Raw genomic sequence first — 144,179 nt, 5'->3', positions numbered from 1 at the left:
TAACTGAAGTACATTATACAAGTATATATTTGGACAGTTTTGCTTTCCCGCGAGCATAATTATGTTAATTACAATCATATTGATAATAAATAATAAACGTGTAAATTCAATAACGCAGGAATGTGCAAAAACACAGGAATTGTGCAATTCAGTGACCGGAACGAACACCACGGAAAGAAAATAAACCAATAATTTTCATCAAATGTACATCAAATTAAAAGAAATAAATCAGCGCATACGGCTGCTGAGACATTATATTTCAAACATATTTTAAAGGAATTCAATACGTTTATTTTTCAAGATCATAGTATTACGTGAGAATGACAATCTGACTAGCGTATTAATTGCTACTTTTGTATTTCATCGATATATCTAAATACAAAATTAAACCTAATGGTTTTTGATATTCGGTGAACATGAAACATTTGCCAAACTACTCCTATCATATTTTACTTTAATCTGTTTATAAAATGTGACTGAGATCAAATTTACGTGTAAACGCCGAATTCTTGAATGATGCACCGAACCAACTATGGTTCACTCATAAAAAATACTGTTACAGTAGTAGTATCTTATTTTATCTGCTTCACAGTAATGATACATGTAACTAGTAGTTTGGCAAATGTTTAACGTATACTGTATATGTAGAAAATATTTTTTAAATGCTTTATTATACTTATTAATTTCAACAAAACATAAAAGTCAACTTTTAAACGGTAGTCAGGTCGTCTGTATAAAATATTAAACAATCCATAATAAGAATACACATTTCAAGTTTTCATAAAATAAACAGGAATCTGGAGGCGCAACGCTTATGAATTATCTCCCCCTATCACAATGTCTTAATAAACAGCCAAATTGAAATAACCATTTTTTTAGCCAAGTGAATTGATATGTGGTCGGTTTTTGTTTTGAATCATAGACAAGGTGTCTAAAATTATTTCCTTCATAATTTATTGATGTTTTTACTTTTCAAAAATGGCCGCCAAATTCAAAATGGCCGCCATTTTCCTGTAATTTGATTAACATTTTAATATAAACTTCGTGGTTTTTTTTTAAAGCAAAACATCACTAAAAATAAAAAGTGTGCGTATAGACTTTCTGTTGTTCAGTTTGGTTTATAAAGAATAAAAATTACACCCCTTTTGTTATGTTTTACAATACAGCTTTAGAGTCATATATTTATTAGCACGTACATTTGTCTTCAAAAATGTCATCACTATATTTTATCATCTCAATTTCCTTCTAAATCTTCTTCTTCATTTTCATCACCTTCTTACACTTACACAAGCATTTTTACAAGCTATGATATAAATCAATTCTGGTGGCACTGTATTTCCCTCTGTCCAGGTATATTTGAGACCTTCGGTTGTACCAATATTCCAGCCATATCTATCAGGACTTGAAATGGTTGGGAATTAATTTACAATAAAAGGATATTCGCTACACAACTTCTTTGTACTTTTATCTAAAAATATGTATCTTTAATTTGGAAAAACATGGTGGTATTAAACTCAGGCAAATTCCATCGGTATTTGTAAGTATGTCTGCATTTGGTCAAAACTTTTGTCTGAAAATGTCAACACGCAACTTATTTATGTCACTATATTTGTCTTTCATGTATAAAATGCAAACAAATTGTTTTAGAAATTTAAAATCTTCTTGAATATCAAAACTATTGTCCATTGTATTGAAAACTGGTGTATAATCATTTTTTTCAATGTTTAAGGCTTTAATTTTCCCTCTGCGCACAAAAGCGCTCGTTGTGTCACATTCGGTGAAACTATATAGCCCAATAAAATGCTTTGCAATTACCTTCTCCTAGTCTATTAAAGATTTCATTTACTTTCAACAGTCTTCATTCATTAGACACACAAGTGTCAGATAGTATTAATCTGTTGATATACTGTGCACACATTAGAAGAATACCATAACATTAGTATCAAGAAATTGTGCAATTTTTGCTTTGTAGCATAATTATGGTATTGGCTTCCTCCTCTGGAATCGGTATTACTTCTACTTTGCCACCTTCACCGTGGAGGCATATGCATGTATCCTCACATGCATATTAGATTATCCTTCTGTCCAATTACCGAGCGTATTTATCTTTAGACCGTTCCAAAAAAAGACAATCTTATCAATTGTTTCTTATATTCACTATTACGAATCTGTTTTGTACGTATCTGTCACGAAGTCGTCACGCTCATATTTGGAAAAATCTCAAAAACCTTTTCAAAAACATCTTCAAAGGTTGAAGGGAGACAAGAAAGTGCTTGAAGTAGGACATTCACGTTATATATGTATGTTATGTTTTTGATATCTGGCCTCTTGTTCGTTTGTATAAACGCTTTCGAGGTCATACATTAGTTTTGACATGCCAGTCTTTGTTGGCAAGCCATCTGCTGTAGGTAGAGACCAAGTGCTTGATCCAAGTAGGTATGTTAATGTCTTGTCAAGACTTATGTTATTTTCTTCTGATAACATGATAAGCTGTCCGAAGACATTGCGAGCGGCCTTTCCTTCGACAAGCTTGCTCTGAATTGATGTATTCACTTTCCTTGTATTGGCAAAGGTTTTCAAGTTTTGCTTCTTCAGTGGAGTATAAAAACAAACGATTTTATAAACCAGACGTTCTTTGGCAACCTTCTTGTGCGCTTCAAGTCCATTTCGGTCGGCATTAAACAGATTCTTTTCGATCCCCTCTGATTCAGGAGTTCCTGAACTTAAACGGAACAACACACCCCTATAATATGTTGCAAATGGATTCATAAATATAGTAATTATTCTTTGAGTTTCGTGACATTGTTTTTCGGATGCAGCTTTATTTGCTGACTGAGTATCATTTAGTGTAGAGTCCCGCTGATGACATGCCATGCGGAATGTAGCCTCAACGTAGCTAGCACTTGAGTGTCGTGTTTGACTCTATCTGTAGTAGGCAGAAAAGTTTCTGCTGATACCTTTTTATGCCTCCACGAGACTTTGAATGTCTGCTGCTTTTTTTATTGCTCAATAGTTATATAAATCGCATTACTGCACAATGCACATTTCATCTCCTTACACTGATACTGTTATTGTGAAGAAGCTTTTTTGCTCCTTGGTGTGTTGAATCAAAGTTTATCAACTTAAGAACGTATGCAAATAGATATATTGCATAGTTCTGATGATCATATGCAAAGAATTATGGTAACATTTCTTGTAATTTTTATATGTATAGGTCAAAATCATTTTCGTTCGTGGCTATAATAAAACAAAGAACCAGCCAAACGTTGTCAAAATAATCCATCCAAAACTGTGCCGTCTTCCCTAAGTCACCTTTTCCGCTGTCTTTCTGGAACTCTTGATATCCCATGTAAATTTTAGTGACAGAATCAATAGATTACACATTTTCAAGGTTTTCGAATCTTTGATTCTAAGCTTGCACCTTTAACTTCCAATGCACTTGGGTTATAGTTGTAAATTTTGGATAACTGAACTGCTGCTACAAACTCCTCCTAAAAAAAGTAGTCTTTCTAGAGCTTCAACTGTTAACCTATGTTCTCAAATTGTTCTGTTAATTTAGTTTTCCATTCATTACCTGACCATTAGGATTTATTAGGACTTCTGAGAAACCACTTCCACGAAGCCGTTTGCCAATCACCCTATGATCCTAGCAAATGAACCCTCTAAATGTAAGATAGTATCACTGTACTAAGTCGGATTTTTTCATACTATAGAATATGCCTTTTTAGCAGCAAGCAAATCAAAGGTAACAAATGTGTACTGTTGGTTTACAGCCCTTTGTTAACTTTCTAGAATTTTCTGAACAGTGGCATTTTCTGTAATTGTTTCATTAATAGGAGACATGTACTCTACTGTAGAGTGTGTTTGATGTTAAAGAGATCGAGCCAGCTCAACTGGGTTAACAATTTGCTTGCCAAACAGTCACAGACAATTGAACCATAGAAAGTCAGATGAAACAGCAAAACCCGAAACATTCCCTTTGTCGAAACTTTCTTTTGAAGTATTGATAAACGGTTCTGATTTCCAAGTAATAAAGCTTTCGGCCAATTCGTCAGGACACTATTTAACAGTGTGCGCCTTTGTTGCCAATATAGTTGATATTTAAGTAGATGTTATTTATGTTTGTTCTCTTGTAGTGTCGTTATGAACATCTAACAGCACTTCTCTTACTTGAATGGCAATTCCGTGTACAGTATGGGTTGTTCCTGATCCTAATGGGTTTTCTATTTCGATCGAACCAGCACAAATGTGTTATCAAATTGTTTTTTGCAGACATTGCATCAGGGAGAACAGTGTCCTGATCAAGAGTACTGATACACAAGGCAGTTTCCGACTCCAAAGTCTGAGAGTATGACTGACAATGTTTGAAATGATTCATCAGTGTTATGAGTTCAGATTTAATCAAAATAATTGTATAAGGGAAAAGCATACTTTAAAGCAGTCTTTTTTTTCTTTTCTCTTTTCTAATGGCGTAATAAAAAAGGGGGAGTAACTTTTAATGTTTTTAAAGGGAGTAACAATGTTAATGAAATGTAATACATTAATTCCATTTATTATTCTAATTATAATGAGTAAACTACCAGCAAAAGGCTACTGTTAAACTATACAATTCAATATAGTATGTACAGAAGCAGAAACGGAACGGAGTAGTCAACTACCAACTTTTCGAATTGTTTCTGATATAAGTGAGATTTTATTAAGTTTTAAGAGAGGAAAAGAGTCAATACTCGCATACAATTCAATTAAAAGTATCTAATCAAATTCTTTAGGCAGCTCAAATCGACCCAAAACAAAAATGCTTAATATCTTTATAAAATTGAAATAATATTGAAGATTTTGGAACACTTTTTTTTTTTAGAATTCTACCTAGCGTAGAGTTAGTTTCACTAAGCATATCATATGTTTTTAATAATTACATCAAACTATTTATAAATGGGTATAAACACATTCAATACCAATATGAATTGTTTATCTGTTCAATAACTGGCGGCCATTTTCAAATGGCGGACGCCATTTCTTATGTTATTTTTTTATGTTAAAACTTAAATATTTAGTATAAATCATTAAATATATATTAACAACTCAACAATGTTTAGATCCAAAACTCAAACTCACAAAGCGAAGATATCTGAAGAGATCTTATGAACTTATATAAAAATATGATTCAAGGGGAGATAATCAAGTTGTTTTATTGGACTCCTGGTAAACGTTTCAGCTAGATAACAAGTGCCAATCAGTAGAATATACCGTTAGCCCTGCGTCTATAAAAGATTGTTGTAATTTACATGCCAATTAATAGATATCGGGTCTATTTTTCATTGATTCATTGCGCAAAAACATAACAAGAGCAGTCACTATAAAGTGACTCATGCCAATAAAATCCGACATATATGCTAAAATACCGGTATTATACCCCCGACAACCTTTGATAAATATCATTCAAACAATTCCAGTGAAACTGCATTAGAAGTGCAGGGAAATTAGTCTAAACTAATGTTACTAAAATCATCATCAAGGGACCATAACTGTCAGAAAAATTCATGCACAAAGTCATGGCACAATGCAAATGATTTGATGAATGTTCAATGAAATTCCCAAACAGGTATAGGAGATAAAGGATGGACAAAGTTAAAGTACTAAAATCAAGATACTATGAACAACTTGGCTTGTTGACAAATAATCTTGTTATTTTCACAAAAATGCCTCAGCGGTATTGGAGATGAAACGCGGAAAGCTTATTTAACTCAAAAATTGGCCATTAAGGGGCAATAACTAAGCCAAAAAATATCAAGCAGAAAATCAAAAAACTATGCACAGTAAGACATGGTGACGAAAAATCCTGTGAAGTTCTATTGAAAGTCCCTCTTTCAGTGGTTACGGGATGAAGCGTTAATGGCCATTACGGGGCCATAACTGTACCCAAAAATATCAATGCTATGCACAACTAGGCATGGTAATTATCAATCCTGTGAAATTTCACTGAAATCCCCCAGAGGTTTGGGAGATGAAGAGCGGACAAGATTATCGGACGGACGGACGAACGAACGGCAGATTGAAGGACACACGAACAGTGCAATTACATATACCGCCCTGCGGGGCCAAAAAAATAAAATTAAAAAAAAACGATGTACTACAATGACTTTTTGACATGCATGATACGGCCCCCTTTAATAAAAGGACATTTGTTATGAAAGCGCAGATTATGTCATCACTTATACATATACTGGTCATCTATGCATAACAATTACACGCTTTGCTTCGTGTCAGGGTGGAGGGAAAATTTTGTAGTTACTTTTTTAAAATTATAGTTAATTATAGTAAAAAGTAATATCAACATTACTTTCCTGGCCTCATATTATTATTATTTGCTCTTAAAAACTAAAGTGATAATATATTTTCATTTACTAGTAGATAAACAACATTTTAATACAACTAATCAATGTCCTGTCAATTGATTTTTTATTAAATGGCTTTTGTTATTCTGCATAATTATTTACATATGTGTGAAGTATGCATGATTATAGTTAAAATAAACTTTAAGAAAACAAGTTTGCTTCTTTAAAAAGAAGCATGCGAGTGGTATTTTTGCTGCTGTAGAAAATTTGTTTAATTTGAAAATATTTGGGGATATTATATGGCATAAAAGACACAATGAATGGTTATAAATTACAATTATTAAACAAAATAGAATTTATTATATATATTGCAATTAAAGTTTGTTTTACACTTCATCTTTTTTAATGTTTTAAAAGATTATATGCCGGAGTAATGGACTTTTTTTCTTGGCGCATTAGGATACTTTTTCTACAAAAAAAATGTAAAATTACTTAATGTAAATTAAATGATATATATCATTTAAAATTTGTATTTTAAATTCAGTTCCCTTTGTAGAAAAAGTATATAATTATATATTAAAAGTAGTATCAAAAAAAATGTTTCTAGTAAAGTTCAATAAGCAAATTTTCGGTCACTGTTTTGTTAAATATAATGAAGCATTTTCCTCTACATTTTCCAAAACAGGTATATATGTATGATAATCAAACAATTTTAGTCCAGGGTTTGCATAAAAAATGTTAATATCATTTGATTGGAATAAACAGTATATATACTGTTATATACTGTTATACTGTTATATACTGTTTATTGGAATAAAACAGTATATAAAGCTGCATGACTCCAACCACAATATTACAAGAAAATCAAACTTGAGGTAAAATGTGTGCCATTTGCGTCAAAAAATCTCTTTTTGCGTTATTTAGACATACCGGTTCAATACACGGTTCACTCGGTCATATAATATGTTTGTTTGTTGTTTGTTTCATTGTACGCCTTTTCCCTACAGTATTTTAGTCATATAGGCGGGTAGTTTCCTAACCATGGAGAGTTGCACCAGTACTAGACAACCTTCCTCCACGCTAAACTAACAAAAAAAAGCATCTCTCGGGGATCGAACCCACGCCAGAGAGTTAGCTTGATAAAAAGTCACCAACTCTAATCCCTCGACCACGGAGGCGGTATATAATGTACATGGTGATATTGTAGCTATAATGTTTACTGTAACTATTTATCAGAACATGAAATAGTATAGAAATCAAATCGGTAATCGATTTATACAGTTTAAAAGATTCAACGGAATGAAACATCAACGTAGTGTTTAGTAACGTAAATAAATGATATTTCCCGATTTTTCTATGTACCGATTTGTTCACTTCTATGTTAATTTTTCGTTTAAGTTAAGCTGTATTTTGAAACGGGGCATGCGCAAAACAATTTTTGTAGACTGCTTCTAATGATTTTACGCTTAAAATGAGATTCATTCACTGCAATCAGATACGCAAAAATGGATGCCGCCAGCAATCAGTCTGAACACTATGGAGAGGTCTGATGACCTCTCCAATGATCGCAATTTTATCTTATACACTTATGCATAAACCGTCAAAGGGTACTATCTTGAGTAATAAATATAATAAGTAATTTAGTATGATATAATTTTATCTACCGGTCCTATGAAATGTTAAAACATATTTTAGAGTATAATTACTTTCTATCATTTATATTTTGTCAAAACAGGCCATCGTCTTCACATGAAAGGAGCAAGACATCTTAAGGCCTCAACAGACGATAGGATTTTGAAGTACAACACCAATTAAAACTAAGATGTACCGACAAATCTTAATGTGTGAAGGCTACTATTTCTTGATTTCGGAAACCTTATGTCGAGATGTAAGGGATAGGACATGTTCTATTTTGAAAAATCTTTGTCGTACCGATTTTTTTCAGACCTCCCACAATGACAAGTAACAGATAACCAAATTATGTCCTGATAATGGGTGTAATGAATGAAATTCCAGAACAAATAGGGCTAAAAGAGGTAAACATAGTAGTAAGATGGGGTAAAAATGATGTTGAAAAACTCTTCAGGGAGACCCAAAGTTGTGTTATGTTCGAATCCCAAATTATTCCGAAAATGATTAATGTCACAGTATTGAACTGTTCTCTAATTTAGGGGAGGGGAGGTAGTTTTGTTGGGATTCAGCCGGATAGCTTTGCGGCAGTCAGTAGAGCCACAGTACGGTTTCCAGGGTCCAAGGTTTTGAGTCTCGGTCAGGCTTACATTAAAAAAAAATAAAAATATTATTTTAATTGGAGGTTTTTCATCATTACTATGTTACTCAGGGAAAAAAAAATTTAATTAAAAATAGTAAAGGGGCAATGTAAAGGGTCCCTTTTTAGGGGAAACCTCCGATATTTTACAGTGTAGAAAAACCGTTGAATGCAAGGTTGTATAGCTTTGAAAATTTTAAATTTTTCTCTAATTTTGCTGTACCTAAACTACCCTCTGTTGAGGCCCTTTTTGGGGGAGGGAAATTTCTTAGACAGATTTTTAAATCGAACCCAATCAAATTTATAAAATCCCCATTAAAGTCTATTTTTGTTGATTTAAAAAAAAATTAGTTAATTAAAATGGCATTACTAGAATCCCCCGGGAAAAGTCGAGCCCGCTATCAGATTCGAACACGATCCTATAAGCTTACGATCAAGATGTAAAACATAGGTGAGATGTGCGGAACACAACATTTCCATTGTATTATTAGGTGACCAACCTCTGACCTGATAAATTTGAATGACACAAAATCTCATTATGAGAATTTGTGCCTAAAAACTAATGTTATTTCGAATTTCCATCATGCACGTAGAAGTTATGGCACGCAAGCACAAACAAACAACAAACAGATATTATTTTCCTATAAAAAGAGCTAATAAATATAAAGGGGATTACCATGTTATTTTGCTTTATAAAAATATGACAAATCAAAAGAAAATGTTCTAGCAATCTTGATTGGCCCTGCGAAAAGTAAAGAACAGAAGTTGATTTCGTCTGATAATTTTGGAAAAAGAGGAATCCGGCACCCTGAAAACAAATTACCGCAAAAATTATGACACACGAAATAAAAGTTATACTCACATCGACTGTGCATGTTTTCATTCCTGTTACAAAATTATAAAATTCACTATCTTGGGGAAAGTAAGATTTTTGTCTTTGAAGCTCTTGTATAAATTTTCTCTGCATCCAAACTAAATTTCTTTCCCTAGTTATTTTTTTGGGTTTAAGACCTGCTCTTTAACCCTAGTCCAAACACTTTCATAAAATTGAAAAGATTAATTCGTATACAGCTCTTAAATTTGTTTAAAGAAGGGAAAATTCAAAAATGTGGCTTTGATTCATTTTTTCTTGGTTCATAAAAAAAAATTGTGCCCCTTTAAATAACATGACAAAGCAACATCGGCACACGTCGAAATTTTCGAAGTATGTTTACATATAAACAAATGTTAAAATAAATTAAAGGGTTATTTCATCAGGTTAAATGTCGGTTAACATCTATTTATATTTAAATGGCATCAATCTGAAATTTGACGTCATTTGGATGTTGAATGGCTAAACAAACAAGTTTTGAGCAGCAATAGTCAGCAGTGTAAATTGCTTTCGGAAGGTTTTGCCATTAAATTGCGAAAACTATTTCATATTCGTATTAGGTAGTTTAATAAACAAAGGGCAATGCATCGGCGGGCAACTCATCCGGTTTCAGTTGGTGCAAGCGATTCAAAACTGGTGAAAACTGGATCACAGACAAACAGGGGTGATGGAGAAAGCGGCGAATTGTCAGGAATTTTGTAACGTCAATTAAAAAGAACTAGAAGAGGATGGAAAATATGAAAGTTTGCGAGCTCTCCGGTATGACGCTGGTGACATATTTGATTTTAGATTTTGACGTCACGAAAGTCATTTTTGTTTAACATGAGCGTGTGTAAAGTCGCGTACCCCTAGATATTGGTAATGTTAACGGAAAAGTTATTTGTAATTACATTGTTTTGATTTGTACACTATATATTTAGTACATATTCCAATATTGGTCGCTTGTAAAATCGTGTAAGCAAATTGAAAAATAAAAACAGTCGAGCTGCAGTCCACGAACTTTTTGAACAACCCTCGAACATTTTAGTACCTTAAGTCTATTGTACATTGCATGTTTTTTCATTCAGAGGATTTAAATTAAGTCATATCAATTTTATTTTTAATTCCACGGAAGCTAACGACGTATGCTGAATTTACACACACACATTAAATTTTAATGTTTGTTCTTTAATTTAATAATTTAAATAATGTTACCAATAACTCTTTGGCCAGATTCAAAATAGCCTTTGTGCCACCAATTCTCGCACGATTTATCATCGTCAGTCGTGCAATCACTTTCATCACTACCGTCTTCACAGTCCCGCACTTTGTCACAAACCAGTTTATTATCTATACATCTATCACCATCACAGTAAAAAGATTCCCGGCATTCCACTTGCAAAAAAAGAGGGAAAATGACTTGCTATATGATAAGTAATCCTTCAGTATATTTGTATATGTGTTGGAGCAAACGAATTTGTTTGGAATGATTAAAGTGCAAAAAGTTTAACTTACAACATCCAATTTCATCACTACCATCTATACAGTGTGGGATTGAGTCGCATCTTTTACTGTCCTGTATACACTGTTTATTATCACAAACATATTCATTGAGACCGCAGTTTCGAAGTTCTGCAAAGTAACAAAGAAACCTAATACTATTTAAACAAGCATGTTTCGTAACGCTGCAAGCAATCCATAAGTCCCCTACAGGTTAGAATCTCACCATCATTTTAATGGGCCATTGGTCATTGAATTATGCCATTGAATGAATGAATAACATTAATAAGCTTAAATCTTTTGAGCTCTAAATTTGTCTTTATTTTAGTAATGTGTTAGGTTTCCCTGCCTTACAATGAAAATATGTTAATACAAAAAAAGAATAATAAGAAAAAATCCAATTTTCTCATGATGAATGTTTATAATTAATTTTTCAATTTATCTCTTATTTAAGTAAATTTGATGGAAAGATTCTGACCTAAAAGTCACCTCACGAAACCGTTTTTATGAACGACAGATACACAAACTTACAGACTTTCTGGCGGTAATTTTTATGTACGCTATATTTAAAACCCTTGTCATTGTATTATGATGTCGGATTTTGAAGCAAATGCTATGAAAATGTAGAAGTTTTTTCATTAAAATTATCAGTTCAGGGGGGGGGGCAATTCTGTTACTTTTTGTGCTAGACACTTTTGAGACTCATTTTTTGAGGTTTGAAGTTAATACATTAAGAAATAACTTATAATGAAAAAGCATAAACACTTGAAACGATCGCCGAAACTTTTGCGAGTAGGACAGCGCTCAATATAGTCCAAAAGTTTGCCATGGCAAATTGAAAAAAAATTGGAGACTGCAAAACAAACATAACAATAGCACCAAAAGCAAGTCTAAGGATAAGTTTAAGAATGTTTCGTGATTAAAAAAAAACTAGGAAAACTCTTACCAATATTGGCAAAGTATAAGCCATGGCAAAATACCGAAATGCCAAGGCAAAAAAAACTTTGCCATGTCAAATGCAAAGTTTAAATGCATTTTCATAAGAAAGTTGTTGAACAAAACATATTACCTTTTAAACCTTTTATTAAATATAACAATTTAAGATGGTTTCATTTTAAAGCGTGTAAAAAATACGGGTTGAATTTTCCCAAAAATCATCGAGGCAAAAAGAAACCGGCAGCTATTAAAGATTAAAATGACGTGTATGAACTACAAACTTCCATCTATTCATATCATAAGTTTCATTAATTTAAAAGTGTTTTCATTTCTTTTTGAGTAATCACAAAATTGCTAATATTTGCCATATTTTAATTCTTTTTGTTGTCGTTGCAACCAAATATTTTAATTTACAGAGAAAAGGAAAAAAAAACGCGCATAATCTCGAGACTACCATCTTCCCATATTGTAGCACTATTTTCAGTATTTTTGCGTTGTCACTGGATCAAATAGTATAAATGCCATACATATTTTAAGAATATTTGCTGCCATACCAAACGCAGTTTTCACAATAGAAAGAAAAGGAAAAATACATGCACGATTTCCAGACTGCCATCTACATATATTTCAAGTATAATAAAAATGTTTTCAGTACTTTTTGCAGTATCACGTGATCAAATCTGTGTGTATATTGCCATATCTTCAAGCTGTTTGTTGCCATAGCAAGCAAATGTTCGTAAATAGGGAGATAAAAAAAGTTTAACAATCTCTAGACTGCCATCTACCCATATTTCAAGTTAAGTATGTTTACGATACGTGTAAAATCCGCCATATTTCAGTCTAATTGTTGCCATTTCAACCATAGTTTTCAACATAGGAAGAAAAGAACAAGACATGACTAATTTCCAGAATGCAATATATCCGCATATCAAATTCCGTGCAAATATTTTTAGTACTTTTTGCGTTATCACGGGATCAAGTTTTGTGGACGGAGTGTTAACTTAATTTTTCCTCCGACAAATCCGGTAGGGGACTAATAAAATGTAGAATATAAAGTTATATACACGTATGATATTTACATTCAGATTTCTCAAGAGAATGAGTCGTTATACAAATACATTACTTTTCTCGATTGTCACAGCACAATACTTGTTGTTGTTTTTTTTTAAATACTTGTATTTCGTAGCATTGTCTTTAAAACGTCACCAATTTTTATTTTTTAAGCAATCAGCTAAACATATATTACAATAAAAAATATTAAATTAATAAGGTAATTATAGTTATTAACGTTTCAACTATACTCATTCTAAATAAAACTATCACATCGCATTTTTAATTCGTGTTCTTTTGGCACATAAACTCACATTCAAATAAAAATGATTCTTTCAAAGACGGCATCAATTTATATTCTTATACCAACCACATTTTTAACAATGTGACAATTTAATTTGTTTGAGACATGTTTTATCATAAAATATCGTACCACAAAATTCATCCTCTGCATTTGTGCAATCTGGTTTGAAATCACAGACCTGGCCTAGTTTTATACAGCTCCCATCAGCACAAGCAAATTCGTTCTCATTGCAGCCTGGCGTAATGATTGAATGATTACATATTAGTTAAGAAACAAACAAACAAACACAATCACAAAAAAACAAACAAAAAACATTCAAATACTAATTATGATTCTTGAATATCTTGCACTATCTCATTTTTAATAAAATACTAAGCTATGTAGTGCAATGATTATCATATTCCATAAAAATGCAGATTCTAATAAGAGTTTGAACATTTGAAAAGGTTATGTATCGGATTTTACTTATTGCGCCAATAGTCCAAGTGGCGTAAAGACAAATGTTTAGATTGAGTCTTGAAAGGAATATTTTCAAAAATTATTTCATATGAGAATTTTGGTATATAATTTTTGTCACTTTATGTCAGATGTACCGCTTTCCTAGAACAGATTGGATAGGAAAATATTGGTACACACGGTATGTATCCGGATCATAAGGGCTTGATGATATGCACGGCTCTGATGATGAAATAAGACTGGAAGTCTTAAGGATAGTTCAAACATTGAATGCTGTCCTTCTTTTTTCTTTTTTTCCATTCCGTTTTTGACTGACATTTTTCGAAGCAAACATAAGCAATATGAAACTTTTATGGAATTTTGCATAAAGTTATGGTGGAAATCAACAGAAGGTACTTATGTGAATAAAATAATACAATATGTTCCTTTATTCTCTCTGTGTTGGTTAACAATAACGTTATCGTCACGCTTTTCCATAAAACTAAGTTAAATCAAGTTTTTTTGAAGATGCCAAAGTGAGACGGATACTCGCTGGCTAAATTGAAATTGTTAAAGATAATAGGCGGCTTAAACTGGATAATTACCAGTATTAAAATATTACCGTCATGAAAATATATCAATATTTTTTTTCTATTAATTCTAATCTGTGAAATGATGTTTCGTGCTCACCCTTTTGTCTGCCGTCTGTATATTCAGAACATTTATGAACCCATTGTAAGAAAAAAATCATAAGGGGGGATTCACTTGTTTAAAAGTAATTTCCTTGTATACTTTCGATTTAAATTGCAAGCTGTAGCAATTTCGAATTGAAAATTAAACGGGAAATGAAGTATATTAGAAGACAAACTTTATACATGTCAGTTTAAAAATAGTCATAAGAAACGATGAATTAAATGAAAAACTACTAAGGCCCCATACAATGCATAATGAAATGTTTAAATGTACATATTATTCTGTGTATTCTGTTTTCATGCCTTTCATAATATTTAGGTAGTCCACTTTTCACATGCAAAATTGCAACACTTGGGGTAATCAAAGAGACCTTGTTTATAATAATTATAATGACTACCCCTCGTTCTATGTTAGATGTAAAATGAATTGACTCGACTCGTACAAAACTAAATAACTTGTGCCTTAAATTATATTTCTACTTGATAGATAAAAATGAGTTATAAAAATAACAGCTAACACGAATATATTATAAAATACCATAAAACAGTCAAAATCTAGTCTCACAAAGTCAAATTTCAATTTCAAGAAATAGCTTCTAGTATGATAGAAAACGATTCTAAACGTTTTAGATATGTGACTATTACAAGGCTATGGTTATCTGGCACATAGAGAATATTTTATTTGAAAATGTATATATTTTATATTTAAGTATGCTCATGGTTTTAGATATGTCCCACATAATTAATGCATATTTAGAGTTCAGACATCTAGTCATCGTTTTATAATTAAAATCCTAAAAATATAAAAATGGGAAGGTGGATACTTCTAGAAAGATTAAAAAATACGTCAAAGAGATAATGAACACTACGATAAAAGCTATCCTAGTCATTTCCCAAAGACTTTCAAATGTAGCCAGCTTATATCTTCGATGAAGCCATCGATTATCCATCTCACTTTGGTTTCGTCAGAGAAAATTTAAGATAAAGTCGTTTTACCTTAATGTGATTGCTATAAAAAATGGACAATAAAGGATCAGAAGGGTAATTTCTTCTCACAACTACCTTAAACTCAAATTTTGTGGAGTCAAAATTTCCACATTCTCTTGTTTTTTTTTCACCATGATGCCGGGGTTTTCTGCAAAATGGCAGTTTTATTTTGCTTATGTTTGATACGAAAAATGTTAATCATAACGAGATGAAAATCAGGTTAATCCGCGACACAAAACATGATGCCCCCTTGTGGATCCCTTTCTTCTCCTAACTATCACGGTTATCCCGGTAACCCATGTGAAACTTAAAAACAACCTAAGACAAAGATGAGGAGACGAAAAAGGCCGAAATCCATCTGCGCAGTATATAAAAAAATTGGAAATAAAACCGGGCCGACAATATAGGGCTACTATAAACGTTGCATTAGATGCTTCATACTTTTTAACTTTATGCTGTTTATGTTAACTTTATATCGTGCTTTATTGGATATATGTCCTGAGTCTAAGTCTAGGAGTATAAATAGTACCATTATATGAGATAGATTAACTCAATATTATCTGGCGTGAGAAGCTATAAATAAAATATGCATTATATAAATTTACTGGAGAAATCAGATGTTAAGCATGTACTAGAAAAAGCTTAATAAGAAGTAAAAAATTGAAAAATTTTCGACAGTTGATTTGTTGATAAAAATGAATATGAATCTGGACTACATGTATATTCGTACACATGAATGCAATCAATCAAATAATATTTGCGTTCCCTATTTGGCAATATTTCATTCTATTACAATTTTAAGTGCGGCTTAACCCATAACTTTATATACACGCCTTTTAACGCCTTTTTCACCCCCCTTTTTGTTGTCTCAAATGATGAAAAAATGCCTTATTTAGGCCCCAAACACTTGTTTTTGTTTGAGTAATTTTGTTAAAAAAGTGACATCTTTTTTCGGGCGCGGGCCCCCCAACCCAATAACGAACATTAGGGGGGTCCAGAAGGGTATTGTCCCCTTCTGTTTGGGGGTTTTGAAGGGTGGGCGGAGTCCCCCTCATCGCCAAGAAATTTGGACTTGTCGAACTGTAAATAACAGATGAAAATAAGGTTAATGGAAACACAAACCTGAAGCCTTTGGATCCTTTCTCTCAATCCATCCGGAGAATTGCAACACTATGGGAAAAAAATCCATTATTTAATGGAAAAAAATCCGGCCCGACAAATAGTGATGTTGCTTGGCCAATTTTACTTTAGATGTTCTCTCGTCCCATTGGTAACCTGAAATTAAGTCTGGAGTATTATGCCAATAGAATAGTTTCCAAGTAATTCTGGCTGAAGTTTGCATTAATTACTGGAGAAACAAGTTTTTATAAAAAGTATTAAAAAAGAAAATTTGAACTTGTTTGGAAATGAAAAAACTTTACAATTTTGTAACACAGTGCCAATCAACAAAATATTGCTCCCTTTTGAATAATGGGTTATTATTTTTCGTAAATGGATAAAAATATTTCAACAAATACTACTAATATATAAAAAGTCATGAACAAGTTACCATAAGGAAAGGTGATATAATAACTAAATAAAGTTTCTCAAATATTAGATTAAGGTATTTCTAGTGAACATAAAAAACGTTACTGGTATCTAAAATTGTTTATCCATAACCTTCTATTTTAAAGTAATAACGACAATTCTTCAAAATCGTTGACCCACATTGCTTCCACTTAATCACTTTAAACTTTTACGAAAATAAACATTCTACAGAAAAAGACAAGTTAAACAAGAGGGCCATGATGGCCCTAGATTGCTCACCTGACCCATCAAACTCATCCAAACAATTACCTAGACAAGCATTCTGACCAAGTCTCATGACAGGTGAGTCAAAATGTGACCACTACAGTGTTAACAAGGATTATCCATATTTGAGCAGTGTGACCTAGTTTTTCACCCAGGTGACACATATTCAAACTTGACCTAGAAATCATCAAAACAAACTTTCAGACCAATTTCCAGAATACTTGGATCAAAACAGTAGCAACTGGAGTGTTAACAAGATTTTTCTATTTTTAGCTCTGGTGACATAGTTTCACATGCGATTTCGAACTCATCCGAGCAATTACCTTGACAAGCTTCCTGACCAAGTTTGATGATAATTGAGTCGAAAATGTGACAACTAGAATGTTAACAAGGTTTTTCCATATTTGGGCGGTGTGACCTAGTTTTTCATCAAAGATGACCCATGTTCGAACTTGACTTTGAAATCATCAAAACAAACATTCAGACCAAATTACAGAATATTTGGATCACAACAGTATTAACAAGAGTGTTAACAAGATTTTTCTATTTTTAGCTCCTGTGACCTAATTTACATCCGAGAGGACCCGATTTAATCCCAGCAATGACCTAGACGAGTTACCTGATCAAGTTTGTTGACAATTGTGTCAAAATTGTGACCACTAGAGTGTTAACAAGTTTTTTCTATTTTAGCTCCTGTGACCTAGTTTTTCATCCGAGATGTCCCATGTTCGAAATCATCCGAGCAAGTACCTAGACTAGCATCCTGATAAAGTTTGATGACACTTGTGTCAAAAATGTGACCGCTATAGTGTTAACAAGAATTTTCTATTTTTAGCTCCTGTGACCTAGTTTTTCGTCTGAAATGACCCATGTTCAAACTCATCTAAGCTATCACCTAGACAAGTATCCTGACAAAGTTTGATGATGATTGGGGCAAAACTGTGACCGCAAGAGTGTTAACAAGGTTTTTCTATTTTTAGCTCCGGTGACCTACTTTTTCATCCGAGATGACCCATGTTCGAACTCATCCGGGCTTTCACCTAGACAAGCATCCTGACCAAGTTTCATGATGATTGAGGCACCAATGTGACCGCTAGAGTGTTAATAAGGGTTTTCTATTTTAAGCTCCGGTGACCTATTTTTTCATCCAGGATGACCCATGTTCGAACTCATCCACGCTATTAACTAGACAAGCATCTTGACCAAGTTTGATGATGATTGATGCAACAATGTGACCGATAAAGTGTTCACAAGGTTTTTTCTATTTTTAGCTCCGGTGACCTACTGTTTCATCCGAGATGACCCATGTTCGAACTCATTTAAGGTATCACCTAGACAAGCATCCTGACCAAGTTTGATGATGATTGAGACAAAAATGTTACCGCTAGAGTGTTAACAGGGTTTTTCTATTTTTAGCTCTTTTGACCTACTTCATCATCCGAGATGACCCATGTTCAATGTCATCCGAGCTATCAATTAGATAAGCATCCTGACCAAGTTTGATGATGATTGATGCAAAAATGTGACCGCTGGAGAGTTAACAAGGTTTTTCTATTTTTAGCTCCGGTGACCTACTTTTTCATCCGAGATGACCCATGTTCGAACTCATCAAAGCTATCACCTAGACAACATCCTGACCAAGTTAGATGATGATTGAGACTAAAATGTGACTGCTAGATTGTTAACATGGTTTTTCTATATTTAGCACTTGTGACCTAGTTCTTCATCCGAGATGACCCATGTTCAAAGTCATCCGAGCTATCAACTAGATTAGCATCCTGATAAAGTTTGATGATGATTGCGACAAAGATGTGACCGCAGGAGTGGTAACAAGGTTTTTCTATTTTTTAGCTCCGATGACCTAGTTTTTCATCTGAGATGACCCATGTTCGAACTCATCCGAGCTATCACCAAGACAAGCATCCTGACCAAGTTTGATAATGATTGATGCAAAAATGTGACGGCTAGAGTGTTAACAAGGTTTTTCTATTTTAAGCTCCGGTGACCTACTTTTTCATCCGAGATGACCCATGTTCGAACTCATCCGCGCTTTCACCTAGACAAGCATCCTGACCAAGTTTCATGATGATTGAGGCACCAATGTGACCGCTAGAGTGTTAATAAGGTTTTTCTATTTTTAGCTCCGATGACCTAGTTTTTCATCTGAGATGACCCATGTTCGAACACATCTGAGCTATCACCTAGACAAGCATCCTGACCAAGTTTGATGATGATTGATGCAAAAATGTGACCACTAGAGTGTTAACAAGGTTTTTCTATTTTATGCTCCGGTGACCTACTTTTTTCATCCGAGATGAGCCATGTTCAACCTGATTCGAGCTATTACCTAGACAAACATTCTGACCAAGTTTGATGATGATTTAGGCAAAAATGCGACCGCTAGAGTGTTAACAACAAAATGTGAGCTAAAAAATAACACAAGAAGCCTTTGTCACCTGTACTTTGTCTAATACAGTTAATTTCATCAGATGCATCTAAACAGTCTATTACAGTATCACATTTTGCAGCTATGGAAATCCATTCCTTACTTCCACATTGATGATAGTTTCTTCCTTCATCGACCGTTACGTTTAGATTTGTAGAGCTTAATTTAACGTCTCTTGCAAGGTCGTGTTCTAAAAATAATAACAGAAAATAATTGTGTTACTTAACATAAAGAAATTGAATTACAATTTTTTTCACCACTATCTCAAAGTTTCATTGTAAAACGAGTGTCGTAAACTAGCTTCTATACCAGTATAACGTATTATTTATTGTAAAGACACCCAATGGACGGAATCCTTCGACAGAATCGATCATATCACAAAACCAAACAATATGCATAAACGCACCTATTGTCAACGGGTTTTGTGAATATTTTTAGTTATAGTTATTCACTATAATAGCGTAGGTCCTACCTTTCAAGGTGCAATTAACTTCGTCGGTTTTGTCTTGACAATGGAACGTTCTATCACATTTATTCACCCATGGTATACGGCGTCCGGTAGAGTTGCATTCAAAAGAAACATCAGGAACGGCCATGATCATAGAATCAGAGCCAGTTTCTATATTGGAGGAAAAGTCCTTGTTAAGTAAACATGTGTAAAGATAAATTTATTCATTAATGTGAGGAAATTACAACCCGATAAAAATGGTTTTGATATAAAAGAAATGTACATGAAAATCATAGACTCGAGATCGAGTTTTAATATGTATAACAACTCTTCCAAATAAAATGGGTAAAATAGAAATAAAATGGAAACGTGATTTAAATTGTTGATTGTTATTGAAATTTAAGCCAAAATATCCGCAGCAAATGTTTTGAATCAGTACTTATTTTCAAATACGAAATAAGTAAAAAAGAACAAAGATCAACAAGGCATCAACGTTCACAGGACGCTGCAACCCGACACACCCAAGTAGGGCACTCAGAAGGCACCAAACAAAAACCTGTAGTGGATATAAGGATGAAGGAGTGGGACATTGAATGTCAAATTATATAAACTGAAACGGCCCATAAGGAAATTAAAGGGTTGTAAGGGTAAAATTTGGGGGAGGGGTGAAAAAATGGGAGAAGAGGAGTGTAAGAAAATACCTACAGTCAACGACAATCCAACAAGACATACATCACAAAACATGTAAACTTTCAAAACAGGTATCGATACAGACATGAGAATCACGTGAAGGAACACAGAGGGGTACTGCCTTGAAACGGTCAGTGGTAGTCAAACCACATGGGAGTTTAAACCGGTTTCAGGCGCGTCAATGCTCACTCTTAGCCCCAATATGTTCCTGAATGACACAAAAATGTAAATAAAATTAATCCCCGCGAAGTGAAATTCTAACAATGGTCATGGTTACATTATACCAAATAGATAAAACACGTAAAGGACTGTGTAAATATGTGAAAAAAGGTACAGCCTAATGACCATTACCAAAGTACTCGATGCCTAAAAAGAAGGCAGAGCAACAAGAAAATCACCTACAAGGGCACAACGAAGCAAGACAGAAGAAGAACATTAAGACAATACTGTACCAAAGGGCTTTAAATCAGCATACCTCCAGATTCATGCTTAATTCCATGAAAATTTTGAAAAGGTATTTTAAGGCAAAATGTTGTGAAGTGAACAAAGAAAGTAATTTACATTATTCAAACGGCACACAGAGTCAACGTAAATTACAAAAGGGGATCAAAATATACATAAATATCTCTTACTGAGTTAGTAACGTAGTAAAATTAGAGTGTTTGATAACGCAAAATCAGTCATTAATCACACATAACATGTTAATAATTAATTAAATATAGACAATTTTAATTTCTCTTAAGATCTTAATCAATTTCTATAAAGATTGAATTTCTTGAAATATTTTGGCTCATCTTGAGGCGTGCAGCTTTAAAAACTGTCCATCATAGAATCTCCCACTTAGTCCGTCAGATGTAATTAAAAGAGGAAAGCGTAGCGTCCAACTTTAAAAGGGTACCAAGCATGCGGTATGCCTTAAAATAATTGGGTCATAACCTCTTTAAATAAACCGTTTGATAATTTTAATGAAGACGGCAGAAAAATTACTATTACTCATGATCCTACGAAGTTTGTTAACCACATCTCCATAGAAATCAGGTTTGCTAATACCTTGTCGTAAAAGAGCTTTTAAATAACAATTAAATTTTAAAACTAAGTCTGAATTACGATGGTAAAACTTTGTAAAATATTTACGCAGTTTATGATAGCGATAACCTTGCTTAAGACGTTTGTTAGTAATAAATAAATTGCGTTCATTTAAATCTTCAACACAACTGCACACCCTAGCAATTGTTAATAATTGAGAAATATACACCCCATATAATGTAGTATGAGATACATCTCCATCTAAATGTGGATAGTTAACAATATTAAAATCAAAATCATCTCTTTCATCGTAGATTTTAGTTACTATAGTATTGTTAATGATAGAAATGTTTAAATTAAAAACAAAAAGATGTAATAACGTGTGAAGAGTTAATTCTATTCGTACTGGGGTATATTTTAGAAACCATTTGATCGAAATAAGGATTATTCATGTTAAGGATATCATCTAGGTAGCGGGAGATGTTTTTTTAAATGCATGTATACTTTCCTGATGTAAAGTAGGGGAAAGACTTAACATAAAATCCTTCTCATAGCAGTAAAATAATTTATCAGCTATCAGGGGGCACAATTAGTTCCCATTGGAATGCCTATTATCTGTTTGAAAACATTATCATTATTATTTATAAGATTATCATTTATAAGATTATGTGGCACTGTTGTGTATATAAAAACCAATAAACAGAAATCTGGAATATTTCATTATAATGTTTACATGAAAACATATTTTTAAAAGGAGTTTTTATTACATGTTGCCATTTATTTTTAATTATCATAAAGTGTACAGAAAAAAATCTATCTATTGCTGTGAGAATAAGATTCTGAGTTCTAATAAATAGCTCAAACTCATTTTAAACACCATTTAACAACGACAAAAGCATACGTGGAAAGAAACATGGCTCCCAGACCGACACACTGTCATTCACGTAGCAACCCATTATTCCAGAGCGATATGGGTCTTGACATAATGTAGAATTTTTCTTTAAAACTTCTTTTCGTTGGTCAAATGTTTTATTGAAATGTATCAATGCATTTTTAGTTAGATTACTCCAATTCTGACACAACTTCCCGGAGTAGGAGTAATTCATTTTTGTTTTGTTTCCTTCAGACAAATAAGTATTACACCTGCTTTTCTTTGAGGCAACTGAAAACGAAAATGTTACAATATACTTATTTCAAAATCAGGAGGTAAGCCATGTCAAATGTGTACTTTAACTTCAAATAGCAAATATAAAACAATATATACCAAAACATGTATACATTTTGCGTCCTTAATACTCAAACATGTAAACAAAATAGGAAAAAAATAACCTATTTCGAAACGGTAATGATAGAGTTACATAATTATGCACGTATAATAGAATTTTCAATGTTATTTATGAGATTTGCTTAAATACATTCAAATGTTCAAATGCGAAAAAAATCATGCCCATATATTTTCCTTTTAACCTTTTATATACTTTATTGTTTGGCATTCAAAGTACGTAATTTTTCGTTCAATTTAAACATTTAAACATTAAATGACTCAATCAGAGGAAAGCCGAAGGCAAAATACATGTATAGAAAATGAGAATATGTTCTTTTGTCCCATATACCAAATACAAATTCTAAGATATGATTTCTAATAAGATAGAATCATATAAGACGTTAATGTATGAAGCAACAACGTAAAATGCCCGTTTTGTTCGGAAGCTTGCATATAACCCCTGACAAAAGCACAGGTGTTATAATGGGTAAACTTCAAAGTTAATTTAACTTTAACTCAACCAAGACGAAAACATTTCTGTTGCAGTATGAACAAAAATAAATTACATTTTGCTTTCCCCTTTTCATTATAATCCGACTGGCAGATGAAATAATCTGCATTATGTCCATTGTTACAATATTCTGATTCCAATGTTCTGTCTGTAATAAATGACCGGAAGTTTGTGCAAGTACAGTCTCCAACTGATGGCTCACCAACTGCCCTGAAATTTGTGAACGAGGAAATTTTCAACCAAAACATGATAAGCCAAAGTTTACTGAAACGAATATACATCTAACAAAAAAATGAAACATGACTGGAAGAACATGTAAATTGTTAAATTTAAACGATATGCTTTTTATTGTTCTTAAAACTTTAATAAACGTTAAGAATTAATACGTGCAACATGTGTAATTGTTGTTGCTGCTGCTACTGATTTGGTTTTGCTAGGTTTATCTTTGTTATTTGATGGAGTCCGTTTGTCTGTTTGTTTGTTTTTCGTTTTTCTTTGTCAAAAATAAAAGACTAAAACATTTACAGCTACATTTATTGAATAGAAATATCTAAAACATGACCAAACATGAAGGTAAAAAAGATAAAGCTTAACAAGATATTGTATAATATGATACTACAATAACATTCACCAAATATGTTAGCTATTTAGGTACTGATCTAGATCAAAGTCTATCCAGAGATTCTATAGCCAATCAGATAATTAATAAGGCTGATGCAAAACGAAGGATTTTATATAGGAAAAATTGATATATTAATATGTATACTAAACAGCTTTTAATTCTTCATTGAAAGAATGTCATTTTGATTATGCGTGTGCCTCCTTGTATTTGGGGTTGAGTCAAAATCTAAAAGATAGACTTCAGGCCACACAGAATAAGATGGTGAGATTTAAAATTAATCTCAGTCCCCATACTCATAGGTTGGTTACCAATACATTTGAATTTCGTTATCTTTTGTTATATACACGAGATACACAATAATAATGCAAAGTAAGTTATTCAAATGACCACTTTCAACCTGCAAATGAAGTATACTCTTACTCAACTAGTTTGAGACATAGTTACAGTCATTATATTCACAGAGTTAACCCATTACTTCATAAGCATTTTGTGAAAAATGGCTGTTTTCATTGAAAAGTCTCCCGTTGCAAGTTCAAATTGCTATAAAACTATAAAAACTGCTTCAATACTAATCAAACTTTGCCCAAATGGCCTTTGTAACAACATGCTCAGGCTTAAATTTCCTGTTACCATGGCAACGAGGGGACATCTTAAAATTGCCAAAAATCACAGTGTATCGTTGATTTTTTCCATCGAAAGATTTCAAGGTGCTGCAACTTCTCAATGGATAGAGATAGAGTCAAATGCTTTTCAGTGTTGGTTACACGTTACCTTATTATCGATCTGAGGTCATTTTTAGCCTCTCACAAGTCCATAATTTTCCTGGCGATGAGGGGGACTACCGGCCCCTTCACCCCCCCCCCCCCAAACAGAAGGGGGCATATCCCCCTTCTGGAAACACCCTCATGTATCTTTCGGCTGGGGGACCTCGCTGAAAAATGAAAACATGTGTTTGGGCCATGACAGAACAGTTTTTTCACTATTTGAGGCCTTAAGGAGGGGGGGGGGTCGAGAGTGCGTTGTGTCGCGTATATATGAGGTAAAAGGTTAAGGGTTTCGGAGTGAAAATATTTGTACTAAATTATATCAGGACTAGAACATGTAACCAACACATCTTAGATCCATAACAAGACGTGATCTTTATTAAAACAATCTCAAACGGAACATTTTATGCATTCAGCATCTGTCTAGTATTTTTAATTTAGTCATTACACTGTAATTGTATTACTTATTTTGTGTGTTCAGTGTATAATTTTAGTAGAATCTATTCATTGTCAGAAATTTTCTGTCATACCTATGACGATAATACGTGTGTTGTGCAAAATTGTGAACTATTAACTTATCTGCAATAACTGGTATAAGAAACTTTAGCAACTTGTGATTCAATAATTTTAATGCAATTTCTGATAAAAGTGCCTTTCTGGTGTCATATGATCAATTCTTAGGACCACAGTCGAAACAAGCTTTCTTTTTGCGTCATCCTTGGTAATGAATATGTAGCATCAACACGTGCAATTTCATGATGACATTGAATTTGTAGTTGTTTAATGACATGCGCTTATAACCAGACTAAAACTTTCTCTCAACACGTGCAATTTCATGATGACAATGAATTTGTAGTTGTTTAATGACATGCGCTTATAACCAGAATAAAACTCTTATAACCAGAATAAAACTATGTAAAATTATAACATATTTACCATGGCGAAAAAATTACTTCATAATTGTTCAACCAAACATATTTTCCTTTCCTATCTGTGACAATTTTGCGCTTTAATCCTGAAATGTGAATACATCTATACATCCATTCCCATAAAAGCGAACATCGATAGACATATTTCAGATTCAGCACATAGTAAAAGGGGTTCATGCATGCGTGCGTTCTCAACTCAAAATAAAATTTTTATCATTGCCTTAACTGGCAAAAACGTTTAAAATTTTTAAAAAATTGGTTCATGATAATCCAAATTGCATACAACTCAGTAAAAGAATTCAGTTACAAAAATTGTGTCATATCTTCAAAAGCCAACTCACCTATATGTGCTTTATAGCTTGAACCTTTTGAATCACTAATCTCAGCTCTTCGATCAACGTACCTCTGTTCACGAAGTAGGTAATTAATGTACTGTAATTCTTTTGGTGACTGTATTGTTACAAGAAATTGGTCATATTCCCCACAAACGGAACCAGCTTGTTTCCAGGACATCGATGACGAAAATATGTTGTAACACTTTTTGAATTTCTGCGAACAAACTGCAAAGTAAAATGATGTTTCATTTAGTGTTCTAAACACGTTTTGTAAATGTTTAGAATTTAGTTGTATATATAAGCTACTATTACACAGTTCCTGCGTTATAATCACATTCCTACGTTACGGGATATACTCGATGTCAAATTACTTCATTAAGCTATTGCCTTGCGCCCTTGATTTATTGAACAAGAAAGTTTTATTTTAGTCTTTATCAGATTTTAATTTTACATATGTTGCTTATTCCTGTTTTCAATACTTGTATACAAATAACAATCATAAAAAACTAAATAAGAAATGGTTCTTATTTAATGGCGTATTTCACTAAAACACTGTAGCAAGTACATACTCATTAAAAATATGCGCTAAGATTTACAATGAAAACAATATGCTCGGAACAAATACCCGTATTATTCTCCAAAGTATTTAATAAATACCGTTTAGATTATTTACAGCTTAAATGTTCTTTAAGTTCTGATAATGACACACCGGGTCTTTCGGAAGATTATTTATTTATTAAGTTGGCATTTTAGTTACGACATTGCAAGGTATAATGACAACTCTTGAGTTTTTCCGTTGGAGGAACACGTTAAGTATTCTTTCCTACCTTTTCGAAAACAAGCTGGATGATTTCCTCACATGAGTGTCCGAAGTCACCTGGTTCAAACACACTCAGTGAGTTGTTGATAAGACAATTGAGATTAAAGAAAAAAATACGACTACATGGATCTTAAAAATAAGTAGGTACCTGTTGTGTTAGTTGAGCCCTTCATCTCGCCATCTAAAATGTGAAGTAAATGTAATATCTTAGTGACTTAATAAATCATTGCGTTAGACAAACATTGCATTAACTTACGTGACGATGCATGCATCGGTTGTATTTGCGTCATGCATTTTTAGGAATACATGTATATAAGTCGCATTGTATAATTCTACAAGAAGTTCATTATTGAATATAGAATTTACTAGCATAATATCGGTATCGTTCAAATAAAATTAAGAATGTCATCAATACATGTGGTTAACGAGATAAACGTAAAATGATAAATGATATCATTTAATGTCTTGAAGATATTGAATAAGTGTATTCAAGTTCAAAACTAAATTTATTGGACGACTTGGATGGAATTGTATTGTGCGATCTTCTCTCATTAGAAAAGTTCAATAGGTTTAAAGTGGCAATATGTTCCTTTTTTTGCATTGTCATGTTGAGCTGAATTAACAATGTACTTTAAAAGAGTTACATAATTATATAATGGTGATTGACTAACACTTCATTTTGGAAAATGTATGGGATAAAAGAAAAATCTGCCTAAAATATCAAAAGACTGCCCTCACTACTTCCGGTAGTCAGAGAACCCAGGTAAAAGTCCTACGTTTCAATAAAATCGCCCTCTTCATCAATGCACTTTGCCCACCTGTGCTCCAACTTGTATAATCCTTCAAAAAAGAACTCTCAACTTTGGTCCTCAAAGAACACATTGACCGCCTCCGTGGCACCTTCATTGCTTCCAAAACGTTTACCACGAAGCTTGGTTTTCAGTTGTGGAAACAGGTAGAAGTCAGAGGGCTCCATCCCGGGTAGAATTGGGGATGGGAAAGAATTACAAAGTCGCAGTCAGTTGCAGCAGCCATCGCAACTTTGGATGTGTGAGCTGGCGCATTGTCGTGCAGGAGACGAACGCCTTGAGTCAGTTTGCCCCTCCTTTTATGCGCGATTACTTAAGGCAGACGTCTCAATTTGTTTGCATAGTACGTTGATTGAATCCATCTTCTTCCCTGCTGATGGCACTATCTTGAATTTCTTCAGAGGGAGTGAGCCAGTCTGCTTCCACTGCATGCTCTGTTCTTTTGGATTCTGGATCGAAGTGATGGACCCATGTTATTCTTTGTAACGATCTGGTAGATGAAATCAGGTTCATTCTCGTTGCGAGACAAAGGTTATCTTGAAATGACAAGCCTGGTTTGTTTCTGGTCGTCAGTCAACTGTCTGGGGACCCATCTAGAGGAAACCTTTGACATGCCATAGACCTCAGTCAAAATAGCCTGAACTGCACCAAAGTTTCATCGTTGGTTGCCTCTTTTGGCCGCCCAGGCCGCTCATCATCTCCAATGCTCTACCTGCCCCTCCTCTTAAATTCAGCAGCCCATTTGTTCACAGTGTTATAAAAAGGGGACTGATTTCAACTTACTCTATTTGATCTAAATGACACACGCCTTTACTGATCAAAGTGTGTTTTACGTTACTTAATATTGTACAACCGCGTGTAACTCGGTCAGTAATCTTTAATAAGATATCGGTATCGGCGTATCGTTTGTTAATGTCTGTGTAGTGGCTAGAAGTATATCGGGCCGAGAACTTTTTGATCATTTCTCGTAAACAGCTGCAAAATTTCAGGAATTATCTTGTGTCCTGTTTACCGGTTTAGCGATCATGATAATTTATTTATAACTAGAAAAGTATCCATAGGACACAAGTGCCCCCACCGCGCCACTGTTCTGTCAATCTTATGACTCTAGGTCAAATGTTTTTAGTTTTCAAAAAATATCTAAAGAGCAAGAACTTTACAAATACTGAATAAATCCACAAGCAAACCCCAAGGTGCATAAGTACACATGCTGACCAACATTCTTGTTCACTTTCAGGCCTACAAGTGAAATATTTTTTGAGCTATGCATGAACAAGTTGAAAATTGCAAATTTATACTACTGTATGTCAAGGGCAATAACTCTAACAAAACTAGAAAATTCATATGCAAAGTCCTAGGTCCATAGCTTCACAGTGATGTGAATCATTATTCCTGTAATTTAGTGATGTTGATCATTATTTCTGTAAAGTTGGTTGATTCTAACTCAAACACTCAAGGAACAAATAACAACATAATTTAATGGTTTTACTAAGTCAAGGGAAATATCTCTACAAATACTGGATAAATCCATAAGCGAAACCCCAGGTGCAAAACTAAATATGCTTGGCAACCTTCACATAAAGTTCAATGACTCTATGTCAAATCCTTTTTGAGTTACACAAGTTGAAAATTGCAAAAATTTACTAAGTCAAGGGCAATAATTTTAAAAGTACTCAATATATACAGAAAAAATACCAAGGTGCACATTGCACATACTGATCAACATTCCTGTAAAAATTCATGACTATAGGTCAAATACTTTTTGAGTTACATGTGACACAAGCTGACAATTGCAAATTTTTACTAAGTCAATGGCAATAGCTCTAAAAATTCTAAATAAATTCAGACGAAAATACCCAGGTGCACAACTACACATGCTGGTCAACATTCCTGTAAAGTTTCATGACTCTAGGTCAAATACTTTTTGAGTTATATGCGACACAAGTTGAAAATTGCAAAATTTTACAAAGCCAAGGGCAATAACTCTTAAAGTAGTAAAAAAATCCACACGAAAATACCCAGGTGCACAACTACACATGCTGATTATCATTCCTGTAAAGTTGAATGACGACTCTAGGTCAAATACTTTTTGAGTTACGTGCGTCACAAAAGAGAACGGACGGACGGAAGGACAGACGGACGTTCCAACATTTTGGCTTGAGGGGCTATTTTCTTTGTCATTTTCTTTGTTTTCTTAAGGGCTACTAGCCCCTAAACCCTTTGATCACAGAATGAACCTATTGTTCTCTTTTGTTCTCTTTACTGTTATATAGCCCCTAAACCCAAAATGTTTGCTCGGACAGACGAACGGACGGATATTATTACCAGAGCTACATTATTGGGTTTTCTTTTGTTATTTCTTTTGTTCTTTTTAACCACACAATGCAGAAAATAACCCCACAAGAGAAACGGAATGAATGACATCAAAGACATCTATTTTTATGAGAACCCTAGACCAAACCCGATAATGTAGCTCTAGTTGGTACGTACGGACGGATGGACGGACGGACAAGGGCAAATCTAAATGCTCGCCACTAAGTGGGGGCACAAATATGAAAGGAGTTATCATAAAATGTAAACTTATTGTAACTTTCACCTGTTCACTCACTATATACCCTTGGACTTTGACAATGAAACTACACGAATATATATATTTTTTTATCTATTCTATATCAAATATAAGACCTGTTTAGAGTTTAAAAAAAAGATTCCATTTAAATTGCATATACCCCTTATAAAGGCTAATAATAAAACGCTAACATTTAGTGCGTCTTTTACACTATGTTGGCGAAACGTTAATGATGTCGCGTCAAAATATAAGCACATACGTGCAACACCGATATTTAGCAGTTGCAAAAGTGGTACGGGGTGTAAATCAAAATGTATACAAGTTTGCTTCTTTTACGCTTAAAATGGGATTAATTCACTGCAATCAGATACGCAAAAATGGATGCCGCCAGCAATCAGTCTGAACACTATGGAGAGGTCTAATAACCTCTCCAATAAATAACTTTACTTGAATATATATTAGATATGTCATTTCAAATAAATATACCTGTTTTTAAGGTAATTTCGGTCCAGTTGGCTAAAGAGTAGTTTTTTGTCCTGTAATGTAATCGAAATCCCTCCTTTCCTATAAAGGCTTTAGTTGGATCTTCGTATTTACGAAATACAATCAACAAAGTACCCTCTTCGGAACTGATTTTTTCCGGAGGTTTATTTGTGTTGCAGTATGTATTTTCTATGTCGCCATTTCTTTCAATTATTGTGAGACGAGAGCGACTCTCGGTTATTTCTAAAAAATATAGGACGTTCATAGTTTTTCATAAAGGATTACATAGATGATGCATTTACAACAGTAACTCAAGTGAAACCTTTTACGTAGAATTCAGTGATTTTATTGTATTCTCTGTGTTTATAATAGCTTTTTAAGTCTTAAACGCAGGTATTTGATTAATTTTCTCCGAAGATTAATGATAATCGTTTGTTTTATTTATGACCTATCAACACATCTCTTCAGAAGTCTTTATTAGTTTGATAACTGACTTATTTGCGATCAAGTACCATAATATCACAAATTTTCAAATGGTCCATTCATTGTAAAGCTGTCAATATCACCAGGAGACAAAAATTTAGTCAGTGAAATGTTGCAAGTAATAAGATAAAGGAAAACGACGCTTACCTATCGGGCATACAATATAAAAGTCTATAAACTCAATCTCGATGCCGTGGTGATGTTTTGCCCGGATCCTAAACCTTTCTTCAAAATTGTCAAACGGATTATTCAAAATCGACATTGACGTAAGTATCATTTCTGGATTTATGCAAATCTCTTTCCTTCCATTACTCCAATTCACGCTTGGACCGATGGATAAACAAGCTGGAATATCTAAAACACCAATTCATATCATCCTTCAAAACCAGTAGTTTCATGAAGAATAATGGTTAAAGGTATTAAGTAACTTTGTTTGAAGTATGTTTGAATGATTTACCTGTTTTATAACAATAAAGTCACATACCTATATTACTTATATAGAAGAGAGAACGTAAATGTGGCTGAAAATCGCATTTCATTTTGATATCAACTTACCTTCTTTAATAACAACTGCTCGAAACCTACTTCCTTTGAATTTATGGAAACACGGTTGAAATGTTATAACTACAAAAGTATTATTTGTTTCAATAATAAACACTCTTTCGTTAAAATTGTTATCAAGTTCAGTTCCATTTAATTGCTCCTGTAAATCTGTTCCTAGAATGAGTTTGTCGTCACACCCATTATCATCATTTACTACCTGAAGTGAAAAGAAAATGATAATTGAGCGTGATAATATATTCATTTAACACTTTTATTAATGTATATTATTCTATATTTATTCTACACTTAAGCATAATTATTATATATTGTTTAATACACGTTTGCCCTCATAGCGTTCGCCCGGTTACCTCAAGAGGGATATCATCGGATTTGTACTTTAAGGGTCGCCGACTTGAAATTTCATCATGATAATTGGGCTCAATGGTTTTTAATCTTGCACTACTGATTCAGAAAGCATGTGGGACTAGGATTACTAGTCTGTACTTTGCGGAGTAATTCTTTATTATTGACCAGCTTCCCAGGAGACCCTGTTAGGTGGACAAACCGCCGTTATATGACAAATAATATGTCAAATCAGCTTAAAAGCAGACAAAGAAATAAGACTTAAAAGGTTCCCTCTTTTGCATTCTAACACGAAACTCATTTTGATTTTCAAAAAGTGTTAACTTCTTGTGTACAACAAAAATGTTTCTAATGTCAAAACAACGCATTCGTTTTATGATTTTTTAGATTATGCTCTTCAAAGACAGATATAAAACACAATAACAGGCTGACAATAATGTGTGAGTTGGAGTTTTTGAAATATTTTCTAGAATTAAGTGCTCAGCAACAAAATGAGCAGTCCAAATAAAAGGTGTTAAGATTTATTTGCTTGCGGACATAAAACAGTAGACTTACTAACGTCTAGGATGTAATTTTCGAAAAGCCTTCTAACACTAAAGCAAAAACCATTAACATCGTCTTATGCATTCTTGAGATTTTAGGAGGATTCGTCATCATTATGTTAATGTCGTTATATATAGTCGGTGGTTATCGTTTTACGGTTACCAATCGAAAAGCCTTTCTTTGATTGACGCAAATGTGCATATATATAACTTAAACTGATATATATTATGCATTAGAATTGTAAATGTCTTTGGATAGCTTAATAACATAACATTATACACTAATTTACTAAAAATTACTTCAACTATTTAAAATCATTCTCTACTATCGTGGCCAAATCAGATGTAAGTCTGGGAGCGCGTTGCTTTAACATTAACCAGTTTCAGTACATGTTCGTAATGAAATGGAGCCATAGCACATCATATGTAGAGGAAAAGACAGCTGCATCATTGCAAAAATGGTATGTTCATTGCAGAGCTCAGGAAAAATCGTATAAAGAAATATTCGGAATATTTAAGAATATTTGAGAGAGTTAGTCATTACAACCAGTTCAGATTGCCTTAGATTCAAGTAATAAGTTAGCTGCTACACATTGTATTCTGGTTTTCTTGTTTATGATAAGCAGTGCGCCTATCGGGCTTAGTGGAATACTCTCTTTGTAACGGGCAAAGAACACATGTTTGTAAAGGGGAGGGATTTCGTTGTTAGTAATGACAAATGTTCAAAAAAACAAGCACCGACTTTAGCGGTATTAGTGCTTGACACTATAAGAATTGAGAAGGATTTGAAAAATATATCAACACATGGGATGTTATTGTGTCAAACAGCGCCAAACATTTGCTGCTGTAAGTATAAAAATAAGTAAGTCATGTTAATATTTATGAGAATGAATAACTTGTTGAAAATTCTATTCAGGAAAAATATAAAATAACAAAAGGCCATGGTTTTATGGACTGAACATTTAACACTACACATCTGAAATGTTTTGCAAATCTGGTTCCTTCTGTCATAACTATAAATTTGCAAACAAAATTGAGCGGAACGACCTCTTAAATAAGTCCACATAGATTATACTATTGCCAACATTTACTATAACCGCTGCAGAACAACCAACAGTAAAGCAATTATAACAAAAGTGTTATTTTTTAAAGTGAACATTTACAATAAATAAACCTCTTTAGAATAACATTTTTCAGGGCAACTTAACTGTTTGTCTTCCAGAGAATTTTGCTCTGCAGAGGTTTGATTGTATACTGAAAGAAAAAAGTTTAGCAAGTTTTTCACACCTAATATTTTCTCCTTTTGAGCTTTCGAATGAAGACGTTTTTATATGTAAATGATGTACTTATCGATGCTCTTTACACATCTATTGTGTTTGTTCGAAAACCGTGTATTTTATCAGCGAAGCGTAAGAAACTCGAAAATCACGTGCAACGTAAGCACGGCAATTTCGGTAGCGTGTAGAGTCGAGTAATGTACCTCATTGTTTTGAGCTGTTACCACAAACAAAATAACCAGTTTAAAACTCGAAGAAATTCCAATGGGGAGTCGCCAAGGAATGACGTTAGAAGAACGTCAAAGAGCTGTAGGTATGCTCCACGCTGGTATGACGGCAATCGCCATGAGTCTACAATTAGTCGCCTTAGAAACCGTCTGAGGCAAAATGGACGAGTCAACGACAGACCAAGATCAGGCAGACCACGGAAAACAACGCCACGCGAAGACCGTCACATCACGACGCTTTCTCGACGTAACCGGTTTATGTCCAGTGGGAAGATAGCCCGAGATCTCATGAATACTACTTGGACAAGGGTGTGCCTCAAAACCATGAGAAATAGGCTTCGCGCGGCAATGCACACTAGATACTGAACTCCTTGTGAATTTTGACGCCTTACCCCTAACGTCTTTCAGGCTGTACAGTGAGCTAAGGCAACAGGGTTTTGAAAATTTATTGTTACAAACTAATTGAAAACTAAATGCTTTATTCAATTATGTACTTGGTTTAAGTCAAATTGGTATAGTTTCAATAAACCAGTGAAATATTTCCGAACTTGCTAAACTTTTTTCTCTCAGTATATTTACTATACGGCAAAAAGATCATATAGCTGTTTCACTTCAGAATCTTTAATGCATTATATTTCCTGTAGATAGAATAAAAAGCAATTACATTCTTCAGACCTACATCCCTTTTCTCAGTTATAGTAAAACAGTCGAAAGTAAAACCATGAGAATATTTCGTGCACCTTCGTAAATGTTCCTAAATAATTAAAAAAAGATTTGTGTAAGGTCACATACATGTATTTACGCTACTAATTAATGTTCACGAAACAATACGCTTTCTGATAACGCTCTGAGTTCGTCACACTTCGGAAAGTATTTGTGATTGATAGTTCTCACAAACCTAAAAGTCGTTAAATTTCAACTATTATTGTAAACTTCGGTCAATACTTACAAATTTTAAAATTTTATCAAATTTGCAAAGCTTCGTGTAATCAATTTGCTCAAAAGAACCCTATAAATGTCCACAAAGTGTATAAGTCTTACCATTTGGTTCAACTGGTTCAACGTGATGTTTGTGAAGATTAATTTCACATAGTGCTGATGATTAAAATCTATTATCCATGAATAACAGTAGTCACTTCCTGTTAGATATGGATAGCCTATAGACATTATTACTGAAGCCTTTTGAACATATAATGCGTTCGTAATTATCGTTGTATTACCCCTCTATAAAACTTGGAAACAGGTCAACAGCATCTGAAGGAAACGTATATTATCCAATATTAGGTTACTTTTTATGTTTTTCTTTTCCTTCTATTTATTATTTATATAGTCAATAAACGTAAAAGAGATTTGATATTAACAAGAAAGGTGTCGTCACGACATGGATGCCCCAAACCTGCAGCCAAAATTTCAAATGTTATACATGTAATAATATTTATAGTTCCAAATTTGTTTGCACAAACTATTTTTTTCATTCTAAGTTCAAACAACTTAAACAATCCAATGTTATCACATACCATTTTTATACAAAGTTTAAGGCCATGAAACTATTCAGTTTTAACCTTGCAAATTGCATGTTGCATATTTGTAGCCGAGATAATAACTACATACATTTCCATAAATGCGTGCGGAAACTGAAAACTTTATTTTTTTCAAACTTTCAAGAATGATAACTTTGTCCAAAATCATCGAACCAGGATAACATTCAAACTTGGCCTGCTTATGTCTAAAATGTGTCTATATGACAAATTTCAGTTGAAAGTGTTCAACTGATGGTGTGATAATGAACGGAAACTAAAAATTTCCTCTTTCTTTAAAGAGGTATAATTCTGTCAGAAATCAGTAAACCAAGACCAAATTTTAACTTGGCCTGTGCATTCCTTGAACGTATCGATACATTCAATTTGAGATGAATTCGACAACTGTTGGGAAGATAATGATCGGAAAATTTCTTCTTTTTTTAAGTGAAAGGGGCATCACTCTGCCAAAAATGATCGAACCATGACCAAATTTAAACTTGACCTGCGCAGTCCTTTGACGTATCCATACCTCAAATTTGAGTTGAATGCGTACTACTGTTGGGGAGATATCAACGGAAACTAAAAATTTCATCGGACTATAATCAAAACTTAGCTTGCATTTTCACATGATATGTCTATATGTTACATTTGAATTTAAATGTGTGCAAACGTAACTAAGTAATGGAAACTGATAATGACGGAATGACGGGAGGACGGAATGACGGAACGGGGTTACACTATTTGCCCTAGCCATTTTATGGCGGGAGCATAAAAAGAAAGTGTCTTTACGCTTGAACTTGTACTGTGAATGTTTGTTTGTAAATGTATCATAGCGACATAGTTATAATTATGTCAATTGATAGGGTGTTTGTGGGACAAGAAAAACAATACTGTATTATCTAAAATGTTTCAAGTGATTAATATAGGGACTGAAACTACCAGTTAATCAGCCGAAGACATACTATATGTTAAATATCATTTAATTTTCATACGGTCTCTTATGGAAAGCCATGACTGTCTGATATTGTTCTTTTCCAATTTATTTAACCACTTGGATAGTATATAAGTTCACTTCGACTATATATGACTTGAAAACACCTTCTTATTTAACCGGAATCCATTATATTAATCCACAGTTACAATATATGAAACCATACCGTCATTGTATGAAATATTTAATATAAGGTTTACGGTATGTCCAGAATGCAAATGGCATAAAGATGTCAAGGCGCTGTTTATATTTTAGTTAGGTATCTCTATTTTTATCCGATTTTTTGTTGGAAAATATCTTACCTATCGTACACGTTTTAGCTGTTAAATGTTTAATGTCAATCTGTGTTGAGTCCTTGTTTGGTTCAATCTGTGGCGAGTCATTTTTGCCATAATCGTCATAATCCGATGAGTGGTCTATGGTCGTAACCACTTTATGATCGTTGAAATAGTGAATAGACACATAATCAGTTGATAAAGTGTCATCTGCACCGTCCCCCGAGCTTTCGTCGGTGTGTTCATCATTGACAGGTGTTTTTATTTTGTGGACACATTCCGGCGAGATTGGTATTCCTGTAATATTAGTAAGGCACTTATTGCGAAGCGAATGAATGGCCGACAGCCTATATCCCTGTGTTTAAATAGTCTCTTTAAGCTTATTTTAAGATCAAAACGTAAATGTGTTAGTTTTTTGTTGTTGTCCTTTGAATTGTTGTACAATATAGGTCTACTTATTATGGGTTAACCGTTGATTTATAGAAATATAAAGAAAAAATATGAAAAGGAATATAAATACCTGAAAGTTTACACCCATGAATTTCAAATTGAAGACATATTTCTTCCGCCTCGTCACTTTCAGTTAATTCCAACTTGATCAAACGTGCAGTAACTGAGGTTTGAATCAAAAATGATCTATGCTTGCGAGACGTCGATTGGTCAAAATCAGTTTTCAACTATGAAATAAAGCATACAAAACGAAGCAATAATGCATACGTAGACACATTGATACATGTGCAAATAATTAGATTGTGCATCAGAACTATTATAAAATACTTGCTTTGACAAACTTCTAAAAGACAATCATCACTGCTGTTTTTTATACGAGGAATGTTTAAAAATGAATGCATCTTAGCACTTAAAACTTGACACTTCATAGGTTTCATTAATTTTTCATTTTGTTCTCTCAACGGATTCACCTCTAGCAGATGTACAAAGTTTCAGACTCCAGATTCAATCTTTGACGGCATTTTCATAGTCTGCTAAGGTATAATATGAATATGTCACAGGTGTATAAATATACCTATATTATCCCTATATTCCCAAAATACTTATACCAAGATTTAAGCAGTATGCCGTTAAATTTTAAATCGAATACTCACCTTTCCTCTTTACTTATATTTTGTTATTAAAATGGTTTTATTCGATGCACATATGTTGACCAGTAGGATAAAGTCATAAGATTAACTATGATAAAAGAATAAAATTTGCTACAGTTGAAAGTTGATTTAATCTGTCATGCCATGGCCCCAGTGTCCTAGTCGTGAGAGGAAAGTGTGGCGCCTTGACAACAAAGACATAAGAAATTTGCATAACCGAGGTGTTTGCATTGAACAATGAATACCGAAAAGGTTTTTTTAGCTTCGGAGACAGAAAATAAATCATACGAGGCATGGTCAGGTGAATACAGTTAATGGGGAGAGCATAACTACATTTGTTTGCTTCAGAAAGTATTGCACTTTCAACGCGTGTTGCCATGCAGCAATTTGACACTGGCCAAAACTGTCGCCCGTCTTCGTTTTCGAAATCATTTGTTTAGTTTGCGAAGATTGTTTTTGTCTTGAAAGATTTCGAATTATCAGATTTGCCTTTTGGAACATCAATTTGAATGAGGGACCATGAATTGTAAAGAAAATTGCATACATTACCTTCTTTATATTGACAACCTATTTGCAATGCATGGTCTTTTGCCAGACTTTATAGCCAAAATCTTGTGTTTTTCTTTCGTTTTTTTTTTCTTATCAAAATGAACACATGTTTGTCAACAGAGTTCACATTTTTTAAAGACCGTACATTGTAATTTGGAAACTGTTTAAGCAACAACTTCGGGCATTGTTCGCGAGTCTCTTTTTGCTTATCTGTCAGTAAATCAATCTATCACAGATCTTTCTTATTAAAAACATAATTTTAAATCACGTTTGAGAATGGTATGAGCTACTACTATCGATATTTCAACGATACAATTTGCCTTGTGGTGTATCTTTCATCGATATTTACTTTCAATTTGTCAACATACAGAGCAGAGTTCACCCTAAGCCAAAGAGGCAACGATTTTTAAATTAAGACCGTATTTAAACTTTGATCTTTTACAAACCATTTTTGTATTATACTATACGACTAGTCAATGTACAACGAGCTATAAAAATAGCTGAAGTAAACGGATTTTAATGAATGTGATATCGAGGTATACCTGGCATGTATATTTACGAAATAGCCTTCATTTTCTTGTGTATTTTCGCGATATAACAATAAAACATTTTAAAGGAATTCATATATGAACACTCTTCGTAGACAAGTCGTGGTAACCTTAAGTTTATGCGGCAAGCATGAACAGAATCGAAGCAGTGTCATGATGTAGTTAATGTAGGAAATCCTGAATTACTTGCATCAATACGTTACTTAGTAATTGCCTTTCATCATAATTGTCTTGTGTTGTATCAACTTTGCGCAAATGATATTTTTGAAGAAGACCTCAATATGTCTATTTAATGAAAAATAAGGGATATGTCACATTTTCTTAATATATGAACGCCGTAATAAATGAGTAAATTTAAGTATTTTCAGAACAAACATACATGTATTTCCATCCAATACACTTTACAAAAATGGTAGATGCTGCATATGAATTCGATACAATTGATATATTAAGATATCTATAGTAGATGGTCAATTTGGTTTCTGTTAGACTGTTTCCAAAACCCAAGTGATGCATGTGTTTGTTTGACATAAATGTGAAACATTTCATAATAATCTAATACATTACCTTTTCGCTATAAATGTTTAAGTTATTTGTCTGATTCCCATACAGAAGATGGAATGAGTTCCAGCTTCCTCTTGAATGAATATTTGCTCCATTCGAAGCATATATTGTTACCCCTTCAATTTTCGTAACTACTATTAAATCAACCTAAAATCACAAATACACTTAAAATAATCTGTTCATTTAAATTACTGAACACATGTCAAAATGTTTAAACGTATAGTTTAATGATACCTTTTAACTAAAAAGCCGTTAAACAAAAAGTGGAACAACTGTTAAGATATTTTTATATAAAGACAGCGTAATGTTGCATCTTTTATTTGTTAATCTTTGGTTAAAAAAGTCTGTTCGTCTTAAAAATTACATTCTACAACAACTTAATGATATTAGCAAGGATAACATATCTTTATAAGAATGGTTTTTGATTTTCAAAATATTTCTGTTAGAAATGACACTGTACATATATCAAGAAAAACGCTAATTGTGAGTGATATGAAGGAATTTTGATTTTCAAACCATAATCCACGGATTTGCATCCTTCACTTTGTCATTGCACCAACCAGTTGAGGAAGGTCTGGAATTGAAAGGTTGATAAAGTTCTGACCATGATGAGACAAATATTTGATTATTTTGAATACTCCCATCACTCATTCCAAGATCTTCATTACATAATTCTCCATCCACTGTAAAAAAGGTTACAATGTTTTTAATATACTTTAGTATATATACTTTAATATACTCTTATTACTATAAAATACGTGTAAGTTTAGTGTTAATACTTAAAATATTGAACAAAATATTGGATAAATTATATAACGCGAATCACTGACCAGTTCAAAAAATTGGTAATGTAAACGAACGTTATATATTGTAAATTACATACCATAAAAGGAACGATTTTAACAGTAACTGTTGTTTTTTTTTTTTTGTGGGTTTTTTTTTTGTTTTTTTTTTTTCATTTTTGCGCATGTAGTGAAACGACAGTTATTTCTATTTAACGCAAGTGGCGTCTCGTTGCAATGATATTAATATATTAAACTCATGTACAAGTATAAACACATCCAACTTGACTTGACGTTCAGCCGGTACCAAAACGGTGTACATGCTTTCGACTAGATATCTACTCGAGCATTCTATCCTCATGTCCCGGGTGTTAGCTGTCTGCAAGCGCTCGATTAAAAGACATAATTAATAGATGTCCCATTCGTGTTTAAATATTAAAATAGTTTTGATATAGTGCTTACAGAGGCGTATCGCGTTGGGGGCAGGATCTGACCCCAAGCGTCTGTGATGTTAGTATATCGGTATTTGAAAAATAAGCAAATAAGCAGAGTTTATTTTACGCTTTTCAGTGGATTACTGATTTATCCGTGAAATTATATTTGATAATTTCACAGTGAAAATTATCAAATATAATTTCACACTTTTCAATGACAAAACTGATTTTTATGTTTTCCCCATGTGGTAACTCAATTTTATTACTGCTGACAATTCTTTCATTGTCAGGGCTGTTTAGAGAAAAGCAAAGCTAAACTTGATGATAATAACTTACCAATCACCAAATATCGTATCTATTTTATTTATTTTTTTTCAGTCTGAAAAATACAATTCCTTCCATATGCAAATTTGCTCTTGATGACATTTGGGTATATATCAGTATCCTACGAGCAATAACTGCCTAATACATATGAAAAGCAACGGCAGCCATCAGCACGAAGAACAAGTAAACAACCCAGTGTTCGTAAGGAGACCTTTCAACAAGTCAATGTTTTCCAATGTACTAGCCACTTTTTGAATGTATACTTAACTGTCAACATTTGTTAATTGTTTGTGACAATCCTCAAATAATTTTATTTTCTTCTAAAAAAGATGTATGACTAAGAAATCCAAATGATACCCCTCTGAATCAAACATTCCCATTCAAAAATGGCTGCAGCTTACATTTCACAAAGTCAGATCTAATATAAATTCGCAGTAAGTAACGGAAATAAGGTCAGATGGTGTGTTTTTTTCTTCTTATAGAATTGTTTTTTTTTATTATTAAAACAAGCGATCATTCATATCGTTTTAATACAATGAATAATATCACAGCCATTTAACGTTGATTGTCGAACTTACTTTTCAGCCCAAGACTTCTTGTATTTTATGAAATATTCGACTAATACAGGCTACCAGTGGGCAAAACAGATTTTAATATTAAAATTAAAATTAAGGAAATTTCGTTTTAACTTGTTTTAACCATAAAATAAAAAGAAAATTGTTTGTTTGTTGTGAACGATGTAATTTTATTTCATCTCGTGAACCTAAAAACAGTATTCTCACTCGTGGCTACGCCACAACATGCTATAAGACCGTAATTCATTTATAACTTAACAGTTATTTATTCGTCTTAAAGACGGAAAAGGAATTCATTTTAGAGGATAAATGTACCTTTAATTTAAGTACCTTATTATCCAATACATGTACCTGATAATATTATAAAGGACAGCTTACTAGATTCCGAATCCGTTGTATAAATCTTAAATGATGCTTGATTCATCAGTTGCGATTTCGATGCCTTCAAATATGAAGTAAAGACTTGAAAATCCAAGGTGATGTAACGAGCACGAACGTGTCTGAAATAGAAGTATATTGTTTTCCCTCAATTGTGTATTATTTTAAGTGGAGAGGCCTATAAGCGGTAACAACTTATGTAACTAAAATTGAAAACTCTTTTTCTAAAATGTAAAAGAAAAATCTAAAACAAAGAGAGAAATGAATATAAGATAAAAATCAACTTTTTGTTTAGATTACCTATTAGGGTGACTCATGAACAATTTACCTTTCATGTGTTAACTGTGTTTTCGGAGACTATTATAAATTGCATTTTAACTGTCAATATAACACATTTGAATTTTTATGGACTTTCGGGAATTTATTGCAAATTGCGTATTGTAAGTGCTGATACAAAAGGAAGTATTACATAGGGTTGGCCTTGAAAATATTAGGCCACTTCTAAAGATGAAACTAGTTATATTAAGAAAGTCTTGTTCAACCGTTTACCTGCTAAAACCAAAAAGAGACAATACTTTGCCATTATTATAAAGCCTTCATGCAGCAAAAAAGTAAAACAAAAACTGTATTTATTTCAATCAATTTATCTGCCTTTCATAAAATTTATAATAGAGATACGATACTCGGTGAATGTTGTTTTTTTCACTACTTTTTTCATGGTACAAAAAGTTAACAGTTAAAAGTTTATAAATATATTCAGTAATCACTATATATCGATAATAAGCGAAAACACAAATTGCTACTGTTACTCGTTTTATATGTAAAAAATCTTTATTCCACAATATGTCTATACAGCACCTTAACAGCAAGCGACCATTATTATTCTTGTCTGTATGAGTGCACTTCAGTGCTTCACCATAAAGAAATCCAGCATTCATCTCGCTATACCAGCATTGCATATACGTCTGATTTATCTGAAACCAGAAAATAAATGGTAAGCTTCTTGATACAGAATTTGATAAAAAGAAATTATGTTCCGGTACAATATACACTTGTAATCATAGAATCCATAATTTTTTCATGTAGATGTAATGTTATATGTATAGATGAAAGGCATTATTTACCATATCAATCTTCATGCTTAGATTACTTAGAACTATATCAACATTTTTTCAGGTAATGTGTTTTATAAGAATAACCAAATGATAGAGTTCGATTGTTTTTATCAACAATAAAAATACTTGAGAAAACTGCCCATTGTAGATCATTGTAACGTACTTCCGGCTAAGGACGATATACTATATAAATTATGATTATAAAATGTCTCGGAGAAACTCATGGAAAAAATGAGATAACTTAAGCTTAAAATCAATGTAGGAATATCACTGAAGGTTCCTTTTATGTGCGATCACAGTTTTGCAGTTAACAGTTTTCTTTCCAATTAATCAAGTTAAAAAACAGTAGCGAAGTGAGTAACGGTCAACCTAAAAAAAATGTTTAAAGCTATTTAAAATATAAAACTGATCAATACAACGATATAAGGTGATCAATATCCTTATTTTCATCTTTAAATTTCGAAATAAAATATATTACGAGTTGCAACATCAAACATACATATTTACAAAAGAATATACGTTTTTAGAATAGTACACTTATACTGAGGGTTTTTTTCGAGCGTTCAGCTGGAACGTACAAAAATCTGAAAATAACGTAGTTATTATATATCTAATTATCATAATTTTATTAACATTCATTGCCTAAATATGAGTCGAATTTCTATGATTTAGAGGGGCGACCGTGGCCGATTGGTTAAGGCCGTTGATTTAAAAACTATTGCCCCTCGCTGCTTTTGGTTCGAATCCCAACAGGGACTTTGGATTCTTTATTGTGAAGAAGTCATCCAGCTAGCTCACGGAACGTCAGTGGTTCTACCCAGGTCCCGTTCGTGTCTGAAATTTCCGAAAAGCCACCTAAGGTCTTCTTGCAAAAGAATAGCTAGAAAGCCAAAATAATACATATACTGTGTTGGCGCGACTTGAACGCCAAAAATAATTACAATAAATTGATATAAAGTAGTTAAATAGTTGGTATTTAATACAGTGCCTTATCGAGACTGATTTGGAGCTTGAACTGTATCACAAGGTTTGTGCGGGGCCGTTGGAGTTATGGTTATAGTTTTGGGATTTCAAACAGGCTTGTTTATCTAAAGGGGATATAAAAAAATATCGGTCACATGACGAAAAAAAGTTCTTATCATTTGTTAAATAAAGTTTGGAAAAAATTAAAACAATGAATTGTGCACGTGCTATAAAATACTGTAAGGTAAGGAAACATACACTCACCCCGTTTATCCCCTTGAAAACCATTTCAATTTAGACACATGCATGGAACGCCGCAAGTCAATTTGATACCTTTCACGGTAAGTTATTTCTTTATTATCTATAACTAAAGACATCAAAATTGTTTATTAGCAAAACAGAATGTTTTAATTGTTATATTAATGTAATCGATGATGTAATTTTGTTTACAATAGATAGATATTTAAATATTTAGATGCTGAACCTTGATATATATTTAATCCTGGAATATTTTGTTTAACTGGTATGATATATAACTAAACCTGGAATAACTGTATAACTGGTTTGTTAAAATCATACCGGTACGTTTTGAATCAATATTCCAAACCAAGTCGAAGCCCGACACCAATCCTGTAAAATAAGTCATTTAAATTACTCACATATTCATAAGAAAAATTATATAGAAGGCGCTCAACTCCCTTTTGATAGTGCGATTAAAGAAAACGAATACAAAAAAGTAATCGAAATTAAATTAAAAAGGCAAGATACACTTTTTATAAGTCATCAAAAATAGCACGGATGTACGAAAGACCGGTAGGGCCATTTCAACTTCATGAATTCCCGATTTCATCTTCATGAATTCACAATTTAAACTTCGTGAATTGCCTTTTTCAAAATACGGAATTCAAGAATTCACGATTCAGCTTCATGAATTCACGACTTCAACTTCACGAATTCACGATTTCAAATTCATGAATTCACGATTTCAACTTCACGAATTCAACTACGTGAATTCACGATTTCAACTCCACGAATTCACATTTTCAACTTCATGAATTCACGATTTCAACTTCATGAATTCACGATTTCAACTTCACGAATTCACGATTTCAACTTCACTAATTCACGATTTCAACTTCACGAATTCAACTTCGTGAATTCACGATTTCAACTTCACGAATTCACGATTTCAACTTCACGAATTCTCAATTTCAACTTCACGAATTCACGATTTCAACTTCATGAAGTTGAAATCGTGAATTCGTGAAGTTGAAATCGTGAATTCATGAAGTTGAAATCGCGAGGTCATGAAGTTGAAATCGTGCTTTCTTGAAGTTGAAATCGAGAATTCATGAAGCTGCAATCGGGAATTCATGAAGTTGAAATGTCCCTACCGGTCTTTTTGTACGGATGAGAAAGGACTGCTGACAAGCCTTAAGTTTGAAGGAATACGTTTAATCATCGAACAATATCTACTATCTAACAGACACAAAACATATTACTGTAGTTATTAGAATAAAGTAAGTATAAAAATTTCAAGTCAACATCATAAAGTTTTATGTTATTTCCTTTCTTCTACATCTTATGATTGATGGCAAGTAAATTAATACATACGTGCCGCCCCTCCAACTGTATCATCAGCAACTAAAACAGACAAATGTTCATGTAGCATAAAGTTTATTATATGATACAAATCAAAATCTATGAACCAAGAGCATCTCTGAAATCATACTGACGCGATTGTGAATACATTCAGCATATCAAAAAATAGACTGTGAATTAATTTAACATAAGATGATGTTACAATCCCTTTTCTTTGTATGTTAAATTGACTGTGAATATTGCAAAACAAATTCAACATGACATCCAAACATGTTCTTTCGTGCTTTTTCCATTGAAAGTTATGTCAGAAACAGATAAGTCTGTGACATTTCAATTTTGTTAGTACTGCTTCCTTATTAGATAAAGATTAAGCTAAACAACGGGTAAGTATACTATATATTCACGTGGTGAGTTATGAACGTTATGTAGAAGATAAACAGTAATGTAAAGTTTAGAATGTACGAGAAATGTTTTAACCTGGGTCAATGCCGCAGAAATATTTTTGCTCTGAGAAAGAAATGGAAGACACTGGACACTCGATTCCTTTCTGTAAGACAAAAATTTATATATCGATCTTTAATATAAATATATACATGACTCTTTTCAATATTCATGCAAATGGTTTCCAAAAAATAAAAATAAGATAATATTGTTTATAAAATACTCATGAGTGGTAAAAATAATGATTGTTATAATAAAACGATTAGATCAATTTAAGTCATGAAGTTATTGAAGTGATTAGATGTTATTTACAAGAACCAGTAGTTTCTGTGGAGTAGTCCAGACAAACTTCTATTTAGCTGGCAACACAAAAAAAAACAAAATAACTTAACATCATTCAAGTAAAAAGTGAAAACTTGAGTATAATGCACAAGTCATTGACCTTGCCAATAAATCCTGTAAAGTTTCATTGAATTTGCATAAGCGGTTAAGAGGAGTAGTCTGGACAATTATTACCCTTTTTATTCATGGGCCATAACTGGGCCAAATGGTATTCAAAAAAATTAAAATTAAGATAATACTGTTTATAGAATACTCATGAGTGATACAAATAATGCGGAAAACCATTGTAATATGCACAAGTGCTTGGACTACCAATCAATCCTGTAAAGTTTCATTGAAATTGTATTAGTGGTATAAGAGGAGTTGTCCGGACAACTTAAAAAAATAGAAATAATTAAATGGCCATAACTTTGACGATTTTTAATGAACCTTTAAACTTGTTACTGATCATTCCTGTGAAGTTTGAATGAAATTGAACCAGTAGTTTTTGAGACGTAGTCCGGACAAGTTTCTGTGTATCTGGCTTCACACAAAAATACCTTTTTCATTCAAGGGTCAAGGGTAAATCATTCAACCGAAAAGCCCGTGCAAATTGCTCAAGAACTTGAGCTACAGATCAATTCTGTAAAGTTTCATTGACATTGCATTAGTGGTTTAAGAGAAGTAGTCCGGAATTATTTTAAAAATAACAATGATGAAAGGTCCATGACTCTGACAAAAATCATTGAACCGGAAAATGCCGACAATATGCACAACTATACTATGTACTGGTTATTCCTATAAAGTTAACAAATCGCAATAGTAGTTTATGAAGAGTAGTCCGGATTAATTTTGTGACGGACGGACAGACGGACGGACAGACGATGTAGAAGTGATCCATGTATTTCACCACTACTCCGTAGAGGAGACGCAAAAACAAGGCGAGATGCATATCAGCACACAAGGAGCATGTCTCTAAATCTGAGCTGTTGTTTTGATGAAACGTTATTGATAAAGTAAGCTTTCCTTTGTCATCGTGTGTCTGTGTTTCTGTGGTAACCGAAAATTGTTTGTTTAAAATCGCTATTCAATAATACTTGCAAACAATTTGCAATTTGTATTCCTGACCTAATAACGGAGAAAGTTTGCCATTGGCATTACCTTTATCAATTTGAAATTTGTTTTCAGCATTCCAAACGTATTGTTGCTTTCGGTTACATCTGATTTCTTGTAGATTTTGTCACACGTCGCTATGCTCAATTTCTTCCCATTTGATTTTGCTGTAAATAAATATAAACCGTTTTTATAGAAATATACAAACTAACTTCACAAGATAGCTTTTATCTTAACGCATACATGTTATTATATTATGATTATTTATCAAATACTGCAGATGTGCTGTTAATGATACTATACATTTATGTAAAGCTAAATGTGTCATAATATTATACCTGTCTCGTAAACTGAGATATTTGGAATGATTCCGTACGAATCATATTCAGAGAAGGTTGTTTGTTTTTTTCTATCTCTAAAACCTGAAATGATTTACAAGTATAATTGGTAACATTGAACATTACTACAAGAGCACCGCATAGGCGTGGCAATATACACCCAAATGTTTTAAGTTATTAAAATCTAAAGTTATAAAATATATTTTTTGAAAATATATTCTGGAGACCAATTTATAACATTTGTCCGGAACATGTTTTATTTCAATAATTAATATTAAGATCCATATTGATACATGCCAACTTAGATCTATGCTCTTTTAAAATGAATATTTAGAGATATTTGTACATGGTACAGCTTTCGCCGTCGAGTTCCAGTCACGACCTTAAAGGGCTAAATTTGAAGTACAGAGTTGTAATTATTAACCATTATGCAATTGTCCCGGAATATATATACTGGCTGAAAACAACAATATTGTTGGCTTTTACGTTATAAAAAATCAAAGAAACATACAAATAATATTATACAAGAAATTCAAGATCACAAGCTATAATACCTTCAAAATAATTGAAACTCAAAATGCTATGCTAACAAATAATTTTCTTCTTTTTATTACTTCCCTTTAAATATATTACATCAATTCTCAACAAACATCCATTTTATAAAAATTCTAAAAAAAAAACTGTTAATTCTACTACTGTAACAATAAATCCAACAAAGTGATAACACATGTTAAATCTCTGCAGTTGTTGGTCGGAGGATAAGACTTTTAAGACATGTATACCATATAAATATGCTTACGTGTAAATTTTGTATTACCTTCAACCCCGGCTCGCCCCAAAAAAACCTACTTGGAAAAGCCATTTTTTTAATATCAATGAACTGGTTTTTGAAACTATTGCAGGGTTCTTCTATGTAATGATACATGCCAAATAACTGAGATCTGGGCATTGTAGTTTAACATAAGAATATGAACATGAAAATAAGTTTTTCTATGTATGTGACCCCTGGGGCAGGGCCAATATTGACATTTAGGAGCATGATTTATAAACTTTTGTAGATGTCAACAATGCATTGCTGAATGCTCAATATCTAAGCTTTAACATAAATATAATACTTTTGGGCATATGAAAATGTGTTCTCATTACCTCCTTTATCTAAAGCTTTTAAAATTCAATCATGATTCAAAAATGCAGTAGTAGTCATGAGATAAACTTTTTGCAACCTTCTATATTGGGTTTTCTTCCTTTGAACATATATCTGTTTTAATGTATTATAAAACAGATAGTGCAACTTTATAACAGCCCTTCAACTCACATCAGTCTTGAAATTAGAAAATTACTGCCCACAATATGGCCAAACAGAGGAAGCATTGTAAATTAACAACTGCCAGTACTTCAGATATCATTCATGTCCAAAGGTTTGATAAAGTGCCTTTATCATTTACAACTAATTGTTTTCAGTGTCTTTGCATATTTTAGTAACATCACTTTAAATAAATAAGAATATCTAATTAAATCATATAAAACTACGATTCCCCCAATAATTTTAATCTTAACAGAAAAAAAAATCTAAAAATGTAGTATGATACATAAAAAAGTGTCAAATGATAGATGTTTTAAAATAAAGGGAGGTAACATACATATATATTGTGAGGAAACATATTGATAAATTTATACATTGTAAACTCTCTTTGTAATATATACACTTATATAAGGATTTGAAATGAGTCAGTGGGACATTGAACATGACCCGAGAAACCCCAAACCTTCACTCTGCACATCATCTCAGTAATATTATTATTTCTGCCAAATAAAAATTTAATTTCCTATAATCGGTTTATAAGATTACGAATGTTGTTATTGATACAAAATAACTTAAAATGATCTTGACCTAAGAAATGCCAACCTGCACTTTGCACATGGTCTCATTGTGGTTAGCATTTCTGAAAAGTAGTTTCAATTTTCTTCCACTGGTTAAAAAGATATAGACCAGACACGAAAACTCCTATATAAGTATATAAATCAATTAATCCCCGGGGCGGGGTCATATTTGATCTCAGGAAGCCCGAACCTGTGTTCTGCAAACAATCTTATTATATCTAATTTTCCTGCAAAAAGTTTGAATTTCTTTCTATATGTTCAAAAGATACAGAGCGGACACAATTATTTGAAATTGATACAAAATGACTAAGTTTGACCTTAATCTGACATCAGAAAGGTCAACTCTGCCCTCTGCACATCGTCTCATCATTGTAAACATTTAGATTTAATTTCCTTCCACCGGTTCCAAAGTTACAAACCGGACATGAAACCAGTTTTCTGACGGACGGACGGACGGACGGACAATCAGGTGCACAACATTATACGCCGAGATGTTGTTTCAGAGTTATGTCCCGGGCAAGAAAGACGAACAGACATCCTAACGGACTGACAAAGTGGCGACTGTATGTTCACCCTTCGGGAAGCATAAAAACAGTGTTTTTTCTGAACAGAATTTTTTTTATTTATTTGAATATAACTTGGTAAAAACAATTTCATAAAATAAGGTGTTTGTAACAAGGAATGTCATATCGTAGTGTATGGTATTTGTTATCATAAATAAAATTTAAAAAAAGAAAACCTGGCGGACATGTCTCTCCAATCTTGTAAATTGTATATCTTCCAGGAATCCAACTTTCAGTATCTAGTTCAGTATCATGTCGCATTTTAACACACAACTTTATTTGGCTCTTCTTCTGTTTTGCCTGTTTATTTTTTTCAGTTCTCATATCTAATACGCTTTGTGTCCATCCACGACTCCCAGTCTCTGGACACCCGTATTGTGACATAGGAATTGCAAATGGACCTGGAGGCCATAGACTTGCCTTGTCCTGTGACCCTGTTCAAGAAAAGGATCATTGCATTTATTTAGTTGAAGAAGGTTGGGCAACTGGTCCAAACTATTGATCTTTAGTTTTCAAACTAGATTGTATTTTAAAAAAACAATATATAGTTTGTATTGTACTGCTAGAGAAATATATTCAAGCCAATGCGGTTCAGATAATTCGTATCAATAGTACGAGCTACTCCTATGACCATTCAACCAAAATGGTCTTTTAGTTATATAATATACAATCTATATCTATAACGCATATCTTATCCTATAATTTTTAAAATCTAATAACACATATTGATTAATCACATTATTATAACAATAAAAGATTGTGCACAAGGTCAAAAACACGCAAAAACAATAAGGAATAATAAAATTGAAATGTACTTTTAATAGATACATGTAAATATATACATATTTATTTTTTACCTTTGCTTATATTAAGCGCCTCGCACAAGACATTGTCCGATATCTGTTTGCATCTAGAATATTGAAAGTTCGTATTTTCCTCAACAAACTTCTGCTGTGCAAAAACTGGAAATAAAATTTATACATAACTGTTGAATTCGATTCGATACGATTAAAGTCAAAGGAAATAAAATCTGCACATTTGAACTAATAAGATCTCTGCAAACTATACTGATAGTTAATTTATGATGAACTATATTTCAGGGCGGTTACCGAACGTAATATTTAGACAAAGAGAACGGCGAGAAAATTAAAAACATAATTTTGAATGGATACCCTTTACTTAAATTCATGCTCCCTTTTATAAAATGTAATTACCAATTATTTGCAAACTGACTGATTTTCTTAAGTTTTTTTTTTTCAAAATGAATGTTCAGAAGAAGAAATACTTTGAATTTTAGCAAAATAAATGCAGAAAAAATCAGTAGCAACATTTGAGAAATTTTTTAATGAATATATCAATATAAAAAAGAATTTCTACACCAGGTGTCACAATGAATTCCACATTTAATTTTGGATCATTCAGAAACGTAGTAAGCCTTTACATCTTAAAATTCTATTCTGGCTAGGTTTGAAACCAGACCGGCACTAATAATATCATTTGACGACTTTTGAGCTTTACTGGTGTAGAAAAACTTCAGTAACCGCTTTGTGCATATTGTTTTTATTTTCGGGAACAAAACGAGTACTTGATTGGAAACACCGATTCCCCGTAAACTTTCTTGATAGCTTCCTAACATGATTGGTGAGATCGGAATCACAGCGATGAGGGACAAGTGGTTCAAAGTGACCTAACCCACTCGGCAACGTAGGTTTCAAGCATAGTTTATACTATAGATTAAATTTTGATGGATATAAGAGTTGTTTTTTCTTCATTTTTTACATATTCTTTGAAATACAAAAATGGCATTTATCTATTTATTTATTTATTTATTTATTTATTTATTTATTTATTTATCTATCTATTTATTTATTTTGAAAGGAACACGTTTACACATTCAACCTTCTCTTCAAAAAAAAGATAATTTAAAGCTTTTTAAACTCCATGTCTTCTATTGTTTGGAATTTAAAAAGAAGATTCTTCCAAAAATACATATGTATTACAGAAATATGTTTAGTTATTCTCTAGGAGCAAATGGACAAAACGGTAATCACAAAAGCATTGCTAAACGGTTCAATGCGTGTTCTTTCTAATAAATGCCGACTCTTCTCATGGTTTACTTTTAGCAGGTTCGATCCTTGGCCCTCTCTTTTATCTTATTTTCATTTTTGATAGAGATAAATTTTCAATCTAATTTGATTAGAACTCTTTTTGTTGATGAAACAGTTCTTTATCTAGTTATTGCAACTTGCTGCTTGACAAATACTCTCAGGCATCAAAGTAATAACAGCATGGGGAGACAAATGGCTGATAACCTTTCATCTATCTAACTAAAAGTCAATACCATTTGCATGTAGAAAACTAAACAGTTATCATAAATTGCTCCAAACACTTAACCAAGATGTAATCCAGACCTCGGCAAATTTTGGGTTTTTCCAAACTAATCTTCAAGTACAAACACACTTGTATCGTGCATAAACGGTCACAAAAGATAAGTCAGCCTTCGAAGCTGTAGCTGTAAAGGTTTGTTTGTACCGAAAATGACAATTCATTCTATAATCAGGAGTAGGTCTATTTAGTTTTAAAACGTCGGTTATTTTGTTTGTTTAACAACTGCCAGTGGCACTCAAATATAGAATTTGTCGAGAAGTGTGAAGTTTGCGACCTAGCGGCCAAGTGACCTAGCGGTAAAGAGTTAGCGTAGTAGCGGCCCAGCGTCCTGACGGCGTGAAGTTGACGGCCTGGTGGCCCAGCGGTCTTGCTGTGTGAATTTTGTGGCCTGGCAACCTATCGGCGTGAAGTTGGCCGGAAAAGCGGTCACGCCGCCTGGCGGCGTAAAATTTGCGGCCTGAAGTTGACGGTCTAGCGGCCCTACGGTGTAAAGTTGGCGGCCTGGCGAGCTAGCGGCCTGAAGATGGAGGCTTAGCGGCCTCAATAATACAAGTTTGTCCAAGAAATTAAAATAACTTCTTATTATTTTTTGAAGACATATCTTACATATAAGTTACATAAAAGGAAAAAAAATACACATTTAGACAGGTTGTTTTTCTTTAGCGACCTGGTAGCCGGAAATTTTATAGTTGTAGAAATGTTAATATTACAGGACATTGTGAAGCTCTTAAGATTATTCATGATATTTATAAGTATATAAAAAGCACTTTGAGATATTTTTTATTCTATATTTATGTTTTGTGAAGTTGGCAGCCTGGCGATCCAGCGGCCTAACAGCCTTAAAATTTAATGTTGTAGAAATGTTTTATAAACATTAAAACGGGATTTAATGAAGTTCTAAACACAATTCTTGTTATTTAAATGATATATTAAAAGAACAAAACCACTTTGAGAAAACTTTTTAATTTGATCATTTTGTGAAGTTTGCGGCCAAGTGGCCTGGCGGCCTTAAATTTTAATGTTGTTAAAAATTTGTTTATTTTCTCTAACCACCTGGCAGCTGGAAATTTTACAGTTGTAGAAATGTTATAAATATGATAAAAAACGGGACTTATGTATGCATTTTTAAGTATTCAAAAGGTATATAAAAAGAAAAAAATTACTTTCAGAGAACTTTTTTACTTAATCATATTTGTGAAGTTGGCAACCTGTCAGCCAAAAATTTGAAAAAAGAAGAAATGTTATTTAAACAATAAAATGTCATTAAATGAAGTTATTTAGACAGTTCTTGTTATTTAATGGATATTATAAAAAAAAAACAATTACGTAGATAATAATATTTATTTTATCATTTTTGTACGGCCTGAAATTTTGAAATTGTAAAAGTTTGGGGGAAAATTGAAAAAAGGCTCTTTATTAACTTTAAAAGACATATCTTATCATTTTTAAATAAAAGAAAAACATTATCATAGCAAAAAAAAAATTTTCTCTAGCAACCTGGCAGCTGGAAATTTTAAAGTTGTAGAAATGTCATAAATATGATAAAAATAGGACTTTATGAAGTTCTTAGGACTATTCTTGATATTCAAAAGTATATAAAAAGAAAAAAATACTTTCAGATAACTTTTTTACTTTATCATTTTTGTGAAGTTGGCAACCTGGCAACCAAAAATTTAAATAAAGAAGAAATGCTATTTAAACAATAAAATGTTATTTAATGAAGTTATCTAGACAGTTCTTGTTATTAACATGATTCAATGGATATATAAGAAAAAAATTACGTAGATAATAATATTTATTTTATCATTTTTGTGAAGTTGACGGCCTACGGCCTGAAATTTTGAAATTGTAAACGTTTAGGGGAAAATTGAAAAAAAGGCTCTTTATTACTTTAAAATATATTTCTTATCATTTTTATATAAAAGAAAAAAAATATCACAGTAAAAAGTTTTTTTTCTCTAGCAACCTGGCAGCCGGAAATTTTACAGTTGTAGAAATGTCATAAATATGACAATATAGGACTTTATGGAGTTCTTAGGACTATTCTTGATATTTAAAAGGTATATAAAAAGGAAAAAATCACTTTCAGAGAACTTTTTTATTTAAACATTTTTGTGAAATTTGCGGCCTGGCGGCCCAGCGTCCTTGTAGCCAAATAAATTAATGTTGTAGAAATGTTTTGTAAGCAATAACTCGCAATTCAAGGAAGTTCGAAAGACAATACTTGTTACTTAAAAGATATACAGTATAAAAAGAAAATATCATTTTGAGAAAACCTTTTTATTTTATCATTTTTGTAAAGTTGGTGGCCTAGCCGCCGAGCAGTGTAAAATTTTACAGTTATAGAAATGTCTATTTAAAGGATATATTAACAATTGATCACTTTTAGAGATCTTTCATCATTTTTGTGAAATAAGCGGCCTAAGCATGTCATATATATGGTTAGCCTGGGATTCAGGCGTTGATATTTTTTGCTTATTCGTAACATACGCCTTATTTCATACTCCTTCGAGTTTTAAATGATATATATTTGTCAAACTGAAGCACATAAAAAATCGACAGACTGGAACCAAGGCTAATATATGATGTAAAATATCTGTAACAAATATGAATCGTCCTTAATGAAGTTTTAAAACAATTTTTGGGGTCCCATCCAATTTTTTATCCCCGGCCAAACGATGAATATAGGTCAGGTAATCATCCTTACTGACTTTACAAAATAACTTTTGCTTACACTTTTATTAACAATAACTCATGACTATAGCATGGGGTTATTGAATGAAACTGAAAGGTCAAAAGAAATGGATAAATAATTGGGATTTCGATTGCTAACACATGTGTAAAAAGGCATTATTCGGATGAAAAATTGTTGCCAGGTTGTATTGAATGTTTCCATGTTGTCATGTTTACGCTATTACTTGTTTAAGGTCAATACGAGATCTTAAGTTTTTTGAACATTGATTTGTATATGCTGTATTTTTCGAGATAGTTGTTCAATTTATTTTCATGAAACACATGTTTGTCAATATATCGTTCTTGATAAACACTTCATTCCTATGGTGTTGTATATATGGACATTCCTAGAAAAATGTACAGTATCTTTGCTTTCTTATTAAATTTATTCAGGGTTTCCTGCCATTTTCGATCTGCGTCGCATAATGGCATAAGTAAACACTGCATGAATTATAGTAAAAAAAAAAATTTTTCGTTGCAATGGTGCTAATATGTGGAAAAGAGTCCAATTTTATATCCCTCACATGTTTTAAAAATAAAAATAAAAACATAACTTGCAGATGAAATCAATATCTTTATTAGCATGTTCGATCTGCGTCGCATAATGGCATAAGTAAACACTGCATGAATTATGGTAAAAATAATTTTTTCGTTACAATGGTGCTAATATGTGGAAAAGAGTCCAATTTTATATCCCTCACATGTTTTAAAAATAAAAATAAAAGCATAACATGCAGATGAAATCAATATCTTTATTAGCATGTCATTATGTCATGATACTTATTATGCATGTGTATTTATATTAAATTAAAGTATTAGTATGGCGAGCGGCTAGTGCGTCGGACTAGTCATCTTTGTATCGCTCGCCGTGTGGGCACAAACCCCGTCATGGACAATCCGTTATTTTCTTGAGCAAGAAACGTATCACTCATTGCTCAGTACGTATTGGTTGGTTCCGGGAACGGATTCGAAAGTGCGTCCTAAAGGTTATAGCTTCAAACAATAACGAACTATAATTAATTCTGTGTACACCAGACGTACACATTTAAGATTAATAACAGGTTTAAATACAACAGAGTAGGCCAATTGCCGGAACGTGATAATCGGCCCGCAAAATGAACAAGAAATTATCATAGTATTGCAAGCATTCCATCAGCCCCCTACCTGTTAGAACCACAGCAACATTCTGAAGGGCCATGGGTAATTGAATTATGTCATTGCATTGAATGAATGAATGAATGAATGAATGAATTAATTAATAAATGATTGAATGAATGAATGAATGAATGAATGAATGAATGAATGAATGAATGAATGAATGACATGATATGACTAAGCTTAAATCTTTTGAGTTCTTAGTTTGTCTGTGTTTAAGTAATATGTTATGTTTCCCTAATTATGTTTAAAATCAGATAATCAAAAGATCGATTTTTCGCAGGATGAATATGTATAACTGTTGTTTCACTTTTTCTTTATTTTAAGTAAATTTTGTTGAAAAAGTTCTAATATCTTTAAAAGTGATCTCAGGAAACAAATTTTAGAAACGGACAGAGAGACCAACAGACAGAGACTCTGACTGAGGATAAATTTTTAAATATCCCTGGTTGTTACCAGAATATAACATTTTTAAAAGCAATATTATTAAACAAAGAAGTGATAACTTTTGAAATAATGATGCTAGACTAATGAATTTGAGTGTAACAAAGAACAATATACCATTTATAGTAAAACGAAGAAAGTTTGAAGAAAAATTAAAGTAAATTTCAAGTTAAAATGAAAATAATCATGAAAACCCATGTCTAATAAATATAATCACATATGAAGAAGGTCTTGATAATGAATGTTATTTTTAAATTTGAAGTAAATCCAAGTTAAGGAAGGAGTAAGAAATATTACGTTTAGGGATGAATAAATTCTGGAAATATATATGCAGTTTATAGCAAAGACATTATGAAATAAATAAAGATCATCATTTTTTTATGAAAATTCTATGTTTAAGGGAGGTAATTCTGAAACTTTGTGCTAGAGTTGTAAACCTTGTCACATATAATGAGAATGATTATCAGGACATATCTTTTTAGTTTCATAAAAACGTTTTCACTTTTTTTGGAAATGACAAATATTGTTATATTTGCTATATTTTAAGCATATTTGTTGCCAAAGTTACCAAAATCTTCAACATAGGAAGAAAATAAAAGACGTGCATAATCTCAAGACTGCCATCTATCCATATATCAAGTTTCATAAAAATATTTTCTGTACTTTTTGCGTTATTGCGGGATCCTGTTTATGTGTTAAATAAGCCATATATCATTCTATTTATTGCAAAAGCAACCAACGTTTTCAACATAGGAAAAAAAAGACGTGCACAATCGTCTTCGGTTAAACCGGTAGGGGACTAATAATAGCTCCGAGGCCACGAAACAACGGAAACACGATGTCGAGAGGTCGAAAGTCCGATGACGATGATACGATATTTTACCCAGTTTTCACCATCGTAGTTTCGTTTTTTGTTTGTTATTGTTGTGTTTTCGTGTTTTTATTTATTGTTGTTGTTTTTTTTTTTTTTTGTTGTTGTTGTTTTTTTGTTGCTGTTGTTTTTTTTTTTTTCTCGACTTTTAACCATCATATATTCAATTAAATGTTGTTTTGCGCTATGTGTGTATCGCGATGGTTCTAATGAGACATCGTGGAAATCGGAAGAAAACTTTCTGGAACAAAATACTTGTTTAGCGTTTATTTGGGGCATGTTCAACTTATTTCTTTAAAAAAAATGTATATTACGTTTTTATCATATTTATAAGATTTTTATCAACTGTAAAATTTCCGGCTGCCATGTCGCTAGAGAAAAAAACTTTCTTAATGTGATTTTCTTCTTTAATATAACTGTTAAATGATAAGATATGTCTTTAAAATTTAATAAAGAGTCGTTTTTCAATTATATTCAAAACTTTTACAACATTGAAATTTTAGGCCAATAGACCGCTTGGCCGCCAGTCTGCCAAATGATGAAATAAATTTTCCTCAAGGTGATTTTTTCCTTTTTTGCATTTCCATTAAATAACTAGAACTGTCTTTGGAACTTCATTAATTTTTGGCCGCCAGGCCTCCAACTTCACAAAAATGATAAAATAAAAAAGTTTTCTGAAAGTGACTTTTTTCTTTCTACCACCTTTTAAATATCAAGAATAGTCTTAAGAACTTCATAAAGTCCCGTTTTTATCATATTTATAACATTTCTATAACTGTAAAATTTCCGGCTGCCTGTCGCAAGAGAAAAACAACTTTTTTAGTATGTCTTTTATATAACTTTCAAATGATAAGATATGTCTTGAAAAGTTAATTTTGAGTCGTTTTTCAATTTTTTTTCCAATTTGTTCAACACTCAAATTTAAGGCTGCTATGCTGCTGGGCCGCCAAGCCGCCAACAATACGCCGCTAGGTCGCTAGGCCACCAAGCCGCCAACTTCACGCCGCTTGGGTGCTGGGACGCTAGGCCGCCAACTTCGCGCCACTAGACCGCCGCCAACTTTACACATCTAATTTATCAAGGATTAAGTATAAACGCGTGTAAGTATAATGAAAAAAATCTTAAAAAAAAATTCTAGATGGTCCATCTGATGAATAATTCATGTATCATTTATTCATCAATTTCTTGCATATGTCAAAGTCATATTCAGAAACGCATTTCAATAGGAACCTGATCTTTTAGACAAAATTCAAAACGAATGCGCTAGAATAGTCTCGGAGTCGATCAACAATTCTAATTCTAATAGAGTAAATTCGGAAACTAAAAAACAAAGACGTTACATCAGAATAATTTTTATTTTATTCTAAAAAAAAAGATATATTGCCTACCAGACCCAAGAGCCATTCGGAATTCAATAGATACAAGCAGTAAAATGGCCAAATCTTCTTAAAAGTTTCAAATTCTTGCTGGGGGATTGCGTTAAAACGTTGTGGCATCAAAATTGCAGCCACCGTTTATCCCTGCGTGATCGTTAAAGGCAATTCGAATAACTTGATTCTATGGATCTCTTAACTCCAGACGGTAAGGTGGTTTTGACCCTCGGCATTGCTTTAAGTTTGTAACAACCGAGGTTGTCCAAAATCATCTTTCCTTTTTCGGTGCCATATAACATAAATTGTGTTGCTGCCCCGTAAAACCAAACCCAAATCTCTGAGAATGTGTTGTAAACTTGTTTTAACTAACTAAATTATGTAAGCTGCACGTTTGTAGTAGGAAAACCTTGATAACCATGGCGTTTATGTATACAACTGTAAATTCATGAAAACATTTCAAAAAGGCAGTAAGCAGTAGTACGCCGTACGACTCGGGTTATTGTTACAAACCACCGTTTATATAGGACCATATAACAAACCAAAACAGTATACCGAACTTTCCGACATTTACAATGTTCAAGAATTATCTATCACGTAATAAGCAACCTAAATCTTTTTTACGGTATTTCGTATCAAGAAATGCAATGTTTTGCAAGAAATGCAGCGTTCGTAAAAGCATATCTCAGTCACCGGTATGTGAATGCGGATAACAAGAAACTAAGTCTCTTTAACTTTTTAAATTCGATTCTTTGATACAAATGGACAAAATTATTACAATGCTAAAAAACATTATGCTACGTTTCAATAATCATACTTGTTTTTGGCAACCCAAACTGGCCAGTTATTGAGAATGCCATAATCTTCAAAGATGTTTATACTAATATCTTCGGCCTGAGGGTCAGACAACGCGTCGCTTTTTAAATGTTTCTTTTCTTCCTATTCTTTGATGTACATGTACTTATTAGCCAAAGCTTAAACAAGTGTACATTTGCCGTGTCGGGCTTTTGTTATATATTATGTTTTTCTCTCTACTTTTTGTCAACATGCAATGACTACATATATACAACATTATCATATGAATATATGTAAGGCGAGTGTTTATAATAAAAGAAAAGTTAACAATTTAAAAGCACCAACTTCCAAAGAGGATAAACTTCAGTTGAGAGTTCGAAATTGAATTCCTTAATTTCAAAGCGTCTTTGATATATTTGCAAACATTTTATTGTTACCTTCTTATTGCTTATACAAAGTAATTCAATGAATTTAAAACTGAATGATCTGTTATTTTTAGTAGGGTTTTAAAATATTTCCTGGGGTAAATAAAAATCCCTTTAACTCCATAAAGAAAAAAGATACTATCCTTTAGAATTTTTTAAAATTCCCGCACTGAAAAAAAAACTCTTTTTCACGAGGGAAAGTTTTATGTGGCTCCTTCCGTTTGTATTTCCAACAGGGATTAACAGAAATTTTTAAAACAAAAATACATTTTTCCCAAATTTTTAAAAGTCGAATAATATTCGGGTTTTAAAGGGACGGTTTTTAAAATGTTTGTTAAATACAACTTCGAATAGGATAAAATTTAAAGAAAAAGGAAAAATTATGCCTTCCCCCTTTTTAAACCCTTTTCCCTTTTAATGATAAAAATTGTAATTGTATAATGTTTATATTCAAGAAATAAATATGTTTATACTAAAGTAATAGAAGCATATTTTGTTCCAGAACATTTTATTCTGATTATGTATAATATTCATGTTTGTTAATTATCAGAGACACTCTACGTTACAACTTTTTCCAGGATCGACCATAAGATTATTTTTACATTTTATAATTTTTTTATAAAAATATTTCATAAGGTAGAGCTTGACACCCTTTGAAGTTAAAATAGATTATATCTTACCTGTTTCTAAAACACAGATAACAAAAATACAAAATATAAGTTTTCCGTCCATTATAACTAACACTAAAAAATTTCATTATTGTCATTTATTCCCGTAATATTATTTGCTTGCTCCATCTTGACAGAACAAAATCAACGGGCAGAGTAATACTAGTACCAGTTTTCTGTCCGGGATAATTTCTGACATTTTAAAATGTTAAATAAATAATCGCTTGTCAATTATCAATAATGATATTCAGGAATATTGCAATTATAGATCAAACAGATTGTCAAACGTATTAAAGCGTAACATGCTTTTTTGTTATAATGCCACAAATTTATTTACAAAATTCTGTTATGATATTTATATGGTCCTTTAGGACAATAATGCAATAACTATAAAAGACCGGAAGCTGCTTAACCCTGTTCATATTTGGATGGTTTGGGATAAGCTGTGTTGTTTGTACAAGTATGGTGTAAAAATATGCGATTGAAATGAATAGCGTCTAGAATATTCTCTACTGCTTTTGTTCGAATTGTTCTTGTGTTGCGAACGTAAAATATCGCCCAATACCTCTGTGATACGGTATTTCACAGATTAAATACTACTTTGATCGGTTTAAAATCTAACGTTAGAGAGGATTTTGAAAAGGTAATGAATCCCCAAATCATTTCGAAGGACATTTCGGTAATAGTTTTATGTTAAAAATCAAATTGGAAAACCACCAAATAAGATTAATACAACCGTTAACTATAGAAAATGGTAATTTAATACATTTTTACATTATTATTAGTATTATGTGTTACATTATACTTAATGTGGGTGCATGATATTATAAATGTTTAAACGTTACGTCGTTATGTCATTCCGCACGTGTTTGCAGTGGAAGTATTAAAGAGCGCATGTTTGGTACAAAATGTGTCAATATTTGGAACATCTTGGAAGTGTTTTTCGTTGAAACTATTATATTACCAGTAATAATTGGTAAAAGACATCTTCACAAACACATTTCAAATTGTTAAAAATAAATTATGTAAAACGTTAAAGGACCTCCAATAATTAAGATATTGGTGTGTAAGTCAACTGATTTTAATTAGATTTAATTAGATGTTTTAACAAAAATCAATTTACTTTATCCACTTACTTAAAGGTTACACAAAAAGTTTATTGTGCCGAAGTTTTGGTCTATGCGAAAAAGTATATTTTCCTCTATTGCAAATCATTAGTCTTTTTGACAAAGATTCGCCTGGACAAAAACTTCAACTTGAGAAAAATGACAAAGAATGACAAAAAAAATGTGTAGTCTTTGTGAAAAATTAATAGATTTGTGTTTAAGCATCTGCTCAAATCGAACAAAAATCTGTAGTTTTACACCTCATGACCGCACTAAATGGAGGCATTTAAACGTTTCCGTATAAAAATGAACATTTCAAAAAGATATTAACTTGTACTTGTTTTATTATCACACATAACTAAATTTAAGTCGAGGATTCTGGACATAATAGGGATACAAGGGAAGGAATAAAAGTGATTAAGGATAATACAATTTTGATTTCTCATTAACTACTCGAATTAAATGTATTTATCATATTACTATTGCTTGATCTGTCTGTTATTGAGATGTATGTGGGTTTCTCGTCGGTAATGTTATGCTCATATCCAGAAATGAGTCCAAAATGTGACTGATGACAACGAAAGCAGAACTATAGAACAAAGAGTAGTACGGTGCTCAAACAAGTCTCACTTCGGTTTTTTATAAAATACTAATTAAGCTAATGTAAAGCTAAAACAAACCCATGTGTCCATGATATTTATCCCGATAAGTTCAATTAATGTTTATTGAGCAGATAGATATTATAATGAGATATTAGAATGCCACAAGGATAGGCACAATGATCACAAATTGGTTTGTGCGTAGTATTCACGTTGACATTTCATAGTCATTGATGTAAATGTCAATAGAAACAAAATTGCCTGAAAAGGGAGTTAAACATTTCCATACTGTCGAAACTGTATTATCATTGACGTTAGAAAAATATTGTCGGCTGTATCAACCAGTATTTTATTCAGGTACGAGGCAGATGCCTTATGACCTAAAGGTCCAAATACTTTCATTATAATTTCCTCTATCTGATTTATTTTCCAAAAAGATACTCATACCTGACCCATTTTTCCCCTCTGTTGCGATTTTGCAACAGGTACAGTTATTATAGAGAATAAGTACATGTACTTTGTATGGAAGTCAAAAAACAACTTTGTTTACATTTTGTTACTTTAATGAAATATAATTTTACATTTACCGCTTCTTTCTTTAGTTAACAAGCATCTTACACACTTCAAAATCTAAAACTATTATTTAAATATTATTTTACTCGAGTTAGCTATTATAAAGATGTAAAAAAATAAATTAATTCGTTACAGAAGCAAAATGTGCCTGTAATATTACATGTGTTTGCTTTGTGGGTCATGATTTGTTGGTTTATTGTCGGAATTATAGTGTTTGAGTTTAACGGTCAATGACGTGATGTCCAAAATAATTTTGTGTTTTCTTTGTTGGCCTTTCAGTACTGTATCAGGATAAAGTGTTATTGCTTTGTTAGGCAATTTCAGATGTATAGTGTAAAGTCTATTCTTGGCAGACACTTGCTTTTTAACATGTGTTGGCTTTTGAAGCTTTTTACAAATACTTTAGACAGTAATCGTTAAATGGATAAAACTCAGAACAGTGTTGAAGCAGTACCTCTAAACGCTTGTGAAATCAAAAATCACAAAGTAGAAATATATTGTTTTCCCGCTTATTCTTACATTTCGTCTTTATTGTATATAAATCGGTCGGAACAGATGAAAAGTCATCTTACGCTTCCCGGCAAACAACTGACAGCGCCACAATCAAATCCTAACATACAAGTCTGTATTCAAACACCTAAAATAAATGCATTTTATATTTAACATAAACATATGTATCTCACAGAAATACAATTAAAATACATGAATACCTTCTAGATTTCTGGCACATAACCCTGTGTTTTTCATTGTTTTTGGTCGCGAAAATCAATGACAAAAAGAGTGGAATAATATTCGCAAAATAACAAAAATATATTAATGTCAAAAGAATAAATCACAGGCTACAGTGTTTCCTCCTTCTTTAACAATGTACAATCTGATAATTGCATCCAAACGGGGTGACATGCACCTACTCTTTCACTATTTTAAGTCTTCTGCATATTCTTTAAATTAAAGAGCTGATTTCTGAGCAAGCTTCATGGATCATACATTCGAATCTGACAGGCCCTACCCAAAATGTATGGGTCAAACACAACTAAAATCAAATATTCTTGATAACTGAAACTCAATACGAACCACTGAAACTTGAAATAAAGCAACTTTGAATATTTTGAATATCAAATATCCACTTCAATTACAAAATGTTTTCTTATTTGTAAATTCGGCCAATTCGAAACTAAACGACCGAAAGCGCGTACTGCCTCTAGAGTTTTTTTCGACGGTGAAACAACGACATTTTAGCATTTAATCATTTAAACGCATTGTCCGGTATATACTGTAATACGGTAGATCTATAAAGTGTTGTACTCCAACACTTAATTTAGTCTCACTTCCACTAAATACGTGTTTGCATTGTTGAGATGATGTAGCCCAATAGTAAGAGCATCGGATTCGCTATTTAGTCCTCGGGCAATGCGAAACATTTTCTTGTACAAATCGAGGTCCACAAATCGAGTCAAAACATCATTCGTATTGCACGTCATTTGTCTCTCAACACTAATTTAGTAATCCTGCGGGATTAGTAGAAGGTCATTGAAGGGAAATTGTTGCTACTGGCTAGTTATCTGGTGGTTTTTATCACCCGCCGAGATTGTGACCTAAATTGTGTTAAAATCTGCGTAAAAACAGAAAAACAAGGCTTATCGGTTTATAGCAGTATTTACATCACGTACTGGTGTGTGTTCACCTTTGCTGGATTTGCAGTATTTAAGTAATGTACAGGGTAGTTTACCTGGTAACTATTCATTTGATACTTATCGGGATTGTAAGCATCGGAAATAACCTGTACTCCATATAAAAAGTTTTGAAACACCTTTGTAGTACAAAAGGTATTTGAAAGATATTGCCATATAAAAATTTGTCACCAAAATAAAATAAGAACAAGCGAATAACAGTCATATTCAGATATACCAGGAAATATAATTAAGAACATTTTTATTATGAAAAACATGTTTTATTTCCAATTGAATTTGAATGTATATGTAATTCGAAGAGAAAAGTAGTAAACGTTAATAATTTGTGACAAAGTCGGAGAGAATTCATGCTGATCTGGGAATCCAGATATTGATTTACCGTTGAAGCAGCTATTTTCTTCTCGCTAATTTTATGCATTCAAGAGTACTGTATAGGGTTTTAAATCTGTTCAAAAGTTCATTATTTTGCATTTTACTAAAAGGAGCATGAATCATTGTGTTTATTTAAAAAGAATTACTCGAAATACAACTACCCATCTCTAAGTGAAATAAATTATAAATTTCCATAACTTTAGCCTTTATATATTATGTTTACTGATATTATATTCATGTTGATAGAGTTGTCAGAAGAGACAGCTACTCGACTAATTTAATACTGGACGCAGTAAAGAAAGAAAAATAAATATGACAACAATACATTATCATAACTTAACGAGTGTTGTCCGAAATGAAATTAATCAAACGCATTCGTCTCAAGTAGTCGAATAAACATTACATCCTTTCAAAATTTTATTCGCGGTTTGAAATACATAATGTCAATCTCTGAATCCATATCTAAAGTGCATCACGATTTGCTGATTTAAGTAAATCTGTGAGTCAATGACTGATGGCTGACCCGAGAGTCTGTCGGGACTTGTATCGATGACCAGATAAGAATTTGGGGGAAAATAACAAGGCGCATTGGGCAAGATCTAGGAAGGTTGGTTGTAACCTTCGTCAATTTCAAAAATTTCCTCGCAAGCTCAGATGTATGTGATGAAGCCCTATCATGAAATAAACGCACATGTCTAAATCCTAACACAGGGTTTCTGATGATAATACTTTAGCTTTTTAGTATAACATCTCGGTAATAGACCTATAACACTTTGACACCAGAAATAATGTGTACAGCTATTACATCTCGGGAGTAAAATATGCAAAACTTTCTTTATGCTCATGGTCCTTTTGGCGGCTCCAGGCCTTCTACCGTGTTTGGTTTGACATATTTTTTGTTTCCAATTTTTCTGACTAATTTGAAATAGTAAAAAACATATATTTTGGTCATCTATGAATATATGAGGTATTCAGCTGGCAGAAATAGTTCGTACTTCCAAAATAAAATGCAGCCGCGATAGCGATATGACAACAGCTCTTCAAATTTCACGAATCGTGTTTCCTGCTATCACTGTAAATTATTTCCCCAATTCAGTCGGAAAGCAGTCGGAATTTGCTTTTCACCACCTAAGAACTGACTAATTAGATACTTACAGGACCCATAAACTTCTCCTCAGTTAAAATCTGCTTTGTGTTGTGCTCTTCAATACCATTTTTTCACCATGGTGAACGACTGGTTCTTTTAAGATTGCGATTTGTTTAAAACTCTGTTAAGCTGACAGCTCGTATTGATACTGTTGGAAAGGTATTGAATACAGAAAATCAGGCGTTTACAAATGCACGAAAGTGGACAAAGCGATATTGCGCTGTGGTACAAAACGCATTATAAAATCGATATAACCCTCATATTTCTTTATCATCCTTAAATCCTCAAAATGTCAAGAAGAAAATCAAATGTCCTACTCTTCATTCCTCATAACATAGATGCCAATGAAAGTGAAACATAAAAAGTCAACAAAAATATTTTAATGAAAAATGCAACACTCTGAATATTGAAGCACCCTTCTTAAATAAAGACGATAAAGTTAAAACATTTTGATTTCTATGATCAAATAGGAAACATGTCTTACAGTGATTTACGAACCTTATCATATGATTTGGATGTATTTAGATTTGATGTAAATCCAGAAAGGAAAAAGCAGTTATGGTTAAACAAAACCACAAGAATAAGTGACTATTAACAGCATAAAGTTGGTAGTAAGTGACATATACTGCACATACAGTAACGGCCGATAATGCATTATAAACACCTCCTAAGGACATTGGAAGCATATTCAACATGGATAAAAATTGCCTCTGGGGCACAAAAAAAGAATATTTGAGCTTCGTAGTAGCCTAACAGCTTAAAGTTGGTAGCATTTCACATATATAACACGTACGAAACGGAGACGGTCAAAATGTCTATAATGACTTCTTGGGACATAAGAAGCACATTTGATATGAAAACAAAAGAATATCTTTGTGACTCGAAACAATATAGTCGGAAGTTGGCAGGCTAACAGCCTTGCAGGCCAAACGTAAGTGACATAATTATACTAGTCATACAGAACCGCCTGTTTGTAGGCCATAATATGTATATATTATATGAAAGAATACCGCTTGAGCGCGAAAAAAACTACCGTATGTTACCTTCGTAGCAGCCTGGCAGCCTGAATTTGGTAGCCTAGCGATCTTAAGTAATTGACTTAAACTAGACAACGGAAACTTCGAAAATGCATTATGAACATTGGAAGCATATTGATATCAAAACATTGCTTGGAGGCAAAACAAAATATCAGCTTCTAGTTCTGAGCCCAGCCGCATCGCCCTACATATATTGTAGTAGGCAATTCATAGATAATTCCGAGTAAGTATCAATTAAAAAGTAGAAAATTATATAAATATGTATTGTCATTAAAAGGTATGGAAGAGATTACTGTTAAAGAATTCCCCCAAACGATCACACACCTGTCATATTGAGTTAATTGCAAAAAAATGTGGAAATATAACTATTAGCAAATAAAGAGGTCAACTTACTTGTTTGTGAAAAAATTCAGATAAAAAAATGATTTATAAAGTATGAAATCTAGGTTAATTACCATTCTGAAAAAAATGATGATAATGTGATAATGCAATTAAAGTGTTCCGTTTACCTGATTTTATCTGTAATCCAATTTGACTGTGATGCCAAACAGAAATTTTAGTCACATAGATATATTAAAATTTGTTATCAACATCTTGAGAAAAGATGGGTAGTGAAATAGCACACATTTTATTCGGTTCCTCGTAACACAAATATATTAATGCACGTCACACTATTTGTCACTTCAGAAGAAAAATAAACATTGATGATATTGGTATCAAATTACGATTTTCATAATTTTACTTGATTAATTATGTCAATCTGTTTGACACTTACCGGCATGCCAATCTACTTTCAAGGAAGTTTAAAATAACAATTGTGTAATTTCATTTAATACAGGTATAATAAAAACAAATTGTTTCTTCCAGATTTCCCCTTTTCTGATTGGATATTGATCCGCCGGAAGAAATAAAGATAACCAAGCCAGACAGATAGTATACACATTAAATTTCCTTTGTGTGCGTACGGTTCTATGTAGCGTAGTGTCAATTCCGATTCACAAGCACTTTTTAATATTTACCAAAATACAATAATAATAAATATTCTCATCAGTATTTAAAACGAATATGACCTCGTCAAAGCTTGATATTAATAACAAAGAGGTGTTTTCAACAGACTGCCCTTTTTCTCGTGTTTACATTCGTTTGATAGGTACGAAAGCACATTCACGATGCAGAGTTCCGCTGACGTCATTTTGCGGTGAAAGGGTACCCTAAAGGGAATCTTATTACGACGTTTCATTTGAAACAGCAATGATTTATTTTTAAATCGTCACTCGACACTCGACAGGGAATAGGTAATCAAATATTATTTGGGGTTTGGAGTGATATATGTGGATGAATTACCTGCCAAGATTTTATATACCCTGCTGTTTCAATTAAAATTACTGATGAAAAAAAAAACACTTCTACCTTAAACAGAGGACTTTTGTATGTCATTTTTGATTATTGAATTATTAGTCCCGCATTTTTTCGTATCTCTGTTATAAATATCAATTCACGTTTTGAGTTCTTACCTCTTTAAGTCATCCGTAAATTACTGTTTTCTGGGAGACATAACTTGAAATCACGTCTATTAAAGCCTTTAAGCACGATAAATTATCGTCTTTCTTATTGTGTTTTTGCCCTACGCGAAATGCAAAATTCGTTCCCATGGAAAAATCGAAGTGTAAAAAGGTTTATACTAAAGAGACGGAAACATAAGGATATTTGATATGGGAACAACTCCATGGGCGAAAATAAATGTCAAAAGGTCGTAGCAGACAAGCAGCCTCACAGTCCAATAAAAGTAACATACACTAGACATAGGGGTAGGGCATTTATTTTACGAGGACATTAGAAGCATATTTGTTATGAAAAATATCTTTGGGACGCAAACAAATTATGCAACCTCCTTAGCAGCCAATCAGCCGAGCAGCCTAAGATGGCAGCCTAGTTGCTTAAAGTAAGTGACATACACAAGACATACGAAAACGGCCGAAAATACTTAACAAACACTTCTTTGGGACTTTAGATACATATTTGATGTGAAAAAAAAAGTAATGAAAGAATATACCGGAGGGGTGGGGTAAAAATAATTGTAAGCTTGAAGCAGCCATGCAGTCTGAAGTGGACAACATAATAAAATAGGCACGTGACCTTGTTTTATTTTAGAAAAATAAATGTCATCAAAATATTACTTTCAATCAAAACTAAAATAATAAACAGAAGACACATCAGATAAACAAAGACAAATGACATTAAATCAATGTTGCAAATTTTATTTAAAAAGATAAACAAAAATACATTTTTACGGAAATATTTAAGATTTATACGCGGATAGGTAATATGGATATTCGAACATTTCAACGAGCGAGCTCCGTTGGATGACAATTGATCCTTAAAGGAAGGTCATTGGCACCAATATCTAGTAATGGTTGCAACGGTAAAACTGTAAATCAATCATAAAATCTTCAAACAAAATGTTTAAATCCTTACAACAATCAATTGATATACAAATTATGTAATAACAACGTTCATCACAACAAAACTCCTTAAACAATAACATTTATACTGAGAATAATTTTTAAAACAGTTGTCACGTGACCTTGATTTCTATAACAACAAGCATTCGTTCAATTCATATCCCCCGCCGAGTACAAGTAATTACTAACACAGCAACTTGAGACATAAGGAGCTTTATTTACATACGTTTATCATGCCATTCAAATTTCCTTTTCGTATTGATGGTTCCCATAAAGTCTTGTAAAAATCAATCCAGCAGTTGAAAGGAAATAGCAGTATTGCTCTATATGCAAACTGCACAACTTATCAAGGGGCTGTTACTCTGTCTTGAAGGGTCTGATCAGAACAAGGCAATCATATGCGCATCTCCCCTTTGTATTGATTTTTCCAATAGAGTTTCATTGAATTCCGGTCAGTATTTGCAGAGAAATAGCGAGGAAACGATTATTGCTCAAGGACAATAACTCTGTGTTGAAGAGTTTGACTTGAACTAGGCAACGAAATGCACATCTCATACAACTCATTTTGGTTTTGTTGGTTCCAATAAAGTCTTGTTGAAACTGAGTCTGCTATTTTCAAACGATTTTGTTGTTTTTATTGTTTTCAAGGGATCTCCCTTTATCCAGAGTTTTATTCTCTTATAAATGTACAATAGACTGTGTCTTTCAAAGTAGAATGCGAGTAAGTCTAAATGAAAAGAAAATATAAGAATTATGTCCTGGAAAAAATATTGAAGAGTGTTCTTGACATGCTTGATGACTGTTACTCTGACGACATATGAAGGTTGGTCTTAACAAGTAAAGGACATCAATAGAATGCAAAACATGGTATGTGTATAAAATATGCATCTATGACCCAGAAATTATAACTGCAAATAATTGTACTTAATGAATAACGACCTTGCCATTTTTATTATTTTTGTATTCTTTTATTTATTTATTTATTTATTTTTATTATTATTTTTTTTGTCGTTGTTATTTTTCCATTTAGTGTGTTTCGGACATTAACGCCTTTACCCCATCCCTATAAATCAATGCCTTAAGCACTTTAATTTTCTATGGTCAAAGTTAAAAAATCAGTATGAAGATTAATTATAAATTAGTTTGTACCGTCATATTTGATATGAACCTAATCATTTCGAAAAGGAAATACGTATGTATAATGTTAATGTAAGATTAAAGAGAAATCGAATGTAAAGAGAATGGCTTACAGATCTACAACCGTTCATGACCTCATACCCTGAGAAATGTATTTAAACGTATTAACAAAACCTCTGATAAAACAACTACATAGGAAGATCACAGAAACTTAATTAATCTTCCTAGCAGTATATAAAGCTTTTGTCATTCCAAAGAGCAACTATATGTGATATCTGCTGCTTGTGAACTATACTTAAATTGAATGCGACAAAATTTAAAGATGTTCCATCTGTAAATAAATCAGGGAATATAATTGGCCAATTTAAAAGAAGTAAACTAATATTAGGGATTTGTGCTCAAACGTTTCCTCGTCTGAGTTCCTTAATAATCTAAAGAGTTCGGAAAACAATTTTTTAGTTAAATTTCTCGGATATTTGAGATTTAGGTTCCTCCATGATACATTTTGCAAGAGTTTAGATGTCCTTAAAACGGTAGCCAGAAGTACAAGAAAAGGCATTATTTGCAATGTCTTTTTTTTCTTTTCATCATTATTTTTTATTTACTTTGTTCTTCTTTTTTGGCGTTAAAAGATATATATCGTATAATGAAGTTCCTTGTGGACTGAATTGTGTGACATACGTGATTATATGTAACATATGTAATTATAACTTGGTGAATAAGTTGTTTATACAAAAACACGTTCAATAGAAAAATAACAATAAAAAACTCCTTATCTCACCAGTGTATAGCTTGTTAAACAAAATATATATGAAATTTTATAAATTTTGTCTAAAATAACGACACCACCAGTAATGCTGACGATCACGAGCAATAATGTGCTTGAAAATACCGGATAACACATAAACAAATTTGACGTTTAATATAATAGAAAGTATTGCATGTAACTCAGTGTCCATGATATTATATGCTTACTGATGTATTCAATTGATTTCAGTTTTACAATTCTCATTCATGTATCTTTGCATATTAATGATGTGTTCATGATAACGTCAGAGTTAATTTCAATAGCCGAAAAAACACAGTCTCATTTAGAGTCACATCTTGCAGTGTTTTCTAGATCAAAACAATGAATGCTATGCCAACTGTGATAAAGGTATTTACAGTTACTGAGAATTTGGACACTTAATTATGTCTTTCTTAAACAAGCGCTGAACTAACATTTCTGTCCGTATTCAAAAAATGCCGAAATATCATATGCATGTAAAAGTAGGATTACTTCGTCCGGGTAAATTTTTTAAACATACTTCTTGTTTTTCTTATCATATCTTTATAAGACAATTATGGCATTACATTGACAGAGGTGGATATGTTTCTTTAAAAACAACTTGAAGTAGTTTTGTTTTCATTTTTAATGAAACTTACCTCGCTCACTTCGACATGTGCGGCTTTAAAGAGCTTGTTTAAATATGTAAATATCAAATGAAGTATGTACAATAGCTAAATTTCATATAGGTGAGATAACAAAAATATTCCGAGAACCATTATTTATCTAAAAACAAACAAAAAAATGTATTTTTTATCTTATATTCTAATTTAAGGGAAATCATGTGTTGTTTTTTCTTTCTTTCTTCGTTTTTAAATTATCTTTTATTTTTATAGTAATGCTTTGTTTTCTTTTTTATTTTTTTTTATTTTCGTTTTTATCTATTTTTATTTTTATTTACTTATTTTTATTTGTTTTATTTTTGAAAGTCGTTAATAAAAAGCGACTGTTTTTTAATCATATCAATAGCTAAATGTATATTTCTTTTTAATTTATAGTATTTGTACTGTGTCGTTAGTTATTATTTATAATAGGATATAATCTTATGATTAGTATGAAATTTTATGGTGTTATTATAATGTTTTACAAGTCTCTTATAATTCAATGATGAAATGGTCATGTACTATTTTATGTTTTATGTTTGCTTATAAGTTTAACTTGTGTATGTACATGAATGAGACTTAAATAAATAAATAAATAAATACAAAACTATTCAAGGTCATAAACTTTTAGATTTTGAGGAAATATGTGTAGGTCAGAGCCCCAGATGGTCCATACAAAATTAACAATTTAATTGTAAATGACTTTAACTTGTCTATAACATATACTCACTCTGACGTGTTTACATTTTGAATTCCGTCATTACTCCGTATCGTGTTTTTATCTCCCTTTAAGAGTATCGAAAATTTATACTTCAAACTCCTGTATCAACCCGAGTTTATATTTTCTTTTTTATTGCATAAAGGCCGATCCCATATATATTGACGGATCTTCCATTTACAAAATAGATGCTGTTGAAGTGATATCCATAAAATATCGGCTTAGATATGACTGATATTTTATCGAATGATTTGTACTTCAATTTTAAGTTACTTATATTTTTTATTAAAACAAGACAGAAATTGCTTCAAAACTAACCTTGAATGAAAATCTACTTTTCTTTGATTAATTTTACTTACATGTACCATGAAATAGGAACAATAAGTTTCGATATTATTATTACTTTTAATGAGCAAAATCCATCGAACAGTAGCATTAGCCCCGTAACGTTTGGATTGATATAACTCTTACACCTTGATGTTTTGACAAACAAAAAATAATAATTACTTTAACGTATACGATTTTTGTAATGTAAATGTATTTTTCTGTAACTTGCATGAATTGATAAAATGCCTTTTGTTAAAGATGTTTGTAAATATATACTAAAATATAAAAATAGTGAAAAGGAAAATATAAATATGACATAAATACCTTTTATAAAGCTGTTTGTAAATCCAAACTAAAATGCCAAAATAGTGAAAAAGACACTGTTAACCTACATTAACTTACTTACCTTAACATTAATGACCTGATCAACAACAAATAGATAAAAATGAAGTTAGAGACAGATTATTTTCGTTGACTTTGATCATTATTCATGTCATTTTCAATTATTTGAACTAATTTCATATCAATCCGAAGATTTCTGCAATGAACAAGTAGATTTTGAATATGTAATTCCCATACAATTATGTTCTCTTAAATTGAAGTTCAGAATATTTTTGTGTTATATACAAGCTAGCTATCTATTTATCCGTGCTTTTTGGAAATTTAAACATATGTTTAGTAGGGTTAGAAGCCCTAAGAATCTTTGCATTTTTCAATCAAACCAAGTCTGCAATTTTCATAAGATTTTGTTGTTTTTGTTGTTCAATGGATCTCCCTTTATCCAGAGTTTTATTCTCTTATAAATGTACAATAGACCGTGTCTTTCTAAATAGAATGCGAGTAAGTCTGAATGAAAAGAAAATAACATTCCTAGGACTTACTTGTAAGAATTATGCCGTGGAAAAAAATTGACTGTGTTCTTGACATTCTTAATGGTTGTTGCTCTGGCGACATATGAAGAATGTCAAAAAACATTTATCATAACAAGTAAACATACAGGACATCAATAACCTTGCCATAACCGTGTGTTTCGGACATTAACGCCTTTACCCCACCCCTATAAGTCAATGCCTTAAGCACTTTAATTTTCAATGGTCAAAGTTCAAAAAACAGTATGAAGATTAATTATAAATTAGTTTATACAGTGATATTTGATATGAATCTAATCATTTTGAAAAGGAAATACGTATGTATGGTGTTAATGTAAGATTAAAGAAAAATGGAATATAATAACTGAATGGCTTTCTGATATTCAAACGTTCGTGACCTCAAACCCTGAGAAATGTATTTAAATACATTAACAAAACCTCTAATAAAACAACAACATGGGAAGATCAAAGAATCTTGATTAATCTTCATAGCAGTATATAAAGCTTGAGTCCTTCCAAAGAGCAAGTATATGTGATATCTGCTGTTTGTGAAATATAGTTAAAAATGAATGCGACAACATTTAAAGATGTTCCAACTGTAAATATGACAAATAATGCTACACTAGACAACCAAACGATATCTGTATTCAGTATAAGTTCTGAGTCTGTGATTATTAATGCGGTTATAGCAATTTTGACATTGACTTTTAACGGATGTATGATAATTTGCTTGCAGAGAAATAGAACAAAAATTCCGGAACTAATTTTGCATCAGCTATTTAGCTTGTGTATAAGTGACGCACTTGCCGGTATTTCTTCATCTGTATTTTGTCTCACATTATTTGACAGTGTGAATAGAAACAGTAAAGCATGTGTCTTTATTATGACAACATTTCCTGGTGCTCAAAATGCACTTCTTTTAAACTTGTGCATTTTGTCCTTCAAGCGATGGAGGGTGTTGAGGAAAGCGGATTTATTACAAGTAAGAGCTGAACCAAGTCTGAAATGGACAATAATCTTCACACTGATACCATGGTTAGTAAGCTTTCTATTTGCAAATATATCAACTCTTACAGGGATGACTGACAAACCGGAGATAAATGGTTGCTTGTCACCTGCTCTCTTTAAGAACCCAATCGGGCTGTTCGCTGTAGCTGGTTTACAGATTGTCGCTTTACTCTTTATAAATATATTCTACATCAGTGCTGTAGTAATTCTTAAGCGACTGACTACACTTCAGGCGGCAGGTACAAATCTTAACAGACAGTCGATACACCAAAGAGCCTTTTACCACTTATTTGCAGTATTGATAGTGACAAACATAACAACTTTGCCGTCGTTACTTACCCATGTGCTTGATCCGAGAAAAATGGACAAACCAGTGATGCACTTTATCACACATTTTCAAGCACTGAACTCCGTTATAAACCCTGTCTTATACAGTGCACATATCAAGGAAATACGAACTTCGATAAAAGAAAACCTACTTTCATGCCTCACTAGACAAACCAAAGTGGACCAACGTAATGTTAACGGTAAGAGCAATACAGATACAGCTATTGGTCAAATACCATCGTCATGCATTCAATCGTGCGATACTGGCTCAAGTTTTGCAATCGAATCAGCTGATTGAAAAGATAGGGAAAATGTTAATCGTATCATAACATGATTTACCTTTACTTTGATGCTTGTGACAACAGAAACCTACACAAGACCGACACATATGTTGTGAATAAGTCTGTACTGCTTTGTTTCTCCTTTACACTTAATCTCTAATTATTAAAATTCCACCAATTTAACCCTGGCAAGGAACCGTTTTTGACAATGGCAGGAGCGGTCATCTAATCTCGAGTCGTCAGAAAAAATTGATCTGTTCAGAAGCATCCTTGATGAAGACTGTCGCTACTCACCAATCTCTTAAAATGTGCTGGCATCATAATTTTACCCAATAATGTAAAATAACATTAGTGTAGCTAAAACGGTGCAATTCATTCACATGTATTATACGTGTATTTAATGCATTTAGTGCATTTAGGTGTATTTTATCCTCTTGGTTGTTTCTTTACACCTTTCAGCAATATGGGGACATTGATCGTATATTAAAACAGTAACAAAATTGTTGGTTCACTCACAGAGTTATGAAAGATGCCATTGCTATACGGATCATTGCCAGAACAGATTATTGCAGGTGCAGATAATTGTGAGTGCAGATTATTGCAGATGCATGTTATTGCCAGTGCAGGTTATTGCAGGTGCAGATTATTGCAAGTACACATAATTTGCAGATGCAGATTAATGCCAGTGCGGATTATTGCAGATGCATTTAATTGCCAATTGTTAATTATTTATTTTAATATATAATCAATGTAAAGTGAATTCTACGATTAGGTCTAAATAAGCTTCTTTACATTTAGATAGGAGGACAATGGTTCGATTTTTCATTTTTTTCCAATTTAACTATATATTTGTATAAGATCGGCATCATACAATAATACGTGTTCATGGAATCTGTTCAATACGATGAGGGCGTAACAGGCCAGGCTTACGAGCTCCATCGTTATATTCTATGACTCAAAGAGATACATGTACATCTCTTTATTAATATTATTATTATTATTATTATTATTATTATTATTATTATTATTATTATTATTATTATTATTATTATTATTATATTTTATATGTTCGTTAAAATATAACCGGTGGTATGTGCGAAGTACTTTATAAAATTGCATACGAATGTCCCTAAATTAGCAATCAACAATTGTGTTAAATTCTTTGACAAGAGATCCATATATTGTGAATCTGAATCCATCAACTGTTTCTTGAAATCCATATGTTTTGAGTCAGATCCATAATTCGAGACTCAATATCCATAAACTGTGACTTGAGATCCATATACTGTGAATGTGGATCCATATACTGCGACTCGTGATCCATATAATGTGGCTCTATATCAATATACTGCAACTCGAGATCCATATAATGTGGCTCGAGTTCCGTATACTATGACTCTATGTCCATATACAGCGACGCTGGATCCATATAATACGACTAAATAGGCATATAATGTGACTCGAGATCAATATACTTAGACTCGAGATCAATGTACAATAGCTTGAGATCCATATAATGTGAATGTGGATCCTTATACTGCGTCTTGAGATCCATATAATGTAACTCGAGATCCGTATACTATGACTCGAGATCCATCTACTATGACTCGAGATCCATATAATGTGACTCAAGATCCATGTGTTGTGACTCGAGATCCATATACTGTGACTAACAATTAATATATTGCAACCCAAGATCCATATTATGCGACTCTAGATCAATATACTGTGGCCATGGATCCATGTTGTGACCCGAGATCCATAAACTGTGACACGAGATCCATGTACTGTGACACTTACAACTATGAACTTCAGGTATCAGTTTATTTGTACCGATGATAAAGCTCCATATGCTACTAGTCCTGATACTTTACAAAGTCAGGTTGACATGGTTTACAATTATACTTTCACATGGCCGTCACAAGATCAGGGCACGACGCCAAAATTAAATATATCGATGAATGTTTGAACAAATTCGGTTTGGACATACTAATTTGAATACTTATTTTGATTTAGATAAATTTAGAAAAGCATCTAAATATTTAGATTTCGTTATTGTAAATTAGGACTTTATGTTGTAAACATTAAAGGATGCATAGAAATGCACGCACAAATTTGTAAAGTTGGTAATATAAGTAAAACGTTAGATCTAAAGTTCATGTCTTGTCATATGGTCGATATTCGTGAATCTCGAATGTTTGTTGTTCATTTGATGTTTTTCATATTTTCTCGATATCGTGGTTTTCCTTTATACATGTATAATGTTCTGTATAGTATTTTAAATAAATCAGTCAATGTTTAAAAGTGTTCCTTCTACATTTCCAGTGACTCCTGTAAGTTTAAGTAATATAGACATTTCGTTCATTTGTAATACCGTTTTCTGGTCAAAATTTACTAAAAAATTGAAAAAAGGGTGTCAAATGTTTTAAAGACCCAAACCAAAAAATAAATCAAAATAGTTTTTCTTATTAATTACACGCCTAATAGAATGTACGCAGTGGCCTTCCAGCGTTTGTACCATGTGATTTTCTAGTATAAATAATTAGCGAATCCGATCCTAATGATTTATAAAAGAAATCAAATTACAATACATACATTCGTTTTACTTGTTTTCAAAATCCGACGCAGATTAGAGGCGATTCTGCCTGTCTTTAATACTTATTCTTGAATAGGTTTAGCCTTCCAAAATTCCTTCTAGATTAACACTAAATTTATAATAAAAAAAAATGTTATCAACAGGTGTACAAGAAGAAGAGGTGGAAGTAGCCTTTTTCCTAAAAAAAAACATTATTGATAATGTCTTAAACAAAACCGTAGGCATAAATGTTGCATATGTCAAATCATCATTCATTTTGACATCCGGGCCCTCAGTTAGAAATTGAACAATGAAAACCCACGGTCACTCACTAACTCTCACTTTATCAATGGTAAGAACCCTTTATTATAATAAGTTTGACCGGACAATTTAACCTTGAAATAGACTAGATGTATACGTAGTCTGGAGTTCCTTCCGTAGCAGGAAATTATTGGGCACATAGGGAATCAGACTAAATAACAAATGATGTTTAATGATATAAAGACTAGAACGGGGGACCACTTTGTAATTACAGAAAATAATTAAAACAAGCAAGAATGGAATTTATATTATAGCTTAGACCAAATGTGTGTCAGATTGAACATGTAACATGTCGTTTATCTGTTGTTATTTATTGTAAATTTATACCATTGATCCGTACAAAAAGTGACAAATATCAATATTTTCATTTAATTAATGAGTTATGTCAGTGAGGATTATCATATTATTACTTACAAAAGTATTGTAGTAACGACATCAAAAATTTTAAATTTAAAGCATTTCAAGCGATATTAAATGTTCACTTAGTTTTGTGTGTTTTATATTATATTTTGAATAAATGAAATCATGCTTATGTAATATTAATCTTTTCAACCTATTTTACATTCATCCGATAATCATTTAGCTATTATTTAAGCATTATAAAACTAAGATTTTCTATTTCTAAAAAGTATTCGTTTTAGGCATAATGTGAAAATCGTCACCTAAGTGCAAATCGTCACCTAAGTGCAATGACTGAATAACTGCTATTAGATTTATAAGCACTTATTACGTTATTGCACTAAGGTGACGATAAATGCAGGTGTATGCTGTGAATAAGAACTTAGAAAAAAAATAGCAATAACTAATAACTTTATAAAACAGCAGGTCGTTCATAAAAATATTGTTCATAATTTTTGTTAAATTACTGTGAGCCTGAATACATGTTTGACATTTCAAAAGTTTCGCAAATCGTCTTAATGGTTCAGTGTCAGAAAAGAATCAGTACAGTGAATGATCTTGCTATCAGTCGGTTAAATTAAAAGCGTTAGATATTATTGTAAATAATGGTCACAATAAATGAATATGTTTCAAAGAAAGGAGAAAATATTGAGGTATTTGCTATTCCAACTGCCACAAGCAACCTAATATACTTAAAGTACGATATTTAGCAGCAAAGGATATTTTCACCAGGACATTCCACCTGTCAGTAAGACATTAAGAGCGCAATCCATATATTAATACTTTAATATAATGATTTATAAGATAATTTTTCAAAAAGCATAAAAGCCAACAAGAGGTTTTATATCTATTTCACTATACAACAATTGTGAATAGTAAAATTTAAATAATTATATTGTATTCAAATTACAATGTTAGCGAAAGTGAATTGTATTTGTAGCATCACGTAGTTGTACAACTTCAATATACACATTATAGATCCATTGAATTCACATTATAACTTCCTTGAATTAAAGTTCAGATGTTTGTTTGAAATGAATTTTCAAAACTATCAAGTTCAATCTTCTGATGAACTAAGTAGAACGCCCTTGGTTTGTCTTTATACCAACAAAGGAAATTTCTGTCTTTCTCCAACCTTCTAACGCATTCTAACAGATTGCACTCCTATTGACGTTTCCATTCCCCAAACTGCATCAAAACGTCTTCCTTATTTGCCTTTTCTGACAACTAGTTCGTGGAAATATCTTATAAATTTAAGAAGAATAAAAATTCAGTCATGATAAATCTTTTACCTATTCAATACAAAGAAAAAGTAAGTGTCAGACATAAACAATAGTTGTGAAATATATATTGTCAAATGAAATTTCTGTTAGGCTCATTGTTAAGCTGTACAAAATTTGATATAAATTTATTCAGTATTGAAATAGAAAGGGGAGAAAATCTAAAGAGTGGATAAAAATCTTAACATGAAAATCTGAGATCAGAAGGAAGAATTCTTGAAATAAAGATGATAGCATTATACTTACAAGTATAAACAAGGTAAATGCCGTCAGGAAGAAAAAAGAAACGATAAAAACACCGACAACTTTTCAGCAAGATTATTTGTGGCATATAGTTTTAAGTAGTTATTATAATTGCCAAAAGTATCGAACCTTTTGAAGCGTACAGTGATCTTAGTTAACCAAAATCCTTTGTACACATAGATATTTGGACAACAATACGTCCATAAACATACATGCAAAAATGTTTTTGCCATACAACTTAACAAAAAGTATCTACAGAAGTTGTGAGTAGAAAAAGCAATTAACATCCACGGTGTAGGCTTTGATCTTATGACATTTTCACTGACACAAAATTAGTTACTGCCATTTTACCTAAAATATCTTTTTCCATTTTACCTTAAATATCTTTTTTCACTATTGAATCTAAACTTTTAATTTTCGACGAAATATGTGTAGCTCAGAATCCAACATGATCTACACAAAATTTATAATTTTAGTGACTCTAACATTTTTATAAAATATACTCACCTCACTCTGACGTGTGTTTACATTCTGAAATCCGTCATTGCACCATTTCTTTTCGCTTAAAAATTGCTCATACAATATCGGCTTAAGTATAATAGAGCTTAGTCGAATGATTTGTACTTCAGTGGAAAATGAATTATACTTTTTTATTAAAACAATACAGATAATTTTTCAAATTAAACTTTTATGAAAAACTACTTCTCTTATGATTTTTTTTTTACTTACCTTTAAATAGAAACAATAAGTTTCAATATTATTATTACTTTGATGAGCAAAATCTATCGCACAGTAGCATGAGCCCCATAACGTGTGTATTGATATATAACTCTTACACCTTGATGTTTAAACAAACAACAAATACAAATTACTTTTACGTATACGATCATTGTTATGTTAATGTATTTTGCTGTAACTTGGAAAACATAAATTATTAAAAATACCTTTTGTAAAAGATGTTTGTAAATCTAAACTGAAAGGCAAAAATAGTGAAAGGGAAAATATAAATATAATATAAATACCTTTTGTAGAACCTGTTTGTAAATCAAAACTAAAACGCAAAAATAGTGAAAGGGAAAATATAAATATAACATAAAAACCTTTTATAAATGTGTTTGTAAATCTAAACTGAAATGCAAAAATAGTGAAAAAGAATACATACACTGTGTATATAATATAATACCTTTTGTAAAATCTGTTTGTTAATCTAAACTAAAATGCATTAATAGTGAAAGGGAAAATATAATTATAATATACATACCTTTTGTAAAATCTGTTTGTTAATCTAAACTAAAATGCATTAATAGTGAAAGGGAAAATATAATTATAATATACATACCTTTTGTAAAATCTGTTTATAAACCTTAACTAAAATGCATTAATAGTGAAAGGGAAAATATAATTATAATATAAATAGCTTTTGTAGAATCTGTTTGTAAATCTAAACTAAAATGCCCAAATAGTGAAAGGGAAAATATAAACCTGCATTAACTTGTTCACCTTTAATTTCATGACCTGAAATCAACAAAAAAAATAGATAAAAATGAAATTGGAGACGGATGTTTGGTTTCGTCTAACTTTCATCATTTTTCATGTTATTTTCAATTATTTTAACTAATTTCATATTAATCCGAAGATTGCTGCAATGAACAAGTGGATATTGAAAATTTAATTTTAACACATTTATTTTCTCTATAATTTAAGTTCAGAATATGTTTGTGTAATTTACAAGCTAATTATCAATTGATCAGTGCATTTTTAAATTGAAACACATGTTAAGTCGGGTTAGGAGCCGTGAGAAAATTTGCATTTTTCACACAAACCGAGTCAATTTTATATGATTTTATTGTTTTTATCACCCTTTATCGAGCGTTTTATTCTCTTATAAATGTACAATAGACTGTGTCTTTAAAGCAGAATGCGAGTAAGTCTGAGAAAAAGAAAAATAATCTTTCCTTTGATTTACTTTTAAGAAATATGTTGTGGAAAAAAATGGACTGTGTTCTTGACATGCTTGATGGCTGTTGCTCTGACGACATATGATTACAATTTTGCAAACATTTACTAGGAGTTAGGACCCATACACAAAATAATTTTATATATGGTGAACTGGGGCGCACAACTTTATTTTATAAACAGTTAGTAAATGTTGTACGTTATTGGTTTAAAATTATTGAAAGTGATGAAAATAAGTATATTAAAAGGTATATTCCTTAATGTTGAATGATTTAGATATGCATCCCAAAAAGAATTCTTGGGCTAAATCTATTAAAGAGTTGTTAGAAAATTTAGGTTTTAGTTATGCATGGTTATTTCAGGGAGTAGGACATAAAACTTTATTTTTGGAATATTTTAAAAGCAAACTTACTGATGGTTTTATTCAAAATTGGAATAGTCAGTCAACTACAAGGGTCATCTAGAGCAAGAACATATAATTTATATGCAAGATTTAAATTTCAGCCGTATTTGGATATTATCAAAAACACCAGATTAAGAATTGCATTATCAAGGCTTAGGGTTTCGGCGCATAGATTAGAAATAGAAACAGGCAGGTGGCACAAACCTTTAAAAATACCATATACAGACCGCAAATGTTTAATCTGTAAAACATTAGAGGATGAATTTCATTTTTTACTAGAGTGTCCTCTGTATATTGATTTGCGCAAACGATATATAAAAGAATATTTTTGGAGAAATGCTAATGTATTAAAATTTACTGAGCTTTTAAACAACGATAACAAAGTAATTATTCAGAAGTTATCATTGTATGTCTTAAAAAGTTTTGAACTAAGAACACAATATTTGAACCGAATTATGTAAAATATATATAGATATGTACATGTGCATGTACAATAATTGATGGATCTTGCATATATCGTATTTTGTAATTGTTGAAATTGTATTTCTTTGTTATATTTTTTCTTAAGTCACCAGAAATTCTCCCCTGTTAAAGTTAAAAACATGATTTGTGAAATAAAATCAGTTTGATATATATTTTTTTTTCAGGTGATTGCAGATTAGATCAAATTAATGATTATTTTACTGTTTATATACTGTTTGACTGCCATTGTGATGATATTTTATTGTGAAATTTAGATATTACAATCTTTTGTGTATTAATATACATGTATTTAACTATGTAAGATGATGGACATAGTATGTCTTATTTCTGAATAAAGTATATATATATGAAAAATATCACAAAACGTTTATCTTATCAAGTAAACAAACAGGACATCAATTGAATGCAGAACATGATATGTGTATAAAATATGCATCTATGACCCAGAAAATATAACTGCGAATGTATGTACTCAATGAACAACGACCTTGCCATTGTGATGTTTTTAATGAGTTTTCTCTGGTGTGTCCCAGTAGTTCATACACTTACCCCATCCCTATAAGTCAATGCCTTAAGCGCTTTAATTTTCAATGGTCAAAGTTTAAAAGTCAGTAAAAAGAATTATAAATTAGTGTGAACTATGATATTTGATATGAATCTAATCAGTATATATGATGTTAATGTAAGATGAAAGAGAAATGGAATATATAACAGAAAGGTTTTCTGATCTACAACCGTTCATGACCTCTTACCCTGAGAAATGTATTTAAACACATTAACAAAACCTCTGGTAAAACAACTACATGGGAAGATCAAAGAATCTTAATTAATCTTCCTAGCAGTATATAAAGCGTTGGTCCTTCCAAAGAGCAAGTATATGTGATATCTGTTGTATGTGAAATATACTTAAAAATGAATGCTACGAAATTTAAAGATGTTCCATCTGTAAATATGACAAATAATGCTACATTAGGCAACCAAACGATATCTGTATTCAGTATAAGTTCTGAGTCGGTGATTATTAATGCAGTTATAGCAATTTTGACATTGACTTTTAATGGATGGATGATAATTTGCTTGCAGAGAAATAGAACAAAAATTCCGGAAGTAATTTTGAAGCAGTTATTTAGCTTGTGTATAAGTGACGTATTTGCCGGTATTTCTTCGTCTGTATTTTGCCTCACATTATTAGACAGTGTGAATAGAAATAGTAAAGCATGTGCATTTATTATGACAACATTTCCTGGTGCTCAAAATGCAGTTCTTTTAAACTTGTGCATTTTGTCCTTCAAGCGGTGGAGGGTGCTGAGGAAAGCCGATTTAATACAAGTGAGGGCTGAACCAAGTCTGAAATGGACAATAATCTTCACACTGATACCATGGTTAGTAAGCTTTCTATTTGCAAATATATCAACTTTCACAGGGATGACTGACAAACCGGAGATAAATGGCTGCTTGTCACCTGCTCTCTTTAAAAACCCAATCGGGTTGTTTGTTGTATCAGCTTTACAGATTGTCGCTTTACTTTTTATAAATATATTCTACATCAGTGCTGTAGTTATTCTAAAGCGGCTGACGACACATCAGGTGGCTGGAACAAGTTCGAACAGGCAGAAGATAAATCAAAGAGCCTTTTTCCACTTACTCAAGTTTCAAGTTTCAAGTTTCAAGAGTTTATTCAGCATAAACATACAATATGTTCATTGCCATACATATGATATAATGTGCATGTAATATGACAAGAAAACAAACAAACAAACAAACAACAAAAATAAAATACATTTGGTAACAATGAGAATAACCCAAACAAACACACACACACACACACACACACAAATATTTTTGAGAAAAGTGTAAAGAAATAGTAATTATTCAATATGTATTTAAACAGTCAGATTTATTGATTATACGTATCTCGTTTACATGTAGCTAGGTATAAATACTTTGCCAGTTTATTTATAATACTTTTTTGGCAAGATGTCATAATATTTCTAAATTTCTGGATACTAGGCCAAGAACAGTAATAATTAGGAAGGCAACGATATCTTATTTCTCTATATATAAGGGACACACTAATAGAAAATGATACTCATTTTCAAACAACATTCATGTTACAACGTAAAACAGATTCGTTCAGATCTTGGAATATTCCTGTGTCTACCTTCCTCTATCAGTAATTTGTGAGCAGAACATCTAAATCGACATAAAGTAGTACGATAATTTAAATTACTAACACACAACAAATATTTTTCCGCAACATGTTCATTTTTAAATATGCAATAAGTTTCTAATTTAGGTAAACTGTTGATTTCACTTTGCCATTGTTGTAAGTATTGATCTTTTATTCGTGCTATTAAAATATTTAGTTGATCATTTGTAATATTTTGATTATTCCATAAAAACGGAAAACCTAACTCATTCAACAAATCTCGTACATCACTGGACCACTTGTTTAATAAAACATCATTATTATTTCTCATACTATAAATTCTATAAATAAGTTTGTCGTTATTCTTAAGAATTCTGTACCAAAATTTCAAATATCCTTATCTTTCTATATACAATTAATGGAAATCTTCCTAATTCTCCATACACTGTTGTATTTACAGTTTGTTGCCTTACACCTAACAACTGTTTCAAAAATTTTCAAATGTACTCTTTCAATGTCAGGGGCTTTATGTAGCCCCCATATTTCTGATCCATAATTTAATATAGGTAATATCATGGTATCAAATAATTTTAATTTATCTGGTATCTCAAAATTAACTTTATCAAATAATGCATTTAAAGAAAAACAAAGCTTTTAAAGCTTGATTAGCAAGCGATTTTTGTGCTTGATAAAAAACGACCATTAGAAGAAAGCGTCACACCTAAGTATGTAAAAGTTCTCACAACTTCTAGTTTTTTCACCATCATAGAATATATCATAATCTTGAGTTCTGTTTCCAGATTTACAAAACCATGACTACAGATTTATCAGTATTAACAGTAATAATTCCATGCTTTACAATACATGTTCATGTTATTTAACAAATTTTGTAGACCTTCAACAGTATATGAAAATAAAACAGTGTCGTCAGCAAATAATAACATAAACATCTGTATTTCATCTAGACTGAAAATATCATCAGATTGAGTCAACATACAATTATACATATCATTTATGAAAAATAAAAACATAAGAGGAGACAATGGCTCTCCTTGTTTCACGCCCATAAAAGTTTGGAAATCATCTGTCAAAGAACCATTCACCCTTATACATGATCTAACGTTGTCATACATAATTCGTAACATGTTGACTATTTTTGAAGAAGCTCCATTTGTTATAAGTTTATACCAAACACCGTCCCTGTAAACAACATCAAACGCCTTTTTAAAATCAATAAAAGCTAAAAACAGTTTCTTTTTTTCATTGTGTAATATTTTGTTTATGATAGAATTTAAAACAAAAATACAATCTATTGTACTTCTTCCTTTACGGAATCCAAATTGAACATCTGTCAATAAATTATTACTATCAGCCCATTTCCTTAATCTATTATCTAATAAAATTGAGAAAATTTTAGCAAAAACGCTTGTAAGTGTTATCCCTCTATAATTATTTACATCATTTAAGTCTCCCTTTTTAGGTACTGGCACAATAATTCCTTTAGTCCAACTAATAGGATATATACAATTTGAATACATATATAATTAAACAATTTACAAATCACTGGTGCTAAAAATTGCTTACATTCTAAAATATTTCAGGTATAAGTAAATCTTCACCAGCACTTTTACCTCTTTTAAGTGAAGATATAGCATGATCAACTTCTTCTACACTAAAATCCTTATCCAGCTCATAAACAACATTAGAGTTAAAGTTATCATCACTTAAATTCGCCTCTACATTTTCATCATTAAAAATATCACTACTCGTAAATAATTCTTTAAAATGATTAAAAAAATCATCTTTACTTAACGTACTACTGTTTTTATTATAAGATTTTAGCTTCTTTATTTCAGACCAAAATTTTTGTGGTTGTTTTTTTTCGATAGCTCGTGCAATTTATGTTTTTTTGATTTTGCTTGTACTTTTGATATTGCTTTTCGCTTAGATTGTTTATATTCTTCTTCTGTTGATAATCAATAAGTTAACATTTTCAGATGATTTATCATATCTATATTTTCTATTAGCTAACCTCAATTCGCGTCGAGCATTTTCACAGTCTTCATTAAAACCACGGGCTTTGAAATTTCCTTTCACTCTTTCTATCTGCATCTCTATAAATATGCTTATTTGAACCAAAAATAGAAAAGGCTTTATCATAAAGAATACTTGACAAGTCACTTATTCCACTATCTAGGTCAATATCTGACGAAATAATACTATCGACAATATTACCAATTACGGGCATTTCCCTTGACATAATATTCTTATAATCTATCAACTTTTCTTCTTTAAAACGAAGTTTACAAACATTTGCACTAATAACATTATTACATAAAACATTTTTCACAAAATACATCAAAACTTATCTGTATAGGCGCATGTGTTGAGCATGTATAAACATCGTGGACAATAAATTCAGAAATAAAGGGAAATAACTCGTAAGAGCATATAACGTAATCAATCAAACTATTTCCATTCGAACTCATATTGGTAAAAACCACCAATCCCAGCATCGTCACCACAACGCCCATTTACAATTTTAAGTGAGCTACTTCTACATATATCTAATAATTTTATACCCGAGGTATTGACAGTTTCATCCATAGAAAATCTATGAGGAAAATTAGATTTCATTAATACAATATTCATTTTCATCTAACACATGTATAAATCTATCAAAATCTGTACAGTTTTGTAAAATATCAGACCTTTTTCCGCATCTTGAATTCAAATCGCCAATTATCGACACGGTACCTAATTTCCGTATATTTCGAATGTTTAATTCAAGTGACTCAAAAAATCCAAATTTCATGCAAATTATAATATATAGAGTTACTGGGTGGTATATAAAGAAAAACAAACATACATATCTTGTAATAATCGAAAAAAATGCTTGCAAAATTTAACCCATATATTATACCTGAGTAATCTATTTCACTAATACTTATCCATCCTTATATATTTCTTTATAAAACAAACAAATACCGCCATGACCCCTCTTAGACTTTAAGCTTTCCCTTCTAGGAACTTCTACTGATTTATACCCATCAATACAATAAGTGTCTTTATTACGCTGCCAAGTTTCAGAAAAAAATAAAACATCAAAATTTGTCACAAAATTCAAAAAGTCTTCATCATTCAAACAGTTTTTCAATCCTTCTACATTCCCAGGAAACAATGTTCAAATCACACTTTTCTCCGTGACCCTAGCTTGATCCTTTTTGTTAGTTGATGCTGGTTCCTGGCTTGAACAAGCTTGTTGTCGATGAACAGCTTGTCTCGCTACAAGTACCGCCCCTTTTTTCCGCTCCTCGTGCCTTGATCATTTCCGGTATTAGAGCGCGTCGTCTGTCCATGACCTCTTGTGGGAACTGATCTGAAACATTAAAGGGAGAATTGCGCAGATTTACTTTTCTAAGTTGTTGTTTAAGCATGAATTTAGATTCTTTGTCTTTAAACCGGACAACAATAGGTCGAATTTTTCCAGGTGTAAAAGCTCCGATCCTATGGGCTACATCTACAGCTATTTTGGTTTCCGGTCCAGATATATTCAAAACTTGCGAGCAAAAGTCATACACTTTATTAATACAGTTCTCAGTAACCGGTTTATTTGGTAGAAAAGGTGTGCTATTATTGAATACTTGCAGTGCTGATGGTGACAAACATAACAACATTGCCGGCAATTGTACTCGCCTTTGTGCTTGACCCGAGAAAAACTGACGAAACAATTATGCATGTCATTCCCACTTTACAAGCGTTGAATTCACTAATAAACCCTGTCTTGTACAGTGCACATATCAAGGAAATACGAACTACGATAAAGGAAAAACTACTCTCATGCCTCATGGTCAAAGAAGACCAATGTAATGTAAACGGCGGTGAGAGCAATACAAATGAAGCTATAGGTCAATCAAAATCAGCATGCATGCAATCTTACGATACTGGCTCAAGTTCAATATCTGGTTCAATTACAATCGAATCAGCTGATTTAAAAGAATAATTAACATTTTAGTTCGGAAAAATGTTGATCGTACCGTAATATGGTTTGCCATTGCCATGTTGCTTGCGACAACAAAAATTTGCACAAAGTCAACAATGTTTCAATTTTGTGTCTGTTATGTTTCTCTTCTTTTTATATTTAACACTTAGCAATCATAAATTATTCAAAACATTTCCCAAGACATGCCGGTAAAAACAAGAAAATTATCAATACTTCTTGAAAACCTACTGTTTCTAGATCCATGAGATCGCTCACATATAAATTTCACAAAAGTTAAACCACGGACTAGAAACCGTTTTCGACGACGGCAGGAACTTCCGTCTTATCTCAAGTCGTCAGAAAAATGGCATTAATCTGTTAAGAAGCATGCTCACCATACGAAATCGGCTCTGAAATTTGCCATGTTATGTGTGTCTTTATCATAATATTATGACGATTTTATCAAATGGTGTAAAAAAGCATAAGTGTAGCTAAAATGGTGCATTTTAATTTATTGTATTTATAAATGTTGATAGTGCATTTAGGTGTATTTTATCATCTTTGATGTTGCTGTTTTTGTTGTTGTTGTTATTGTTGTTTGTGTTTGTTTGTTTGTGTTTTTATAATCAAACTGTATATTTGTATAAGATCGGTCATACACGATAACATGTACATGGAAACTGATAACTGTTAAATAAGGCGTATCAAGCTATGCTCACGAGCTGTATCGTGATATTATATGACTCAAAGAGGAAATATATTTCTTCAAACAGATGATAAAATAAAATTCACAGTATGATACTAATTGGATAGATAGGTGAAATTTGACGTCCATTATAAATTGCCAATTCCCGCAGATTTTAATTTCTTTAGTTTCCGATTGTTTATCATAAATCGCATTGATATAATTCACATAGCTGTCATGTTATTTCATTGTTGTATATAAAGTTTCATTATTATCATCATCATCATCATCATCATCATCATCATCATCATCAAAAAGTATTTTATTAAATAGTTCTGAAAAATGTCTGATTATACAAAATCAGCATTTATAAATGCCCGTATGTTATATACATAAAAAGATATGATGTTTAATAGTTCATCAGTGTATTTCAGTACAATCTTGTATGGCATATTTTTACTAATTGTTAAATGTACTATCAAAAACAATTTGTTAATGTTCCGTAAACTTGATGTGCAAAGCACTTTTTTTAAACAAATTCCATATACAAGTAGTAATTTTGCAATCAACAATTGTGTAAAATTCTTGACAGGAAAATATTTATCACAGCTTGATATGTAATACATGTACTATGCTTCACAATCTGTGACTCGATATCAATATACTGTGAACCGAAATCCATATTCTTCGCTTCGAGACACATATAATGAGACTCCAGATCTTTATACTTTGCCTTGAGATCCATATACTGTGAATCGACATTTGTATACTATGACTCGAGATCCATATACTGTGACCCGAGATCCATATAAATCTCACCTTGATGTCGCAGACTTTTGATCAGGTGGCAGTGTTCACACTTCGACTAATTGAGATGAAAATATGTTGGACTTTAATTGACGGGACAAGTCATTCCTTTCGACTAAACAGAAGTCTTGGTCAGTCAATATTTGACCTAAGCGGAGTTTAAGTACAAATACAATGAAGGTAAATTTGACGGTACTTTAAAAAATTCTTCGACTAACGAGGGATTTTGAGTAAGGCGAGTTTGACTTATTGAGGGTCAACTGTACTGTGACTCGAGATCCATATACTGTCAGTCGAGATCCATATTCTGTGAGTGGAGATCCAAACTTAAACTCAAGATACATATATCGTCACTCGAAATCCATATACTATGACTCGAGATCCATAAACTTTGACTCGAGATCCATATTATGAGACTCGAGATCCATATACTGTGACTCTTTTAGCTTCTGGTATCAGATGATATATTTCTATTTACTATTATTCCTAATAGTTTTCATTTTCAGGTTAACATGCTTTATAATTATATTACTTACTGGGGGTGTTAGATTAATAAAATAAGACCAAAAAAACACTTTTGAAAACATTTGTAACCATGTTTCGACATTAAATGGTGAAATTGTAGACGTTGTTGATAATTTTACATATCTTGGTGCTGTAGGGAAAAAATGTAAAGAAAAAATGTTAGATAATCAAACTCGTGAGGTATACAATGTAACATCTGCAGAGCAACACCTTTTTGTATACCTTTTTTTGTGTTGCTCTACAGAGGTAAAGTTGATATCTTTACTTTGGGAAGTAATTATGTAATTATGTTGTTGTTGTTGTTGTTGTTGTAAAGAGGTACCGGTAATTGAAATGCACCCAATTTTTTTTTTTTTTTTTTTTTTTTTTTGAGTTTGAGTTTGAGTTTGAGTTTGCATGTAATATAGATATTATTGAATCTGAATATCATGTTCTTGTCATGTGGTCGATATTTATATATCTGAAATATTTATTTTGTTGTTAATCTGAAGGGTTTATATATATTGTCCTCGATGTCATATTTTGCTTTAAAATGTTCTGTATTGTATTTCGAATAAATAAATCCATGAATAAAGTGTCTTCCTTTAACAATTCTACTGACTCCTAGGCGACATTTTGGCCTGGGAAAAGATTCATTTGTATTACAGTTTTCTGTTCAAAATTTACTAAAAAATGAGGGTGTAACCAAATTAACTTAAATGTTTCCAGAACCTCCCACAAACAGGACAAAGCAAAATAGTTTATCACGCCTTATAAAATGTAACAACTGGCCCGCCAGCGTTGATAATCCAATATAAATATTTTTGGAGCCATGAAGCCACTGGTCACTATGATAATAAAATCAGCTATTCATATTTAACTGTAAATAAATACAAAAGCACTGTTGATTTTTAGTTTAGCGCAGTGTCCAATATAGGTTTTGCAGCTGTATTCTCGTCCAATGGAACAGGCCCGTGTATGAAGTTGAACCTACATGTACTTGTTAAATGGAGGCACCAGTCATTGACATAAATGATCTATCAAAGTGACATTTATTTATTTATTTATTTTTGTTTATCATTTTTTCAATTATTTTAAAATTGAACAATCGTCTGAAAAATCAACTGACGCTTATTAATTAGCTTTAATTTAGTGGTTTGAACCCAGATCAACACATTATTCATTTTGGTGGAGTAAAGCCTTAGATTTTAGGAGTATTTGACAAGGTTACCATCACACGCGAGCCGTAACAAATAGCGCGGGTAAACGTTTAGAAAATTTATCATTTTGTGAGAAGTCATCTGTTTTAATAAATAGTATGCCTATGTAATGTATTAATTCATCTCATTACACGTTTTTAAATTTTCCTTTAGGGCGGTAACACGGATAACACTAGTGAGTTGTTGCTGTTGTTGTTGTTTACTGTTTACCTGTTTACTGCGTAAACCTCAACTCCAGTAAAGTAAAGTAAAGTAAAGTACACTGGAAAACTGCGTTTTTACAGGATACAAAATATCTGATGTAAAATATTGCAGATGGCGGGTAAATCACACCCTGCTTTCAAAAGAGCAAGACTGGAAACTAGTAAAACTAATCGGGTTCAACGCATCCATGCACATCTTTTCAACCACAAAGAACTTGTATGCAAAGCTTTAGAACAATTAGAATCTGATTGGGCAGGCTTTTGTTTTGTGAAAATTCTATTTTGCAATGCTGATAAATCGTGTAGTTTTGACAGAGCCTATTGCGAAACAAGGAGGAACGTTCAGGAAAATGATGCTGACAAGCGACGTGTGATATGGATACCTGACCTATTCAGTGTGTCAACAGTCCAGGGATTCCTTGATAATTATGAAGGTATTGGGGATCAATTGCTGCATAAACATTTAACTGCTTTTGAAAAACTTGCTAAGTTTTTGGACACTATTTCAGGTAAGGACTAGGTATATTACAAAACATCTTTTGTAACCGTGGCTATTTATATAATCATATACCAATATTAATCAAAGCGCTGAAAGCACTGATGTATTCGCTGCGCATTATAAATACATGTGTCTTACTAAAAACGTTGCAATTGAAACGAATGAAGGAATATGGGCCACTGAATTACAGATTATTAATCTGATAGAGACATTATTTAACACTGGTTGTTGAATATTACATTGAAAGAGGGAAAGAAATAAGAATAAACTAAATGAGAACAACTTTATTACATTATCTAAGTGGTACAATAAAATATACATCCAAAATATGAATGCATGCAGTACATTCATGACTAGATCCTTAACATGATGAGAGAATTATGTTATAATGAATATATATACAGTAACAATACCTAGAATACTATATTGCTACATAAGCTTCAAATGTAATGACAGACAGATTACCTAGCTAAAGCATTTCAGTTCTGATGAAAAGTGAAACTTGGAACATGTTAATTTCATGAAATTTAAGAAGAAAATATAGGTATTTTTGTAAAATACTTTAATTTTAAAAATTTCTGAGATTAAAAAAATACAAAAAAAGTACTTTTAATAGTTTGCGTATTATATTTTTAATTAGCCTGTAACAGTCAAAAATAAATTTTAAAAGTCTGTTATTTACTTTTTTGCAAAGAAACATTACAAATGGAATGGGAGCATGAGGAAATGGCTTTAATAATGCAAAACAAGCAAAATGGGACAATAAGAGAAAAGGATGGTTGTAATATCTAATCTTTTTTTACCTACTGTGACCTTATCATGCAAAAGACCAAATTAATTTTAAGCGTTCTTGCACACAGTAAATGAGAATTTTTGACGTTTTCAAACTGAGTAGTTTAATATGACATTATTGAAATATGGATGACGGACAGACCAGGAATCTTTGACTGTCTGTAATAGCTGAGCTTTTGCTAATGTGAGCTAAAAAAAATAGAATACTGATGTCAAGGATGATTCAATAATATCCATATTTAAGAAAACACAGCTTTAAAACCAATTGCAATATTGATAAACAAGAGGGCCATGATGGCCCTGAAGTCGCTCACCTGTATAAAGGCCCCCGTAGCAGGGCCAGTTTAAACCCGAGGGCTTTTATTTGAACAAACTTGGTAGACACCCATTAGAAGATGTTTCATGCTAAACATCTAAGGTCTAGCTGGTTAAGTTTTTTCCTTACACATATAGTTAAAAACAATGACACACCTGGGGCAGGGCCAGTTTGGACCCAAGGGCTTTTATTTGAACAATCTTTGTAGACACTTACTAGAAAATGTTTCATGCTTAATATCTGAACTCTAGCTATTCAGATTTTTCGAAGAAGACTTTTAAGTTTTTGCTATACATATATAAGGAAATTCAATGACCCCCAGGGTGGGGCCAATTTTGACCCCAGGGCTTTTATTTGAACAAACTTTGTAGACACTTACTAGAAGATGTTTCATGCTTAATTTCTGAACTCTAGCTATTTGGTTTTTTTCAAAGAAGAATTTTTAAGTTTTTGCTATACACATTTTAGGAAAATCAATGACCCCCGGGGCGGGGCCAATTTTGACCCCAGGGCTCTTATTTGAACAAACTTGGTAGACATCCATTAGAACATGTTTTATGCTAAATATCTTAGCTCTAGCTCTTTTGGTTCTTTAAAAGAAGATTTTTTAAGTTTTTACTATATGCATATAGGGAAAATCAATGACCCCCTGGGGCGGGACCAATTTTGACCCCAGGGCTTTTATTTGAACAAACTTGGTAGACACCCATTAGAACATGTTTCATGCTAAATTTCTTAGCTCTAGCTCTTTGGGTTCTTTAAAAGAAATTGTTTTAAGTTTTTACTATATGCATATAGGGAAAATCAATGACCCCCTGGGGCGGGGCCAATTTTGACCCCAGGGCTTTTATTTGAACAAACTTGGTAGACACTCACTAGAAGATGTTTCATGCCAAATATCTAAGCTCTAGCTCTTTGGGTTTTTTAGAAGAAGATATTTTAAGTTTTTTCTTTTGGTTGCCATGGCAACCAGAGTTCTGCATGGAATTAAATTCTTTGAACAATTTTCAAAGGTGACCACCAAAGTCACGATAAGTTTATCTCATGTATAAAATTGCAACTTGCTTGCAATTTAGTAATTTTATTTTAAGATTCGTATGCTAGAAAGTATGGTGATTGCTCAATTTTAAGTCATTTGTTAAAAACATTTTCATAAATCGGAAACACACTCTATAAATGGCTTGGGACTTCATATCAATTGTGAAATTTCTTTTATTAAGAATATTACTTACTGATAAATGTTCACAAAATTGCAAATACAGTGTAAATCATAAAACAATGCTACATAATTAAGGTATTATCAAATTATATAATGATTAAGACAATGGATTGAAATGATAGAAAAACAAGCAAATGTAAAACAAGAAAAGCATTGATGCAAAGCATCAAAGGGCGACGCCAAAAGAATTTGATCCAGGTTTGCACCTAAATACTTAACAAAAGATGTGTACTTTATAGCAGTACCATTTCATGTGACCTGGAGGCTAGGCCCAGTTTAAGTTGAAACTTAAACCAAAAAGAAAAGACTCTGTCTTGCCAAGATGCAAAGACAATTTATAGTCAATTAACTAATCTTACGATTTATTTTACCAGATACAAGGATACCTGAGTCATCATCATATAATCACAGGCACGAGTATCGAACCTGGGAAGAAAAAATATGACCAGATTGATAAAAAACTGTGTTCATTTTATAAGTGTCAAAAACCAAAAAAAAATGTAAAATGTGACCCCCTTTAAAAATATACTATAAATTAACTTATAGTAAATTTTTAAAGGGGTCATATTTTAATTTCTTTCTTTTGGTTTTTGACACTTTTAAGATGAATATCAATCTGGTCATATTTTTTCTTCCCAGGTCTGATACTTGTGCCTGTGCATATAATAAAAGCTTATTGCTTAGGTTGCAGACATGTCATTGAAATATATTAGACATAAAAGAGGACCTAAAATGAACATCAGGGGGACACCATAGGTACTCAGAGCAGTAGTAGAAGGAGTACCAGCCACATCAACCAGCTGCTATCAGAGATAAGACTTGAACCATGTAAGAATGTCATTACATATGGCAGATGCTTGAAGTTCCATGAAGAAGAAGAAAAAGAACTTCTTCATGTGCAGTATAGTGTGATCAACTGTATCAAATGCTTTTGTAGATCTAAAAGTATCATGCAATACTGCCTTTGTCCATTTCAAATAAAATACAATCAATTAAATGAATCAAACATGTGTCAGTTGAAAAACCACTTCTAAACCCTGACTTAAACTGCCTGACCATGACTCGAACCCATGACTTTCAGAAGACCAAATGAGCTATCCGGCCGGCTACACATTTTCTCTTTAATAATGAAATAGTTCTAAACCACAACATATTTCCCCACTCTATTGGTTTATGTCCTTGAATTTCTGATGTTTACAGAGCATAGTGAATTAAACTCATGGTTATATGCAGTCACTGGATGAGAAAAACTTTCAGCTTGACCAGAACTTAAACCTGTGACCCACAGAATAATGTACCGCGGCTGTAAGCGATTGAACTATCTGGCCGCTTACACATTTTCTGGCCTAAATAGTGAACAGTTCTAAACCGTGACAGATATTAAGATTTTTAAATTAACAGATAATTAATTCTTAATCAATAATTAAGAAATAAAAACCTTACATACTCATAGTCTAAATTAAAATAACAATTTATATATTATGTATAATTATTTTTACTAAAAAGGGCTTAGACAGTAAACTATTGGTTGTGCCATTATTTATAACAGGTCAATTTGAAAGTGAACATAACTGTGCTAATACATGTACAATATCTATTTTTTGTACGGATAAAAAACAAACCTTTTTTCTATGATAAGAAATTTAATGAAGGCTGATTTGTATTTTGCATCAAGGGCACTGGGCGAAAACATAAAAATGCAACAAACACACCACTTTGTGTCTGGCGCCCGGTTACTTTTTTGTACTTTGTTGGTTTTCATGTGGCAAAAATCACCCGCTATAAAATTTAGTGTACAAATTTATTCAAGGGCTGCTTAAGTAACAATCTACTCTATGAAAAGTCTGTTGTCGGGTTGACTCAGGAAACCTAAGCTTGGAAATTGAGACCGGTGTCCCTCCATTACAAATAGATAAGACAGAAGCTGTCCTTTTCAATCTATGCACATGTTAGAAAAAAATTAGAATAACCATTCAAAATATGATTTTTTGAGACTTTATCAATTATATTGCTTGATCCAAGTTTCAGGACATTTTCAATCAATACATGTATTATCATTTATAACTTTAAATGAAAGTCTCATCCCTTTAATAATAATGACATAACTGTAACTCTTTAAATTCAGAAGTATTATAAGTCTCATCATATCAATATACTAAGATATACATGTATGCACATAACATTAATAATTCCCAGTTTCTATTAAATAAATATGAAATCCTAACATTAACATTGGTACTAATGGATGGAATTCAAAATCTAGTAGAATATATAAACTCTGTTATAGATACTATTATTAGCCAGCTAACACTGGGTATAAACAACTATAACCTGTAGACTGATCAATACATGTATTATCATTTATAAATTTAAATGCAAGTCTCATCCATCATAACTGTAAGTCTTTAAATACAGAAATACACATTATATCCATATACTATGATACACTTGTATGCACATTACATTAATAATTCTCAGGTTCCATTAAAAATAAATATAACATCCTATTAACAGGAATTCATAATCTTGTAGAAAGAAAACTTTGATGATCTTACAACTGGTAAATTTTATAAAAAACAAAAAATAGTAAGTAATACTAAAGATCTGAGTAGACAGAAAAGAACAAATAATTTAGTAAACATGAGTTACTTCCCCTTAAAATAGAGAAAACCTGAAACCCCAAAGAACACCCTAAACATTAAAATTACGAAATGTTGCAGGCTCAGTCAGTTTTATTAAGCCATGCAAATTAATGGTAAAGTATTCATAAAAAAATAGATGACCATGTGACAGCAGTTATTGCAGAAAATCGGATAGCTTTCAACATCCGGATACTGGTACACTTTGTAAAAACAACCATTCTGTGCAACAGATCAACGTAATATGGATAAAATCAATAGGATAATCGTTAACAACAGTCCATTACCTATCCTTATACTCATTTGCAGGTGAACTTTCTTCTTGTAAGAAAATTTTGAAAATATATAAATGAATGAACGAATATATACGGCATCAATGTAGACCACAACGATATTCGAAATCCGGGTTTTAGTATTGTCAATAAAACTAAGGGACAAGCTGTTAAACTGAGCCTGCAATTTCGTGAAAATAATATCACAATGCACATGCTTTTTATACAAAGTTATTAAATACAAATATAACAACATATTTGTTTACTTGATTTTTACGAATCAAAATAAATCTAATTAACTCAACATGAAATTAACTGCTAATAATAACAGCTCCTTCCATAGGCAAAAATAAAAAGCATTCCATATAAGACGACGCCGCTCACCGGCGTCGCCAATGAACATAAAAAATTATATACATGTAACACTATTGACCATAAGAAACAGTTAAGTCAAACAAATGTTATAGTTATTATGCATTTAAATTTGGGGTGTAGTTTCATGTTTCTTCGGAAATTGAAGTCAAAATAGTTCTCAGAAATCAAATATTTCTCTGACAAAGATAGAAATGTTATGAGCATGTAAAGCTCCCACAAACTTTCTTATATAACTCTAGTGCAATCACTGTTTGTTTTTACTTTGACTAGAATAAAAAATGATACCTTTGTTTACAGTTTGTGTCCTCAATGATAATAGCATATAAATAAATATTATCTTGTCACTTGTGCCTGGTTATATAAAAAAAAGACAATTTCTAATATTATAAAGGAATGTACAAGTTTGTTTTGCGTATGTTAAGAACAACTTAAGCATGTAAATAAAAAGTAAAAATATTTACCACTGACCATTAATGTGGAAAATTTAAATAAGTCAGTTAACAGGAAGTGGATGAGTGAAAGACTTGAAATCGAATCCCACAGTATAAGACCATTTGTCAATGCTGTTTGTCAAATATCAAGAGCCTGTGATAAGTAGTTGCTAAAAAATCTGTCACAAAAATTTCCTACCATTGACCATTAATGTTGAAAATTTAACTGTAAATGGGGCTTGGTGAACGACAGACCTGAAATAAAATCCGACGGTATGGGACCACGTCAATACTTATACCAAATATCAAGAGGCTGAGATAAGTTGGTATGGAAGACAAAACTATGAAACTACGAACATTTGTTTACATAAATTCCATAAATAAGTTCAAGGTGGGGGGGGGGTAATTCTGGAAATAGTCATGCTTGTCACACAACATATGTGTAATGATAAGAAATATAAACAAGTGGGCCATGATGGCCCAAAGTCGCTCACCTGTATATAGGCCCCCGGAGCAAGGCCAGTTTAAACCCCAGGGCTTTTATTTGAACAAACTTGGTTGACACCCATTAGAAGATGTTTCATGCTAAACATCTAAGGTCTAGCTTGTTGGGTTTTTTAAAAGAAGATTTTTTCAAGTTTTTTTCTTTACACATATAGTTAAAAACAATGACACACCTGGGGCAGGACCAGTTTTGATCCCAGGGCTTTTATTTGAACAATCTTTGTAGACACTTACTAGACAATGTTTCATGCTTAATATCAGAACTCTAGCTATTCAGGTTTTTTCGAAGAAGATTTTTAAGTTTTTGCTATACACATATAAGGAAAATGAATGACCCCCTGGAGCGGGGCCAATTTTGACCCCAGGGCTTTTATTTGAACAAACTTGGAAGACACTCACTAGAAGATGTTTCATGCTTAGTATCTAAACTCTAGCTATTTGATTTTTTCATCAAAAAAGATCTTTTAAGTTTTTGTTATATGCATATAAGGAAAATGAATGACCCCCTTATAATATTTCTTTAAAACAAGATTGCATTTGAGAAAAATGCTATGCCACCGCATGGTTCAAATTTCATAGCTGTGCATCAAAGGACAAGAAAGTAGGTCACATCATCAAAATCTAGGTCAAAGTTCAATTTTACAACTAACACTGTGCACATGGTCAAAATTTCATTGCTGTACATCAAAGGACAAGAGAGTAGGTCACTGTCTCCTTGGGCAAGGCATAATTTTGACCCAAGGGTTTAATAACAATCTTGATACAGGTCCACCAAACAACATTTCAAGTCAAATATCTAAGCTATAGCTTTCTCCCATTCAGAAAACATTTGTTTTATTTTCTGTTTTTAATATGTGTACATAATGAGAATCACTGCCCCCGAACAGTGCAAATTTTTGACATTTGAACAACTTTGGTAGAGGACCTATAGATGATATTATATATCAAATATCAAAGCTCTATGCCTTGAACCTTCAGACAATAATATATTTTTTTTTTCACTATATGTACATAATGAAAATCAATGACCCCCGGGGCAGAACCAATTTTGACCCCAGGGCTATAATTTGAACAATCTTGCTAGAGGTTCACTACACAATGTTTCATGCAAAATATCTTAACTCTATCCTTTGTAAATTTAGAGAAGATGATTTTTTAAGTTTTAACATATAAGATAAACCTATGGCTCCCAGGGGTGGGGCTAATTTTGACACAAGAGGCAAAATTTGAACAACTTTGGTAGAGTACCTTTAGATGATATTATTTAACAAATATTAAAGCTCTAAGCCTTGTACCTTCAGACAATAAGATTTTTTTATTTTTTACTATATGTATATATTGAAATCAATGACCCCCAGGGGGGGGGGGCAATTTTGACCCCAGGGCTATAATTTGAACAATCTTGCTAGAGGTTTACAACACAATGTTTCATGCAAGATATCTAACCTCTAGCATTTGTCAATTGCTAGAAGAATTTTTTTAAGTTTTGACTATATACATATAAGGTAAACCAATGACCCCTGGGGCGGGGCCGATTTTGACCCCAGGGCTATAATTTGAACAATCTGGGTAGAGGTCTACCAGACAATGCCTTATGCAAAATATCTAAGCTCTAGACCTTTTGGGTCTTTACAAGAAGGTGTTTTAAGTTTTTACTATATGTACATGTAGCGAAAATCAATGACCCCGGGGCGGAGCAGATTTTGACCCAAGGGCTATAATTTGAACAATCTTGGTAAGGGTCTACCAGATGATGCCTTATGCAAAATATCTAAGCTCTATGCCTTTTGGGTTTTTACAAGAAGGTATTTAAAGTTTTTACTATATGTACATACAAATGTAGTGAAAATCAATGACCCCCGGGGCGGGGCCAATTTTGACCCAAGGGCTATAATTTGAACAATCTTGTTAGAGGTCTACCAGTACCAGACAATGCCTTATGCAAAATATCTAAGCTCTAGGCCTTTTGGGTCTTTACAAGAAGATTTTTTAAATTTATTCTTATAATTCCTTTTGGTTGCCATGGCAACCAGATTTCTGCATGGAATGAAATTCTTTGAACAACTTTGGAAGCCCTTCACCCAAGGAACAATCCTGCCAAGTTTGGTTGAAATTGGACTAGTAGTTTTTCACAAGAAGATTTTTTAAGTTCACTATATAATCTATATAACACACACACACACACACACAGGTGAATCGCTATATGCCACCGCATCGCAGATTGCGCCACCACATCGCAGATTGCGGTGGCATAAAAAAGTTCAAAGGGATATTAACCTGAAAATATTGCTTTAAGAGTTATGAACCTAGTCACATAAGATGTAATTGATGATAAGGAATATGTATTTGAAGTAAGAGGTAGATGCCTTTGAAACTAAAAAAGTCATAGTAAAAAATAATATTTTTCAAGTAAAAAAAATCTAAGTTCATGGGGAGGTAATTCTAGCAATATTGGTGCTAGCGTTAACAACCTTGTCACATAACATTTGGTTAATGATAAGGAACATATATTTGAAATATGAAGTTGATCCCTTAAGAAATAAATAAGTAACAGTAAATAATAGCTGTCAGTAGAACAGCAACGCTCTACCATTCTAAGTGCTTGATAGAAAAAGAGCCTTGATAATGTAAAATATTAACAAAAGGGCCAAATTTTCCTTTAAATCCATGTTACTGTTATAGGCTTTGAAGAGAGTTCTATAATGCTCTCAAAGAAGAGTATAAAATTTCAACTTGTTCCTAGCCAGATGTCAATAGTATATGAAAATATCTGAGGTGGTATGCAAACTTTAAAAACTAACTTTTTTTAGGAAAATTCTATCTTCAAGAGGAGATAAATTTGAAAATATTGGTGCTAGAGTAATGAACCTTGTCACATAAGATGTGGTTGATGATAAAAAAAACATATATTTGAAGTATGAAGTTGATCCCTTAAGAAATAAGGAAGTAACGATAGAAAATAATTTTTTTTAAGGAAAATTCTAAGTTCAAGGGGAGATAAATCTGAAAATAGTGGTGCTAGAGTTATGAACCTTGTCACATAAGATGTGGTTGATGATATGGAAAACCAAAACTTTAAGCTGAATAAGGACGCGGACGCCGGGGCAAGTAGGACTGCTCTCCATATACTTTGTATAGTCTAGCTAAAAATGAAAAGTAAGAATTTCAAAGTGTTTTATGCAGTAAACATTAATATAAATATAAAAGTGATATGGCACTTTTTGTACTAAGAAGCGAGGAATGATATTTTATCTTTTCTTGCATCCTAAATCTATAGTAAATGATATTTTTACCGTACCTTTCTTGCCTATTAAATGTATGGTATTGTACCTAACGATATTGCTTTAGCAATGATGTTCCAGGGTTTTCACATGTTTGTTTACACAAAATATCCATACATATATCTAATTTCGATTATAATACATATATGCATTAAACTTTATGCTTTAAACAAAAAAATAGAACTTTTTACAACATTACCATTAGACAGGATTAATTTTGACCCTACTGAAGTTTTCCAGATTGTATGTAAATGATAAGCAGACTGGAAATCTATACACCTGACAATCTATTTTCCTTTCTTCGAATTTTTCCATGAATATGTGACCATAAGGCTTGGAATTTTTTTAACAACATAGCAATATTCTGAGGTATCCAATGCATTTCTCTGCTTAACTTCAGCTAGAAACTTTTTAAAAGGAAGTTTTTCACATATTTCCAATACAATTTAGGTGAAACATGTACGATGTAGGTCCACTGGCATTCAGGGCTTCCATTAAGATCCAAAATTTGGAAGTCAAAGACTGCAAAATGTCTTGACATTGCAAGTAACAAAATATTGGTAAAGAAGAAAAAAGCATTACATTTTGGAAGTCACAAGCCAAATTCAAGGTGTGAAATGACTCACAAACTTCCATTAATGGAAGCCCTGCCATTACTATGAAAATGGTAGCCTGATGTTCATTTACAAAAAGTGTTTATACCTTTATCATTCAAACAAAAAGTTTCTCCAAAATTGTGTATTTCTCATCTAAACAAACAACTCTGCACATTTCAACATCTTACAGTTCACATATTTTCGTCTTACATGTCCACAGATATATATACAATGGATAGGAAGCTCAGAAAATAGTTGATAGTCAGATTCAGATCCACAGTGCGCTTCGGTGATAATCGGGCTTTCCCACTAGCCCCCGATTCTCGCACTCTCGTTAAACTTCGGCGATATCCATGAACTACTGTTTACATTGCCGTCATTGTTTTTTTTTTGAGAAATATCTGTGTGGAAAAGTGTGTATGGTACGTTTTAACATAAATAACTATTGCTTCTTATGTAAGTAGAAAATGCTTCGTCTTTTTTTGTCAATGTTCCTCTTGGAATTGAATATGGCAGCATTTTGGCTACTATTACCCAGGATGCATTAAATCTTGGAAAATCCAGAAACACATGATAACTTGCACTAGAACAACCCCAATAATACTGAATTTAACTGTATGACGTCTAAGTTACTTCTCCATCTATATTAAGCTCCATGACATGTCCAATCAATCAGTAAATCAATAAGTTGATTGATCATTAGAACATTCAATCAACAATCATAAATCAGAGAATGAATCATCGAGTCAATGAAATCGAGGAAATCAACACTCTGAAATTAAACAAATTACATCAACATAAAAATAGAGTTAAATCAATTTCCTTTGTCTGAAATGCATAATTATCATTTAAATAAAAACCTCCAAATTTATGGTCAATTACAATAAACCCATTAACACTTTCTATATGATCTACGTAAATAACCAAGGTATATCAAGTGAAAAAATATGAGTTGCTTCCCTTATCTTCGAGTAAAATTGATATCTCTTATGCTTAAACAAAACCGCTAGTTTGTTCTGATTAAATGTCCACTTTTAAAATGTATTACACCAATAGCAAACGTTGGATCTTAGCTTCATCACAGTATCAAAACGTATCAACACATCTTTTGACTCCACAAAGTATTCAAATGAACAGTTAACCCTACCACATGTCGGCCATTTTACATACAATTTATACAGTGAGAAAACAACCGGTTATCTTTATTCCTAAAACTACTGATAAGAAAAGCCTCTCGTCTGCTAGTTCTGAAAGTGTTTATTGGTGTATTAAATAGGAAGTGGCTAGCCATACGGGCCCGTACGGCTAGCCAAAAGTTCTAGCTACTGATTGTAGCTGTCACATACAACTAGCCAGGACACACTGTATTGGCTAGCCGTACGGCACTTTTCAAAATTATACGGAAGTCGAAAATGCATATGTTTTTTATGACTTTAAGCAAGGATTTGTACAAGACACAGCAATTGTCTTGGTATGTTTACTTTTTAGAGATTAATCGCCTTGTTGGCTACAGTAACGAAAGTATACAAATTTGTACAGTATATATTTTTGTCATCTCAAGACGTCGAGAAAAATAGCGTTTGGATGCAGTTAAATAGCATCAATTGAAATAGTTTACAAAACTTTGATATTTTTTTGCTTCATTTAGTTTAATTTTCAATTAAAAAAAACGCCGAAAATAATTTTTGTTGGTCTCTGATAATTGCGTCAATTACCGACGGTATAGAAGTTTGTCCATCATTAAGGAAAGTTTGCCTTAATACACCCATAAACACTTTCAATATGATCTACCTAAATAACCGAGGTATATCGAGTGAAAAAATACGAGTTGCTTCCCTTATCTTCGAGTAAAATCGATATCGCTTATGCTAAAACAATACAAAATAAGCTGTTTTTAAACCGCTAGTTTGTTGTGATTAAATGTCCGATTTTAAAATGTATTACACCAATAGAAAGCTTTGGATCTTAGCTTCGTCACAGTATAAAATTCAACACATCTTTGGAGTTCAAAGTATTTTAATTAACTGTTAAACCTACCATATGTCAGACCATTTTACATACGATTTATACAGTGAGATACGCAATCCGTTATCTTTACTCGAAATTCTACTGATATGAATATCCTGTCGTCTGCTAGTTCTGAAAGTGTTTATCGGTGTATTAAGGCTTATTAATTGATTTTGCTTTTATGTTCGATATTAAAAATTATCTATACTGTATTTGAAAATTATTAAATTATTTTTGCTTTTCACCGTTTTTTTCCAGTATTATTCTTATTTACTTACTTATTTATTTAATTATCCATTCCCCTCCGATCATTATTTATTCGATCCATGTGCTTAATTAACAAAAATGATTTAACAAATCATCTTTCATACAAATAAAACAAAAAATCATAAACATGAAAATCACGTTAAAACTTATAACATACAACTTTGACACTTTTATCAAAATAGATTATACACCGCTTGTACGTATTCATTTTTTTACAAAATGGCGGAGCATCTTTATTTATATTAAAGTGAACACACTAGGACAAATGCGGAGACTTGATTAAAATCCTCGTTTAAAGACACAAAATAACATATGAATTTTCGACTTCCATATAATTTTGAAAAGTGCCGTACAGCTAGCCAATACAGTTTGTCCTGGCTAGCCGTACGGGCCCTAGTCCAACTAATTGTACTGCGCGACGAGATATTGTGCTATTTTCGTGTCTGGGCAATATCTCGCCTCTACGTACAACATAAAAAGTACCTTTTCTGTGGTGAAATTTGCGCCGGGATTTTGAGCGCAAGCTTTGGACCGTCTAAAATCGTATTAGAATTCATATTTGAATAAATTTGTTATGATACCTTTAAAGATTATTCATTTCTACATCAATTCCATGTTTTATTTGTGAAAATATTCCTAACATAAAGATTTTGATAGAAAAGTAAACACATGAACCATCAAAATACAGACATCGCCGCTAATGTCACGTGACAAAAACACTGTTGATTACTACACTGGTGTGTATGCGGTACTGCGTTACTGAGAAACGCCGAAAACACTTAGTAAAAATATTAAGTTTAATGTTATATTTAAGACATTTATTTATGAAAAAAAAACTATGAAAGGACGAAAATATTATTTTATTGGGGTAGATGCAAAACTTATTCGTTATTGTCAGAGCGTTCTTAGAAATATCAGAATCATCATTATCTTTTTAGAAAAGCTACTCTGTAAATGGACTCCTCACAAAATATTTTCTAGTTTATAAAAAAAATCTATTTCGTTCAGCTTTCCCAGTAAATATAGGACATGGGACCTATTGGTAACTATTGATTTTTTCCCCACGATTATGATGAAAATAGGAATATGTTAATAGCAGAAACACAAGGTTTATATGTTTAAAGAGCAACGAACGGATTCCTAGTGCCTTAGCGACTACGAGAGCACCCAATTCTAAGGAATTTGACAGTCTGTTATTTATATTAATGTTGATTAACTATTAAACGATATTTTCAATGTTCAAAATATTTTTTATCAATAATAAAACGAATAAATGTCAAACGCGGTATAAAACGAATAAATGTCAAACGCGGTGCCTCGACATTATACATGTATGTGCGGAAACAACATTCCATGTGATTTTTTTTTAAATTATTTTCTTATCCACGCAGGTCCATAATTCTTGCTAGTTTATTCCAAAAAGCTTTCTGAAGATGATTATAGAAAGAAAAACACACACACACGCACACACACGTAGGTATGAAATTGTTTTAAAATGACCGTGGTACAGGGAACAATACTCGGAAATTTATTTCATGAAACAGGTGCCCGCTTCATTTTTTGTTTGTTTGCCGGTTTTTTGTTTTGCAAAAGAATTTCATAATGTTGGTATACAATAAAGATTTATTCCATACATTTCACTTTTATGCCGTCTTAGAAATTATTTTCTTTTATAAAATACACGCATGGCGAAGTACGATTTGAAGAATCAAGGCGGTTATTTTACAATGTTACATAAAACAAAACGCTGCGCCACAGAGGTGTAGGGTGTGGAGTCAAAACGATTTTAAATAAAGAAATGCATATTTGTCAATCCCAGCACATGTACTGATCATGTATATATATATTATAAGAATACTTAATATAAGCCGTTTTGAAAAAAAAAAAAAAATCATATTTCAACGTCTATAATAATACACAAGATAAAAATGTTCGGCGCGGAAAAAATCCGCACACCTTACCGTGAAAAAACACCATGTATTTTATTCCGTTTCCAAATTTTCACATAATCCTTTGGCCCACAGACACAGAAGATATAATTCTTCATGGATGATGGTCAATTTTAAACTTCCACATCAATATAAACAACGCAACAGCCGAAATAAAACATCGAGATTATCGCCGTTTTACTCCGCATTTACAAAATCTTTCGACAAATTCAAACGTGGCACCCCAACGTTGACAAATATACATTTTCATTTGGATTTTAAAGGCGTTTTGAGCTACACACCCAAAGTGTCTGTGATTTCTTTGATTCTTGTCCAATCATATAAAAATTTAAGGGTTATGGCAACACGTTTACTCATTTTTAAACAATAATATGATACAGATTGCTACTGTCCCAAGTATTAAAGTTGTTGCTTTGGAAAACGAACTTTTAAAAAATCGGCAAAGAAAACACGGCGCCTCTTCAGTTCTTTTTTTTTTCAATAAGTTTTAACATTCTAGTGAATTTAGATAGAAAACCAGAAAATAGTTCCTAAATATTAAATGTCACAACTCAAAACTTAAAAGTTGGTATATCTTGCGTTAATTCAGAGCCGGGAAAATATACCGAAGGAAACTCGTGGCCGTAACACATTTAAATTCTTACCACCGTTTAAACAATTTTCATAAATGAATTATAGAAAGAAATTAAGCATAAGATTATCGTCTTTAAAATGAATCATCAAGTATATTTATAATTATAAATTGAAAATAAATACATGTAATTACAATCTAAAATAACTTTTCTTTACAATTTGGACCATTCAGCATGGAAAATTGTTTAACTGATTCCGGATAGGAATCACGCTCCAATTTAAATACTTTTCTTTAAAATCAAATTTATCTAAAACTTAATCTTATAAATTTTAAGTTGACACAAAGAATTTAAGTAAGGAAGAAAAACAGAACTGCGCAGTGTCAACATTTTCCGAAGTGTAATTTGGTCAGCCGTACCGGTGTCGGCGTTGTGGAATAGTTGACACGTAACGTTTAAAAATAAATACATGGTTGAATATATTTTCTATACCGGAACAAAAAACTTTCTGGAACAATCGCTTAACAACACCCAAATATCCAGGCTATTACGGCATGCTATGATTATTAGTCTTTTATAACAAGGATAATGGTACATGTACACGCAGACAAACGAAAAATGGGCGCTCGGCCCCGTAACGAGTTTTTTACTTTTCTGAAAACTGTTGAGGAATGAAAAATTAACGCAAGAATTTACCAATTTGAATTCAAAAAATCTTTCATAGCGTAATTGCACGTTTGGAAAACAAATCTTTCTAGGCAAGGAGTTGCTGATTTTAATACGCAGCAAGTTGTAACTAACATAATTTATTCTAAACATAGATTTAAACTACAGAGTGGTGACAATATAAATTTTAAATGAAATACAGTATTTATGTTTCTCCGCATCATTTTAAAGATTTCAATCAATTAGGAAAAATAGTTAAAGATTATTTCCTGGCGATTTATTTTAATGTAGCAATAAATTATAAATTAATAATAACAACATTAAGAATAATAAGCACTGTTTAAACAGTTTTCATATTTTTTTTGTCACGCAAAAAAAAAAATGACAAAACATTCACGCACGGTACCGAACAATATCGATTTTAGCGTACATGTTACATTACTGTAGCAACATCACAATATGGCGGCGTTGGTACACAAACGAGACGGTGAAATGAAACTAACGTGGTTTACTTTCTTCTAAGTTGATAGTCTAGCACTTTTTGTGCTGTTGATTCCTTAAAATTGTATTGTTGAATAGAGTCTTAGTTTAAATTGTCTGCATTTTTATATTAACATCGAAATCCACGTTTCACCACAGAAAGGTCTCCTTTTGGTTTTGACGTTAAAGCGAGATTCTGCCCCAGAACGAAAATATCTCAGAATCAAGCTTTGGCACGTCAATATATTTTGACTATACGGGCCCCTACGGCTAGCCACTTCCTATTAAATATTTACAACACATTGAACAGCTTGTAGGTATATTAACTTATAATATAGCTATATGCTTTCTATTGGCCGCCACAATCATAAGTTCATTCAATGGAGTTATTATAAAATACATCATAATCATAAATAAATTCTAAACTCACCAGTTCGTGGAATTGAATGTACCAATAAAACTTTAAAAGCATTATCTTCTTCAAACACGCATACTGTCAAACTCTCTCTCTGCTGTAACTTCTGCAAAATATAATAAACACAATGTGCAAAGTGATATGAATAAAATGTGAGATTAAGTAAACAGAGAGCTTAGATTAACGGATTTTTCTGAAAAAATTCTCAAAAAGGTTCCAAATCATGAAAAACTGATACATTTCAAATCAGACCACACTCGTTTACGAATTAAAAAATCATCTATGACATACACTCCTATAAAACACTAATTTAAACCAAATGCAAACTAAAAAATACTGACCAACTATCAATAATCCATATTTCCAATAAATTAAGAACACTTTGAACTTTTTACAAACAATTGCCGCTTAAACATAGACAAAACTAGTGATATTGCGGGCTGGGAAAAACAAGGAAACAACTCAAACAACAAAAAAATAATATATCAAGACACCTGAATTATCAATACTGTTACGCATCATGAAATCCAATAAGGAATTCCAAAACAGATTACATTAAGTTCAAATAATATTGGTAAGTTTTCTGTACCTACTTTAGAAAATGATGAGAATCAGCTTTCACATACAATTTATAGCGTCCAAAACTTTGTTTTGGTACGAACTACTTCCTTACGAAAAGTTAACGCGAATGAATACTAATGATATTTTTACTGATTATATCCTGAAAACATGCAAATAATATACGACATAGAAATAATACAATCAAAAATGAACTACTGACAATTCAAAATCTTATCACTTGTGTGTGACAAGAAAATCTGTGTAGAACTACTTTGCGTTGTTCGGTACCCATTCTTCTATAGAAATCCCGCAAATTGTGTTAGAACTGTATTCACTGCTAACGCAGCGAATACAAATATATATAATAAATATTTATACGAAATGTGTACTGTGGGTTCCTGCGATGAATAAAAAAATATGTACCAATGTATCAGTCAATTGTGACCCGCCCCCATCTGGCAACCACAGCCCCACCCTAGTCGAAGTGTTGGGATTATCATGGAAAATGAATCAAGTTTTAACCTATTTGTAAGGCCTTTTTTATAGAGTTTTCCACTTTTAACTTTATAAGATTTATTTTAAAAATTTTGTCCAGGGCATAACTGTTTATTACAGCAAGACACAAATATTTCAGAGCAGAGGATTCCGCATATGCTTAATTTTGCCTGGGGACGCATAAACATTACTGATCCCCAAATTCACAAATACGTCAGCGAGTGTCAGTCTATAGGTAGGCGGTCCTATGCACATTGACCAGTGAAGCGATTAGCCAAACAGCGATAACCCTTTCGATCATTATCACGCGATAGAGATCAGAGTAATGTTTACACTCGCTGTACATGTAATAACAAGATATAACACAAAAGGTGATAATTATCTTTGATCAACAGTTGATTAACTATTGACTATTTTCGCCGCAAGATAAAAGACTGTTTTCTCAAGTTTACAAATGAGTGTAATTATGAATTATTGTCGAATATTTTCGGCATTTTCTAGGCAAAATTTTGCTTTAGTTCTCATTCTTGCAAAAAAGTTCTATAACAGTATTAAAAGAATTTATGATATTGTGCCGAAATGCCAGGACAACAAACCAAAATACACATACGCTTTTCTTTGATATATAGATTCTATCCAAAAATTGATCCCGAACATTGACGATTTCACATTCGCCAGAAACCCTAAAATTCCGAAAAGGGCTAAAAAAATCTCAGTTTCCAAGCCAAACATGTGAATGAATTGTTCCTTTGTGATTTAATCAACATTAAATCTTTAAATATTGATCTTCAATTTGCCCCCTTTTGAAGATATTTGCTCAGAGCTACAGATAAGCAGGGTATCTCGTAATTACCCAATAATTTTGACCAATTTACCAAATTAAAATATAATCTTTGAGTAATAAAAAAGCAAATCAAAGGGTCAGTACCCAATTTGTTTTGATTCTGTAGCATATTTCCAATATCTAGGACCCTAATTCACCTGGCAAAAACAGCCAAACAAATAGCCTGTTTTGATTTCTGTACTTACTGTAAACGTATGTCAGGATGGAGAAAATAAATACAATTCTTATACAGTTTTCTAAGTTTATAAGAAGTATTTCGGCAACAACAGTGTCTAGTGAGTTAATAATATTGGATTTAAGTACATACCAACTTACAAGTTTGTATAACAATAACCCTTGTAAGATATTTATTGAATTTGAACTTTGGCGGTTTAAAACTTTATTGATACACTACTTGGAGGTCAAGACCGAAGTGACAACATTGGTTGGATTCCGACTTTTATAAGGTTCGATGTTTGAAATCCACCAATGAAACACCAGAAATCCGGAAATCCTCCAATGAACAGACGGCCGGATTTCTGAATCTGAAATCTTGGATTTTAATGGCGGCCATATTGAAATCTCATATAAAATCTACATACGAAAATCATTAATATACAGAAACATGTAGTGAATACTTAAGGATTTCTAACCTCAATCAATCATAAACTTTACATAAATTACGTTCTTGAATTGAATTTGACTGAAATTGATATTAACAATAAAAAATGTTCAATATAAAATATGAAGTGACAGATTTCAAAGATGTCTGGCATTGGATGTCTGCTACACAGAAAATGTAAAGAGAAAATCAGTTTTCTGCTATACAACAAGGTAAGTTTAACATTTCTATCAGCTAAATTGCAAAGTCAATAAGTGTCAATACAGTGTTTCTTCAGATCAATCAGGTAAGTGAATCTTGTTCTTGTAGAAGTCAACAAATTATGAAGCTATAGGATTTCACAATGTCACTTGGATTTCATTATAAGTTCTGTTGTAAGTACATTTCAGAATAATGCTAGAATGTCAGATCCTTACACACCCCCTCCCTAAGTCTTTAAGACTGATATTCCCTGAACTTTTTATATTGTCCGAAATATGTACTAGACCACAAAATATTAATGATATATTTTACAGTTAGTTAAAACTTCTGCTGTTCTGTAATTATTATTACTTTATGTAATTATATTATATGAAAAGTTTATTTAATCTGATAATGTAAATGTCCTCAGTCTTATTGTAGTTTTTATGTCATGCTTTATTATTTTATTCAATTCCTAGGTGTTGATTCTTCAGATGCGGAAATGTCAAGATTTTATTCAGATGCGAATTTTAACACCAGCAATTTGTTTCAATATATCTTCCAATTCTTTAGAGTGTGATGCTGCTTCAAGCTGATACATGTATGTGTCTTACCAAGTTTTGACTATTTCTTTAAGCTTCAAAGATGTTTCCAATAGTAACCAAGATGGCTGATACTCGCGTGGTAGCGGTTTGTTTGGAAGCAATTAATATGTATATTTATAACATACAGCATACATTCATACACAATTACTTTAGATTGAATACTACATATCTCCTAGTCCATTTTAAAGCATTGAACAAATTTCTGATAGTCTTCTTATTCTGGGTACTGTTTTTCTAACCCAATGTCTACCAGTCATTAAGTTTCCCACAGAATACAGCAGCTTCACATTATAGAATCACACACGTTAAGACCAGACTCTCATGGCCATTAACACACGTGACATCATCCTAATGAAGTCACAATTGTCATCTCATCGTAATCCCTGGGTGATCAGGCCAGCATTACCGTGTCCCGCTTTCCATTCCTCCTAAATTAATTTTATCATCCGTGAAAGGTGTTGTTATCTATGGTCATTCTTAATACACTTTTAGCATAGTAGGTATTCTTTCTTTTGTTCTGCCCATCTGAGATATGCATGTATTAGGTTCACAAGCTACCATGCTTACTTTTCCAATTCTAAAAATATATATAGGTCACCTATTGAAGTGCAAGTTCCAACGTCACTATTTTGTTTGATTACTATAGTTTGTTCCATTCACTTGAGTGCATGATGAGTCATTTAAAGCAACACCAATTACTATTAGAAGAGAATTGTCTTTGTAATTAGATAAAAAATAATAAAACTGGCAACATAAAGTATTTGTTTGGTACCTCTAAAATAACCCACATTGATGTTTGTACTTTTTCGGATACAATAACTTAAAAAGCAGAACAATTATCTGAATGTGTACCTGTCCATTGTTGGATATTACCATCTAAAATATTAAGTCTCTGATTTTCTATATCAGTTGTTTTCACTTTTTTTCATTAAAAGTCTTGGTCAATGATGCCTTGGGAATGTGAGTTTTGCTACTTGTAATCCAAAACACTTTCATATGTTTGTATAATGCTGACAGCAGGATCTATAGTACTACAGTTTTTTTCGATGCACTTATACTGAAGCTCAGGACACAGGTTATTGTACAATTGATCTAAAATATGATAAACAAGATCGACAAGGAAAGGCGGCATTCAATGAACGCAGCCCCCACCCGACCCAGCAACAAGCGCCAGCGGCAAGGAGCCCAGGAGGACCCCAAAGAAAAACAGGACAGGGCACAAGGCAGAGTACGGGCAGGCAAACCACTACATCAGAATATAGAGGATATTGAATGAGTGTAAGTTCAATACTGAATTTATTGCACAAGTTGGATAAAATTTATATATAATATTATGCGAGCCTCTGGCGAGCATAATATTATTTTATTCAACGAGTGCAATAAATTCAGTAATAAACTTACACGAATTTAATATTCTATTTATCACATACCCAAATAAAGACCGTTTAAAGTGAATAAGAGTCAATTTTCATTGACGCGCCTATAGTATAACGCTATTGTTCAGCGCGTCTTTACACTATGTTTGTATAACGCTAATGACGTCACGTCAAAATATATGCACGGCCGTGCAATACCATATTTACGGAGTCGCAAAATCGGCACGGGTGTGTGATAAACATAATTATTAACTTATAAGGAACTAAAACAAAACAAATAAATGATTTAATATAAGGCCCATAATGTCAAAAGGCACAGGGGAAGGGGACATGAGACACGGGGAAGGGGGGGGGAAATAAAATAAATAAAAACTAGGGACAAGGCCATTCGCTCCTGTGCATTGTAACTCAGATCAGAATATGCTTTGCGTGCCAGTTCAGAGAGAGCATCTGCAAAAGACGCAATAGATTCTGTTGAACCTCGTTTTCTTGCTTTCAGAGAAGATACCCACACTGGTTGATCATACTTGTTAGTAAATCTATTTCGCAAGGCCTCAACCAGGCTGCGATAGCTTGATTTAATGTCGGTAGGAAGTCTTGAAATAAAAACTTGGGCTCTTCCCGTCAGACAGGACCTTAAGGCTAAATTCATGCTATGTAAGTCCCAGCATCCTAATTCAGCATTTATTTCAAAATGATCTATGAATTCTTCAAAATTTTCATCTCCATGCACTAAATGATTTAAGTTTAAAATTTGGTCCTCTTGGCAACGTTTTCCTGGAAAGTCCATTATGTCTGTCATAGTGTTTCTTCCACTTTGATGGTCTACCCCTTGAAGGGGGACTTCGGTCCTGACCTGCAAGCGGCTCTTCATCATTTGTGTCATACTCATCCAATGGAGAATCAGCTCTTTCAGTTTCAATATGAAGATGTGGCGCTTCATCACCTTGCCTTTCATCATTCAAAGCTCTGTTGTTATTATTCTGACAAAATTCTATTTCAGAATCTGAAGAGTCTCCCATAATTTATGTTAATCCAATGTAAATACTGTTTAAATCCCTATTTACTGTTAGTCATAGATATACGAGTACAGTTTATTCAAGGAATAAAATAATGTTGTTGTCAGTTCATTTATATGTTTCTCACAAAATAAAATTTTCTTCACAAGTTGAAATGCTAATTTTTTCTTATGGATGGATGAGATGCACTAGTCTGGTCCGTTTTATAGGATGGTAAATAATTTAGACCATCCCATTACTTCTGACACCATTGTAAACGTATGTCAGGATGGGGAAAATAAATACAATTCTTATACAGTTTTCTAAGTTTATAAGAAGTATTTCGGCAACAACAGTGTCTAGTGAGTTAATAATATTGGATTTAAGTACATACCAACTTACAAGTTTGTATAACAATAACGCTTGTAAGATATTTATTGAATTTGAACTTTGGCGGTTTAAAACTTTATTGATACACTACTTGGAGGTCAAGACCGAAGTGACAACATTGGTTGGATTCCGACTTTTATAAGGTTCGATGTTTGAAATCCACCAATGAAACACCAGAAATCCGGAAATCCTCCAATGGACAGACGGCCGGATTTCTGAATCTGAAATCTTGGATTTTAATGGCTGGCCATATTGAAATGTCATATAAAATCTACATACGAAAATCATTAATCATACAGAAACATGTAGTGAAAACTTAAGGATTTCTGACCTTAATCAATCATAAACTTACATTACATAAATTACGTTCTTGAATTAGAATTTGACTGAAATTGATAATTAACAATAAGAAATGTTCAATATATAAATATATGAAGTGACAGATTTCAAAGATGTCTGGCATTGGACGTCTAGCTACACAGAAAATGTAAAGAGAAATATCAGTTTTTTGCTATACATATAGGTTAAGTGTTTTAACATTTCTATCAGCTAAATTGCAAAGTCAATAAGTGTCAATACAGTGTTCCTTCAGATCAATCAGGTAAGTGAATCTTGTTCTTGTAGAAGTCAACAAATTATGAAGCTATAGGATTTCACAATGTCACTTGGATTTCATTATAAGTTCTGTTGTAAGTACATTTCAGAATAATGCTAGAATGTCAGATCCTTACATTACATTTTCAATTTGTTTACCGGGAGCTGCTGAATAGACTGGTTATATTAATATTGTTTTTTTTTTTTTACTTGAAGAGATAATTACATTGTGACTCAGACTGAGGTCAATTTCCTTTCTGCACGGTTACATGGCTTTAAACATTATCTGGTTATGGTTAATCTACGCGAATAAATAAATTTTTCAATGATACACAGTTTTGTTTCTGTGTTACCCAATTGTGTGTCAAGTTCAGGGGTAAATACCCAATTCACTCAAAAGCTTATCTGTATCTCTGATTTGCTAAAATAATTGTCGATCAGATGAATCTCTTACACACTGTGTGAAGCTGTACACAATTTTCTTATTCATTCCGCTAAATGCTGCCTATATACATTTACGTCATTGTTGTGTCGCCTCTACGGAGTAGTGGCAACATATAGGGATCACTTCTCCGTCTCTAGCTCTGTCGTCTGTCCGCCAAAACATTTAAGGTATATGAGGCTAACTAACGGTACACTTGAAAAAAGAGAACAAAGACTTTCATTCCGTACAAATAATTAGTTAGCTCATGAAGGAAACAAATAGTTAAGCCGTAAGAAACAAAAGAAAAGAAAATAGCAAATAGCTTTCAATAAACCCTGAAAAATTGGTATGTCCGTCCGTCCGTCACAAAACTTGTCCTGACTACTCCTCATAAACTACTGGTGCAATTTCATCCAAACTTTACAGGAATGATCAGTACCAAGTCTAGTTGTGCATATTGTCAGCATTTTCCGGTTCAATGATTTTTATCAGAGTTATGGCCCTTTAATAATTTTTAATTTTAAAGTTTGTCCGGACTACTTCTCTTATACCACTATTGCAATTTCAATGAAACTTTACAGGATTGATCTGTAGCTCAAGTCCTTGCGCATATTGCAGGGGTTTTCCGGTTGAATGATTTTTGGCCGAGTTATGGCCCTATGAAAAAAAGGTGTTTTTTTCTGTGTGTTGCCAGATACACAAAAGCTTGTGCCGACTACTCCTCATAAACTACTGGTGCAATTTTATCCAAACTTTACAGGAATGATCAGTACCAAGTCTAGTTGTGCATATTGTCAGCATTTTCCAGTTCAATGATTTTTGTCAGAGTTATGGCCCTTTAATGATTTTTATTTTTAAAGTTTGTCAGGACTACTTCTCTTATACCACTAATGCAATTTCAATGAGACTTTACAGGATTGATCTGTAGCTCAAGTCCTTGCGCATATTGCACGGGTTTTCTGGTTGAATGATTTTTGGCCAAGTTATGACCCTTTGATAAAAAGGTATTTTTTTCTGTGTGTTGCCAGATACGCAAAAGCTTGTCCGGACTATTCCTCATAAACTACTGGTGCAATTTTATCCAAACTTTACAGGAATGATCAGTACCAAGTCTAGTTGTGCACTGTCCGTCTGTCTGTCCGTCTGTCACAAAATTTGTCACAACATGAAATTGGCCATCATGAGGTGACACATGTGATTACTGATCACTCTTGTTTATATAAACTTTTGGTCTTTAGAGTGCACTTATTTAACCAGTCGAGAATAAAATTTGATTTGGTAAAAAAGTGAAAAAAACAAAACGATTTCCATGTGTTGATGCATTATAATTTTATTGTTTCATAATAAATATTAACAACAAAAAAATAATCATACTATGTAGTTCAGAGTTTGTTTTAAATTATAAACTATAAACTTTGAAAGTCTCTTGAAGATTAAAGTATTAGCTATGCAACTGTGAGCATTAAATGGCTAATCTGTAAACAAAATAATTGCGACGTGCTTTTGGACTCCAACTTTTTTAGGCTTGGGAGTCCATGGATTCCATGTTTTAAAGTCCTAGTGAGAACCCTGTCTTGATAATAGCATACAGTGCAAGAGTTGCCTACTTTTTGGAGTTATTTCCCTTTATTAGGTTTACTTTTAAAAAAATTCATAGCATAACTTCATAACTCCAAAAGTACTTTTAGGGATTTTCTTCAAATTCAATACACTGAATTGTAACATATGCATTTCCTTGTAAAAATGCTTTTACAGTATCAATTATGAAAAACATTTAAAATTTAATAATTTCAATATTCATACATTCACTTTTACACAGTTATCATTAAAAGAATTTTATGTCGCATAAATATTTCGATATAACTTACTTTTAGATTCTCAACTGATTCATTTTACATCTCTAGTATAAACATGTCATAGTGGTCTAAAGGAAATATAATCACCTTTTGATTTTAATACTTCATGGCTTAATTATCAATTTCCTAGTCTTTTTATCATACAAGCCATTCTTGATTATCTTACGGCATTTATTGCTTATATTATAAGCTTAAGGCTTAATCGCCATGACAACATTAACTAAATTAAGTTTTCTAATATAATTTTAAAGTAAAGACTTAAGATGATCATCCGAAATAATAGATAAGACTTATTTATAAGTATAAAAATCAACAATATAAATTGAGAAAATGTCATTGTGATTTCCCCTGGAAAGAAGCAGAATTTAAACAAGCCACGTGTTTACTGTTTAGTCTGTCCTGCACCTCCTGGTTAGTGAGTATAATGTGGTTTTGTGTACATGGACAAAAATTACTGGCATTCATTCAGTGTCTATTCTAGGAATTGAAAAATAGGGGTGATTCCCCCCCCTCCATTTCAAAAAAGGGGGCGATTTTCAAAATCAAAGGGTGCCAATATAACTGCCAATGTTAAATCGTCTGCATTAAGTTTACACCGATGAAATAATTAAAACGATAATATTTATTTAAGGCAGCAGAAGTTGTCCCCCCTGAATTTTTAAACGAAAACAAATTATTACAGAACTGCCGCGATTGATTATAAAGGGATTAGCAATACAAATAATCGAACTATCTTTCACGTATAGATCGTAGCCAAGCTAGGAATTGCCTCATTTTTCTTGATTATTTACTACACTAAAATGGCGCCCAACTGTCAGACCTAGCACACTAGTTCCGGTCGATACGGAACATTCCGTCAATTTCCGTCAACTCACGTAACCAGTACCATACGGTACTAAATTATTATAATTAGCTTACAGTTACCTCCCTTCGGTTTTCGGTGTAAATGTAAACAAAACAACCAAATATAATGCGGGATGGAAGTTTTACGGTTTTATTAACTTTTTTTATAGATGCGCGATTTTCACGCACATGATTTTGAATTGTGCGCGATCTGTTAAATACTAGCATGAATCGCGCAATCGCGCGTCCTAGAATAGACACTGTTCATTTATGCTGAAGTCCAAGGGTTAATGGTTTGATATCTTAAAGCAGGCACTCTATTCTCAAGGTTAGAGATCATTGGGGAGGGGGGAGGGGGGATCATAATTGACTCTCTTCAAAAGTAATGTATCATTTTTGTGTCGCCTCTACGCAGTAGTGGCGACATAAAGGGATCACTTCTCCATGGTCTGTCCGTCTGTCCGTCCGTCCGTAACAAAACTTGTCCGGACTACTCCTCATAAACTACTGGTGCAATTTCATCCAAACTTTACAGGAATGATCAGTACCAAGTCTAGTTGTGCATATTGTCAGCATTTTCCGGTTCAATGATTTTTGTCAGAGTTATGGCCCTTTAATAATTTTTAATTTTAAAGTTTGTCCAGACTACTTCTCTTATACCACTAATGCAATTTCAATGAAACTTTACAGGATTGATCTGTAGCTCAAGTCCTTGCGCATATTGCACGGGTTTTCCGGTTGAATGATTTTTGGCCGAGTTATGGCCCTTTGACAAAAAGGTGTTTTTTTTCTGTGTGTTGCCAAATACACAAAAGCTTGTCCGGACTACTGCTCATAAACTACTGGTGCAATTTCATCCAAACTTTACAGGAATGATCAGTACCAAGTCTAGTTGTGCATATTGTCAGCTTTTTCCGGTTCAATGATTTTTGTCAGAGTTATGGCCCTTTAATAATTTTAATTTTAAAGTTTGTCCGGACTACTTCTCTTATACCACTAATGCAATTTCAATGAAACTTTACAGGATTGATCTGTAGCTCAAGTCCTTGTGCATATTGCACAGGTTTTCCGGTTGAATGATTTTTGGCCGAGTTATGGCCCTTTGATAAAAAGGTGTTTTTTTCTTTGTGTTGCCAGATACGCAAAAGCTTGTCCGGACTACTCCTCATAAACTACTGCAATTTTATCCAAACTTTACAGGAATGATCAGTACCAAGTCTAGTTGTGCACTGTCCGTCTGTCTGTCCGTCTGTCACAAAATTTGTCCCAACATGAAATTGGCCATCATGAGGCGACACATGTGATTACTGATCGCTCTTGTTAAATTTTGAATATTCTGAGTTCTTACTAATTTCAAGAATTGTAAACATAGTATATTTATAATAAAAATACATTAGTAGTTACATATACATAGAGATGTGTAGTCAAATCTTTGTCATTCATGTTTTGTTTGCCTTGTCGAGCCTGCTACCAGAGGGCTCCACATAGTTGTCTCAATAGCGGTTCAGTGTATTTAAGTGCATGTGTCCTTTTGGATTATGCATGTCCGGGCCCTAACTCTGTCATTTGTTTGCATAATTTCAAATAAACTTGCACAAATGTTCACACTGTGTCGCGCGCAAGAACCTTGTGGCTAAGTCCAAGGTCAACTTGTCACACTTTAAGGTCAAATGCAAAAATTGGCCTCAAACAGCTTTTCCGCACCATAACTCTTATCACTAGCTTGTTGAATTTCAAATAATCTCAAATAATCTGGCAAGAATGTTCAACATCATGAGATTGTGTATCGTGCACTTAGAACCATGTGGCTAGTCCAAAGGTAAATACTTTAAGGTCAAATGTAAAAAAATGGTCTCAAACAGCTTGTCCGCATCTTAACTCTGTCACTAGCTAGTGGAATTTTAAATACCCTAGCACAAATGTTCAACATCATGAAATGGAGGTTGCCCTCAAGAATGTGTGGCTTGGTCAAAGATCAAGGCCATACTTTAAGGTCAAATGCAAAAAAATGGTCTCAAACACACCATAACTATCACTAGATTGTGGAATTTCAAATAACCTGGCATGTCGCATGCAAGAGCTGTGTGGCTAGGTCAAAGGTCCTCCATTAAGGTGAAATGCAAAAAATGGTCTCAAAAAGCTTGTCAGCACCATAACTCTATCACTACTGGTGGAATTGCATATAACCTGGCAAAAATTTTCAACATCATGAACCTGAGACATCATGAGATGGGGGTGTCGCGCGCTTGAACCATGTGGCTATGTCAATGATCAAGGTCATACTTTAAGGTCAAATGCAAAAATACTGGTTTTAAAAGTTTGTCTGCACCATAACTCTCTGCACCATAACTCTATCACTACATTTGTAGCTGGTGGAATTTCAAATAACCTGGCACAAATGTTCAATACCAAGAGATGGCTCTTACACAGAAGTTATATTTGACTAGGTCAAAGCTCAAGGTCATTATATCGAGTCAGATGTTTCCTTGCCTAGTATTCAAAGTAAGGGGGCTTGACAATTGCCCTAAGGAATCTAGTTTTAAATAATTTGGCACATTGAGAATATGAGAAAGTATCTGTTAATGTTTTTGTACCCCACCTTTTTGAAGAAAAATGGGGGATATAGAAATAGGCTACGTCTGTTTGCACTACTGAATAAGGATAGTGGGCCATTTAACTGTTAACAGAACAAAAAAGAACAATAGAATTCATTCCGTTACAATAGAATAAGGAGCCATGTCCCTCTATTAAACAAAAGAAAAATAACAAATGGTCCTTTGTCTCTATTTGGTTGGACGTCCGTCCGGTTGTCACACTTTTGTGTCCAGTCCATAACGGTCATTTATCAAAGGAATTTGAAATTACTTGGCACAAATATTTATTATAATAAGTTGATGTATCATGCACAACAACCAGACCATTACCTCCAGGGTCAAGGTGGCACTTGCTCATTCAAGGTCAAGATTGTCTATTTGAGGGTGTATGTCGTGTCTGGTCTATTACTTTCTTATCTTTGAAGGGATCTTGTAAATACTTGCCACAATTGTTCACAATATTGAGACGATGTGTCATGCGCAATAACAGGTCACCTCTCTCCAAGGTCAAGGTCACTCTTGGAGTTCAAAGATTAACATAGTCTGTTATAAGGTATATTTTGTGTCTGGTCCATAACTTTTTCATACATCAAAGGGTTTTGAAAATACTTGGCACAAATAGCCACTATAGTGAGATGATGTGTCATGTGCAACACCTGCATCCCTACCTCCAAGGTCAAGGTCACACTTAGAGGTCAAAAATAAACATAGTCTGTTACAGGGAATATTTTGTGTCGGATCTAGAACTTCTTCATAGTTCATGGGATTTTGAAATATATTTAATGATCCATAACTTCTTTATAGATCAAGGGATTTTGAAAATACTTGGCACAAGTAATCACAATGATAAGATGATGTGTCATGCGTTATTCCTGTGTCCCTACCTCCAATGTCAAGGTCACACTTAGAGGTCAAAGATTAACATGTTATAGTGTATATTTTGTGTCCAGTCCATAGACCAAGGGATTTTAAAAATACTTTGCACAAATAATCACAATATAAAGACGATATGTCAGGTACAAAACATGGGTCCCTACCTCCGAGTCACACTTAGAGATCAAAGATTAACATAGTCTGTTATAGGGTATATTTTGTGTCCGATCTATAACTTCTTTATAGTTGGGATCTTAAATAATACTAGGCACGAAAAATTACAATAATAAGACAATATGTCATGCACAACACCTGCACCTTTACCTCCAAGGTCAAGGTCACACTTAGAGGTCAAAGCTCAACATGATAGATTTTTAAATTCTGTGTTTCATTTTATTTCTTTAATAAAATTATTGTTGCATTAATTTTGCAGATCTAGCATTGATCACAATTTTGGACTGAAAGTCCTATGATCCATACCTCAATCTTTTGAAATAGTGCAAATTTATGCTTCATATAGAACTTCCCTGAGGCGGGGGACGTTGGTATTTCTGTTACAAATTCTTGTTATATTATTGTTACACTCTTTTTGTAGTAACCATTCCTGTATTGTATGTCAAAGGTCATGAATGGTTTTCTCCTGGGTCCTTTGTTTTGTTTTGGAATATAATATATATCATTGTGTGGGTTTGTGTTTTTCAGATACAAATAAAGTTCTGCATAAACAGTTGAGGGATGAATCTTTGGAAGAAGGACAATGGGCAACAATATTTGCAACTCACGTAATAAGAAAGCTTGCAGTCTACAGTGAGATGATAGTTGATTCTAGTAGTTCAGGCGTAACATTAGATTCAAGTAGTTCAGACTTAGCAGAATGTCCTTGTGAATGTAAAACAGTAATAAAAATTGGCGACAATAGCATGGGTAATTAATTCTTTTTTTTTATGTTATGAAGCTACAAGAATATAACTAGAAATGTGTCCATAGGATAAGTGTTTTTTTCTGCTGACTTGGTAAGGTGAGGTATAATGACTGGGCTAGAGTCCAGCGTCGTTGGTCGTCAACATTTTGGTTGTTAACACTCTAGCAGTCACAGTTTTGATTGGATCATAATCAAACTTTGTCAGAATGTTTGTCTCAATGAAATAAAGGTCAAGTTGGAATATGGGACAAAAACTAGGTCACAGGAGCTAAAAATAGAAAAATCTTGTAAATGCTCAAGTGGCTGCAGTTTTGATCCAAATATCCTGGAAATTGATCAAAAAGGTTGTCTTGATGATTTTTAGGTCAAGTTCAAATATGGGTCATCTGGTCAAAACCATGTCACAGGAGCTAAAATTAGAAAACTCTTGTTACCACTCTAATGACTGCAGTTTTGATCCAAATATTTTGGAAATTGGTCAGGAATATTGTTTTGATTATTCCTAGGTTAGGTTCAAATATAGGTTGTCTCCGGTCAATCAAAAACTAGGTCATAGGAGCTAAAAATAGAAAATCTTGTTAACACTCTAGTGGCTTATGTTTTGTTCCAAATATCCCGGAAATTGATCAGGAAAGTTGTTTTGATGATTTCTAGGTCAAGGTCAATGAAATACATGTCAAGTTCGAATTTTAGACAAAAACTAGGTCACAGAGCTAAAAATAGAAAAATCTTGTTTACACTCAAGTGGCTGCAGTTTTGATAGAAATATTCTTGAAATTAGTCAGGAAGGTGTTTTGATGATTTCTAGGTCAAGTTCGATTATGGGTCACCTGGGGTCAAAAACTAGGTCACAGGAGCTAAAAATAGGAAAATCTTGTTAACACTATTGGCTACATTTTGACTCAATTGTCATCAAACTTGGTCAGGTTGCTTGTTTAAGTAATTGCTTGGATGAGTTCAATGGGTCAGGTGAGCAATCTAGGGCCATTTTTGCCCTCTTGTTTTCAAATTTTGGCATGTTTTCAATTTCTACAGATTTTATTTCTGCAGCACATTCTTTCAACAAAACGTTGTTTAAATTCTGCTACGCATCTTATCAAGGACTTAGTATTAAGTTACATTACTCTACTTATAACATAAATAAATTTGCATGTAACACATTTGCATTTGTTTATCATATTCTCTGCATAATGGTATAGTGATTAATACTGGCGTGCAAACAAATTTAATGCACAACAATAGAAAAGTATGCGTATTTGATAAATGTGAAATGACATGTTAAAAATATACCCCAGTAGTATCATTAATTTTAAAAAGAAATTTAATGTAAGAACATGACAGTGAAAGCATTATGATTCTTTAGCAGTATAAGGGTTAAAATGGTTTTAATGGTAAATAAACTTTTTAGCGTACCGGCAAATACTATATATCATGTTTCAATATCTTTATTCATAAATTGACATAAATAACAATAAGTACATTCTTCCAAACACAGATTACATTAATATTTCGAGTTCATTGATCATGGATTTATACCTCAGTTGAGTTCTTTAAGTATTTTAATTATGGTCATTTATATCTCAGTTGAGTTCCTTAAGTATTTTAATTATGGTCATTGATCATGGATTTATACCTCATTTATAACTCAGTTGAGTTCCTTAAGCATTTTAATTATGGCCATGGATCATGAATTTATACCTCAGTTGAGTTTCTTAAGCATTTTAATTATGGCCATGGATCATGAATTTATACCTCAGTTGAGTTCCTTAAGCATTCTAATTATGGTAATGGATTTATACCTCAGTTGAGTTCCTTAAGCATTTTAATTATGGCCATGGATCATGAATTTATACCTCAGTTGAGTTCCTTAAGCATTTTAATTATGGTCATGGATCATGCATTTGTTCACATTAACTTTTATCCTATGGGACACCAACTACCAGTGCAGACTATGATCAGCAGGCACATCTGAGCCCTCTGATCATGGTCTGCACTGTTAGGTTTTTAGTCAGTAGATATTTTGAAATTTGCCCAAAAATAATGAAAGGTTTTGTCCATATTACAAGATGGACAAGTCCATTTAAGATATTTAGTGTGGTAAGGCTTTGACTGATAGTATGGCCATTACATAACAAATCAGGTTTAAGTAACATATTAACTTTGGACATGTAGTTTTATATTGGAATTTATTTTTTCAGGTCATGAGAACGTTTGGCATGGTAGTGTAAGCATTGTACTTGGACCACGGACAGCTTCAACTCCTGTATCGTTGGATGATTATGGATTTTCAGAGATTTGTAACTCTGCATTCGATTTTAGGAGTGGGGAACTGGAAAAGTCGCAGAATCAATATATTTCAGAGAGCATAATATTCGCTTTTGCTATGCGGGGCAGAGTTGTTCCATTAGTTGCAATATCAAAAACATGCTTCAAAATTTATATGTACAACAGAGTTAATGATTTACTTTACGAATCGACAACAATGCCATTATTCGTTGAGTCAGTAGATGGGAGAGAACTTAACCAAACATCTCTTATTTTTTTGTGGATGGTCATTAATCAGAGCTACTTCTTTAAAGGTGTACAAACTTCCCATGTAGAGTTTAATTACAAAGCCAATTTACAAGATTTTCTTGGAGAGAAGCGTGACATATATCAAAATCACATACAAATTGGTGGCTTAAGGCATGTTGGAGATAGACTTGTTAAATTTATAGCAGGAATGAATAAAGGAAAGTTTCTAAGATTTTAAAGACCAATGTTTTATCTATAGATTATACCCTGAACAAGTGACTAGTCAAATGCAGGCTTTTTCCCATCTAATGCCATGGTAGGAACAAAGATTTTCATGTATGTTTATGCACTATTGTTCGTGATAGAGTGATCATTGCTGTGCACTTATAATCAATATATTTACAAAGTTATAACTGTAAAAGTTGTTTGTAGCACAAGATAAGATAGGAAAAAACACAAAATTTGTTCTGCTATATCGTATTTGTTGGAAGAATTGAGAAAGGTTCTCCTATCTGATGTACAAATGTATAAGGGTAATAAAAAATGTCGTACAGGCAAGCTTATTGAAGTTATTTTTGTTATAAAGATAAAGTGAATATAATTGATTATATTACTTGAAGAACTATGTGTATTTTTGTTTTATTTTAAGCTTACCAGAGCACAAAATGCTTATTGTAATAATACTCTGATATTGCGATTTGTCCAGCATCCATTGTGCATTGTCCTTCATCAAATTTTCACAGTCATTTAATTTTTTATAACCACTTTAATCACAATCTTTAAAACCACCAAGACCTCTACAAATTTTAAGCTCACCTGTCACAAAGTGACAAGGTGAGCTTATGTGATCACAATTTGTCCACCGTCCATCCTTTGTCCGTCCTTTTACTTTAAACGACATCTCCTCATAAACCACTTAGCCAATTTCATCCAAACTTCACAGGAATGTTCCTTTCGTGGTCACCTTTAAAAATTGTTCAAAGAATTTAATTCCATGCAAAACTCTGGTTGCCATGGCAACCGAAAGAAAAAACTTAAAGACTCTTTTTTTAAAAAAGCCAGAGAGCTAGAGCTTAGATTTATGGCGTGAAAAATCTTCTAGTGAGTGTCTACCAAGCTTGTTCAAATAAAAGCCCTGGGGTTAAATTGACCCTGCCCAGGGGGGGGGGGTCATTGATTTTTATTTTTATGTTTTTAGTAAAAACTTAAAAAATTCCTTTTTTAGAAAATACAAATAGCTAGAGCTTAGATATTTAACATGAAACATCTTCAAGTGAGTATTTACCAAGTTTGTTCAAATAAAAGCCCTGGGGTCAAAATTGGCCCTGCCCCAGGGGTTCATTGATTTTCCTAATATGCAAATAGAAGAAATCCTCTTATAACAAAAAAACCAAGGAGCCAAAGCTTAGATATTTAGCATGAAACATCTTCTAATGTGTGTCTAATAAAAACCCTAGGGTCAAAACTGGCACCACCTTTGGGGGGGTTACTGATTTTCCTTATATGTATGTTACATTGTATAGTAAAAAAACTTAAAACATATTCTTTTAAAAGACACAAATAGCTAGAGCTAAGATATTAAATATGAAACATCTTCTAGTCAGTGTCTACCAAGTTTGTTATCCCCCGCCGATGGAATCAGGAGGGGGATATTTTTTTGGTGTTGTCTGTCCATCTGTCCGTCAAAATTTCATTTCCGGACTAGTTCTCTGCAACTACTGGCTGGAATTCAACGAAACTTTATGGGAATCATCAATATCAATAGGAGATGCGCATATCGTCAGCTTGTTCCAGCCAGACACTTTAACTCAGAGTTATGGCCCTTGATTAGTTATGCAGTATGCATATAGAACAACTTTAATTTCCGCGCTACTTCTATGTAACTGCTGTCTGGAATTCAACAAAAGCTTATGGGAATCATCAATACCAAGAGGAGATGTGCATATAGTTGGCTTGTTCTGGTCATACACTAACTCAGAGTTATTGCCCTTGATTATTTATGCAGTATGCATATAGAGCAAACTTTATGGGAACCTTCAATACAAAGAGCAGATGCACATATCATCGCCTTGTTCCCGTCAGACAAAGGCTCTTGATTAGTTATGCAGTATGGATATATAGAGGATATTTGTTTGTTTGTGTGTAAGATGAAATTTTATTTCATCGAGTGGGCTTTAAAAACAGTATTCTCACGAGTGGCGTAGCCACGAGTGAGAATACTGTTTTTAAAGTTCACGAGATGAAATAAAATTACATCTTACACAACAAACAAACAAATTTTTCTTTTTATTTTATGCTTAAAAACAAGTTAAAACGAAATTTCCTTAATATTTACGTTAATATTAAAATCTGTTTTCCCATTGAGAGCCTCAAAAAAGTCGAATTTCTCATTAAATACAAGAAGTCATGGGCTGAAAAATAAGTTCCACAATCAACGTTAAATGGTGGTGATAGTATTCAGTTTATTAAAAAAATATGTCTGATCGCTTGTTTAAATAATAAAAACAAACAATTCTAGTTGGAGAAAAAGTCCAACCATCCAACCATATTTCTGTTACTGACTGCGAATTTATATTAGACCTTGCTTTGTTAAATGTAAGCGGCCGCCATTTTTAAATTTCACTGGAGGAAAATAATTGTGTTTGATTCAGAGGGATATCATTTGGATTTCTTAGTCATACACCTTTTTAAAAGAAAGAAAACTTATTTGAGGATTGTAACAGACAATAAATAAGTGTTGACAGATGTGTAAATATTCAAAAAAGTTGATAGGAAATTGGAAACTTTGAAAGCCTTATGAACGCTGGGTTTTTTACATATTCTTCAACTGAAAGCTGCCATTGCTTTTCAAGTTTTAAAGTTACTTTTAAAGCATACGGCAGTTATTTCTCGAAGGATACTTAAATATTCCCAAATGTCATCAAGAGCAGTTTTGCATGTGGAAGGAATGATTTTTCAGACTTAAAATGAAACAGAAAATTAAAGAGATTGGTATTTTGAATGAATAGAAGTAACATACTGTAAGTTTTCTTCTTTTTATTACTTTTGACATATAAGTTATTTATCAATTTCACTTTGACATTGTCGGAGTAGTCAGAAAAAATAAAATTGAGGTGCCACATGGGGAAAATCTTAAAAAAGTAGTTTCGTCATTGAAAAGTGTGAAATTATATTTTGATAATTTTCACTGTGAAATTATCAAATATAATTTTCACGGATAAATCAGTAATCCACTGAAAAGCATAAAATAAAGAGCAATAATTGTTTCAGCGCGACTTCTTTGCAACTCCTGGCTGGAATTCAATTAAACTTTATGGGAACCATTAATACCAAGAGGAGATGTGCATATTGTTGCCTTGTTGAAGTTGTTCAGAGCGGACCTTCATTACAGAGTTATGCCCTTGATTAGTTATGTAGTATGCATATAGAGCAATATTGCTATTTCTTTGCAACTGCTGTATTGATTTCAACAAAATTTTAGGGCAACCATGGATACACAAAGGCAATTTACATCTCTTGTTATGTCCAGATATTACTATTTAACCTTTTACCCCATGAGCATATTGCGAAAAATGGCCGTTTTCATTGAAAAGCCTCCTGTTACAAGTTCAAACTGCTATAAAACTATGAAAAATGCTTCAATACTGATGAAACTTGGCACAAATGTTGACTACACCATGGCCTCTGTAACAGCATGCTCAATCGTAAATTTCCTGTTACCATGGCAACGGGGGACGTCTCAACTGCCAACTTCTCAATGAATTGAGATAGAGTAAAAGGCTTTTCAGCGTCGGTTACTAGTTACCCTAAGATCGACCTGAGGCCATTTTTAGCCTGTCACATGTCCAAAATTTTCTTGGCGATGAGGGGGACTCCGAACCCCTTCAAACCCCCCAAACAGAATGGGGCACATCCCCCTTCTGGCAACCCCCAGATGTAACATTTGGATGGGGGACGGTGCCGAAAAAGTGGTCACTTTTTAGCTCACCTGTCACAAAGTGACAGGGTGAGCTTTTGTGATCGCTTTTCGTCCGTCGTCCGTCCGTCCGTCCGTCCGTAAACTTTTACTTTAAATGACATCACCTCATAAACCACTAAGCCAATTTCATCCAAACTTCACAGGAATGTTCCTTTGGTGGTCACCTTTAAAAATTGTTCAAAGATTTAATTCCATGCAGAACTCTGGTTGCCATGGCAACCAAAAGAAAAAACTTTAAATATCTTCTTTTAAAAAATCATAAGAGCTAGAGCTTAGATATTTGGCATGAAACATCTTCTAGTGAGTGTCTACCAAGTTTGTTCAAATAAAAGCCCTGGGGTCAAAATTGGCCCCGCCCCGGGGGGTCATTGATTTTCCCTATATGCATATAGTAAAAACTTAAAAATGCTTCTTTTAAAGAACCCAAAGAGCTAGGGCTAAGATATTTAGCATGAAACATGTTCTAATGGGTGTCTACTAAGTTTGTTCAAATAAAAGCCCTGGGGTCAAAATTGGCCCTGCCCCGGGGGGGTCATTGATTTTCCCTATATGCATATAGTAAAAACTTAAAAAACCTTCTTTTAAAGAACTCAAAGAGCTATGGCTAAGATATTGAGCATCAAACATGTTCTAATAGGTGTCTACCAAGTTTGTTCAAATAAAAGCCCTGGGGTCAAAAGTGGCCCCGCCCAAGGGGGTTAATGATTTTCCCTATATGCATATAGTAAAAACTTAAAAAATCTTCTTTTAAAGAACCAAAAGAGTTAGAGCTAAGCTATTTAGCATGAAACATGTTCTAATAAGTTTCTACCAAGTTTGTTCAAATAAAAGCCCTGGGGTCAAAATTGGCCCCGCCCCCGGGGGGTCATTGATTTTCCCTTTATGCATATAGTAAAAACTTAAAAAATCTTCTTTTAAAGAACCAAAAGAGTTAGAGCTAAGCTATTTAGCATGAAACATGTTCTAATAAGTGTCTACCAAGTTTGTTCAAATAAAAGCCCTGGGGTCAAAATTGGCCCCGCCCCGGGGGGGTCATGGATTTTCCCTATATGCATATAGTAAAAATTTAAAAAAATCTTCTTTTAAAGAACTCAAAGAGCTATGGCTAAGATATTTAGCATCAAACATGTTCTAATAGGTGTCTACCAAGTTTGTTCAAATAAAAGCCCTGGGGTCAAAATTGGCACCACCCCGGGGGTCATTGATTTTCCTTATATGTGTATAGAAAAAACTTAAAAAATCTTCTTTGAAAAAACCCAAATAGCTAGAGTTAAGATATTAAGCATGAAACATCTTCTAGTAAGTGTCTTCAAAGTTTGTTCAAATAAAAGCCCTGGGGTCAAAACTGGCCCGGCCCCAGGGGTGTCATTGTTTTAAACTATATATGTATAGTAAAAACTTTAAAAAAATCTTCTTTTAAAAAGCCCAATGAGCTAGAGCTTAGATGTTTAGCATGTCTACCAAGTTTGTGCAAATAAAAGCCCTTGGGTTAAATTGGCCCTGCAACGTTGGGGGGAGATGGGGGTGGGGGGCCTATATACAGGTGAGCGACCTCAGGGCCATCATGACTCTCTTGTTTAAACAACATTTCTCAAACGATAACCAGTGTTTGGGGCCTAAATAGGGCATTTTTTCACTGTTTGAGGTCTCAAGGGGGGGGGGGCAAAAAGCCGTCGAAACACGCTTATATGAGGGAAAAGGTTAACACAGAGTTATGGCTCTGTTATTGCCCTGTACAAAGAATATTTCTGTTTATGCCATGATAAATATATAATAAACCCTTATGTCTTCAGTTGTCGTGTTAGTAATAACCAGTACTTGGCAGGGGATATAAATTCAACGAATTTGCTTGTTCAAATAAAAGCCCAGGGGGTTGTTGATTTTCCATATATGTATATAAATAAAAAAACACACACAAAAAAGATATTCTTTTAAAAAACCCAAAGAGCTAGAGTTTAGACATTAAGCGTGAAATTTCTTCTAATGGGTGTCTACAAAGTTTGTTCATATAAAAGCCCTAGGGTCAAATGGCCTCGCCCAAGCGGGTTATTGATTTTCCTTATATCTATATTGTAAAAACTTAAAAATCATCTTTAAAAAACCCCAAAGAGCTAGAGCTTAGATATTTAGCATGAAAAATCGTCTAGTTTGTGTCTACCAAGTTTATTCAAATAAAAGCCCTTGGGTGAAAATTGGCCCCCAGGGGGTCATTCATTTTTACTTATATATTATGTACACATCTTATCGAACTGTTGTTTTCCTATAGCAATAGCAAGCAATAATGATTTTACACATGCACTTTTTAGATACAAATATGAACTTTGTGATATCAGTTTAGGATTTAGATTTATATCTGCTTTTGTTTATAGTTTCTATATTACTTGTTCCTTGTCATGGAGAGTTACTATGTTCAGGTGAGCAATTTCAGCGCCATCATGGCCCTTTTATTTAAAAATCCTGCCTTAGGGGTCAATTTGGTCCTGGCTTGGAAATCACTCGATTTCGGATGGTCTTGTACAGAAAATAATATTCGATTTAAGGTTTAAATTAAACTATGTGTGCAGGATGTTAACAGACCATCGCTTGTCAAATGAAATTGTAACGGTAACAGATTACCATAAAATATGTAGAGACCGTGATCAAGCTAAACTTTTAACACTGACCCAAACAAAACAGTATAGGATTGTATTTGATAAGAGAGTAAGAGATGGTTGTGTGTCTTTTCCATATGGCTATTGAAGAGTTATTGTATCATTACTGTAATCAAAATGTCAATGTTATGATAATAAGATATGAATAATGTATCATTGATTGTTGTCTTTTATTACTACTATAACGTCATTGTTTTACATATCATATACTACAGTGGTAAGAGATTAGAAAAGCTATAGGATTGGACCTGTTAAGTAAATTGTCAAGCAAAGTATGAATTATCATGAAAATGACTTTTCCAGACAAAACAAATCCTCTTGAAAATTGACTGCACCTAAAATCAAAATCCAAGATTGCTACTTTATATAGACAAAGAAGGAAAAAAGTGGCCTCCACTACTAGATGGGTTTTCACGACCGCCTCCGCATTAATTGATTGAACGATTTAATGTAAACCATATTTTCATACGAGTTTAAAGACAAACGGATGCAATAACTGTTAACTTTGGACGAATTAGTATCCTGTAATTTGCCTCTTTATATCGTGTCCCGTTCTGTTCTGTCCATTGCCTTTCAGTTGGTCCTTTTTTGTGAATGTTAAAGGGACAAACAGCGTTGTTTGAATCTCTCTCTCGCATATCTTTGTACTCTTTCTTTCACTACTATAATGTGATAATTAAATTTCTACATCACGATATGGATTTGACACTGAAAATGCATGTATATACTTACGTGCTCCGAATACATAAAGAGTATAATAAAATAACTAAAAGTTTGACCCAATGTTTTTTTCCCTTCAAAATTATTTCATTTCAAAATTATGTAGAAGAGAAGTAAATAAGCTTGAATATTATGATCACATATTTAGTTATTTGTTCTATTTGCATTTCAAAAATGCCTCAATGCTATCGTCATAGTTTAGCATAAATGGAGTATTTTGTTTCGGGTCTATTGCATCAGTATGTGTGCTTGCATAACATTGATCCCTGTATTTTGCAAGTCCAAACTCCTTTCTGTCTTTGACCAATTTATTGAGAACTTCTTCATTTTTCTCAATATTACTATGGTATCCTGATAATTCAGCCAGGTGTGCTATTAATTCAGTTTGGAAATGAAGCACTTGTGATTCGGAAGTGCAGGCATTTGCCCGTTTAATCCATTGTTGACTATTGGCTTGCATCTCTTTCTTTTCCTTTGGTTCATCTTCCAATTGACCCATAATGTATCTGAAAGATAACGCTTAAACGGTTGTGTTTGTGCATAACACTTAAAACAACGGTTATCATAATTGTTTAACAAAGTTCAACTCCTACGGTAAAGCAGTTTATTCGATATCTGTTAATTGTTAGGTTATTCCTTATCTTGTACCAAAAAATTATTACAGAATACCGTGAATGAGATAACTTTGTCAGTATACATAATCTAAAGCGAGTGGGGCATGCATGAAATCATTACCAAACCTACAAAATATTGCAGCAGTATTGTTTGTTTCGGAAAAGAAATCTGTTAATGTATATGATATTCATGTTACACAATATTTCAAAAACGATCATAAGCATATGAAAACAACTTTTTTTAATGTATTTAAATTCTTACAAAATATTTCATCAGATATAGCATTATACACTTTAATGAATATACCATTGCAATAATATATGCTAGATAACATTCCTTTGAGTATTCTATGCCAAACACCACCACACCTTTAATAAAATACATCCCATAGCTTTATATTATATTATAGAAAAGAGACATTGTATGGATTTAAATTAGAAAAATGTTTTTGAAGAAATCATGCTTACCTGCAAGTCCAGCTTGCCATAACTTCAAAATATGCAAATGAGTTGAACTGTTCAAGGGTACCTATATAAAATAAACGATTGTTTCCCTCCTTATAAAACAATGTTGCTTTGTACAGCCCTTCCGGATAAGGGTGTGTCTCCTCCGGTATTCTAAATTTGTCTTCCAGGAAAGGAAAATAGTTTCTGTACCCTGTAGTTAATATTACAGAGTCAATTTCAGCAGAGGCCCCATCTTTGAAATATGCTTTATTCGAATCAAACCGTTCAACAATTGGTCTTTCCTCAATACCCTCTGGCATAATGCAGGTGTCTCCTTTTGGCCTTGTTCTATATGCCATAATCACATGCTTCGCGCCAAATTTCAAACATTGCAAAAGAATATCTTCGCCGGTATATCCAGCTCCTATCAACAACACCCTTTGTCCAGAAAATTCCCTTGGATTTCGAAAGTCGTGCGAATGTAAAATACGACCTTTAAACTGTTCCATTCCAGGAAATTCAGGCAGATTAGGAAAACTGTAGATTCCGGATGCCACAATAACATGAGTAAATGTTTCTTCTAGTGTCTTGCTTGTGTTATAATCGTTGACAATGACGGTAAAGTCATCTTTGTCGTCATTGTACTTCACATATCGGACAGCAGTATTAAAATGTATATAGTCTCTAAGGTTTCGTCCATGTGCAACCGCCTTTGTAAAACGACCTTGAATGAAAGACATACAGTAATAATTAATAATAATATCATCAGAAAATGATTCAGATATTGAAAACGACTTTAATCAACATTTGTATTATGTTAGGTGGAGCAAAGTTTTTTTTTAAGTCACAAGTTTAACTCGCATTTGTTTATTGGCAGGGTATTTTTTCTCTGTTTAAATTTTTCTCCTGATATATAGTTACAGACCAATAAATATATACTGGTCGATGAACACAGTTCATAAAAAACTATGACTTGTGTAATTTTGTTTCAAACAAATGATTACTTTATTTGATAAATGTATATCAATTGTAAAAGTATAAAGAATATTTATAGTGCTTTATTTGTAATGTCTTTATAAAAGATGTTTTAAGCTTCGATTACAAAAGGCATGAAAATGCCATAAAAGATGCATTACTTATACTGCGTTAAACACTTCATCAAAAATGCAAAAATGTTGATATATCTTTACAGTCACTTATCTGCAAGTATTTTCTACAGCTTCAAATTTGATTTTCCATGCAATCAAGAATAACTAGGAGGTACGGTGGCATAAAAGTGACATTTGCAAATTTATTTTTCGTTTAGTTTTTGTGCCCCCACGTTAGTGGCGGGCATTTAGATTTACCCTTGTCCGTCCGTCTGTCCGTCCTTCCGTCCGTCCGTCCGTTCACTTTTGTGTCGCACGTAACTCAAAAAGTATTTGACCTAGAGTCAAGAAACTTTACAGGAATGTTGATCAGCATGTGTAGTTGTGCACCTGGGTATTTTCGTCTGGATATTTTTGGTATTTTCAGAGTTAGTGCCCTTGACTTAGTTAAATTTTGCAATTTTCAACTTGTGTCGCATGTAACTCAAAAAGTATTTGACCTAGAGTCATGAAACTTTACAGGAATGTTGATCAGCATGTGTACTTGTGCACCTGGGTATTTTCGTCTGGATATTTTTACTATTTTCAGAGTTATTGCCCTTGACTTAGTAAAATTTTGCAATTTACAACTTGTGTCGCATGTAACTCAAAAAGTATTTGACCTAGAGTCATGAAACTTTACAGGAATGTTGATCAGCATGTGTACTTGTGCACCTGGGTATTTTCGTCTGGATATTTTTAGTATTTTCAGAGTTATTGCCCTTGACTTAGTAAAATTTTGCAATTTTCAACTTGTGTCGCACGTAACTCTAAAAGTATTTGACCTAGAGTCATGAAACTTTACAGGAATGTTGATTAGCATGTGTAGTTGTGCACCTGGGTATTTTAGTGTGGATATTATTAGTATTTTCAGAGTTATTGCCCTTGACTTAGTAAAATTTTGCAATTTTCAACTTGTGTCGCAAGTAACTCAAAAAGTATTTCACCTAGAGTCATGAAACTTTACAGGAATGTTGATCAGCATGTGTAGTTGTGCACCTGGGTATTTTCTTCTGGATATCGTTAGTATTTTCAGAGTTATTGCCCTTGAGATAGTAAAATTTGGCAATTTTCAACATGTGTCGCACGTTACTGAAAAGTATTTCACCTAGAGTCATGTAACATTACAGGAATATTGATCAGCATGTGCAGTTGTGCACCAGGTATTTTCGTCTGGATTTATTTAGTATTTTTAGAGTTATTGCCCTTCACTTCAATTTTTGCAATTTTCAACTTGTGTCGCAAGTTTCTCAAAAAGGATTTGACATAGTCATTAAACCTTATAGGCAGGTTGCTCAGCATATTTTAGATTTGCACCTGGGGTTTTGCTTGTGGATTTATCCAGTATTTGTAGAGTTATTGCCCTTGAATTAGTAAAAAGATTGACAGAACAGTGGCGCGGCGGGGGCACCCGTGTCCTATGGACACATTTCTAGTTGATACTTATTTTTTTTTCGTACATATTTTTTTTTATTTGCATACATATTTTATTTTAGTTTTGATTACATATTTTTTTTTAGTTTTGCATACATATTTTATTTTAGTTTTGATAACATTTTTTTTTTTTTAGTTTTGCATACATATTTTTTTTTAGTTTTGCATACATATTTTATTTTTGTTTTTCGTACATATTTTAGCCAATCAAAACAGCCTTCACATCTCATAACAGCCCATAGATGAGAAAAAACACGGTAACAATAGTAGCACAGTGGTTTGGTCACATTTGGAAAGGGCTGATTGGTGATCAGTTATTATTCCATGAATATGCACCACTCAACCCTACACCCTGAGAATAGCGGCGGGGGTGCATTTACTTAAATAGATAAATACAGAATCCCTAAAGAAAGCCCAACACGGCAAAATTGAAAATGTTGCAGGCTCGGTTTGATTGAGCCTGTTCATGGACGGTACTGTCAAGTGCAAGTTACCGTCCACGCCCCCTAGCACCGGCTTAAGCAGAATTCAACATTTAACATGAACTGGTAAAATTTAGAATTTTGAAACATCCGCAGATGTGTTCATATGGCGGTTATCATGGAACCTTCAATGTGACACGTTAGTGCCATTCCATGAAAAGCGGCATATGGTCCCCAAGTAAAAAATGCGTGTGCCCTAAACGAGAAAACAATGGGCGGAACTAAATAAAATGGAATTTTGAAAGGGGATCTGAGTTATGATGCCTGCGTATCACAGATAAACGTCAAAAGACAATTTAAAAAGCAGGCAACATATCCTAAGGGTGATTCAACATTATTCAAGTAGGAATAATGGAACCACCCAACTAGAAAATGCCAAAAAAGTTGAAACTAAAAATACCACAAGCACAACAATAATGTCGTGCTGAACGATCTTCAAGGATCGAAAATATAACATCATTGATTAAATGTACGGGAGACTTTTTACAGCCGCCACACGGCACAAATAACACGGATGTGATCATAAAATAGATAAATACAGAATCCCTAAAGAAAGCCCAACACGGCAAAATTGAAAATGTTGCAGGCTCGGTTTGATTGAGCCTGTTCATGGACGGTACTGTCAAGTGCAAGTTACCGTCCACGCCCCCTAGCACCGTTAAAACCATTAAGCCGACCTCTGGTACAATATTCGCCCTGTGGGGGATACTCAGATAATAACATTCTTGCCTTATGCCCCGGAACAGCGCCGTTAAAACACAATTCTTTTTTTAACCCACACTCCCCCGGGGTGAGGGAGGCGGTTAAAAATGACTGGTGTATTACAATAATTAATGCACAATAAAAGATCTAAATAGGTCCTTATAATCCCACTGGTTTAGAAAAAATACTTAAACCTTTGAGCGATTTTTATGAAACATGGATCAATTGTTTAGCACATCCGCGAAGAGTTTGAAAATTGTGATTTACAAATGGCGTAACTATCCAAACCTCTACTTTGAAAATGGCGTCATGTAAAAATATGTACAAAAAAATGAAATAAATGTATGTACGAAAAACTAACATAAAATATGTATGCAAAACTGAAATAAAATATGTATGCTAAACAAAAAAAAAATATGTATACAAAACAAAAAAAAAAACAAAAAATGTACGAAAAACAAAAAAAATAAGTATCAAAAACAACACGAAAATGCAAATGTCACTTTTATGCCACTGTAAGGTGGCGATATTTCTTAAAACATGTTTAAACTTATTATTTATAGCACAGAAACGTTACAAACTTTTCTAACTAATCATTTATAGCACAGAAACATTACAAACAAGAATGAAGCATCCCGAATTGAATCAAAGTGCTGCAGCACTGAATGCGACGGACATGCAACCGGGGAGACTTTTATGGTTTTTTTAAAAAAAAAAATAAAACACAAAATATATAACAGAGAAAATTTGTTCCATACAAGGAGCAATATATTTTGTGTCCCAATCTGATATAATCCAGATTTTCTACTTTCAAGCAGAATGAAATATATGCCTAAAACCCTGGTCAAACTTGTAAATCAGTGTCATTATCGATTTATTCCAAGAAATGATATGTAAATGGACAAAAAACTTTCAACGACATATTTCTAAAATAAAACCATGCAAATAGACTTCAAGCATAATATTATACCAGGGATAAATCCGTGATTATACATGTGAGAATGTTATTTAGAATTGCTTCGTGTTTTAACATAGTGGGCATATAGACAATAAAATATAAGTCATTTGTATTTTTATTTCTTTTGGATATGTACGTCTCATTAAAACTATTTTTGGTTAAAATCATCAGCAATTAATAGTCACCGTATTTTTTAGATTTTTTTTATTTGCAAGGGCCAGAGCACATCGTTTTTATTTTAATCTAAATGTCACAATTTTTTTTTAAAGCACTATAGTGTTTAGTTGTCCCTTTCATTTTCACACTAAATTACATTTTCAACTTGTTTGCTTCTTACAATTGTATAGAATTTCTAAAAGTATTGCATGTGAACAAAGTAAGTATCCGCTGGTTTATAACATGTATAATGTGTACAGTACTCCCTACTGTCCGAAAATCAGCACAGGTAAAGCAGAATCTATTTTTAGAATAGCGAAGGTTAACTCATATCGTGACCTAGAAAATGTATCTAATTTATTAATAACTGCTGAATATTCAGCTAAACCCGCGGTATGAGTCACGAAAATAGTTCTTCTTTTATTAATGCGCGAGTTATTCTAGAGTCCAAAAAACTTTTGATTTGTTAATAATAATGTTTTGTATGATGTAGAAATATTTATTTCCTACTAATAATTTCTTGGAACTCAGAGCTTACACCTTTATTATAGTATAATTTGCTGTCCTACTTTTTCGACAGCGGTAAATCGTTTCGGCAGTAATTTGCATAATTGCGCAATAATACTACGGGACTACAACGTTTTTATCAATCATATACGTCCATATTTTAACTTGGATAACTTAATTTGAAATTGAAAAGGCTAAATATGGAAGATTTTAAGATATCCCGACATAGTATGGGAGTTTTAAAGGATCAAATTCATGTACTTTTTCTTGGGCTGTTAATCGGTTGAGGACACTTTGCGCGAGTGTAGCAGACGAAATCCCATGTAGATGACTTAGCTCTGAACGCGCCTGAGGGCGCGTCCGTCGCAAAAATGTAAGAAAACTAAACTTAACCAAGCCTTGTGTATGAATCTACTGGTCTTTTCATTAAATGATTCTAGAAATGTTAAATAAAAAATATTACATTAATACCTTCGAGATAGTCTCTCATCGCGGCACGAGGAGGAAATGACGGAGTTTGCTGACCAAAGTGCTGCTCAAACGGGTAATCTGGGTACTGATGTGACTCATATGGACCATTACACCACATATGATGGTACTGACTTGTATGAATAGGTTCTCCGTTCTCGTCCAGACCTTCAAATACAGAAGTTTAAACTTTTTTTCTTCGTGTCAAATTGTCAGATAAGTCATCTTTTCTCATATGTAAGTTTTGAATTTGATATTTTTCATAAATAACATATACATATATTCATATGTAGAACTATATTCTAAAAATGGCGGGATTGAAGACGCAACTGTATACAATTTGGTCGGACTGCATGGAAATGGGCGTCGCCAAGATGCTGAGCTTTTGAAGTGTTCGACGAGATAAAAGCTGACAAAATATATTTATTTCACAAATTCCACATGAAAATTTTCATTACAAATGGTTCTCGTGTTTCTGGAAAATCTTTAAATATCTTTGTAAATGGGGTTTCGAATTAAAAACACGTAGGTCAATGTGATTTTATTAAGAACCATAGTAGAAATCATTACGGTAATAATTGCACTGAAACTTTTCCATATTTGATGACAAACTCAAATAAATACTTTTCAACATAATATTGATTTTGAAAGGCATAATTTTCACATAAAATCATTTGGTTAATTGTCGACATGCGAAGAGTCGACCTAATTCTGTTTTACTTTTTTAACACCAGCCATATATCGAACATTAGCCAACTCTTGAAGCTATAAAGTAAATATGTTAGAATTTATATAGTCATATCATCATCAATTAACAGGATGATAAAAAAGAATCACCTGTTTTCCAAGAAACGTTCCATAAACCCATCCACGTCCGCTGTTTCTCGTAACAAACAATTTCCGGCATCTTCTCCATTTTAGCGAAATGAAACAATGTCGACAAACCGGACGGTCCGGCACCAATCACACAAATCCTTGGTTTCGACATGTCTTAGAAACTGAAGCAACTACTTAAAACCAAGACAATATTACACTCAGGTATTTTTTTATATCAATTGTCATATAGAACTCAACCTTTTGAAAGTAATACTACGTTAAGGCTAGTGAAAATTAGGTTAGCAAGATGAAGGTTATGATTATGTAGGTGAAGTAAAGAGGTCAATGACATCTTTATCAATGAGTTCATTTTGTCTGCGTGTTTACCTTTATTGATTCACCTCAAATAAACCTTTAGTGTCAAACTTTATTTGTCATTCAATGAAAACGCTGTACTTCTAAAAATATTTGTGCGTTTATTTTCATAGAAGAACAATTTTAAGTCGATACTATATCAAATTTCGTTCAGAGTCGACTTCTATTTTTCATAAAATAGTCATTTACATAAATTTGCACATGCGCTTTTGTGGGCCGCTTTTGAATATTAATTAAGCAAAAAATCAGCATACATTAATTTTGCATTATTAAATACAGGATATGCAGTTCAGATTTGAGTCCACGTCCCATGGTCCTAGTGAAAAAGATACTGTACGTGTAAAAGTAAAAATCAATATAAAATGTCAGTTTATTACGAGTGATTATGTAGGAAAAGGGAAAGTCACGTGTGTCTATTCGCTTAGACAGAAAGTGAAAGTAGACATTATGTTTTTGGAAAATACATTACATGCATGCCCAGTTGATTTTGGTTTTACACATGACATTTATAGTGAATGCATGAATAAATCATATCAGACATTAGCCACTGAGTATCAATTGTCTAGAGGTGTCATCGATTCAATCGATATCGGTGTATTCAAATTGTTCAGTTTTCATAGTTTATCTTTTTTGCATTTGTCTATATATAACTGCTTTGTCAGTGTCCTTCGGAAACATTTAAAAAGACTTGAAAGCTAAAATTTAGCCTGGCAATCGATATATCGCTGTATCGCCGATAATTCATTACCAATGTATCGATACAAAAATCCTTTTCGATGACACCTCTACAATTGTCCAACTCCAAAATGTGTGTCGAATCTCAGGAACTTGAAATTCTATCAATATTTACGATAATATCCAAAATATTACCCCTATACAGTATAAATAAATTTATTTATACTGTATAGGGGGTATATATTTTTTTTTTTTTTTTTTTTTTTTTTTTTTTTTTTTTTTTTTTTTTTTTTTTTTGGG

General features: G+C 32.7%; 3 protein-coding genes across 5 annotated transcripts; 1 reads left to right on the top strand and 2 right to left on the bottom strand.

Annotated features, from left to right (window-relative positions):
* Nucleotides 1-10,655: 10,655 nt before the first annotated feature.
* On the bottom strand, nucleotides 10,656-35,542 carry LOC132750277 (uncharacterized). Its single transcript, XM_060740255.1, has 14 exons — nucleotides 35,342-35,542; nucleotides 31,904-32,108; nucleotides 31,496-31,702; nucleotides 30,869-31,108; nucleotides 27,153-27,185; nucleotides 26,191-26,409; nucleotides 25,857-25,935; nucleotides 23,590-23,744; nucleotides 22,661-22,921; nucleotides 20,068-20,214; nucleotides 19,606-19,785; nucleotides 13,374-13,478; nucleotides 10,970-11,086; nucleotides 10,656-10,849 (listed from the first exon to the last, which is right to left on the bottom strand). Exons 1-14 carry the CDS (start codon nucleotides 35,465-35,467, stop codon nucleotides 10,656-10,658), a joined length of 2,268 nt encoding a protein of 755 aa, XP_060596238.1. The 5' UTR covers nucleotides 35,468-35,542.
* A 58,063-nt stretch (nucleotides 35,543-93,605) lies between these two features.
* Nucleotides 93,606-128,212, top strand: LOC132750986 (uncharacterized). 3 transcript variants are annotated; one of them, XM_060741183.1, is made up of 4 exons: nucleotides 93,606-93,657; nucleotides 93,900-94,327; nucleotides 125,035-125,256; nucleotides 127,453-128,212. In XM_060741183.1, the coding sequence occupies exons 2-4, from the start codon at nucleotides 93,931-93,933 to the stop codon at nucleotides 128,004-128,006; spliced, it is 1,173 nt and encodes a 390-aa protein (XP_060597166.1). In that variant the 5' UTR covers nucleotides 93,606-93,657; nucleotides 93,900-93,930; the 3' UTR covers nucleotides 128,007-128,212. The 3 variants fall into 3 exon arrangements, with proteins under 3 accessions (XP_060597166.1, XP_060597242.1, XP_060597095.1); XM_060741259.1 differs by having other exon boundaries at nucleotides 93,649-93,790; nucleotides 93,931-94,327; XM_060741112.1 differs by having other exon boundaries at nucleotides 93,653-93,790.
* A 6,582-nt stretch (nucleotides 128,213-134,794) lies between these two features.
* Nucleotides 134,795-143,010, bottom strand: LOC132749970 (trimethylamine monooxygenase-like). The gene is made up of 4 exons (XM_060739954.1): nucleotides 142,851-143,010; nucleotides 142,017-142,181; nucleotides 136,201-136,903; nucleotides 134,795-135,624 (listed from the first exon to the last, which is right to left on the bottom strand). Exons 1-4 carry the CDS (start codon nucleotides 142,999-143,001, stop codon nucleotides 135,276-135,278), a joined length of 1,368 nt encoding a protein of 455 aa, XP_060595937.1. The 5' UTR covers nucleotides 143,002-143,010; the 3' UTR covers nucleotides 134,795-135,275.
* Between the last annotated feature and the right edge of the window lie 1,169 nt (nucleotides 143,011-144,179).

This window comes from Ruditapes philippinarum, unplaced genomic scaffold (genome assembly GCF_026571515.1).
Source record: "Ruditapes philippinarum isolate M1 unplaced genomic scaffold, ASM2657151v2 ctg1875_1_1_1_1, whole genome shotgun sequence".
Classification (NCBI taxonomy): domain Eukaryota; kingdom Metazoa; phylum Mollusca; class Bivalvia; order Venerida; family Veneridae; genus Ruditapes; species Ruditapes philippinarum.
The sequence above is the reverse complement of the archived record's forward strand: the minus strand, read 5'-3'. Positions and strand labels throughout refer to the sequence as shown.

Coding starts and splice junctions, on each gene's coding strand:
- LOC132750277 (XM_060740255.1), bottom strand. CDS start 35,467: ATGTCTATAGGCTATCCATATCTAACAGGAAGTGACTACTGTTATTCA. Junction 26,410..27,152: donor GGGCTCAACTAACACAACAG/GTACCTACTTAT, acceptor TTTACTTTGCAG/TTTGTTCGCAGAAATTCAAA. Junction 11,087..13,373: donor TGCAGAGGATGAATTTTGTG/GTACGATATTTT, acceptor GTTACTTTGCAG/AACTTCGAAACTGCGGTCTC.
- LOC132750986 (XM_060741183.1), top strand. CDS start 93,931: ATGGCGGGTAAATCACACCCTGCTTTCAAAAGAGCAAGACTGGAAACT. Junction 94,328..125,034: donor GTTTTTGGACACTATTTCAG/GTAAGGACTAGG, acceptor TGTGTTTTTCAG/ATACAAATAAAGTTCTGCAT. Junction 125,257..127,452: donor AATTGGCGACAATAGCATGG/GTAATTAATTCT, acceptor TTATTTTTTCAG/GTCATGAGAACGTTTGGCAT.
- LOC132749970 (XM_060739954.1), bottom strand. CDS start 143,001: ATGTCGAAACCAAGGATTTGTGTGATTGGTGCCGGACCGTCCGGTTTG. Junction 142,182..142,850: donor GAACGTTTCTTGGAAAACAG/GTGATTCTTTTT, acceptor CTGTATTTGAAG/GTCTGGACGAGAACGGAGAA. Junction 136,904..142,016: donor GATGAGAGACTATCTCGAAG/GTATTAATGTAA, acceptor CTTTCATTCAAG/GTCGTTTTACAAAGGCGGTT.